This window comes from Leopardus geoffroyi, chromosome A1 (genome assembly GCF_018350155.1).
Source record: "Leopardus geoffroyi isolate Oge1 chromosome A1, O.geoffroyi_Oge1_pat1.0, whole genome shotgun sequence".
NCBI lineage: Eukaryota > Metazoa > Chordata > Mammalia > Carnivora > Felidae > Leopardus > Leopardus geoffroyi.
The window spans coordinates 163,005,712-163,149,890 of record NC_059326.1 but is presented as its reverse complement, the minus strand read 5'-3'; the positions used below and the strand labels follow the sequence as shown (position 1 = coordinate 163,149,890).

Below are 144,179 nucleotides of genomic sequence, written 5' to 3'. Positions count from 1 at the left end.
GCTCAGTGCAGACCCTGCTTAGTATTCTCGCTCTCTCCTCTGTCTCTGCCCCTCCCCAGCTAGCACTTTTTCCTCTCTCAAAATAAATAAACTTTAAAATTTGCATCTGGCTCACTTAATAATTATTAAAAACAGATTTTTACAGCCTGTGCTTCTATATGTATATAGATAGATTTGAAATATCTTTGAAGCATAGATGGCCTAACCTTTAATTATGTAACATTTAAGAAAAAAAATGATTAAACCTTTTCAGAGAAGATTTTATACGTAGGTCATATACAACATATTGTGTTACCAATTCATGTTCTTAAGATTCTCAGTAGCTGTTACCAATCCTCAACTGTTCAAAAAAGTGATTTCTAGCAATGTTATCTAGACATTAATAATTATAATAAATTCAGGGCTATCTTTTTACAAAGTTTGCTAATATTAATTTAAAAGATATATACATTAGTGAACTAAGGATATAAATACTAAGATTCACCAGAAAATTTTTAAATTATAGTAAAAAATGTAACTTATTCTGAAAGTCTAGGAAGAACATTCTTCCTCCTTTGGATAACTAATTCTAATTTGAAAATTAATTTGTGAGTTAAGAGAAAAAGTGAAGTATAGTTACCACCTGTCACCTTATAAAATTATTACAGGCATTGCGTAGTATACAGAATTGTTGAATTGCTGTGTTGTACATCTGAAACTAATATAACACTGTGTGTCAACTAAAGTTCAATTAAAAAAAAAGAGAGAGAATGTGACAGAAAGGAAAGCTTGCTTCCTTTTTAGTCTCCTCAGCCTGTGAAAAAAAAAAATTAAAAAGTGAAAAATTGACAGCTGTATAACTTCATATTTTGTTTCTCTTTTGATGTAGATTTTAAAAGCCATCTAGAATTTCCCATTTTTAATAAGTACTAGTTCTATTAAAGTATATTTATTTCCTAATGAAGAAATTCTTAACTGTGCTTTTGTAGTCATATGAGCGTTTAAAATTATTTTATTTTGGTGATGTTTCTAGATCCAAATAACTTAATATTGTAAATATATTTCTTAAATATTCATGATTAATCTAATGAACTAGAAATTATTTTTTCCAGATAACTTCATGAGATCTTATCAAATTACTCTGGTTCCTTTGTAGCTACAAAAAAAGAAAAGGAAAAATTTTAAAAATGTATATCCCATATACTTTTCAATGTTAACATTGCTAATATAGCTGAGTTCTAAAAACTATTTTGAGATTGTATAAAATATATATAATTAGATTGTCAACTCATTACAGTAAGTCTTTCTAATCAGTAAGTTATTAAGTTACATGAATATTGTATTCACTCAACAAATATTTATTGGGCACCTATGTGTGGTAGGTGCTGTTGATGTTCTAGGATTATAGTCATGACAGTCTGTTGTGATCTTTTCCAGATGACAGATAAATGAATAAGAAACCTTCAAATGATGATAAATGCTATCTAGACAATAAAATTGAGTAATGGCATAATATGTGCTCATGTTTGAACCTCAAATCCTAGGTTTAAGAAATGGGATACTTTGGATAGGATAGTCAGGAACGGCCTTTCTGAAGCATTAACACCATCAGGAATCACTTAATTTACATCTTTCATTAATATTTTGGAAAGTACAATATCTATATCCAAAGAGGAGATCAGAAGTGTAATTAAAGACTTACCATTGAAAAATCAGCAGGCTTAAACTACATGGTTATAAGGCTCAATTCTGTTTACAGTGAAAAATTACCCTACTGATAGCTAGTTGGTGATAGTGGAACTGAGCATTGAAACAGAAACCACAACTTCTGAAAGGTTACTGCACCATGCCTTGCAAAACAGATAAGTTTCGCTTATGAGTGAAACCATAGTGTCCATTATAGATATAGCACCAGTTTATTCAGACCCATATGTTACAAAGTAAGACCATAGACAAACTGAGTCAAGAGTAACTCCTCTGGGATTCTCGAAAGAGGAGACCATTGTCTGTTCTAGTAATTCCCTAGTTTTCAGCTTGATCAATCCTGCTTACTCCATCCTATTTCTGATGCCAGTCTCCCAAACCCTATAAAATTCTTTCCTAGTTCCCTACTTTTGATATACCCATTTCCCCATGGTGTGCAGTCTTCCTTGCTTTTAGTGACAAATCTACCTGTGCTGAGTATAGGTGTTTTCTAGGTGATCTTTGACAGATAAGAATTGACAAAACGTACTTCTTCCATTATTTGAACTATACCAGATCATATACAATCTTTCTTTTGAAATTAGAAATTAAATAGGTTGAGACAGGAAACCATCAAAATCCTAGAGGACAACACCGGCAGCAACCTTTTGACCTCAGCTGTAGCAACTTCTTACTAGACACGTTGCTGGAGGCAAGGGAAACAAAAGCAAACCTGAACTGTTAGGACTTCATCAAGATAAAAAGCTTCTGCACAGCAAAGTAAACAACGAACAAAACTAAAAGGCAGTCAATGGAATGGGAGAAGATATTTGCAAACTACATAGTTGATAAAGGGTTAGTATCCAAAATCTATAAAGAACTTCTCGAACTCAATACCCACAAAACAAATAATCCAGTAACGAAATGGGCAGAAGGCATGAGTAGACATATTTACAAAGAAGACATCCAGATGGCTAATAAACAAATAAAAAGATGCTCAACATCCCTCATCATCAGGGAAACACAAATCAAAACCACACTGAGATACCACCTCACACCTGTCAGAATGGCTAAAATTAACAACACAAGAAACAAGTGGTGGCAGGGATGTGGAGAAAGGGGAACCCTCTTGCACCATGATGGGAATGCAAACTGGTGCAGCCACTTAGAAAACAGCATGGAGTTTGCTCAAAAAGTTAAAAATAGAACTCCCTACAATCCAGCAGTTGCATTACTAGGTATCCCAAAGGATACAAAAATACAGATTTGATGTGGTACATGTATCCTGATGTTTACAGCAGCATTATCAACAATAACCAAATTATGAAAACAGCCCAATATCCATCGACTGATTAATGGATAAAAAAGATGTGGTATATACATACAATGGAATATTAGCCATCAAAAGGAATGAAATCTTGTCATTTTCAGTGATGTGGATGGAGCTGGAGCATATTATGTTAAGTGAAATAAGTCAGGAAGAGAAAGAGAAATACCATATGATTTCTCTCATATGTGGAATTTAAGAAACAAAACAGAATAACATATGGGAGGGAGAAAAAAAGAGAAAGGGAAACAAACCATAAGAGAATATTTATGGTAGAGAACAAAGTGAGGGATGATGGAGGGAGGGTGTGGGGGACAGGCTAAATGGAGGGTAGGTATTAAAGAGAGTACTTGTGTTGAGCACTGGGTGTTATATGTAAGTGATGAGTCACTGCATTTACTCCTGAAAGCAATATTACACTATATGTTAACTAACTAGAATTTAAATAAAATTTTGAAGAAAAAAGAAATGCTTTAATAAGAAAAATAAATAAATTGGTTTGAAATCAGTTAGAGTATCCAAAAGAACTTCCATTTATTAACTAGCTCCCTGAAGGAATTAGAAAGAATATACTTTTTCATTTCAGTTTTCTGAAACAATAAACAAATACATATGTTAACAGAAATACTGACTTACCATCATGTATTTGAAACGTTCCAAGATTCTGCAGAAATGACATTTAAACTTGAGTAATTATACCATGAATATCTTCTACCACAGGGCTACTATTTTCCGAATTAACAACTCTTGGAATCAATTAACATGCTTTAGATAATTATAGAGACGTAGAAATTTCACTTTTTAGAACATATCCCTTTGCTTTGTGAAATCCAGGTATTTGAAACTAAGTATCTCCTCTTATCATGACCTTTGTATTTAGGAGACTTATTGCTAGTATCCAATTTATTCTGAGGAATACCAGTTGACTTTCTTGTGGCGTTGTAAATTGGTACAATGCTTGTTTGGTGAGCAAAGAAAACTTGGAAGCAATTCTAGCTCATGAGTTAAGCGGAGAACATCTCTGTGAAGCCCCTCTGGGGCCAATGCCAAGATACTAGCAAGTATATTGCACAGAACAGCAAAGAGGACAGGAACGCTGCAGAGTGTATAGCTCCTGAAATCTACTCTGAGAGTAAGGCTGAGTCATTCAAGAATGTTACTTTTCATAGGGAAGCAAAGCCATACAAAGGTATGTGAAATGTATATTTCCTATAACATGCTTTAGGAGGGTGGTTCTCAACCTTGAATGCACAGTAGCCATATCTGGGGGCTTTAAAAATTTCTGAAGCCCAGGTCACACCCCATGCCAATTAAATCACAATCTCCAAGGACGGGACCCAGGCATTTATTAAAGTTCCCTACAGAATTACAGTATGTGGTCATAGTTGAGAACTACTGCTTTAGGAATAAACTAAATTACGTGCAGTAGTATGCCATTTAGAAAAACAGTAGAATATTCCAGAATGGGCAGACATACAAATACAACATTCCCTACCAACAGTGAAGCAGTATCTTACAGCTTTTTACTAAAAAAGGGTATTTCTGTGTAGCGGTGTTAACAGTTACATGAACACATTTGAAACCATCCTATTAGTTAAGATTATGTTCAATGCCCCACCAGTTCCACATTTGCCCCGATTTCTCTGCCACAAACACTTGGTTTATTCTGAGCTTGAAATTTTGTGAAATTTCTAACATATGAAACATCTACATTGATTAAGCATGTTGAATAGTCAGTATTTATTTTTAATTTTTTAATTTGAGTATAACTGACATACTATGTTACATCAGTTTCAGGTGTACAACTTAGTGATTTGACAATTTGTACATTATGCCCTGTTCATCACAATGTAGCTACCATCGGTCCTGTTACATGGCTATTTTAATATCCTTGACTACATTGCTTATGCTGTGCTTTTTATTCCTGTGACTTATTCATTCCATAATTGGAAGCCTTTCCCCCCTCTACCCATATTCCTTTCTCCCATTTAGCCAAACCTCCAACAGCCCTGTCCTCTGGAAACCACGTTTATTCTCTGTATTTATAGCTCCAATTCTGCTTTTTCTTTCTTTCTTTCTTTCTTTCTTTCTTTCTTTCTTTCTTTCTTTCTTTCTTTCTTTCATTTTTAGATTCCACCTCTGAGTGAACTTATATGGTATTTTTCTTTCTCAGTCTGACTTGTTTCACCTAGTATAATAACTTCTAGGTGCATACATGTTGTCTCAAATGGCATGATCCCATTCTTTTTTATGGCTGCATAATATTCCATTGTGTGTATGTATGTGTGTATGTGTGTGTGTATCACATTTTGCTACCCATTCATCTATAGACAGACACTTAGATTGCCCATATCTTGGCTGTTGTAAATAATGTTGCAATAAATGTATGGGTGCATGTACCTTTTTGAATTAGTGTTTTCTTTTTCTTTGGGTAAATACCCACTAGTGGACTTATTGGATCATCTGATATTTCTGTTTTTAATTTTTGAAGAACCTCAGTACTATTTTTTAGAGTGGCTATACCAGTTTATATTTCTACCAAAAGGAACTCTCATGTGTTCCTTTTTCTCCACATAATAATCTGTATTTATTAAAGAACAGAATTTCTGATTAATTTGACAGGATTTTCAGCTCATATCATTAGAATGCTCTTCTTGTGGTTATCACTGGGTTATATTTCATTAGAACGTGTATTAAGTTTTTAACCAGCTAGTAATTTAGTGATATTTAGAAGTATCCATTTGGTTAATAGCCTGGGTTTTTGTGTTAGACCTGTTTGAATTCTAGCTAGCTAAACTGTGTGTTCTTAGTAAATTAGGTACTTATTGCCTCCTTTTCTTTATATCTGTAAAGTTGGGATTTGTGTGCCTAATTCACACAGTATAGGATCAAATGACAAAGGACATGAAAAGTGCCTGACATATAATTAGTACAGGTAATAGCTATTATTATTTAATTTTAGTAATATGCACATTGCTATAATCAGGAGTAACTAAAGGCTCTCATTTCTAGACAACAAAGAAAGGACTGAATATTTATTATATATTTTGAGTAACTAGAATATACCACACTTTGTGCTAGGAGGGTTATATAGATTTCTGATTTAATCCTCTTTGTGTGAAGTAGATCTTATCATCCCAGCTTTATAAATGGAACACTGATGGCAAGGGAGATTAATAATGCATAGTAATTTTATTCCAGTGAGCACTTTTTAATTTATTTTATTTTATTTTATTTATTTATTTATTTATTTATTTATTTATTTATTTTTGAGAGAGAGAGAGAGAGCACAAGTGGTGGGGTAGGGGTTGAGGAAAGAGAGAGAGAGAATCTTAAGCAAGCTCCCTGGACAGTATGGAGCCCAACACAGGACTTAATCTCACAACTATGAGGTCATGACCTGAGCTGAAATCAAGGGTCAGAAACTCAAGCAACTGGGCCACCCAGGAGCCCCTTCCAGTGAGCACTTTTGTTGATAGTAGCAACCACCTTAATAATGAATCTCCAGAAACCCTAGCCTTCACAATAATTTAAACAGTAGAAAATATTCAATATTGCATCGTGTGGAAGATTTCTTCCCCCTTCAGAAGACAGAGGAGAAAGTGATGTGGAGATGTTCAGAATTCAGAAAGGGGGTCCCAAACATGCAATAGACCTGAAGTAAGTAATGCTGTGTTGGCCAGAATGACCTAATCAGAGAAATAGTAACTAGAAAGAAATAGATTTCTAACTGTAGTTACTAAGTTTAGTAAACTTTTTCCCTAAGAAAAGTAATTCAAATAGATCAACTGTGTCTTAAATGAGTAAAGAGAAACAACAGTCCCTTTGTCCCCTGACTCCATTTCCCTCTTTCTACTCTGTCTGCCTTAGTGGAGATGCATCTCAAGCAGACTTATTTTAATTAACAGGATCTGGGAAACTGAATACATACAGAGGAAGCACAAGAGTCTAGACTGTGAGTCTAGAGGTGGTGGAGCAGGTAGATAACATTTGCTTGATCTAATTATGCTTTGAGGCCCTACTTGTATGCCAATAGAGTATTTTCTGTAAAAACAAAATAAAGCATTAATGTGGAAGTGCGGTGGAGACTGGATTTTGCCTAAGAGGCCCATAAACATGGTATTCATCTCTATCCCATCTATCCTGAGTAAGAATATCCAAATGGTGAAATTCATTCTCCTGTGACCAGAACTGTGAGTACTTTCTGCCAATTATGTCTTTTTGTTTTGTCTACAACACCTAAAATAATAAGGCCCTTTTTTTTTTAAAATTAGTGCCTGATATTAAGAGTTCTTAATTTAGTTGAAACTTGATCTCCGATAATTCTTCAGTTAATCCACCTTTTAATCTGAGATCTTCTAAAAGCATAGTCTTAATAAAAGATCTGTGTGCCAGTGGTTATTTGGGAAGCAGACAGGATAGCAGTGAGGGGGAAGATCAAACAGGGAGGCAGGAGAAACCAAGACCAAAAGAAGTTACTGAGATGGTCACTGCTGTAGGTGACAAGAGCTCCATCCTTCAGGGGAAGGTGTAGAATATCTCAAAACTGTCTACCTGAGGGTGCACACGACACAGCATTTGCCCTTCACTCTCATTCTGCACTGATTAAAGGTTATCTGGTGTCATTACTCCCGATCTGCACTTGTGTGCGTGCTGAATGGAATCCTGCAGGACTCTCAGGGCACAGATTTGGAAGGCCCTGGGGCAGTTGCTTGAGGCAAGATGTTGTCAACACTGAGTAAGTTAAAGCAAACCCTTCACAGATATGATTCCAGAGCCAAGGCTGGAATCAATGGGACGCCTGAGGAAAGTGAGCATGGGCATCTGGGTTAAGTAAACATTTTTAGGACAGTTCAACCTGTATTTGAATCTGGACTCCATAACTTGCTTTGTGAGTCATTTTGGACCCAATATTTATCATTATTATGTTTCAATTTACACATCGTAAAATGGAAATAATATGTGCTTCGTAGTAAGGATCCAATTGTTAGTACCACTATAGGAAGTGCCTGATGAATATTTCCTGGAAGATCCTAAGTCATATAGAAGAGGTAGTTTGCAATCACATCACGTATCTTTAAAAAGGCTGATCAACATTATTTCTGTTGAACCACACAGCGATCTTTGCTTTGAGTAGGGCAAACATTATGTTTATTTCATGAGGACCTTGAGACACAGATAGATTATATGATTTTAACTAAAGTCTCTTATAAGGGATAATGCTGGTTTTCTGCCTGTTCTTCTAAGTGTTTAATTTTTTTTTAATTTTTAGTAAATATTAAAACTGTTAAGCTGGTCTGCAATTTGTAGGTTATAATTTACTCACAAATACAAGTTACGGATCAAGACTTAATTGCAATGAACTCATATCTGTTTACTTACTAAACTTGGTGAATAGCTCATTCCCTGCCATTGATTTTATTGTTGAGAACTGGGCAGGGCTGGGCTAAGTCGTCTTCCCATGTCAGAGTTCGCTGTGGTAGAACCGGTGTAATTACCTCCACTGACTTCTACCTCTTAATTGAATTAGCGATTCCTGTAGTCTGCCTTAAATTAAGTTCTTAGGAAGCAATTTAGTTGTCAAGTGATTCAGATTAAGTGTGCACATTTGGATGTTAATTTTTTGAATACCTCAGTAACTGAAAAAAGTATACAAAATAGCTTATAATTACAAGAGTCAGACACAGATTTATATAGACTTCATTAATCTAAAATTCACCATTTAACGAAAATGTTAGTGACCACATTAATTCTATGAAGATTATTCTTTGCATTTATTTATTTAATAAAATGTATATTGCAGTTCTATACCACGGCTTAAAAAGTAGCATCATATTCTTTTTAAACATTTGTGTGATATTTATTATATGTCCAGCCCTGCTCTGAGCCTCTTACATATACCAACCTATTTAATCTTTGTAATAGCCTTATGAGATAGGAACAATTATTATACCCATTTTATAAAAGAGGAAACTGAGGCACAAAGAGGTTAAGTGACTTAGTGAAGGTCACATAGCTAGTAAGTGGCAAAGCATTGTGGTAGGGCTTTAAAGTCTCTGCCCTTAATCACCTTGCCTATCTCCTCATGTGATTCCTGAAAGAAAAAAAAAACAAAAAACAAAAAACAAAACAGAGTTTTTAGTGAGTTCATGAAACATAGGTGATTCTATTTAGGGATGGAGATTTTTGACAGTTGGAATCTCTCAAGACCCTTTTAAGGAAAAATATATAAGAACTTTTTATTGAAATGTTTACCAAGATACATGAAATGGATTTAATATGCAGAGATGCCTGTGCTTACTTTATTTTGTCTATTTGGTTATCCTGATCAAAATTTGCATACTCTAGATCATCTCTGTTGTCTTTGGGTTGCTAGGATCAGAAGTTCAATTAAATTGATTTAACAAGAAAATGAAATGTATTGGCAAGTATAACTGATAATCCAGATGGTTATTGCTAGTTTAGGACTTGATTCTATGCAGCACACCTTTTCCGTTTTCTTTTTCTTTCTCTATCTCTTGGCTCTTCTCTTCTGTATTTTCCCTTCAGGCAGGCTTTCTACATGTGGTGTCAATGTTGTCCCTGGAGAGACAAGAGTTATATAAACAGAAGGAGAGCTCCTATCATCCAGAGTTCATATTAATTGCCAGAGAAGGGTTGATCGGCTCTGTTTGGGTCAAGTGTCTGCTTCTGGAATAATCATTAATTTTGGAGGAATGTGATGCTTGACTGGCCAACCTGGGTGGATGGACACATTGTTAGAATCATATCAAATAGGTGAATGTGCAATTCCCTGAAGAAAAAGAGTATTGAATTATCAGAGAAAGAAAGGTAATCTGTGTCACTGATTAGTCACAGTTGCTTGAGATTCCAAAATCTTCAGGTCCTTTCAAGATATTTTGTGACAATGGCAATGGTAATAGACAATGCTGGACCCTGTTTTCCTATTTCCCCAGAAAGGAAGGTGGTGCTTATTAGTTATCGTTTTCATTAAAGGAACAGAATGAAAACCTTTTTTTTTTTTTATTATTTATGATGGGTCTTAAATTGCTTCACGTGATCAATAAAAGTAAGCTATTTAATTTAAAGTTAAAATACTATAAATTTTTGCCACATATATAACACCATATATAAAACATGCCTAAAGATATGTGAGCTCACCCCTTCTTCTCCATGCTCACTTTTTCACCATTTCTTTAGACTCACTTTCATTCTAGCCTTGAAAAAGTATTGGAATTTCCCCAAAGGTGCTCTCATTTTATGCATTGGCATGCATTTATGTGCTGCTCTCTCTTACTGCAACATCAGTTCTTGCCTGCCAAACATACTCTTAATTCCAAGGAAATCTACTTGGTCCACAGCCCTTACAGCCTTGCATTGACCTAACTCTTATTCTTTTTTTTTTTTTTTTTTTAAATTTTTTTTTTCAACATTTATTTATTTTTGGGACAGAGAGAGACAGAGCATGAACGGGGGAGGGGCAGAGAGAGAGGGAGACACAGAATCGGAAACAGGCTCCAGGCTCTGAGCCATCAGCCCAGAGCCCGACGCGGGGCTCGAACTCACGGACCGCGAGATCGTGACCTGGCTGAAGTCGGACGCTTAACCGACTGTGCCACCCAGGCGCCCCCCTAACTCTTATTCTTATTCCCTTCCCCACTGCTCCAGCAATAGCTTCTTAGACTGGTGTGAATGCATGTCTCAAATCAGCAACCTCTCTATGAGAGAGGTAGTACCGTTATCCTTATTTGAGGAAACCAAGGCCCTGAAACAATACATAGAGCTGGTAAATGACAGAATCAAGATACAAATTCAGGTAGATTAATGTCCAAACCCGTGTTTTTAATCACTATATTCTCTCTCGTTCAAGAATGCTTATTGAATGAATGGATTAATGCTTATTGAAAACCAGCCCTAACACTAAGCCATGACTGACTAGAAAAAATAAGAGTTAAAATTTTTTAAAAAGGAAGAAAAATAAAACTGCTATTAGGGTTACTTAAAAAGGAGACAGAGAAACCAACCCTTCCACATTTTGTGAATGCAATGTTGACTGATCAGACGGAGCTTTTAGAGTAATGTGAGGTATTTTTGTAGAGTAAGATATGTTTCTTTTAGAACCAAAGCATTTGATTTACACACACACACACGCACACACACACACACACACAACCACCTTTCTAGTATGACCTATAAATTCAATATATACGTTTAATATTTAATTTTTTCTTTGAGGCAAGAGTTGGGCTTGTGGTAACATACATGCATTTATTTTTTTTCTTTCACAGAATGTCACTTAATGGTTGTCTTTTGACATTTCAAGAGCAAGGCCCTCTGATAGTGCTGCTGAATCAGTGACTGCTTTGGTTGGAAATTCAGCTGTGTTTAGTGAGGTGTGGTACATAGCTAACTGCTGAAAATTGGCAGTATGTGGGTACTTTTGCCTGAACAACACTGACTTTCAAAGCAAACACTTTAAATGGATTGGATAATAATAAGACAGGGAATGGAAGTAAAGAAGAGCCGATGGATTCATGCAAAATAAAACAAAATCTACAAAATTAAACAATTCTTAAAAACAACCATACAGTCTCTGCAGGAGCAGAATTTATTGCCAAAAAGTTATTGTTCTTGACACCAAATAGCAGACTGGTCACCATATTCCATAACCAGGAGAACTTTCTCAGGAGCCTTAATCTCCTTATTTATTTAAAAAAAATTGTTTTAATGTTCATTTATTTTTGAGAGGGACAGAAACAGAGCATGAGTGGGGGAGGGGCAGAGAGAGAGGGAGACACAGAATCCAAAGCAGGTTCCAGGTTCTGAGCCATCAGCACAGAGCCTGACATGGGGCTCAAACCCACGAGCTGTGAGATCATGACCTGAGCTGAAGTTGGACACTTAACCAACTGAGCCACCCAGGCACCCCTCTCCTTATTTAAAAGATCATTATTCATTGTAGGGGTGCCTGGGTGGCACAGTCGGTTAAGCGTCCGACTTCAGCCAGGTCACGATCTCGTGGTCCGTGAGTTCGAGCCCCGCGTCGGGCTCTGGGCTGATGGCTCAGAGCCTGGAGCCTGTTTCCGATTCTGTGTCTCCCTCTCTCTCTGCCCCTCCCCCATTCATGCTCTGTCTCTCTCTGTCCCAAAAATAAATAAACGTTGGAAAAAAAATTAAAAAAAAAAAAGATCATTATTCATTCTAATTTATTGGTCTTTTCCCTAGAAAATACTAAATGTTCCTATTTTTATCTGAATTCTGCCGATTACCTGATGAATCTTTGACTGTCAATTTGATTCTATTATTCACTACCAAGAACCTAATTCCTTTCCTTTATTCTTCAAATAAATTTGGGGATAAATTGCAAATAAGTAGTCACAGAAAACTAATCTAACTTCATCTTAAAATTAGGTACTTTTTTGGGGCTCCTGGGTAACTCAGTTGGTTAAGCATCTGACTCTTGATTTCGGCTCAAGTCATGATCTCTTGGTTCGTGGGATGGAGCTCTGCACTGAGCTCCATGCTCACAGTGTGGAGCCTGCTTGGGATTCTTTATCTCCCTCTCTCTCTTGCCCCTAACCCCAGCCATGCTCTCTCTCTCTCTGTCTCTCTCAAAATAAATAAATAAACTTTAATTTTTTTAAATGAGGTATGTTTTTCCATCATCTTCGTGGATGGACTTAACATCAGGTCTTTAGAATCATGCTTCTAAATCCTTAACATGTTAAAACTTCTCCACATTTCACATCAGATACGCAGTAATGAGAAAGACCCATGGATATTTGTCTCCCAACCCTTGGGGCTCTTTTCTGCAATGAATCCCCTATTATCTTGGCTAATTCACCCCACTGAGAAAATAAACCAGTACTGGCTGTCTCCTGTGTACTCATACACATATTTCTACTTCAGTGGACTTTTGCTCCTTTCTCTGTAACAACATACGTTTGTCTGGGAGACCTAGCAACAGGTGATAATTACAAGGATCCTGTTAAGTGTTCAATTTTATGCCCTCAAAATTTATATGTTGAAATGTTAATTCTTGGTGCCTCAGAAACTTAGAGGTACCAGAGTCATGTGGATGTAATTAGTTCAGATGAGGTCATATTGAAGTAGGGTGCCCTTAATCTAATATGACCGGAGCCCTTATAAAAACGGAAAATTTAGATACAGACATGGACAAAAGAACAATGCCATGTGAAAATGAAGGCAGAGATTGGGTTGAGGCATCTACAAGCCACAAAAGGCCAAAGATTACCAGCAAACCATCAGAAGCTAGCAGGGAGTGATGGGATAGATTCTTTGCCACAATCTTTAGAAGCAACCAAGTCTGCTGGTATGTTGATCTTGGATTTGTAGTCTCCAGAACTGTGAGACAATAAATCTCTGTTGCTTAAGACACCCAGTTTGTGGTCCTTTGTTACACCAGTCCTAAAAAACTGACTAAAATCCGCACAGACTTTTGGATGACCTGATCCTAATGAGCACTGACACATGGTGGGAATCTTAAAGTCCTTCTCCAACCTGAGTTCATTTCAACCCTCTCTGAGTTACAGTTGTAACTCAGGGTGAATTCCCCAAATTCAGCAGAGCCTGTACCTAGAACCCAATAGCCAGATTGGAAAATCACTATTTCAAATGGTACTTTTAATGCTAGGATTTTAGGGCTTAAGCAGTTCTTCAGACCTGAACTCTTAATATCAGTGATAGGCCTCTCCTGAACTCCCAACAAATTTTCCTTTGCTCTCAGCTCTTATAAAACTCAGTTTGTCACAATTCTGCCCATCACCTTCCTTTCCTGGCTTTTATTTCCTGGACTAACTAAACCTTGCCTTAATCATACCATCATTTCTATCTTTGTAGTGAGAGATGTAGCCTGGTTCTGGTGATCTGCACATGAACAAGAATACACATTGTAGAGAATTGACAAGGAGGGAGAGTGGAACTACTTTTTTTCCTGTCATAAAAGAACAATGATGACCTACACATGGGTTCATGTGTGATGTAGCCTACACGTCCCATTTAAATAACTTGAACAAGAAGTAATCTGCCTCTGGAATAATGGCACCTTATGTATACTGAGTTCCAACTTTTTGTGTTATATATTGCATGAGGTGCTTTCCCTATGAATTTCACATTGATCCTAATAATGATGATCATTTTCATCATTTGCTGAGTACCTACGGTATGTTTGTACTGTAGTAGGTTTTTTTTTTTTTAATTTTTTTTTTTTAATGTTTTTATTTATCTTTGAGACAGAGAGAGACAAAGCATGAGTGGGGAGGGGGCAAAGAGAGAGGGAGACACAGAATCCGAAGCAGGCTCCAGGCTCTGAGCTGTCAGCACAGAGCCTGACGCGGGGCTCAAACTCACAGACTGTGAGATCATGACCTGAGCTGAAGTCGGACACTTAACCAACTGAGCCACCCAGGCACCCCTGTAGTAGGTTTTAATACACTTAATTTTAATTCATACCCAGTACAGAATTAGGCATTGTTCTCCACATTTTACAGATAGGGAAATTGAGATTCAGACATGTTAAATATTTACATTGGCAGGGCAGGAATTTTGACTGACAAGATTAATGCTGTAACAATCTAGGACAAAACAAAAGAAATTCAATAAATAGAAGTTTCTATTTACATTGTCTGTAGTCAAAGAAATTTATTGCCCTATTAGACACGTTAGAGCCTAACAGCATCTCAAATCTGAAATAAGGAGTGTGACTCTTTCTATATGTAACTCACTAAACTTTTAACAACATTTCCCCACTTCGGGCTAAGAATGTTTCTCTTTTCCACCTTCCCTCTCTCCCTCCCTCTATCCAAGCATGGGCATGGCCTGAAACACCATGACAAGAACAGGCAGAATGTACAAGAAATACCTCCTGCTTTGTGGATCACACTATTGCTGTACATTTTTTCCCCATTATTTCAAACAAGTGGGTCTTTACTGGAACTCTAACTGAGAACTGATTACTAACAAAATTTTGCAATAGCATGTTGAATTACTATCGAAATACAGTTGACTGTGGCTAAATCTACTATCCTCTAGACTATAGACAATGGAGTTTCCTGAAGCTCAAGGTTAATATTACTTGCAGTAAGATTTCCCCAGAGGTGCTGTTTTGCTATGGAAATACTCTAAATTTATGGCATGGTATCAGGCAAGATTCTGGTTTCTTTCTATTAACACCCTCTTAAAAATTCATGAATCAAAACACAGATTCAGAAAGTAATGGAAGCTTGAAGCTAAAGACCACAATTCCAAAAGCCAGCTTGTCTTTTACTGTCATGTAGAAAAAAAATACTCTCAATGGGAACTTAGTTTAATTACTCAAATATTCTACTCTAGGGATTATTGACACTTTAAATGGATTCTTTCTGGAGTAGCTGATAAAAAAATTTTGTTGGGAGGTTGTTAAGAAAAAGTAATAAATTAGAGCTGATGAAATGTAAGTAAAATGGTTATTCCTTACTTGAGGGAAATAAATGGCAAAAAGCTGTGTGAAAAGAGAAAAAAAAAAAACTTCCAAGATCTGCAATAACATTGATTCAGAGATTCATATCTCCCAAAGACACTAATTGCAACTTTTTAAAATTTCTGCTCTTGAGATAGTAGGACAAATGAGATTTTAGAGCAAGACCTGGAAAAGAGAAATGCTGATTTATGTTTATGTTTTCCTTCCTGACTGCTTCTTCCTGCCAGGAAGATTTTAGCAAGCAGATAAACTGTAGGATCTAAAAATTATTACCAAGTGGTAATGCTAGATAAACAGAAAATTAAAACAAATCACATAATTCTTCTATTGGTTATAAGTTTCTAGGAATTAAATAAATAAAGTACATGGTAGTCGACATTTAGATCAAATAATCTTTGAGATCATAAGTAATTTCCTTTTTTCTCATTTAACATGTATTTTTCCTTCCTTATTGTTTTTTCTGCTGTGGGACTTCAGAACAAAATGGTGTGTGTATGTTTTTTATTTGAATTTACCGTATGTATGAGAGATATACAGGATAGTGCCTAAGAATGTGGGCTTTAGAAACAACTTGGATATGAATTCTGGTTGTGCTGGTCGGTAAGTTTGTAACATTGGACAAGTAATATTACATTACATGTCTTTTTCCAAATATTCACCTGTACAAGATGGGTTAATAAAAGCAGCTACTTCATGGTGTTGTGCTAAGGATAAAATGAGTTAGTATGGTGGCCTCCACCTGGTACATGAACACTTTAAAGAGTTGGGACAACTTTAAGGGAATCCCTTTCTAGATCCTGAACTCCACATGCATTCTACCTGAGAACTTGTGGCTGGAGGAGCGATTATTCCAGAGACGTCACGCCTCTTTGGCTCTCTCTCTTCACACCTGCTCTTTCCCACCTCTTACCCATGAATACCCTTAACGCTGCTGCTTACACTTAATGTAGAAATTCTCCAGGGCCAAGTAAAGTGACTATCTGAAATAGGGTTGTTGGTGTGGAGATGGTGAATAACACCAATGAGTAAAATTATGTGTGTGTGTTTTTTTTTTTTTTTTTTTTTTTTTTTGCAGGTTTGGTGATTTCTAATTCTCTACTTTCAACAAAATTCAAGGAGGACTTGCTTGAATTCTTAGCTGATAGATCATTAGAATAATTAAGGATGATAAGAACAGAGGATTCTACCATTCCTTTCTACCTCTGTGTGTGAACAGGCTTCTTAGCATGTTATGTGTCCCTGGTCACCATTTAAAAATTATTTTGAATATGGGGCACCTGGGTGGCTCGGTTGGTCAAGCATCAGACTTCAACTCAGGTCATAATCTCATGGTTCATGAATATGAACCCCACGTCAGGCTCTGTGCTGACAATGCAGAGCCTGCTTGGGATTCTCCATCTACCTCTCTATCTGCCCTTCCTCCTCTCCCATTCTTTCTCAAAATAAATAAATAAGCTTAAAAATTATTTTGTATATATATATATGTTATATATGTATATTTGTTGTTTGATTTTGTTTTTGTGTTGGGGATGATACATATCAAACTACTTTATGACCTAGCCTCAGAAGGCAGAAGGCATTACTCTGGCTGTACTCAGAGGCCCACTCATAATCAAAGGGAAGACATCGATCCCACTTCCTGGTGGAGAGCTGCCAATTTCACACTGATAGAGTTTGTTGAATGGGATATATTATTGCAATAATTGTTGAAAAATATAAAATACTACATATTATGAGAAGGGAAAATCCTACAATTTTAAATTTGCAAGCAGTTTTGCTTCTATAAATGGGGAAGCTTGAATTTACCTTTGAAATCAGCTATTTCTTTAGTTTTAGGGAAAAAACCTAATCAGTTTAGTGGGACTTTTCCTATGGTAAGCCAATATTCCATTCTGAAATGAAGGGATATAGTATAGTGAGGAGTGAAATTACTCTGCATTATAAATAAAAACTTTTCCTACAAAGAAATGGATCCATACCTCTGAAGTTTGTTTCCTTTCAGAATGAAAAAGTCTCCACTTTTGCATTTTCTGGAGTCCTTGAGGGAGTCCTGGTCCTGAATTCTGAGCAGGACAGTCATGCTGAAGAACACTAGTATGTGTAGGAGCTCCATATAACATGGTGGGATACTGGTAACTAAGGGTAGAGATGTCCACAAGCAGTTATGTTGGAATGGTTTGGCCAGGGGATTCTTGGGGTGGTTTTATGTAATGTCCAGTTTTGAGGGTTCCTTCCTTCCTTTCTTCTTTCTTTCTTTCTTTCTTTCTTTCTTTCTTTCTTTCTTTCTTTCTTTCTCTTTCTTTTTCTTTCTTTCTTTCTTTCTTTCTTTCTTTCTTTCTTTCTTTCTTTCTTTCTTTCTTTCTTTCTTTCTTCCTTTTCTTTCTTTTGCTAGGATGACCAATTTGTCCTGGTTTGCCCAGAATTTTCTGGTTCTAGTTCTAAAGGTCCCATGTCCCTGGAAATCTTTTAGACTCAGATGAAACTGGATGGTTGGTCACTGACTCAACAATGGAGGTTAACTTGTTGGGAGAGAAGAATAGCAGCTTGGGGAAAGGTGACTTCAGGTCAGTTAGTGGCAACCTTCAGAAGAGATGAGCCATGTCCTGTTGAATCAGGAAGTAGTTCAGCTTTCAAGCAAATGTTAAGAAAAGGTATCGAAATCTTAGAAATAGGCAAAGAGATTACTGGGCCTCCTTTCAGTGTTATGCTAAGTATTGAAGTTCACAGAAATATTATCCAGTTCCCTAAAGGTGAGTTCTTTTGCTTGACTTGCTATTTTAGTAATGATTATGATATCTTATATCTCTGTAATGGTTGTCATTCACTTGTAGAAGCAGATGCACATGATTATTTTCTGATAGCAATACAAGTGAACTTTGTTGAAGAGATGAAATGATTTATGTCCTATAAAAAGAGATGAACCCCAGAGGTCACAGTTTTAGCATCCTGCAGAATATTAACTAGTTTTGTATTTTAATTAGTATTCTTATTCTACTATCCTTTCTTTAAGCCACTATAAATACTTTGATTTTTGCAACTATTTTTTGAACCAGACTCACCATCTTGCCAGTTCCCTCATTAATGAGGTAAATAAATATTTTATACTGCTGACTTTTTTTGGGTGAGTGATATTTCCATCTTGTTGAAAATCATGTTTTGATGTTAGAGATTTGCTGGAATGTGCTAATAGTCCTCAGAAACATCCTAGAAATTCATGGAGGGAGCGAACCTGGTACAAGTCTGGGTGTCTTACATCGCTCTCTCCCAGGGCTGGGGAGATAATGAACATGAGGCTATAAATAAGAGATTAGGTATTCCTCTCTCTCCTTCATCCCCACTGCCAGTCCCTGCAGGCCTTTATCCTTCTCCTCACCTGCAAGTTTCCACTCTTAGAGGATTCCATCAGTGATGTTATGGTGGGCTCCAGGGTGGGGCAGGTTCTTCAGAACCTCTTCTTAAAGGTGGATATGGACCTCTTCTTAAAGCTTAATTATGCTACATAATGATCCTAAAAAAAGTCTGTGTTGCTTTCCTCAGTCTTGCCAAAGATGCTTTTCTAAGAAAGAGTTGGAGATGGAATCAGAATCAGAATAAAACTAGATGTACACATATAAGTATATGTGTGTATTGCATATATTGTCAGGGTCCTAAGAGTAAGGCAGAAGCCAGAGACAACTCCATATGTTGTTTTTGTTTTTGTTTTTGTTTTTTAAAGAAGGTATTACCTGGAATTGGTTAAATAGGTAACAGAAAAACGGAAAAATCATGTAGGGGACGGTGAGGCATTCCAGAAATTAGCGAGAGCAGGAAGCTGCTCCATTCCTCCTGCTGGAGGGATAGAGAAACAGAAGGCAGTATCCGTGAAGCTCACTGGCTGGTGTTGAATAGCAGAAATAGGATCCATGGGGAAGATTCAGCTGTTGGCAGAGAAACTGCTACGGGCAGAAAGAGGGGAGAGAAGCACCCTGGTTTCTTCCTTCTTTCCAGCTTCCCACTGCCAAATCTAACAGGGAGCAGTTGATTACAAAGCCTGGGAACTGCAGCCTGCATGGCCAGCCCCTTTGAGAGGAGAAAAGAACAGCAGAAATGGGGAGAAGGGGATTAAGAGGTGTGCTGAGCATACCTGCATTATTTACTGGGACACATGATAGATCAATAAAAGGTAAATTCCCCTTTCTTCCAGTGTTCAATTTCATTGGCCATTTAAATTTTTTCTTTGATTACTAGGGGTGTAAAGAAAAGTGCTTTTGTCATATCCCTCAGGACCTTGAATCAGGTCAAAACTTTCTAAGAATACAAAGGGCTGTCCTCCTCTGAATTTCTTGAAACTACCCCTCTTTGAAGATAGTCAACTTGGTTGAGCTAAACAGTCACTCTCTCAGCTCCAGCATTAACTTCAATACTTTTTTAGTATCTCTCTCTTTTGCTTGGCCTCCCAAAGGTCTTCTTTCTCTGTTTATGATGCATCCCTAAATCCCACAAAAAAAGAGACCTTTCACTGTTTATTTTACTTCCTCTAATTCACTTGCTGTCCTGTTTCACACATACACATACACATGCAAAATACTGGGTTTCGTGGTGATACTAATTATACTCTCTTTTTGCCTTTGAGTTCTGAATACATTAGAAAAGTAGATACAGAAGTGAGGTGAGAGCAAAGTATCAGCTGTACTCCTGCAAAAGCTAGATGAAGGAGCACAGCTGGGACTTGCAGAAACGTACTTTTCCTCCCACAAATCCAACGTACCCCGTGCCACGTTGCCACAGGTAAAGAGGACAGATAGCTTGCAGGCCCAGCTCCTGCATGCTCAATCCTGACCCACTCTCACCAGTTGGACAAATCAATCCTTTCTGGGATATATGCCAATAATGAGGTAGAGGGGGTGACCAGAAATAATCCCCACCGCTCCTTTCTGGGTAGTTTAGGAGAAGGCCTCTCTCCCTGCAGAGATGAGAGAAGGATAATAGCTGTTCCCCTGAGTCAAACTACAGCCTACATAAAATGTCAATCAATCTGTTAAAACCTAACTATGGCCCAGTTTAACCCCACAGGTTATCAGTTTGTATGTAATCAACCCCTGCCTCAAGAATTTGCAAATCAGGCATTCCTGATTCCTAATTAAGAGAATTTTAAAACCCGATTCAAAGCTTAAAATTTTTATTTAAAACTTCTGTGTTGAAACTTGTTTTGTAAGTATTGTAAGCTCTGTTATAAAAGCACAGTATAAGCAAAAATAAACTATCACACACCCAGTGTAGTCAGTAACTACGACTCTCAGAGTACTGGAAGTATGATTAAGAAAATGAAGTACTTCTGTAGGTGACAATAACTAAAAAATATTTTCCTGAAAGAAAATGTAAGTTACAAATGTAGCAGCACGTGAACTCTGTTTTAAATGTCTCAATCCATCTCTTTTAGATTTAATATAAAAATGAAAGTATATGACCACTAGATGGCAGCAAATTAAATCTTTTAAAACCATGTATCTGATTAAGTAGACGTGAAGGAAACAGGGGCCGGTCATTAAGTCGTGGCAGAGGAGAATTAGGAATTCAGACAGAAACCATAACAAGCAAAATACACTGGCAAATTATATCAACTATCATCCAAATTGTGATTACAGACTTTCTATATTGGCCTCCTAAAGTCAAAATCTTTCAACAGCAATTCCTTTGGACCCATATGTTCTAAGACAAAACTGATTCAACAGTAACTCCCCACAGTCTGATGAGTTCTGAAAATACAATCATTGACTGTACAGAGACTGGTCTAACTTGCAAATTCTGACCAATCTTTGCCAAGACCTACCTGTGACTAAGTCTAGCACCAAACCCTCTCGGTACCCTTCCCTGACTCCCTCCTTTGGTTGTGACCTTTAATACATCAATGAAACATGCTATTTTCAAGCTTATTGAGGGATTATCTTCAAAATGGCCTATAATATTAAAGTAGATTTATTTTAGGTAATGTAAGTCGAACGTCAGCCACAGTGCAGAAGCAAAGCATCAAATATCCTGACAGACCTTCTCCTTGACCAAATTTTAGATACACTCCCCTAAGCCTTCTTTTCAAAATCAGTTTTAGCAAAGAATCCTGCTAAGACATCATCCCCCTACCCTTGATATCTGATCACGCTTGTTATCTGATCAAGTTCCTTGTCCCTGTCTTTGATATAGGAGTCTTTGGCCTGCTCTTAGCAAGAATCCTGTTAGCAAGAATCCTCTTGTGCTTGATGTCTCCTCTTAGTAATTTTCTATCTACTGACACCCTCAGCCTATTCTTTAGCTATAAATCCCCACTTGCTTTGCTGTATTGGGAGTCGAGCACAATTTCTCACCCTTATTGCAGAGTCTTGAATAGAGTCATCCTTTTCATGTTAACAAGCGTCAGAATAATTTCTCTTCATTTTTTAGTGTCTTACTTGTTTTCAAAATTTTAACATGTAATGTAGCAATCATTTTGAATGGCTTTACATCTGAAATTATTTATTAAAATGTATAATCGATAACAGGAAAGAATTTCCAACGCTCTTCTTTTTTATGTGTCTTATTCAGCTGGATTGACCTCCTGGATAATCTTCTACTGTCTCCAACTTCAATCTACTCAACCATTTTGCAACTGAATCCCTAGGCTTCGCTAGCTAATGAGTAAAAATTATGTTTATTTCAACAACACAAATTCTTAACTGCAGAACCCCAGCTCTCCCAGATACTTCTGAATGTCCCCTATTTCCACAGAGATGTCAGTCAGGGAGTCATACCTGGGAATCTACGCATTATCCTCCTCCTCCTCCTCCTCCTCCTCCTCCTCCTCCTCTTTCTTCTTCTTCTTCTCCTTCTCCTCCTCTTTCTTCTTCTTCTTCTTCTTCTTCTTCTTCTTCTTCTCCTCCTCCTCCTCCTCCTCCTCCTCCTCCTCCTCTTTCTTCTTCTTCTTCTTCTTCTTCTTCTTCTTCTTCTTCCTCTTCCTCTTCTACTTCTTCCTTTTCTTTCCAGCTTATTCCCTTTCAGAGTCATTTGTTGTCTGTAAAGCTGCTTCAGGAAGCCTTAAAACTCTTTGTTATAGCTTTTAACTTTATTTCTACGTGTCTTAAGTCTTGTCTCTAATGTACCTCACAGTAAACATTGATTTTGGCTATTATGTTTCTTGCAAACCATTACTTTTTCACATTCTATCAGTTAATTAAGGATGAAAAGCCCCTCAGTAAAGTCAACTTCTATCCATTGACTGAGGGTCTCAGTAGGTAGTAGAGGGCTGCACATAATAGGTACTTTTTAATATAAAAGTTTATGCTTGAAATAATTTTATAAATAATTATCTTTGTTTAAGTATCTACTGTATGCCAGGAACTGTGTGAGACACTCTTAGCATATTACTTCAGGCCCTCACAATACTTTTTCAAATGAGTTGCCATTATTTTAATTTTATAAATGAAGAATTAAAGGTAAGAACATTTAAAAGAATTCCCCCAAATCACATAATAACCAAGAAGAGTTGGACCCAAAGTCTAGGTTGAATTCTCCATACATGATTCTTCCTTCATGGTTGCCACGTTTGTTTTCCTATGAGTTTAAAAATTACTTAGCATTTCATTTATCCAGCAGTTAGACTTTTATTCTCAATAAACATAAGCAACTCATGGGAAGCCAATACAAAATAAATAAAGCAAAATACCTGTAATTGCTGAGAGCACCAATTTACTTAATGTTTTTTTTTTTTTTTTTAATTTTTTTTTTTTCCAACGTTTATTTATTTTTGGGACAGAGAGAGACAGAGCATGAACGGGGGAGGGGCAGAGAGAGAGGGAGACACAGAATCGGAAACAGGCTCCAGGCTCTGAGCCATCAGCCCAGAGCCCGACGCGGGGCTCGAACTCCCGGACCGCGAGATCGTGACCTGGCTGAAGTCGGACGCTCAACCGACTGCGCCACCCAGGCGCCCCTTACTTAATGTTTTTAACAATACTTTGCAGTCACTTTCAGCCTACAACCTGTAGGTCTTATGGTTCATATAGAATATGTAGCAAATTTGACTACATAGTTATGGGAGGCAACATCGTAGAAACTGTTGCAAAAAATAACTACACTCTATCAGTGAAGAATCAAGAACCATACACCTCGGCAGCTAAGCAATCCAGGGCCATTTACTAACCGCACAGATAGTTCTATACCTCTTCTTAATAGTGAAGTCATTCCTTGTTAAATAAACTACATTACAGTAATTTGTAACATCATGTCATTTTTCTGTTTTATTGACTCATTTGCCGAAAAGAGCTATATAAAATAGCCTCCCTAGGTTACTTTAGTGAGTTGTTCTTCCTACATACATGTTTAGAGGTTTTAGCTGAAATAGATATTATATGGAGGATATTTAACAGCACCTCATAAACACATATTGTTTAATTCAAACTGGTCTCTTGAAATATCTTAAGCTCTTGAATTGCTTAATTTCTCAGGGACTGATTTAGTTGGTAGCTATATTTCAAAGCCTATATTGAAATTTAATGCAACAGTCATTTGTTAACTTGTAGAAAATATGCAAAATTATTTTAATATCCATGTTTACAGATTCAAAGACAGTTTTTTTGTTTTTTCTACATTTAATATTTCCAAAATTGGGGTACGTTTTATAACTTTATTTACATTTTCTATGAAAAGTTGTTTAGAAAAAAATTTTAATGCTTATTTTATTTTTTGAGAGAGAGACAGGGCACGAGTTGGGGAGGAGCGGAGAGAGAGGGAAACACAGAATCCGAATCAGGCTCTAGGCTCTGAGCTGTGAGCACAGAGCCCCATGCGGTGCTAGAACTCACAAGCCGTGAGATTATGACCTGAGCCGAAGTCCAACACTTAAACGACTGAGCCACCCAGGAGCCTCTGAAAAGTAGTTAAATTCGTGATAAAATCTTTCAGGAAAATACATATGAAGGTGTCCATTTTAGTATTATGAAAACAAAAATTGTAAACAAGCCATACCATCAATATGGGAGTGGTTACATTATAGTAAATTCATACAATAGGATTCTGTACAAAAACTGTACCATCATATAAAGATAGCCAACATGGATTGTTAAATGTGATGTCTAGTAAGGTTAAAATGTGCAAGGCAAATAGAGGTCTGTTATTTCTTCTTAAATACTTAGGCTACAATCCTTGCAGCTGGATATTATATAACAAAAGCCTGTGATTAGACATTTTTTCCCTTGAATAAATGCTACTATTAAAAAAGACACAACTAAATCATTTAGCTGGTGAAAAAACCAATTATACAAATGGAAAAACATCAACTTATTATAAAATATGATAAAGGAATTGCTATTAATTCTGTGATTTAAATAAATCTTGGCCCCCCCAAAACTTATTAACTTAACTTTTTAGAATAGAAAAGGAACCTCTGTAATCACACTCCCCATCAGGGTAACCACCAGCTCTATATGGCTCTTGAGCATTTGAAATGCGGCCAGTCCAAACTGAGGTGTCCTGTAGGTATAAAATACAAACTGAAGACTTAGTGGAAATAAAAAAAAAATATATAAAATATTTCATTAATAATTAATGATTTCAAAAATATTAATTATATGTTGAAATAATATTTAGGACATATTAGGTTAAATAAAATATATTACTCAAATTAATTTTGCCTGTTTATCTTTACTTTTTTGCAGTGGGACTAGAAAATTTTAAATTACATATATGCTGACATTTTATTTCTATTTTACAGTATGGCTCTATAACCTGGGTTTCTTAGAGACTCAAAAACTTCAAAGGTCTCTTTTCTGGTAAAACTGAGAAGAAATGGGGCGCCTGGGTGGCTCAGTTGGTTAAGCGTCTGACTTCGGCTCAGGTCACAATCTCATGGTCCGTGAGTTTGAGTCCCGTGTCGGGCTCTGTGCTCACAGCTCAGAGCCTGGAGCCTGCTTCAGATTCTGTGTCTCCCTCTCTCTCTCTCTGCTCCTCCCCTCATTCACGCTCTGTCTCTCTCTGTCTCAAAAATAAATAAACATTAAAAAAAAAAAACTGAGAAGAAATTAGTGAGGCACCACTTATTATTTCTTTATCACACTCCTTTGGACTTAAAAAAAAATTTGTGATCAGAACAACAGCCACAAAAAATCCAAATTTACATGAGCAAATCTTCCTCTGGGAGCTCATCTTTCTATCATCATGCAGTTATGTTAGTAAACAACAATACAGGTGTGGTTTCCCTGACTTTCTAGCTCATACTCCCTGTTACAGTGAAAAGGACCTATCTTTTTATGACTGTCACCTGCTGCTTCCAGTGGTGAATTCCTGACTTAACTTTCCTAAAGGGCCACATCATTTTTTTCTCCACGGGTATTTTAAACAACATTGGGTATTGAAAATATTACTACACTTTCACACAGTTGTTTCTTGCATAAAGGTTTACTCAACCCTGGAAGCAAGTCAAAGGGCAGTAGGTATGATACCATTTATTAGTTTCGGGCACTTCCCTTCTATTCTTAATTTCTTGTGTGTTTTTATCACAAAAGGGTGATGAATATTTTCAAATGCTTATTCTGCATCTATTAAAATGATCAGGTAGACCTATGTCTTTTGTGAATCTGGGGTATTATATTAAATGATCTTCAAATGTTAAAACAACCTTGCATTCCTATAATAAATTCCATTTGATCATGGAATATAATTCTTTTTATATGTTGTTGGATTTGACTTGCTAACATTTTGAGAATTTTTTTTTTTTACAATTCCTGACATCTTTTTGAAAGATATTTTTATGGATAAAGAATTCCTAGTTGGAAATTTTTCTTTCATATTTTAAAGATATAGTTTTATTATATTCTGGCTTGCATAGTTTCTGATAGTATAATTTTCTTTTCTTTATTTACTTTTTAAAATGTCCATTTATTCATTTATGTATTTATTGTATAATATACTTTTGTTTCTCTATAAATTATGTTTGTCTTTTCTCTGCTTCTTTCAAACTTCTCTAATTAGGCTTGATTTTTAGCCTATGCCTATGATATGTCTAAATGTGTTTTTTTTTTTTTTTTTTTTTTTTTTGTATTTATCTTGCTTGGCATTTTCTGAGATTATTGCTTATGTGGTTCTACATCTTTCATTAATTTTGTAAAATCTATGACCATTATATCTGCAAATAATCTTCCAGCTCATTGTCTCTCCCAGGTACCTCAGTTATATATATGCTAGAACATTTAATACTAATTTTCAGACACTGTATATGAATGTATATTGCAGACCAATCTATTTACACCTGGAAGTGATGATACTTCTATCTGATTGTTAGTCTAGTTTTGTCAATGTTGATAGGGGTAGAGTTGGATTTGGGTTTTGTTTTTGCTCCATTTATCTTTTGTGAACCATGTGCTTAAAATTCTAATGGGAATTAAAGCCTCGTGTGCTTTGTCTGAAACCTGGGGTGCTTGAGAGTCTTTTGACAGTATTACTACTCTCAGCTTTCATCAGGGGTCTAGTATGCCTGTACCACAGATGGGGCTTCCTTCTGCTCTCCTGACCCACCTATATTGGTGCAGTGTCATTGCTTTTTTATTCATGCAAAGCTCATACTGGAAGCAGGTTCCTCTGGACCAGTCCCAGTCTTAGGCCCTGAGTGCCTGAGCCTCAAAGGTTGGACTTTGCCTTGTTTTGGTGGCAGGTCTTGGGAAGGGATGATGTTCCTGCCACTTTGTCTTTGTCAGATGGCTTGTATTTCTACCCTTCCCTCTGGTTGCTGCCAACCTTTGGGTTGATCATAGAACAGGATGTTTTCCTGCCTCTCTTTCAATGGCAAATGGTTTTTGCTCTGCTCCTCTCGCTTTGCAAGTGATTAGGGGGCAAGAGAGTTTCCTGCCTCAATTCCAGAGGCTGAGCTCCTTCTGCTTTGCTTGTTAAAAGGCTCAGGAGCACAGCACTTTGGAGTAGGAAGATCAGGAAGAGTCCTTGTTTCTTCCTCATTGTCAGCCTATCACTACCAAATGCATTCCTCATTAAGGAGGTTAAGCATCCAACTTTGGCTCAGGTCATAATCTTGCGGTTCATTAGTTCAAGCCCTGCATCGGGCTCTGTACTGAGAGCTCAGAGCCTGGAGCCTGCTTCGGATTCTGTGTCTCCCTCTCTCTACCCCTTGCCCACTCACACTCTGTCTCTCTCTCTCTCAAAAATAAATAAACATTAAAAACAAAACAAAAAAAAAAAAAAGGAGGACTCTCCTGCTCTCTCAGATGGCAAATATCTAATAAGAGGGTGTGGATTCCTCTTGACTCTGAGGTTCCTAGGGTTTCTAAACCATTATCTAGTCCTTATAGTCCTCACTTGTCCTTTAAAAGTTAATTTAAATTTTCAATATGTTTTTAAATTTTCTTTTATGGTTGCTACCTCCTCCTTCTGTGTTCTGCCAAAGCTGAAAGAGTCTGTGTGTCCCATTCTTCTTCCTAGGGGTTTGTTAACCTTTGGAAGCAATTCACCTTGTTGCTTTGCAAATGTAGCTCTCCAGTGGGTTTAAAAAAGTGATGATTTTTTATATAATCCAGATTTTTTTTCTTGGTTGTTATGTTGTTATTGTCTTGGTTATTATGTTGTTGTTTTCTTGGTTATTATTGTTATTAGAGTCAGGTAACATTCTGTTTGGCTGTGTATATTCTGGGTAGAAGCAAAAGTCTTAGAATCATTTCTTTTGATCAAAGCCATCTTTCTCCCTCTGCTCTCAGGCAGTGCCCAGTCAGGTACTAAAGCACGAGAATAAGAGTCCCCTGGCTTTCCACCCTCCAAGGCATGTTGTTTCCTTTATGCTTATTAATGTCATGAAGCAATGTGAGGGTGAACCCTAGTTGAATATGATGAATATGGAAAAACTAAGGTATTTTTTCTACTTATGTAGTGACCACATGTTTGACAAAGTAGGTCTCCTCATAAGGGCAAAATAACATTTCCACTTACTGATGGGCATATAGTGAGGCAAGATGAGGACTCAGGTTGGAGGTGGGGTCTGTGGTACCCTCCTCCCCAGCACTTCTCAGTGTTTTTTCTCCTGGTCTACCAGCCCTAGCACTTACTAGCAGCACAAAATTTTTTTGAAGATCTGTATTGTTTTTGGTGACACAATGTCTAATCCATTGGAGGGAAGCTAGTTTCATGTTTCCTATAAAGTCACCCTGCCCATATATATGGCCTGAATAATTAATATTTGTGCCTGAGAAAAGGAAGACAATAAGAAGACAAATTTTCACCATAAAAACATACAAGTTTCACATTCTGCTACTATTTTCCTATATTCTTTCTTTTCAGTAAAATTGTTGTACCTAAGAAGGTGAATGACATGGGGTCCCATCCCACTATTTAGGGAGGAAAATAATAATCCTTTCTGTTCTTGGCTAAGGATAGTTTCTAGGACAATAATTTCTCTATGTAAAACACTTTACTTAGGCACATTCATTGGAATATTGTTTTATGATCTTTGCTGGTTTCTCCAAATATGATAGGAGTGTCTTTTTTCACGTCTCTGATTTCTCCTGGTCCTTCAACACTTTGCAAGCTGTTTCTAGTGAGACCATCCAGTTCAAAAAACATTACAGTAAGGTAAGTCTGGGGGAGTTTGGGGGACAGTTCTGATATCGCATCACTGCACATTTCTCTTTCCTTGCTTCCTAATAAAAAGTACTAAATCCACTAGAGTTACTCTGGCGCCCCCTGTTTGTGCTGGCAATGATCAGAATCTAGTCATAGTAGCTTCCTCCCCACCCCCCACCCCTTCCCCACGTGGAAGCAGAGAAGGAAACAGCCTTGGAAGTTCTCTCTGGGCAACTGTCACCCTTACAGGGACGTTTGCCTTCTGCTCAAGGAGAAACGTTCCCTCTGGAGGCCTGGGCTGCAGGTGCCTCCGGTGACCCCCAGTTCCCTGACGTCGGGCCCGCCGGCGTTTTGGTGGAGCAGGCCGCGCCTGGAAACCGCAGGGCACACCTCCTCTAGCCCTGCGCCGCCCTCTGTGAACCAAGACCCCGGCCTCCGCAGGCCACAGTCCCATGCAGGACGCCCGAGTAGACATGGGGCCCCAGGCTTCCCCGGCCCAGATTTCTGAGGACACCTTGGCCGAGGACGCCGGGAACGCCACGAAAAGTACCCTGCAATTGGGGACGGTTTCCACTAGCCTGATCAAGTTCCACGCTTTCCCACAACAGGGGAACGATCAGGCTGTGGCCAGGCCCGCCCTTGGGAAGAAAACACGAGAAGGGAAAGAAAGTTTGGAAAGGCCTTGTGGCTTGGGCTGTATAGTTATTCCCAGCTGTCAGCGTTTCAACAACATCCAGTGCTTCCTGGTTTTCTTCTGCATCCTGGTCGCCTCTCAAGGTGAGCCTGAGCGAGGGTGGCGGTCGTTGTGGTGAGGGCTGTGGCGGGGTGCCTCAGGGTTGCTGAGGTGGGGGAGGCGGGGGACAAGCTGTGAGTGGGGGAGAGGACTCTGTGTGGTGACCAGCTTGAGGCAGCTGTACTCTCACGTTTTCAAGGTACGTCTGGAATAAAAACAGGTGAAAGGGCCCATTACTTGGGGTTTGTACGCCTGTCATTGCTTCACCTCTGCAGGCACCTGCGTCAGATGACGCAGTCTGCCTAACACAGTGTGTGTGACAGGGGCCCGGCCTCCAGCTAGCCGCTGGAGGGAGGGTAGTGCTGAGCCATTTGATGTTTGGTCACCAACTCTGAGAAGTTCAGGGCCGAATTACTTGAGGGATTAAAGTAAAACTGAAAACTGTGGCCACTGGTGGGTTCCTGCTTGTGCTCACAATTTTGAGACACGCACTGGCGGAGCAGCTCCCGGCCTGGAGTTTGTTTCCTCATGTGTGAATTGAGGAGGTGAAGTGGGACCTCAAATAATCTATATCAGAGAACCCAAACTGGCAGGTGTTTATCTTGGAGGGAACAGTTCAACAAAGAATGTGAATTTGAATGCCTTTTGGGGGGGGGTATGCATTCTTACTTGGCCACAGCTGTCACCCCGCCTATTATTTAGATTCATAGCCTGTTTCCACTGACGGCATTGAACTTTGCCAAAAATGATCCCCTTTTGCTTTAAAATGTTATGTCTAAGTAAGTGCAGTAAAAAGGCTGTATATGATAAGAATCACAAGAAGCACACATAAATAGTGATCAGTTTGTCTTGATTTTATTAAAGTAGTTTCTTGGGAAGAGGCATTTGAATTGTGCCTTGATAAAAGAGTACAGTTCTGATAGCTGGGATGTAGTTAAGGAGTATTTATTGTAAAAGGAAATCAATGAATGAATTTTTTGAAAAATAAACACTCAGATATAGAAAAGCCTTGTTCTAGAATGTTGAGTGACAAGTTTGGTTTGGATGATGGTTTCACCTAAGCACCAAAAGGAGTGATTATTTTATTCATTGTGTCTCCCCAGGACTTAATTTTAGTGACTAAGTTAGAAAATACACTCAATAAATATGTACTGAATGCATAAATCAATAAAAAAAAAAAGAAGGAAAAGACAGATTGTCACCACATTAAGGTCTTTAAATACCAGACCGAGAATTTTGAAAGGATACTAAAAGATGTTATTTATTTATTTATTTATTTATTTATTTATTTATTTAAATGTTTATTTTGAGAGAGAGAGAGACAGACCACAAGGGGTGGGGGGGAGGGGAGTGGCAGAGAGAGAGGAAGACACAGAATCCGAAGCAGGTTCCAGGCTGTCAGCACAGAGCCCGACGTGGGGCTTGAACTCACGAACTGTGAGATCATGACCTGAGCTGAAGTCAGACGCTTAACTGACTGAGCCACCCAGGCGCCCCAAAAGGCATTTATTTTTTATTAATGTGCTAGGTGATGAGTAAGAAGCTTTACAGGTATTAACTCACTAAATAGAATCTTCTTATTAGGCTAGTAATGAAGAGCCATTGGAGGTTTTTGAGCAACTGGTTTACAGTGAATGTTTTTAGCTCCACTACTTATTAATGACTTCATACAGGTTATTAGCTCAGTTGGGTATAACGTTGAGTTTTCCATTCATAAAAATGATATATCTCTGCATGTATATTTATCAGTTGATCTATTTCTTATTTATTGTTACATTTTAAACAATTTTGAAATAATTTGAAACATGCAGAAAGGGTGCAAAGTGATACAAAGAATTCCTATGGCTCATACACCCAGATTTTCTAGTTGTTTACGTTTTACCACATTTGTTGCTTCACTTTTTCTCTGTACCTACAGACTTTTTTCAGACATGGTACCCCATTACTGCTAAATACTTCAGTGTAAATTTTCCCGAAGTGAGGACACTTTTCTATATAACCAGTATACACCCTTTTCAGTCAGGAATATCAGTGCAACACTATCATCAAATTAGGAATTGGTGGTGCCACTCAGATAACGCCAACTGCCTCAATATGCCTCAACTGCCACGAACATTTTTAGACATTAATCTGCAGCAATTACTCATTTTTTCCCTGTTTCTTATGTCCACACAAGTCTTAAAGTATATGGATCTTTCATTCTGTATGTTGAACTTCAACCTGGTTATGTTTGATGTCTCCTTATAACCAGACTCAGGCATGCCTGCCTGATTGGATCCAGGCTGTTATGAAATTGGTATCAGGTGTAGTCCCAGAAGATCTACCCATAAAGATGGGATTTTTAGGACTGGTTTTATTATTCCTTTCGTCTTGAGGGAAGTTCTGAGCTGTTTGACAGTGGAAGATAGGTAGTCATTTTTGGTATGTGATGGCATCATAATGAATCAAGCTATCACTTGTGTTTGATTGGGATGAAGTACGAGTTGAAGTATGTTATCTTAAAAGCCCAAGTGTCTCTACACTTTACTTTGTGGAAGTGATAATGACCATAAGAATTCTGGTGTAGGATGGACTCTTGAGTGCCCTTAAAAAGTGCTCTTACGAAGGGAAAATGACAAACTCATTTCTGATAACTCCCAGCTCAAGTCCTGGTCTGAGAATTCTAGAGCTCCCATCACATCCCTAAAATAAGTTCTCATTTCTTTGAACTGCAGAGCTTGTATTTTTGGAAATCAAATACAGAATTTAAGTGTATGGGCCTATGAGTTATAATGCCAGTGTAATGAACAATCTTGTCAAGTCTGTCCTGCATCTTCTCCTCTGTTACATTTCCAAGAAGAGTTGTTAATTTTTTAGTCTGTTCAGTTTATTGCCTGTTAGGACAGAGTGGTGACTTCCAAGCTCCTTACATGTAGAACTGTTACAGTATGAATTGTAATTGAACCAGGACTTATAAGTTTTTGTGTGGACATATATTTTCATTTCTGTGGTTTTATGCCTGGAAGTGAAATTGATGTATCCTATGATAACTCTTTGATTCACTTTTTAAGTATGCTATAGGTTTTTCACATATGTGCTTTATTGGTTTGACTAAGTTGCTTTCTATTCCTAGTTCATTGAGTATTTTTATTATGAAAGTGTTTTGGATTTTGCTATATGCTTTTTTTTGATGTTTGTGTGGGTTTTCTCCTTTATTATATTAATCTAGTGAATCACATTGATTCATTTTCATATATTGGAATGAAATTAAGAAACACTATGATTTTGCACATTTAAATTGGGTGAAACATTCAAAATAATTGTACACAGAGACAATTTACTTGAGGAGTTTTGTCTTGTAAAATATTAGTAAATAATTCTCTGAATGGAGTATTTTGACTAAAATATTTCAGTACAAAAAAAAGAACTTCGAACATTATTTAGTAGTGTTTTCTTTAGATAGTTATGCACCTGTAGAGGGTGTTTTCTCAAAATATGATCTACAGTGAACAGTCTTTTGGAGCTTTATATTAAGTAACAATTATTTTTGAGGTCTCTAAGACCTCATTCAGGCTGAATGATTCACTAGAAGGATGTGGACTCAGAGAAAGATGTTATCCTCATGGTTATGACTTATCCTCATGGTTACAATAAAAGGATACAGATTAAAATCAGTAGAGAAAAGACACATGGGACAAAATCCATAAGAGACCAGGCCCAAGCTTCCATGTGTCCTTTCCCAGTGGAATTGCATGGCCATGCTTAATTTTTCCAGCAACGATGTATGATAACACATGCAAAGAGTTGTCAAAAAAGGAAGCTTATGTGAGCCTTAGTGTCCAAGTTTTTGGGAAGTATTACTCATGTAAGCATACAGCATCAGTGTGACTGACCTGAACTACTCAGACTCCATTGCCCCACTCCTACACACACAACAAAACATGCGTTTGCCAGAAATTATATTGTTAGCATAAATTATCTGATCAAACTGTTACAGCATGGCCCAAGGCCTCAGGCATACAACAACAGATGTTCACCTTAAATTACCTTATTAATATAAACTTTTTAATGGTTCTATGTGGCCCCAGGCCTCGGGTGTAATAAAGCACTCTTAACAGGCAGCATATTACAAGCGTTCAGAGTCATTTTCCAGGAGCCAATCAAAGGCCAGTTTTGAAGACAGGCATTTTTTTGAGCAACCACGGCCTGCTGAGTTAACCCTGTACTACAAAACTATACAAAGCAACTTGAATGAATTGCTGCTAATTTCATGAGAACATTTAAACAAAAGATCATATTAAAAATATATTCTCCGAAAAATATGAATAACATTTTATTAGAGACAAGTATGGCTAAGAAGTTAAAGTATGTGAGTGCATATCAAGAGTCATATTCTTTTATTTCGTAAAAATTATATATAATATAAAGTTTTGAAAAGTTTTAAAATAAACTTTTAGCTTCACCAATGTAATAAAACTAATTTGTCCGTAAATTACAATGTGAATTGTAATTGAACCAGGAAAAAAAAAAAAACTGTGAGGGCAGAAGGGTGGTGCAGTGAGAGAGGGGGAGAGAGAGAATCTCAAGCAGGCTCCATGCTGTCAGTGCAGAGCCTGATGGGGCTGGGGGTGGGGGAGAGGGGGAGCTTGATCTTAGGAACTGTGAGATCATGACCTGAGCTGAAATCAAGAGTTGGACACTTAACCAACAGAGCCATCCAGGCACCTCTAGAACTTTTGACTACAAAGATTCTAGGGTTGACTGATCGCTTCTGATTGTTCTAGAAAGTTTACAGAAAGAAAATGAGAAGTTTAGGGCATGATTAGGGAAATGTGTCAGCTTCTCTGATGGTTCTATGAGAATCTCATCACTTATAGTGACACACTGCATATTTTGACCATTTCCAACCCCGAATTACAACGTAAGTTCAATTCACAGATTTATCATATCACTTTTGTCAGAGTTAAGACATTGATTGTGGAAAAGCAGAACCCTAAGATTTGGGATCAAGGCATTTGGGGAATTGAATGAGTCTGAGGACCATAAATCCCCAAATCCTGAACTTCCTTTCCCAGTAGGAACAAATATTTCTCCTATGTCTGAGGAAAAATCAATTACTTGCTTGAAAATATTAACCTTACCTCACCCAAGTGAAGGGAGTGCTGGTTGCCCTTATGATCTACCCCACCACCCCTTACTGTTGCCTGAACCATAACTAGAATTAGATCCCAGCCTTCATAGAATGACCAACATAAAATCAAACCTGGGAGATAATATACACCAAAAATTTCCCTGCCAGTTCAGTGACGTGTCTAGGGAATGATTGGTTTGGAGTGTGAGGACTACCTCTTCTAAAGGGAAGGAAAGTTTCTTCACTTGTTCTACTCACCATTAAGAAACATAATCTTTAGTGAACCTATGGTTTTTTGAAGGTGGAAATATGTTATGGTAGATAGTCACACTGTAGCTCCACTCAGGGGCGGCCCTAAAAAAAGTAGAGGAAAAAGGAAATATTCCCAGTGGGCAGAACATTAAGAAGTATATCTGGTTATCTATATTGCCTAGAATGGCATGTTGCCATTGCCTAATGGTTTCACCATTTGGTAACTAGAGGAGAACTGGGAAAGTGTTATGTCTATTTAAATGGGCATAGTTCTCCTTTGTGGATGTTCACCAAAGAAATCCATTACAGAGAAAGCGTTCAACAATGAGATAGATAACCATACTGTGAAATTAGCCAGCTGCTTTCCCCAGTCACTGCATGTCTTGTTCAGTGGGCTCATATTTATAGTGGCAACTGCGTCAAGAATGGAGGTTATGAAAGAGCTGGATGCATAATTCATCTTGACCAGCATTGATATGGCTATTGCACTTATTGAATGCCTTATATACTGTCATGATCACTTATTATCACATTGCTTTAAATGAAGGAACTCATTTTATAGGAGAAGAAATGTATCAGGATGTTAATGTTCATGGAATTCACTGATCTTACTACATATCTCCATAACCCAAAATTCTTGGCCTTATAGATGATTATAATGTCCTATAGAGGACTCAGGTAAGGTCCAGCTAGGAGACAACAATAAAAAAATGGGGATGCTGTCCTGTAGGGTGAGGCATATGCTTTGAGATAGCAGCCTACACATGTCATACGTGATCAAGAAGTACAAGAGGGGGTGAATAGTGGAAGAAGGGGGTTATAAATATCAACTGTGTTTGCATAACTATTTAGAGAAATAAAAACAACAATGATGCATTTTTCTCTCATTTGTTTTATGTGTACACAAACACAAACATATATACATTTGTGTGTGTGTGTGTGTGTGTGTGTGTATTCCAATGTTTTTCTTTTTCCCTTTTTATTTGATCAAAGAGTATTATGGGAGATAATGTTGCAAATTTATCTCTAGGTTACAGAATATCCCTGAGAAGGAAAATTAATATCCCAACACCAGAGTTGGACATAGTTACTGACAGGACATTTCTTGCTTTGACCATTATTCCCCTTGGCCACATCTAAAATGAGAGTTGAGGAAAATTCTTCTCTTTGATGCAGCAACATTTTTATACCTTGTTTCCTCCTGGTCTTGCTCTGTTAAACTGTTGTTGCTCTAAGTTTGACTTATGGTTTCTTTTTCAATGTAATTCCCTTGAAAATTTAGTTAAGTCTATGATGTCTTTGATTAGTTATTTATACCTTAGTTATTTATACCTTTTATACCATTTATACCTTTGCAATTTACTTTTTGTATTGAGAAAATCCATTCAGGTTTGCGATTGAACTAGAAGATGGATTCACACTACCTTGAGATATATATGATGACTGGTTGGACTGTGTGTCTCTGCTTTTGAGGGAAAGAGTGAGAACATGTTTGTAAGAATGATAATTGCAAAATGTTAGGCAGAAACATGATGGTGTCCTTGTTAATTTGGTATGTTAGTTTAAATAGAAGAAGGGTGAAAATATGTCCTGAGTAGTCTAAAGTGTGAGCTCTCAAGTTACTTGTCTGTTGGCCATAAACTTCATCATTCACGGTCTGGACTGGACTCATTCCTCTATTTACAAAGGGGACTGGGAGCTTGTAAACTACAATTCCCAGCCTTTCTTTCTCTCTGGCTTCCACTTAGGTGGTGCCAGTGAGAGGCTATGGCAGTAGATTTGCAAAACGGGCAAAGGAAGGCCTCTTTTTTGTTTTTTCCTCTCTGTCTGTGGTGATGTTTTTGGCAAGAGCAGCAATGCTTGGTGAGGAAAAGCCCCTGGATTTATGCTCAGGAATCACTTCAGCTTCATCAGCAGCAGCAGTGCTTATGGTTGTAGGTCTGCAACTGCAAGAGCAGCAGAAGCAGTGGGTGGCTGTGAGTTGGCTCTCAAAGCATTATGTGGGTCCTGGCTTCCTGCAAAAGAGGCGGTGACGGCAATTCCAGCTGGAGCAGCAGCAGTGGCCCATGCTCCCGCAACCTCCCTTGGCGTAGGGATCCTGAGTTTTGATAAGTAACTCTTTTCCCTTTTCATTCCAAAAAATGTATTATTTTGGTAACCAATGTCTATATTAATTTATTTTTCTTTCAAATATTTAGCATATTTTTTCCTAGTTGGATACTGAGTGATAGAAAAGCACCCGTAGGATACCATTTATTTAATGTTCAGGAACAGGACAAACAATTCCTGTATTATTCAAGGATATACACATTGTCAAAAAAAAAGTGTTTAAAAGGGTCAGAAATGATAAACTTCAAATCTAGGATGTGCGTTATGGAGAGAGAGAGAGGAATGTGTTTGGGGAGTACATATTGGGCTTCAAATATTTTGATAATGTTTTATTTCTTGTTCTGGGTAGTAGATAAACATAATTATTAGATTGTTATTTATTCATATTCTATGATTGAAATGAATACATTAAAATAAATATCAGTTGGCACAAAAACAGACACTCAGATCAATGGAATAGAATAGAGAACCCAGAAATGGACCCACAAATGTATGGCCAACTAATCTTTGACAGAGCAGGAAAGAATATCCAGTGGAATAAAGACAGTCTCTTCAGCAAGTGGAAAACTGGACAGCGACATGCAGAAGAATGAACCTGGACCACTTTTCTTACACCATACACAAAAATAAACTCAAAATGGCTGAAAGACCTAAGTGTAAGGCAGGAAGCCATCAAAATCCTCAAAAAGAAAACAGGCAAAAACCTCTTTGATCTTGGCCACAGCAAGTTCTTACTCAACACATCTTCAGAGGCAAGGGAAACAAAAGCAAAAATGAACTACTGGGGCCTCATCAATATAAAAAGCTTCGCACAGTGAAAGAAACAATCAGCAAAACTAAAAGGCAGTCGGCAGAATGGGAGAAGATATTTGCAAACGACATACCAGATAAAGGGTTAGTATCCAAAATCTATAAAGAACTGATCAAACTCAACACCCAAAAAACAAATAATCAAGTGAAGAAATGGGCAAAAGACATGAATAGACACTTCTCCAAAGAAGACATCCAGATGGCCAACTGACACATGAAAAAATGCTCAACATCACTCATCATCAGGGAAATACAAATCAAAACCACAATGAGATACCACCTTACACGTGTCAGAATGGCTAACACTAACAACTCAGGCAACAACAGATGTTGGCGAGGATACAGAGAAAGAGGATCTCTTTTGCATTGTTGGTGGGAAAGCAAGCTGGTGCAGCCACTCTGGAAAACAGTATGAAAGTTCCTCAAAAAATTAAAAATAGGGGTGCCTGAATGGCTCAGTCGGTTAAGCGTCCGACTTCAGCTCAGGTCATGATCTCACAGCTTGTGAGTTTGAGCCCCGCGTCAGGCTCTGGGCTGACAGCTCAGGCCCTGGAGCCTGCTTCAGATTCTGTGTCTCCCTCTGTCTGCCCCTCCGCTGCTTGCACTCTGTCTCTCGCATTGTCTCAAACATAAATAAACATTAAAAAAATTAAAAAAAATTAAATATAGAACTACCCTATGACCCAGCAATAGCACTACTAGGTATTTATCCAAGGGATACAGGTGCGCTGTTTCGAAGGGACAGATGCACCATAATGTTTATAGCAGCACTATCAACAATAGCCAATGTATGGAAAGAGCACAAATGTCTATAGATGGATGAATGGATAAAGAAGATGTGGTATATATATATATACAATGGAATATTACTCAGCAATCCAAAAGAATGAAATCTTGCCATTTGCAACTATGTGGATGGAACTGGAGGGTATTATGCTAAGTGAAATGAGTCAGAGAAAGAGAAATATCATATGACTTCACTCATATGAGGACTTTAAGACACAGAACAGATGAGCATAAGGGAAGGGAAACAAAAATAATATAAAAACAGGGAGGGGGACAAAACATAAGAGACTCTTAAATATGGAGAACAAACAGAGGGTTATGGAGGGGTTGTGGGAGGGGATGGGCTAAATGGGTAAGGGGCTTTAAGGGCAATGTTGAAATCATTGTTGCACTTTATGGTAACTAATTTGGATGTAAATTAAAAAAATTAAAACCACTCTAAAAAAAGGAAAAAAATTCAAAAATAAATACAATAAATATCAGTAAAAATCACTATTCTTCAGTAAATAGGTACAAAAATTCAGTTCTTAAGTATTTCTTAGAGGTTAAGGTCTGTTAGCATTTTAGAAAATGGATCATGTGCTTATAGGGTTAAACAATCAGAATAATGTAAAATAAATTTAATGTAAATTGTTTTCCTTTGTAATGATTATAATGGTGTTCTTTTTTGTCTCTTAAATGCATACTATGGCTTTCTGTTTTTTCTTTTTACATTTTAGGTATTGTGTTTGGTCTTGTAGATCTAAGCATTGACACTTTTCAGAAGGAGAATCATCTGGGGACCAGTGAAAATTTAGTGTTATCTTTGACTTATGATATTTCATCTTGCCTGATAGTACTATTTATATCATACTATGGAGGGAGAGGAAACATACCAAGATGGATTGCATTTTCTTCCTTTTTAGTAGGAGTTGGCTCACTTTTCTTTGCTTTTCCATACATTAGTGATGGACGTTATCAATTGAGTGCAGACCCTGAAGGTAAGATTATAAAAGATACAACAAATTACTATTCATTTAAACCATTTCCTCTAGTTTATTTAAAATAGTGATATTTGTGTGTACATCCATCCGTCTGTATCTATTTATATTACCAAGTTTATTAAGCTAATTAATTATAGCTCCATACTAACATTTATGTGCCTGTCTCTCATCTTCTCATGATCAGATACCCTTTCATTTAAGAGATAGGGATAGGAAGAAGAAAGAATATTTTGGGATAATTGTTTATCTTTTGTCAGTTTTCATATATATTACAAATCTCTTGAGAACTTTGGTAATTCCTTATGTCTTCCACAGTATGCTTTAATTAATCCCTTTATTTTGACCTCAACACACATACACACAAGCAGAAATAAGTACATAAATAAACAGAAAAAGAAAGATTACACCCTTTTGAAGGTACTCCTACCATTTCAGAATAGGAGCTGCCCTTCTGCATAGTACTTGGAATCTGAAGAGATTAGTGACTTCTTTGTTCATTTTTTAATAAGTTTATTCCACAATCTTTTTGCTGTTCCCAGTAGAAGAAGTCTATTTTGAGGTTTCATAGTGCTATTTCTGACACTGTTGTGTTGGGTACTTTATTGTTGTGTATAGTTCTATAAAAATGTTAAAATGAATTTACCCATTTTGACAACTTTAAACTGGACTTTAGCAAGGCATGGTGGAAAAAGCCATGAGGATGTGTCCATGTGTGTATGTATGTGTATATACATGCTTATGATATTTAAAGGTATGCTTATGATGTGTGCTTATACTTTAAATAAATAATATTAAATATAGTTTAATATATACTATATAATTTGTATATTAAATATGTTGATATATCATCAGTATGTGAACTATATAACATTCACATAAATTTATTATGTATTTATTACATTTGTACAATGTAAATATGTAGGCTAAATGTATTAATTTGTAGAATATATTTGTAGTATAATTAAGATATATATTTTTTTCCTGGGGACAAAAGTCAGGGGTACCTACCAGATGCCATATTTAAGAGGAACATGTGTGTATGTGTGTTTTGTATGTGTGTGTGTGTGTATGTGTGTATGTATATATTTACACATAATTGTGTATATACATGTAATTGTGCCTACACATTTATATGTGGTTTATAATATTTGTATCTTTCCCAATATTCCCACAAATATCCTTTTATAATTGTGTTTTTCAGAGAATATGGTGATTGATTGTAGAATGGCTACATTCAGTGTAAATTAAATGTTAACTAAAAAAAGCATACTGGTGGAAATAGCTTTGTAAAAGGTTAAATATTTCATGAGAGATACTGCATATTTGTTGTATGTGTAACTTTTGACTGATTTAATAAAAAATTATCTTTTCAAAAGATACTTGCCAAGAAATGAAGATCATCAAGACTTGCAGGAAAGCCTCACCATCATTCCAAGCAAAATACATAGCTTCCTTCATCCTGGGGCAGATTGTGCAGGGAATAGCAGGCATGCCTCTTTATATCCTTGGAACAATCTTTATTGACAACAGTGTTGCCACACACTCAGCTGGCATTTATCTAGGCAAGTTGTTTTCCCTCTCTAATATGATTGACCCGTTTTGAATTTTTTTGAGCTTTTATATCTTGGTGTACATGTTGAAGCTGATATGGAAGCGCTAATTATTGGCTCTTATAATAATATTATAATAAATAATAACAGGTATGTTTGACCTCAAAATCACATTGAGTTGCCTAATTCTGAGGAGTTGCTTGAGATTTGGAATTGTAGACAAGTCATCTGAAAGTCATCAAACAGATAAAGAAAAATTGGAAAAATACATACTGTCTTAAGTAATAAAATCTATACTCTTTGTATGTGTGTCTAATATATGTATAATACATATAACATTTATATGTTTTATATATATATGTATATATATATATAGTTTGTAATATCAAACTTTATAGGCTGCGTTTCATTTCTCCAGGGACAAAAAACTCAAATTATTATATTGAATTGCTTGCATAGTTGTATATTTAAGCTTTGGGGACATAGGTGGGAAGCTGCTGCCATCATGTTCGTAAGGAGATAGAAATATTGTTTCATACCTCCTCAGCGCTAGATTCAATGTTGAAATCGTCATCACCATTGTACTAAGCCTTTTCATACGTTAACTTACTTCATCTGTTTTGGGGAGCTCAGATATTTTGAAGTTAATGAAAATATAATCTTGTTCATCCCATCAAGAAGAGAAGTGATGTGCTATTTAATTGACTACAATGTAGTACTCTGTTTCCAGTGTTTTATGTCATGGTATCCTACAGTAAATAACCCAGGGGTATATCTCAGAATAATGTGTATTTCCTTATGTTTTAATAGCTCCTGGCCCTGGTAGATCATCTGTCTGGACAGGGTTGTCTACCTATCATATTTTTTTTTTAAAAATTAGAAATTTAACAAAATATATATTGTGAAGGTGACTTAAGAGAAAACAGCATTTTGCACCAAAATAGTGCTTTTTCCACTAGAAGTAAGGAAAATTATGTCAATAGATTAAAATAGTTGACTTTCATATGTATATTTGCTTTTAGAAAAAAATTTGCAGTGATTTATTAGTGTTGGCTGAGGGTGGCAACAAATCTGTTTGTTTTACTTTTGGTTCTAATTGAGATGTACACATACACACTGCAGAAAGAAACTTACTGTATCTCCACCTCCTGCCACCATAGTTGCCAGGGTGAAGGATACAAGCTATCACAAATTAAAGTGAAATCAGGTATATCAAATTTATATTTATATTAAATATAAATATATTTATATCACATTAAATATATAGACTAAATAAGATACAGTGAATTATATAATTAACTTGCCTAAGTTTCTTTATTTATGCATTGGATGAAATACAGGATGGCTAATTTTATGTGTCTATTTCACTAGATTACGGCAACCGTTTATTTGTTTCAACACCAGTATAGATATTTATGCTATATTTTTTAAATGTGACTAACACAGTCAGTAGACTCTGAGTAAAGCAGATTACCCTCCATTGTGTTGGTTAGCCTTATCCAATCGGTTGAAGGCTTTCAGAGGAAAGACTTGGGTTTCGCAAAAAAGAAGCAATTCTTTCACCAGACTGCTAGATAGAAGCTCTGCCTGAGTTTTTCCAACCTTCTGGTCTTATGGATTTCAGGCTTAATTATGGACTCACTACTCTAACTTTAACTCTTGCCTGGATTTCCAGCCTGCCAGCCTACTCTACAAATTTGGACTTGCCAGGCCTTACAATTGCATGAGCCAATTATTTATAATCTCTCTCTCAATATCCTATTGGTTCTGCTTCTCAGTTCTGCTTCTCATAACTAATAAAATTAGTTATGAAACTTTCAGAAGTAATCTATTTCAACCATGTAATTTTTATCATGACAGAACTGGCTTATGTAGTTGTTTGATGTTCAGTATTCATTTCATAGGCTTAATGGACGCTTCATTAATACTTGGATATTCTTTGGCTTACGTGATAGGAGCACCCCTTATGAAGGGGACTGAAAACAGTACTTTTCTTATTAGGTAAGTCATTTTATTTCATTTTTTGTTGTTGTTTATGTGATATAAAATATTTATTGGATATGTATAGCCTATAAACATATATTTTTAATTTGTTGTACCATATTTTTAAGAAAAACGTGAATGTGACTGATACGTGTATTTATGTACATATAAATACACTTTTATCTTTGTTTGAAATGCAATATATTGTTTGAAAACATTATAAAGACAACCTTATTACTAATTCTGAATATAGTTTTTTTGAAAAAATTGTGGAGAAAACAAACGACATAAAATTTATCATTGTAGCCTTTTTTTTTTTTTTAATTTTTTAACGTTTATTTATTTTTGAGACAGAGAGAGAGACAGAGCATGAATGGGGGAGGGTCAGAGAGAGAGGGAGACACAGAATCTGAAACAGGCTCCAGGCTCTGAGTTGTCAGCACAGAGCCCGACGCGGGGCTCGAGCTCACGGACTGCGAGATCATGACCTGAGCCGAAGTCAGACACCCAACCGACTGAGACACCCAGGCGCCCCTGTAGCCTTTTTTTAAAATTTTTTTTTTCAACGTTTATTTATTTTTGGGACAGGGAGAGACAGAGCATGAACGGGGGAGGGGCAGAGAGAGAGGGAGACACAGAATCGGAAACAGGCTCCAGGCTCTGAGCCATCAGCCCAGAGCCTGACGCGGGGCTCGAACTCCCGGACCGCGAGATCGTGACCTGGCTGAAGTCGGACGCTTAACCGACTGCGCCACCCAGGCGCCCCCCCTGTAGCCTTTTTTAAGTGTTTAGTTAGTACAGTAGTGTTAACCATGTGCACACTGTTATGCACCAGTTCACTAGAAATTTTGCATCTTGCAAAACTAAAATTCTGTATCCATTGCACAATAACTTCCATTTATCCCCTTCTCTCCAGCCCCTGGAAATCACCATTTTACTTTCTAAGATTTTGGCTACTTCATATGCCTTATATAAGTGGAATCATGCAGCGTTTGTCTCTTTGTGACTGGCTTATTTCACTTAGCACAATGACCTCAAGGTTATTGAACATATGCCATAGCATATGCCAGTAAAAATACTTTCTTTTTAAAGCTAAAAAATAGTCAATTGCATGTATATACCACAATATTGCATCTGACAAGGGAGCATATGATAAGACAAAAAGTCTGTAGTATGACAACTACAGATTTCACTGGTCTTACTCTGTGCCCTTATCCAGAAATAGCTGACTTGATAGAATGGAGTCATGTCTTGGTATTGTCCACACTTTTTGGTGGAGTATTTAGGTTTTCTCTATTACTATCATGTCATCTTCAGAGATAGTTTTACTCATTCCTTTCTGATTTGAATGCCTTTATCTCTTTTTCTTCCCTAATTGATCTGGCTAGTACTTCCAATGCAATGTTGATTAAAGTGAGCAGATTGGGTATCCTTATGTTACTCCTGATCTTATGGGTTCGTCATGATGACCTTTATCATGTTGATGCATTTTCCCTTTTACTCAATTTCTTGAGAGTTTTTATTATGAATGAATGCTGAATTTTGTTAAATGATTTTTCCACTTCAATTGACCTGATCATATGATTTGTATCTTTCATTTTGTTCCTGTGGTGTATCAAATTGATTAATTTGCAGATATTGAACCATTCTTGCATCCCTGGAATAAATCCCCCTGATTGTGGTGTATGAGCCTTTTAATGACTTGTTAAATTTGGTTTCCTAATATTTTGTTGAGGATTTTTGAATCTGCGCTCATCAGGGATATTGGCTTGTAATTTCCTTTTCTTGTAGTGTACTTGTGTGGTTTTAGTTGCACATTAAATGTAATATCCAATTTCAGTTTGTTTTTTTTTATATAATATGGGAAATGGGTAAAGCTTCTATTTTTCCCCTCAAAGGGATATCCCATTGTATTGATGACATTTATGGATCATTCTGTGTTTTTTTTTTTAAATCAATTTATTTTTTACTGATATTATACACCATCTATGTCATAAATTAAATTTCTTGCATACATAGGTTTCCTTCTTATCTGTTGTCTCTCTAATCCGTTGTCTGATCTCTCTCTCTATTTTCATGCCAGTACTACAATGTTTTAATAACTACAACTTTATATATGATTTGCTATTTGGTTGGGTAAGTCCTTCCTCTGTATTATTCACCAAAAAGCAGGGGCTATTTCTGCAAAATTACTCTTTCAGATAAACTTAATAGTCTCAGGTTACAGTGAAAACATTTTGATTTGAGATACTTGAATTTACTTATCAAATTGGGAATAAATGTCATTTTTCTATGCAAGAATATGGTATATATTGCTCTATTTTCTCTGCTCTTCCTTTGTGCCATTCAATAAAGTCTTAGGAATTTTGTTATTGAAAATATGCCATTAAGCTTATTCCTAGTAATTTATTTTGTTAGGAATGCACTTGGAATCTTTATATTATTACTTCTTAATCAATTATTTCTAGTAAGAGGAAGATCTGTTAATATATATGGCACCTATTAAATTCTTTGCTTACATTTTCTGACTATTTTCCTCAGTCTTCTTGGTTATCAATTATTTACAGAGAGGTAATAATCATATATAGCATAATGCATATGGTTACAATACATAGCTGGATTCAAAAGTAAAAAGAGAAAAAAAATTCTAAATATTTTAATCAGTGAGGAAACACATAATCTTAGTGAAAATCTAGAGTTGAAACTTTCTATGCATACCATGTCCAGATATATATACCTCTCTGATAATGGAACTCAAGATTGCAACCTAATAGTATTGCAAGTCGGAACTTGTATCCCTTAATAATATAACAATGGATAAGGAGTTAGCCCACTAATAAATAAAACTGGGAATATTCTCCACTTTCTGTGAAAGGCAGGGCCTATATGCAAGCTCCTCACCAGGTCACTGTTGACAAACAGAATTACCTGCGAGAAACCAGCACCTTCAAAACTGTGGTTCTTAACTATGTGGGTTTTGTCCCACAATGGATGGTCAGACAAGGTCTTATGCGTCTGTGGAATTGAAGACAGTGGTAGCTGTATGGTAATGAACATCTCCAAATCTTCTCCCTAAATGATACAAAATAACTTTATAACTATGAAAATTTTCTGCAAGATCATGGCCTTAGCATGACTGAAGACAAATAGTGCTGAAATTGCAAAATGAACAGGGAGTAAAAGAGAAAATCAACACAGGATCCTTCACATTCCCATCCTGCCCTGCTTACTGCAAAGTCTGCCAAGGCAGACCAAGAAAAAGCTGCAGGGAAAATGGAAGATAAAGTACTATGGGTGATTACGTATGATCACCAGGAGAGTGATAAACACTGAATCTGAGTTGATTCAGAGAAGGAATTGTAAGAAAGGCATTTCCAAGTGTATGTAATGTAAAGGGTTAGATATCAGATAAAAGGTTAGTTGCTCACCTTAAAGGCCAGGCTTGCCCTAAAGGTTGTGCATGATTTAAATGGGCAGGAATGATGTTTAAGTATAGGTAAGAGTTAAAGGGGTAATCTTCCAAAAGCATAGCTTCTGTTGACGACAAAAGTTAAAAAGGAACAAAGAATTACTTGTGCCACCTGAGTGGACATGGGAAAAGAAAGAAAAGAGAAAAAAAATTAGAATCTTGTAGGATAAAAGAAACCTGCATAACTGGAGGAGTCACAATCAGCAAAACAAACAATAGGGACAAATTAACAGAAGATGTTCCTCCCTTCCTCCTTCCCTGTCCCTCTCTCTTTCTCTCTGTTTGATTATGGCTTTGTAATGAAATACACAAAGTTGAAATTTTTAATTTTTCTCTGTTAAAGTGCTGAAGACATTGATGATCATCACAAGTGGCTGAGGAGTTGGTGGATTTATTTTGGTTTTGTCTCACTTACTGCATGGATAACATTAATACCATTGTCATGCTTCCCACACAGTGTACGAGGTGACTGTAAAAATGTAATTCATTAAGTTAAAATACAGTAGGTTCCTTGTCCCACTCCCATTTCCTGTTCTCAGAATATGGCTGAACTACTTTTCTTTTTGTCATGGAGATATGACATATGCTAGTGTTATTTGAACACATGAAACTTCATGTTGCCAAATACTACTTTGTTTATGTGCCAAACTTTCATTAGTATATATTTTTGTTTCTTGTCATTTTTTAAAAAAGGTAGAGGTCATAAGTTTTCTTTAAAAAGAAATATATTTAAATCTATTTACCTAGCATTATTTAATACATGTACCACCTGAAAGAATTATTGTAAGATAAAGTAATAACTATTAAAATTCTTTTGGAAACACTAAAAAATACATGTAACATTAGAGAAATCAAATACTCTCCTAATGGTAGTACATTTTATTGGCACAAAATATTTTTAGTAATGTCAAAGATGACTCTTTTACATTTTAGGGCTGTGTTGTCAAAAACTATAGTCACTTTCCATGTGTGGCTATTTAAATTTCAAAGTAAATTAAGATTACTCAGTCATAGGAGCTATATTTCAAGTATTTAATAGCTACATAGAGCTCGTGGCTACAGTATTGGACAGTATGGCTACGACAAGTTTTCATTATCATAGAATGTTCTTTATGACAGCACTGTTTTAGAAGAATGTGCTTTTTACTTAGATTGACTTTAGCTTGTTCAAAAATAGCTCACTTGCCATTTCAAGAAAAACTATTAAGATGTGTGCGTATGTTTGTATGTATGTTTTAGTTATTTGAATGTGTCATAAGATTCTTTTACTTGTTAACCTATAGGTACAGCAAAGATAAAAGCTGAGAAACGTAAACAGCTTCATCCGTTTGACAACAAGTTTAAAGATAAGGAACTTGGAACTAGTATCAAGGATTTATTTGCTAATACTTGGGTAAAGTAAAATATTTTACATGAACAAGCCAATTAAGTTGACCTGTATATTTTCTAACAGTGGATTTAAAAGAATAACCATAAAGTGTTCAGCTTAAATCTGAGGGGGACTTGAGCCCTTAATTAACTTACTCATTTTACAGATAATGGCAAAAATGGACCCACCTTACTTACCTAAGTGACGTTTCCGGGAACATGGCTAGTGTCAGAGGATGGTACTAGTTTTTTCCTTCTACCTTTTCTTTTAATTTTACTTTTGTATTATTTTGTGTTTGTTCTTTTCCTGAAGAAATACATAAGACTTATAGGTATTTGTGTAGGGAAAATTCTACATAAAATGTACTTTAGTTATGGGGTAATAATGTAGGTTTCACTGAATGGGGAGCATTTAAATGGAATACCCTAAAGCAAGAGAAGAAGTTATCCATGTGAAGAATGGTCATTAATAAAATTCCAGGCATAAAAGACACATGTGGAAACATCTTGGAGCAGCAAAGTTTTAAGAATGTTCAGTTCAGAGAAGCCTTGAGTATTTGGAGCATAGTTGCTTGGTGGGGAGAATGAACGAATAACAGGTTAGAGAGTAAGCAGAGGCTAGGTCACAAAGGTCCTTGTGGGGCATGGTAAGAACTTTAGATTTTGGTTTTAATGCAATAGGAAGTCACTCATATAGGTAAGGAAATAGTGTTTTAAGAACTTTAAACATGACTTTGGGTAAAAAATGGATTACAGTGGGGTAAGAGTTGAAAAGGCAGTATGACTCGGGTGTTATAGGAGGTTTTCTCTGGGTATTATAAATAGTAATTTTTTTATTCATATGAGACCCAACTGTAAGAACCAATTAAAGAATTATTTGGCATTTATAAAATACAGGGCTACTGACAATGAATTGTGTATGAAGAAGAAAAAATCTTCCACATGTCAACATGATTTGAGCTTCTGGGGCCTTAAAGAAAAGAAATTAAAGAGTGGCTCAGCTGATTAAGCATCTGACTTTGTTGGCTCAGGTCATGATCTCACAGTTTGTGGTTTTGAGTCCTGTGTTGGGCTCTGTGCTGACAGCTCAGAGCCTGGAGCCTCCTTCCAATTCTTTGTCTCCCCCTCTCTCTGCCCCTCCCCTGCTTGCAGTCTGCCTTTCTCTCTCTCTTAAAAATAAATATGCATTAATTTGTTTTTTTTTTAATTTTATTTTTATTTTTTTATTTATTTTATTTTATTTTTTTTAATTTTTTTTTCAACGTTTATTTATTTTTTTGGGACAGAGAGAGACAGAGCATGAACGGGGGAGGGGCAGAGAGAGAGAGGGAGACACAGAATCGGAAACAGGCTCCAGGCTCTGAGCCATCAGCCCAGAGCCTGACGCGGGGATCGAACTCACGGACCGCGAGATCGTGACCTGGCTGAAGTCGGACGCTTAACCGACTGCGCCACCCAGGCGCCCCATTAATTTGTTTTTTTTATAAAGAAAAGAAATTAAAGCCTAAAATATGGGGAAACAGATGTTCTAACAGATGTTCTAAAGCCTACATATGGACATGTAATATTAGGATCCAACAGAAAGCTTATGTATCTTATGCTCTTTCCTTTAACAATGTACCAGGCTGAGTTTCAGAAAGAAAACAGGGATAATGCGCCATACTTTAGGAAGCCTAGTAGATTAGAAAAAAATCCCGCTGTTTGCCTTATTTCATGGGGTAGCACCTGCCAAAGCTCCGTTTCTTAGTAAAATGTAGCTACGGAGCAAGCCATGTTGGTGAAATTAAAGTAGGGCATGTCTTCCCTGATAATAATGGAGTCAGGCAGTGTTTTCTGCTAGGTTGGTGGTTAATTATGAGTCATTTAATTAAGCAATGCAGCTTATTAAAGAATTCATGCAAGGAAGAGTGGAGTTGAGCAGTGGATAATGGCTATAACCCCTTATCAGCCGGGGCTAGAGTTGCTATGACTTTCTGGAAATGAGTAGAAAGTGGAACTAAAGGTGAGTTTATGCTTGCCTGTTGTAGATTTTTTAGGCAGAGAGATTTTCTTCAGTAGGGTCTGTTACTTTTCATCTAAGCCCAAAAGTCAGATGAGATGCTAGAGATGCTGACCCCTGAGGAGTAGCATCCTATTCTCCTTTGGTAAAAAGTTTTAGAGAGAGCAAGCTCTATCCTTCTCTTTGTGCTCTATTGGCTATCCAAGAGGTAAAAGGCTAATGATACATCAGATCTCTCCTCATCCATAGGTTCTTATCTGTTAGTAGGCCTGACCACTAGTAGGACTACCCAGCAGGGATATTATATAGCACTCACTAATGGTGAGACCTAATGTAAATGTCCATATTTCTTTGATTCTAAGACACACTTTTTTCCTTTACATTTTAGCATATTTAAAATTGGGCTGGTATTAAATTGGTGGAGTCTTGAAATAACTGTAAAGCAGCATGTGATTGTGACATAGTAGATATTGGCTAAGTATGGGTAAAATGGTCATGGCCATTCATATTATCATTACCTTAAGTAAGTTATATACTTTAGTGGGACTGTCCATAGTAGGCGAAACTGCTGGGTTAACTCTTCAAAAAGATGATGCAGTATTTAAGCATTGAGTTATGAAGTCATTATATATCTAGAAAGAAACAACAACAGAATATAATTTTGATATTAGTAAAGCAAACATTTGATGTTGAACGAATGACCGCTAGTTCACATTTTCTTGCAAATAACATCCAAGTGTTTTATGAAACTTAAGTAAAGGAGTCCCATAAGTAGAGATAGCATTATTGTTCTCTTATTAAGAAAACTGCTAAAGGAGATAGCATTATTGTTCTTTTATTAAGATACCTGATAAAGGACTGCCTACCACATGCCGAACTCTGCAACTGAGTCAGGAAAAATTGGCAAGTCCTTCTTAGTAGATCTAATATATTTCAAAAGCTGGTGAAACTAATATCTGCATAGTATAGGACTTTCCTTGAAGCATTGTATTGTTATGTCATTGGCAGTAATTTTTTTTTCTTGGTGGTACATAAAATAATGGTGTTTCTTACCGTTGATAGCATCTTAGAGTCCATGAAATATGGTATTTTAACCTTTCTGAGCCTCTAAAAAACTGGTGCAATAATGGTACCTTCTTCATAGGAATGTAAGGTGTATAGATTACTGCATAGCCCATAATAAAAACTCAATAAATACATAATAAATATGAATGCCTTCTTGAGATATTTCTGATTTTAGTTTAGGGAAGGAAAGTACACCAAAAATACAGGGGAAAACTTCATAAAATTTCCTTTTTATCTTGATAAGAGTGGGTTATCAACTAGAAAATAAATTTAAAAGACTAATTGAAAAATTTGATGGAATAAATATTTATTGTCTTCCTGCATTACTAATCCTATAGTTCAATACTTCCTGGTTAATGAGACTTAATTGGTACTATTTGCTTGAAGTTCAATGTCTGTTTACAAACTCCTAATATAAGAAATGACATAAAATAATTCCAGCAAGCAAATTATTCCAATCAGTGAAATGTATTACCATCATCATAAGACTACTAACAGCTAGTTAAAAAACACATCTCCTGATTTTCTAGACATAGATTTTTGAAACAAGTCTTTTTATTATAAATTTTAATTAAAAGCCAGAGAAGTGGCTATTTTTAGAATGAATTCTCTTTACTGTTACCATATTTCTTGCTGTTCCTTATTTATATATTTTAGAAAATTCATCAGTTAAGGAAACACAATAGTTTTATTCAAATGTTAGTAAAGATAATTTTAATTTAAAAATAGAAAAAATGGGCATGAATAAAAGATAACAAGCTAAAACAGAGACAAAATACTTAACATTTTTATAAAGTTATAATATCCATGAGATGAAAAGTTATAAATAAAAAGTCAATGGCATTAACTTGAAGAACAGAAAGAAAAATGACTAAGAGCAATAATAGTCTATAGCTCTCAGAATATAATAGATTAGAAGTATATTTGAAAAGAATAAAAAGAGAAAGCTTGGAAATTAGGAAATAAGTCAGGGAAAAGAAAAAAATGAAATTAAGACTGGCTGGAAGCAGGTAAGGAATAAAATTTTAAAAAATTAATCTTTATTTTTGAGAGAGAGGGAGAGAGAGAGGGAGGGAGGGAGGGAGGGAGGAGTAGAGAGAGAGGGAGACACAGAATCCAAAACAGGCTACAGGCTCTGAGCTGTCAGCACAGAGCTTGACTCAGGGCTCAAACTCATGAACTGTGATATCATGACCTGAGCCAAAGTTGGAGGCTTAACTGACTGAGCCACCCAGGCACCCCAAGGAATAAGATTTTATAGGAGAAAACTTTTTAAATGTATGGAGTAGAGAGATCAGCACTTTTACCTTCTTTTTCTTCATCTCCTACCTAAAGTTTCACACCTTATTAACAGGGAAGACATTTACATACTAAAACTCCAGTGAATGAAGAAGTGTCAATGAATATCATGATAATAAAGAACTTTTTGAATGATAAAGACCAAACAAATATAAAGTATTATTCATTGTTTGTATTTGACTATAAGTGGATGACAGAATCTATCAAAGGAAGCTAGGATCCAAAGTATTTAGATATTATTCTATTGGTAGTCAAAATACTGAATTTCCTTGGAAAGCAAGTAAATTACTATTATAGATACTAAAATCAATTTACATTTCACATAAGTAACATAATTAAAAAAATTATTGCTTGTATTTATATCAGGACATAATATACTAGTTTCAGTCTCTGAGTTGTCTACTAGGTTTGACCAAATAAATTGGTGTGGAAGGAGAGTGAGTGAAATTTCAGGATAGAGGGCTGAAACATTTTTAAACTTGAAAAAAACAGCATTCTCTACATGAGATATTGTACTCTTATTGGCAGATTTAATAAAGATAAGCATTACTTTCTATGGCTAACTATAGATATTTCATCATAAGGAATGAAGACCAGAGCAAGGGAGAAGTTAAGTGATCAGTAAAACACTTGAGAAGTTCAAGGAAGTTTATTGGTGTCCTCTTCAGCTTATGTTTTCCTCCTATTTGCTCGTAGACACGAAGGCCTTTTATTGGCAAGATCATTGTTTCTTGTCATGCTACCTTGATTAGGGTAGGAAGTAGATTAATGCTTTTACCACATAAAAGAAAAAGTTCCCCAATTAATTGGGACATTATACACCCCATCTCCAATGAACCTTGGTTGAGTCTTTAGGAACTCTTTCCTCTCTTGCATCATTGCTTTGCATTAGTTTCCTTGTTAACATTTCTTTCCCACTGTTACTCGAGCCCTGTCCTGAACCTTAGTCTACTTGTCTGTGGCCACTCTTCCATATACTTTATATTTTGCTGATCCTGTCCTTATTTCAGACTCTAAGTACATTAAGGAGTACCTAGTCTAGTTTGAAATCATACCTCCCAGACCAACATGAACCTCCTCTGGTATGGTAAAGACCTTGGTTTTAGACCAACTCTGTAATGGACTAGGGCTGAGAGCCACAGTACTACAAGATATGGCTGTTGCATAAAATTATCTGCTACTGTAAAGAACTAATTTAATTTCTCCTTTTGTATATCAACATCTACCATAATTAAGCCTGAGTTTACTAATGAAATTCCTTGAATACTGATTTGTATGTCTGGCCTTTTTCTTTGCCTCCCATATTTATATTTAAGAAAAGAATATTTATTTATTTATTTATTTATTCATTTATTTATTTATTTATTTATTTATTTATTTATTTATTTAAAAAGGAAAGCCTGGACATTTTATTGGAAAGGTCCTTTGCATTCTGAGTGTTTGCTTGCTATGCTCACATGTTCTTTCTGAATAAAGCACCCACAGCCCTTTCTGAAGAAACCCAGAAGTGTTGTGTTGTGCATTAATTGCCATGTTCTATATGATGTAGTTTAAATTCCTAGTTAAAACTAGGTCTGAGATCAGCACTTGAGCCCAAGACAGCCATCTTTAAATTTCCCAAAAACTTATCAAATATCTTGAGAAAAATATCCAATCAGGACACCTGCTATAAACTGACTAATTTCTCTTTCTTAAGAGAGTATGAATAGTCAGAAGGGAGCTTTAATAAATTGACATCAGGGGCGCCTGGGTGGCGCAGTCGGTTAAGCGTCCGACTTCAGCCAGGTCACGATCTTGCGGTCCGTGAGTTCGAGCCCCGCGTCGGGCTCTGGGCTGATGGCTCAGAACCTGGAGCCTGTTTCCGATTCTGTGTCTCCCTCTCTCTCTGCCCCTCCCCTGTTCATGCTCTGTCTCTCTCTGTCCCAAAAATAAATAAACGTTGAAAAAAAAATTAAAAAAAAAAAATAAATAAATTGACATCAAGAAAATGAATGAGAAAAGGCCATTGAGACAGAGAAGCAAATGGAGAGAGAATATACTAAGTAGCTGTAATGGAAGTAGATATAGACATAATAAGCTGACAGAAAGAAACTGAATATCTGGGCCTTTGAAGCAATTAAGACAAAGCAATGGACACAAGATAAGCTGCTGTTTGAGTCTGAATGATGTTGTTTCTTTATGAGTGCTGAATTATTCAGCTACTTAGAAAGTGTTTTTGGCTTTCTCTCTTTACAGTATAACATTATAATAAGTTTCATCGATTGGATTAAACTATGAGTCTGTTCATTTTAATTCTAAAGAGTCCAAACACAAAAATGATCTAGTACAGTGGTTCTTAGTGTGGGGCCTAGACCACCACCACCACCACCACCAACATCATCATCATCATCATCACCTGGGAATTTGTTAAAAATGCAAATTCTCAGGTCCTACTCCAGACCTACTGAAAGTAGGATCTGGCAATCTGTGTTTTATACCCTCCAAATGACTTAAAGCACACCATAGTTTGCAACAACAAATCTAATAATCTAGTGTGACCTTCTTATTTTATAACTTATGAAAATGATTTGTATTCTTTCCTGGGTACCTTCTATATGGCAGAAATTAAATTATTACATATATTCAATTCTCTTGATCACTTGGAGGTATAGATATTATCATTTCTATCTTATAGATGATGAACCAGTAATTTAAAGAGGATGAGTAATTTCTCCAAAGACATGTATATCTTTGGATACACATGCACACAGACAAAAGACACATAGGGTTGGCCGAATTGAAGTTAAAAATATAAAAACCTCTCAAAAAAAGAATATAAAAACCTCTCACATGCCTGACTCTAATGCCATTACTCTTGTGTACTCTTGTGTATTATAAAATACCGCCTAAAAATAAGATACGTAGAGACTGCTATTTGCTGATTATTGTTCCAAAAATCAATTGCAGAGCCAAGTTAAATGCTAGGTTTTCTGTTCCTTATTCTGCTTGTTATATCTAATACATACTGCCATTTCATATAAAACCATGGTATATAGTCCAATGGAATGGAGGATAGAACTCAATAACAGACTAATATATATAAGAACTTGCCACATGATAGAATAGGCACTGCAGGGATAGTTGCTCAGTAGATGTGATGACAAGTTTGGTTCTCTGTATGGTGAAATGAAGTTGGATTTCTATTTCATATCATACACAAAGGTGATTTCTAGGTTAATAAAATGTGATTAGAAAAAAACAACACAGTTAATGCTAAACCGTGAAAGAGATATCTTGTGACATAGAGGTAGGAAAGGTTAAACAAGTTTGCAGTATTGTAAAATACGAAGTAAAAATTTATGGATCAAAGATTTCGGTTCTATGAAGGAAACCGTAGACAATGGTAAAAGATGCGTGACAGTTCTTTCAACCCAACAAGAGATTGGTATTTAGAATAAACAAGAAATGATTGGAAAATCTGCATAGGAATTTCAGAAAGCCTAATAAAAATATGAATAGACAGTTTGCACACAGTAACAAATCCTAAATAGCTATGAATTACATGAAGAAATGCTCGATTGGATTTGAATTTAAGGAAGTACAAAATTACATGAAGAAATGCTCAATTGGATTTGAATTTAAGGAAGCATATTGTGGCACTGCTTCACATCCATCAGCATGGCTAAATTTTAAAAGCCAGCTAATAATATCAAGTGTTTGTGATTATGTGGGGTGTACCAGTTATCTACCGCTACATGACAAACCACCCCAAAACTTAGTGGCTTAAAATAATAAAACATGATTTTGTTCATTAATCAGCAGTTTTGTCAGGGCTTGCTCCTTTCAAATATACTTTTTTTAATGTTTATTTTTGAGAGAGAGAGAGAGAGAGAGAGACAGAGTGTGAGCAGGGGAGGAGCAGAGAGAGAGGGAGACACAAAATAGGAAACAGCATCCAGGGTCTGAGCTGCCATCACAGATCCTGATGCAGGGCTGGAACTCACAACCTATGAGATCATGACCTGAGCCTAAGTCAGCCACTTAACCTACTGAGCCACTAAGGTACTCTATGGCTTATCCCTTTCAGATCGACTTGTCAGTTAAAGTAAAGTCTGGAAAATAAAATCGTCTGGAGGCTTATTTACTCAAATATTAGCTTTTGATACTGGTTTTTTGCTGAAATACCCACACATGGCCTCTCCATCTGATCTGGGCTTTCTTATAACATGGTGAAAGAGTTCCAAGGCCAGAGTCCTAAGAGAGTGGGAGTACATAGCAGAAGTCAGATTGTCATTTTATGACCCAACATCAGAAGTCATGCTGCATCACATGCTTTGTTGAGACAGTCATAAAGGACTTTTCCAAGGTCATTGCCTCCTGATGACAGAATGGCAAAATTCTGGAAGGGAATGTGGAACTGAAAATATTGCTCTAATGGATTTTATAAAAAGTATAAGTTGCTACATGAAGAAAATAGAACTCTCTTACATTATGGTGGGATTGTTTTGGGAAAAAAATTCTAGAGAAATGATGGAATGAAGTGTACTAAATGTCAATGCCCTAGCAATCCCGTTCTAGAATATGTATTTCCAAAGGCGTTCTACCCTAGTCGTTGATGGCGCATGCACAGGGATGTTTAATGTAGCCTTATTTGTGACAGTGGGAGTGGAACTGAGCCTAAGCATTTAATGCTGTGGGAGTGGACGAGTATGGTGGAATCACACTTTGTAAAGTTTAGATAACACTCAGAAGATGAGTTAAATTAATATACAGAATATGTTTAGATTAAAAAAGTGGTGTTTAGGACTAGAAAAAAATCTAAGTTATTTTAAGAATATACAAATAAAACACCACTGAAAATTTCAAAGATATGTACATATATAGGAAATACAGAAATCTGTTTGAAAATTAATATTTTAATGTTAATTATTGTCATGTTAATTACTATGTATAGTGTAGTAGTATAATAGGTAATAGTAAACCATGACTATACATCTTTGTCAGGTTTCTCAGTAAGTTCCAAAAAATTGACTAAAATGCAGAATTTAAATGACTTTACTCTGTATGGAATTCCCGGGAGTAAAATATTATAGAATCTTAACTGTTTGTAATACTAGTGATTTTCCTTGAGTGTTGCTTAAATTATCTTTGTTTCATTTTTTAGTTAAGTAAAAAAAATTGTTAAGAAAAAAAAAGTAGATAAAAGTAAAGGGGCATTCTAGACACCTGGTTAATGGCATCTAGTTTCCCTTAAGTTTCCTAGCAAACGGCCAGACTTACAAATAAAAATTATAGAGGCAGAATTACAAATAAAAATGGTGTAAACACTACATGTCTTTAACAGTATTTGTATACTGGTGAATTGCAAATATATATATATATATATATATATATATATGCACATTTTATATATATATATGCAATATATATATAATATATATACACATATATTATATATGTATATATATTATACAAATAATAATGCATTTTCAGTTTAGATTGTGAAAGGTAAAATTTTGTTGATTGGTCATTAACATATGAGTGAATAAATCTGTTTTTCTTTACCTAACAACATAAAATAATTTGAATATGACTTATTTCTATTTCAGGTTCTGATGAAGGATCCAGTATTTATATGCCTAGCTCTGACCAAAGCTTCAGAATCTTTAGTTCTTATTGGAGCTTCTGAATTTTTGCCTATATATATAGAAAATCAGTTTGTATTAACACACACCACAGCAACTAAAGTCGCAGGTAGATCTTTTCAGCTCATTGTATTCATTTTGAAGTTTTTATATAAAGTTTTCTTATATGCATTTAGGAAATATTTCAAATAAACATAAAGCAGGAGTAATAGCATTTACTCAAGTTTTATTTTATTTTCTCTTATTTTTCTTTTCAGTGATTTTATGTATTACTCAGTGCTCATCACAATAGTATACTCTTTTTTTTTAAATTTTTTTTAACGTTTATTTATTTTTGAGACAGAGAGAGAGACAGAGTATGAATGGGGGAGGGTCAGAGAGAGAGGGAGACACAGAATCTGAAACAGGCTCCAGGCTCTGAGCTGTCAGCACAGAGCCCGATGAGGGGTTTGAACTCACTGGCCGTGAGATCATGACCTGAGCCGAAGTTGGACGCTCAACCAACTGAGCCACTCAGGCGCCCCCACAATAGTATACTCTTAATCCCCCTTTATTTCACTATGTTCCTCTCCCAACCTCTGGCAACCCCCAGCTTGGTATCTGTATTTAAAGTCTGGGTGTTTTTTTTTGTCCCTTTTGTACTTTGTTCATTTGTTTTGTTTCTTAAATTCCACATATGAGTGAGATCTTATGGTATCTGTTTTCTCTGACTGACTTGCTTCACTTAGTATTACACCCTCAAGTTCCATCCATACTGTTGTGAGCAGCAAGATTTCATTCTTTTTTATGGCTGAGTAATATTCCATCATATTTCACATTCTATCACATCTTCTTTACCCATAGGGGCTGCTTCTATAATTTGGTTTTGTAAATAATTCTGGAATAAACATAGGGAGGCATATATCCTTTTGAATCAGTGTTTCTGTATTCTTTGGATAAATAGCCAGTAGTGGAATTACCTGATCATAAACTAATGCTAATTTTAATTTTTTGAAGACCTCAAAAAATACTGTCTTCCACATTTGCTGCACCAGTTTTCATTCCCATCAACAGCATACACAGGTTCATTTTTCTTCCACATCTTTGCCAACGCTTGTTATTTCTTGTGTTTTTGAGTCTAGCCATTATGACAGGTGTGGATTGATATCTGATTGTGGTTTTGATTTGCATTTCCCTGATGATGGGTGATGTTGAACATCTTTTCATGTGTCTGAAATGTGTCTCTTGTAGGCAACATATAAGTGTTTTCTTGATAGATTCAGTCACACTGTGTCTTTTGATGGGAACATTTAGACTATTTACATTTAAAGTAATTATTGATAGGTGGGGCATCCGGGTGGCTCAGTTGATTAAGCATCCAACTTTAGCTCAGGCCATGACCTCACAACTTGTGGGTTGGAGCCCCATGTCAGGCTGTGTGCTGACAGCTCAGAGCCTGGAGCCTGCTTTAGGTTCTGTGTCTCCCTCTCTCTCTGCCCCTCTCCTGCTCACGCTCTGTCTCTCTGTCCCTCAAAAATAAATAAATATTAAAAAAATATTTTAAAAATTAAAAAAATAATTATTGATATGTAATTACCTGTAAAAATTATTGCCATTTTGTTTATTGTTTTCTGTTTATTTTTATAGTTCTTCTCTGTTCCTTTCTTCCTGTAATTGATGACTTTTTTAGTGTTATGATTGGATTACTTTCACTTTATTTTTTTATACGTCATTATAGTTTTTTGGTTTCTGGTTACCATTAGGTTTATATATAACATCCTAAGTATACGACAGTCTGTATTAGGTTGATGGTTGCTTTAATTTGAGCACATTCTAAAAACACAATATTTTTACTCTCTACCTTCCATGTTCTATATATATGCTTTTGCATTTTTAAATTTTATGAATCCCTTAACTAATTTTTTGGATGTAATTAATTTTACTATTTTTGTCTTTACCCTTCATACTAGATTTATAGGTGATTCATCTGTAGTTTTATTATACATTTGCTTGTGGGCACCTGGTTGGCTCAGTCAGTTGAGCATCTGACTTTGGCTCAGGTCATGATCTCACAGTTTGCGGGTTCAAGCCCTGTGTCAGGCTCTGTGCCAACAGCTCAGAGCCTAGAACCTGCTTTGGATTCTGTGTCTTCCTCTCTCTCTGCCCCTCCCCCACTCATGTTCTGTCTCTCTTGCTCTCAAAAATAAGTAATAAAACATTAAGAAAATTTAAAAAAAAAGATTTGTTTTTACCAGTGAATTTTTTTTCCTTTTATAATTCCTTCCGGTTCTGCCTTTTTATTTTCCACTTAAAGAAATCCTTTTAACATTTCTTACAAGGCTAGTTTAGTGGTGATGAATTCTTAACTTTCGTTTGGGAAATTCTTTTTCCTTCCACTATATCTGGATGATAAATTTTCTGGGTAAAGTATTCTTGGTTGAAGTTTTTTTTTTTTTTTTTTTTCTTTCAGCACTTTGCATATTTATGCTACTCTCTTTTGGTCTGTAATTTTCTGCTGAAAAATCAGCAGGTAGCCTTGTAGGGTTTCCCTTACCCTTTATATGTAACTGGTTGCTTTTTCTTGCTGCATTTAGGATTCTTTTTGTTTTTAATTTTTGACATTTTAATTATTATATGTCTTGGTACGTACCTTCTTGGCTTCATCTTGTTTTCTACTTCTACACTGTTCCCTCTCTCACTTCTCTTCCTTACTCCTTATAGATAGCCACTATTCTAAAGTTAGAGTGCAATGTTTCCAAACAAGTTTGTATATTTTTACTGCTTATAAGCCTATCTGTGGACAATCTATTTCTAAAATTCATACATTTTCTTGCATATATTCTTCTCCTACTTTCATTTCCAATTACATCTACCCCATTCATGTTGTTGTCTATTTAATGCTGTGGAATTCTATTTTATGAATACACCACTGTTTATTTATCCATTATCATATTAATGGACATGGAGTTACCTTTAACTTGTCACTCTTCCAAACAATGCCATAGTGAATAGGTTGTATGTGTCTACTTGTGCAGATCTGTAAAAGTTGATCTAGGTCTAGACATTAAAAGGGAATTGCTATTGTGTACATCTTCAGTTACTAGATATTAAGAATTGGCTCTCCAAAAGAGGTTGCAATTGGTATTAAATGTTTTAAGATTCTGGCATTAATGGGAAAGTCATGAATATTGCCATATATTTTATGCTGTAAAAAGCCAAGGATACATGCAAATACTTTTAGGGCAACCAGTAACAGTAAAAAATAAATAAATAAATAAATAAATAAATAAATAAATAAATAAAAGTAAAAAAATATTAATTTGGAAATTTTGATTAAAATTAAAAAAAAAAACCAAGAAAGGAAGGAAATGAGAAACATAAAACATGTGGGCCAAATAAAAACAAATGTTAAAATATGCACAAATTTTGACTATCAGCCTATTATGGAGTAGATTTTATGAAACAGGAAACACCATTGTCAGACTGTACATAGGCCAAAATCCCAAAACATAGCTGTTTTAAGGGCCATAATGACAATATTTTTCCATGAATCTGCCATATTGTTTGCTGTTCTGATAAATCTAATCAAGAGATTGGGACTAAATTTATTCAGTTTCCTACAGTGTTTAAATAAGGATAATATCAACAAAAGTCCAAACAAAGGATAAGGCCACATGCAATACTGGCCTCAACCATGCTGGCAAGATCTTGGCCCCAACCAGCTAAATAAATCCCTTGGCCCTCATGGTCTACCTTAGAAAACAAGATGGATTTCTCCTTAAGTTTCTGTATTTACCTTTTTAATTAGCCTGAATTATTAATCTAGTAAAACAGAAAGTATTAACAATAGTGTATGTTCTACCTTGGGCTAAAAAGATGAAGTTTGGGGCAATTCTGTCATCCAAATTAGTATTGATCAGTGGCTGATGCTGATCAGAATGTTTTCCAAGGCTGTGGTGTCACTGATTATTTCAACTAAAGTCAGGAACAAATTTTGTACCACCTTTTCTGATTGGATTACTCTTATACTGATAACTGCCCTCAGGTGCATATAAATAATGTGTCAGTAATCCCTCCTGGAGGCTCCTGTCAGAGAGATTTCCACAGTCTTCTGAGGGCTATTTGATCTACTGGTGGTATTTCTTTAAGCACTTCAATATTTCTTATGAATATCCCTATGGCTTGAATATACCATCTTCACTTGACAAGGAAGTTCTCTCAGATAGTTGTGAATCTGATTGGTGAATCCCAGAATGAAATATAAGTCCACAGAATCACAATGACTGCATGGGTCAGGGCTTCAGTTTTGACAAGAAGCCAGTAGTAAGCTAAGAGTTGTTTTTCCTACCTACCTATTTCAGGGAGTCAGTGAATCCAAACCCCAAGGGATTTTCCTGAATGGAGGCTGGCTCCCTCTTCCAGAGGCTCCAGTACACAAAATCTCTATAGATTTCCAGCTCCAATGGGTCATTTGGTTTGTGGTACCTCAAAGCAGGAAGAAGTATGCCATAGCTTCTTGATTAGCTTCAAAAGTAGGTCGGGATTACACTCACTGTAGGTTAGCTGATAGAAAAGACCACTAAAGTAGAATATCCACCTGAGTCACCTAGTGTCTCTAATACTCAGAGTCCAAAGCTATGCTATAATTCCTTTTGGTCAGGGGGAAGGAGAACGACAATTTGTCTTTAATTGCCAGAGAGATTGAGCATTGTGAATCTGTCTACATAGTTCCCCCAAAACTTGATGAGCATTCTTCTGGATTTTGTTGGGCTTTATCAGTCATCTTTGCTGATGAAGGTGTGATAACACCAAAGTCAGAGCTTTTGAGTCTGAGACTTCTGACTCTCCATCCTACTGAACATTTATCTATCATTGAAAGCTTTTGGCATCAGATGATAATGGTACTCACAATAAATCCTTATCTACCCCATTGTAGTAAATATCAGGGGAGTTTAGGGTGTACTGAAAATGTATAGTTATGGCCTTGCAGCATGAATGAGAATTGGTTTTTGTCTTTGGTTCCTAATGGGATAAAAAAGAAGGTTTTGGCAATGTCCAAGATAGCATCTCAAGTACCATTTGTGTGTGCCATTAATTTAGTTACCTCAGATGTTTGGAACTTCAAGAGGTATAGGAGCAACAAATGAGTTTAATTGGTGGTTAATCTGCTATAAATCTCAATTCCCTAATAAGGGACTATGTTTTCACTGGACATAAGGTCTGGTGAATTGAGTTATTGCTCAAATCCTATTCTCTTACTACCCCTGCTTCCTTTAAATCCGTAATCAAAGCTGAGATTTCCCTTTCTCCTCCTGAGATTCTATGTTGTTTCCATTAGACCATACAAGAGGAGACAGGCACACAGGTTCGGGTAAAAAATTATGTGTTTCACTTTTACTTTTGGAGTTTAGGAGCATAAATAATACAAGCTTGTAAAATATAATTACCAATTATACATTTTGGAATTGAAGCCATAGCATTAGTATATTGAAGTTACACCAAAAGTACATTCAAGTTGTCCAAAGCCTCACTCACAAGATCATTTTACCTCCTTTTCTGAGGCATTTTAAGAGTCCAAATTCCATTCAATGTCTTATTTATGGTTTTACATAGGAAAATGTCTTTCTTAGGGAAATCTTCCAGAGATGGTCACAACCCTAAAGCAAAACAACTGTTAGATGTTTTACTTTTGTCTTAGACTGGGTCCAAGGTTGACAGAAGAGACTGCAGGAGGAACTGGGCCCTCAGACAGCCCAGCTCTGGCCAATTCACATTAACAAGCAATTATGAACTCTACTGTCTCATCAGCAAAGCAAATCAGATCAGCCTCTAATGATTCACTGGTTTTCGTCTATAGTGGTTGCATATTTCCCTCCGTTCCCTCTAAACCTACTATGTTGAAAGTTTTTATCATGAATGAATTTTGTACTTTGTCAGATGCTTTCCTGCATTTGTTGAAATTGTCATTATAATTGTACACCTTTATAACTGTTGTCTGAAATCAGGAGAAATCCTCTAACCAGGATGAATCTTAGTAGTAGTTGTTACAAAGGGATAGGTCTAGGATTTTTATAGTTTCAGGTCTCATATTTAGGTCCTTAATCCATTTTGAGTTTATTTTTATATAGTGTAAGAGAGTGGTCCATATTTTCATTTTTTTACCTGTCATGTCCCGTTTTCCCATCACCATTTATTGAAGAGACTGTGTTTCCCTCATTGTGTATTTTTTTAATGTTTTATTTATTTTTGAGAGAAGGAGCGAACAGGGTTGGGGTGGAGAGAGAGGGAGACAGAGGATCCAAGTGGGCTCTGTGCTGACAGCAGCGAGCCTGATGTGGGGCTCAAATTCATGAACTGTGAGATCATGACCTGAGCCAAAGTCCGACGCTCAACCAATGGAGCCACCCAAGCACCCCCTTCCCATTGCATATTGTTTCCTGCTTTGTTGAAGATTAATTGACCATATAGTTTTGGGTTTATTTCTGGGTTTTATGTTCTATTGATCTATTTTGTACTAGTAACATAGTATTTTGATCACTAGAACTTTGTAATATAACTTGAAGTCAGGAATTGTGATGCCTGCAGCTTTGCTTTTCTTTTTCAGCATTGCTTTGGCTATTTGGGATCTTTTGTGGTTTCATACAAATTTTAGGATTGTTCTACTTCTGTGAAAAATGATGTTGGTGTTTTGACAGGGGTTGCATTAAATGCATAGATTGCTTTGGGTAGTATAGACATTTAAATTTTTTTTTTCTTCTGATCAATGAGCATGGTATGTCTTTCCATTTTTGTGTGTCATCTTCAATTTCCTACATCAATGTTTTATAGTTTTACGTTACAGATCTTTCACCTCTTTGGTTAAGTTTATTCTTAGGTATTTTATTATTTCTGGTGCAGTTGTAAATGACATTGTTTTCTAATTTTTTCTCTCTACTGCTACATTCTTAGTGTATAGAAATGCAACAGATTTCTGTATATTAATTTTGTCTCCTGTGACTTTCCTGAATTCATTTATCATTCTAGTAGCTTTTTTGGTGGTCTTTAAAGTTTTCTATAGGTAGCATCATGTAATCTGCATATAGTGAAAATTTTACTTCTTCTTTACTAATTTGAATGCCTTTTGTTTCTGTTTGTTGTCTGATTGCTGTGGTTAGGACTTCTAGTACTATGTTGAATAACGTGGTGAGAGTAGACATCCTTATCTTTTTCCTGACTTTGGGGGAAAAGCTCTGTTTTTCCCCACTGCGGATGATGTTAGCTGTGAGTTTTCTCATATAAGACTTTTATTATGTTGAGATATATTCCCTCTAAACCTACTTTGTTGAGAGTTTTTATCATGGATAAATGTTATACTTTGTAAAATGCTTTCCTGCATTTGTTGAAATGATCCTATGGTTTTTATCCTCTTATTGATGTGATGCATCACATTGATTAAATTGTGAATATTGAACCACCTTTGCATTCTGACAATAATTACCACTTGATTGTGGTTAGTTATTTTTCAATGTATTGTTGAATTGTTTGGCAATATTTTGTTCAGGATTTTTTGCATCTATGTTCATCAGAGATATTGACCTATTATTCTTTTCTTTAGTGGTGTCTTTATCTGGTTTTGGTATCAGGGTAATTCTGGCCTCATAGAATGAATTTGGGTTTTCCTTCCTCTTCTATTGTTTGGAAAAGTTTGAGAAGAATAGGTATTCACTCTTCTTTTAATGTTTGGTAGAATTCACCTGTGGAGCCCTCTGGTTTTGGGTTTCTTTCTGGGTTTGCAAAGTTTTGTTTGTGGGAGTTTTTTAATTACTTATTGAATTTCATTGTTGGTAATTAGTCTTTCAAGCTTTATATATCTTCTTGTTTCAGTTTTGGTAGGTTATATGTTTCTGGGAATTTATCCATTTCTTTTAAGTCATCAGATTTGTTAGCATGTAATTTTTCATAATATTCTCTTATAATCCTTTGTATTTCTGTGGTGTCTGTCATTTGTTATTTTCCTCTTTTATTTATGATTTTATTTGATTCTTTTTTTTTATGAGTCTGGCTAGAGGTTTATTAATTTTGTTATCTTTTCAAAGAACTAGTTCCTGGTCTTATTGATCTTCTCTCTCTCTCTCTCTCTCTCTCTCTCTCTCTCTCTCTCTCTCTTTCTGTAACACTTATTTCTGTTCTGATCTTTATTATTCCCTTCCTTCTGCTGGTTTGGGGTTTTGTTTGTTTGTTGTTGTTTTTTTCTATCTCCTTTAGGTGTAAGATTAGGTGGTTAATTTGAGATTTTTCTTGCTTCTTGAAGTAGATCTGTATTGCTAAAAACTTTCCTCTTAGAACCACTTTTGCAGCATCCCAAAGATTTTGGACTGTTGCGTTTTCCTTTTTGTTTTTTGCCATGTAATTTTTGGTTTCCTCTTTGATTTTTTTGGTTGACCCATTCATTGTTTAGTAGTAGTATGTTATTTAACCTCCATGTATTTGTGGTCTTTCCAGACTTTTTCTTATGGTTTACTTCTTGTTTTATAGTATTGTGGTCAGAAAGATACATATTATGACATATCTTTTTTAATTTGTTGAGCTTGTTTTGTGGCCTACTATGTGATTTATTCATGTGCACTTGAATGTTCCACGTGCACCTGAAAAGAATGTGTATGATGCTGTTTTAGGATGGAATGTTCTGAATGTATCTGTTTTTTTTTTCAATATATGAAGTTTATTCTCAAATTGGTTTCCATACAACACCCAGTGCTCATCCCAACAGGTGCCCTCCTCAATACCCATCACCCACCCTCTCCTCCCTCCCACCCCCCATCAACCCTCAGTTTGTTCTCAGTTTTTGAGAGTCTCTTATGCTTTGGCTCTCTCCCACTCTAACCTCTTTTTTTTTTTTTCTTCCCCTCCCCATGGGTTTCTGTTAAGTTTCTCAGGATTCATATAAGAGTGAAACCATATGGTATCTGTCTTACTCTGTATGGCTTATTTCACTTAGCATCACACTCTCTAGTTCCATCCATGTTGCTACAAAGGGCCATATTTCATTCTTTCTCATTGCCACGTAGTACTCCATTGTGTATATAAACCACAATTTCTTTATCCATTCATCAGTTGATGGACATTTAGGCTCTTTCCATAATTTGGCTATCGTTGAGAGTGCTGCTATAAACATTGGGGTACAAGTGCCCCTATGCATCAGTACTCCTGTATCCCTTGGGTAAATTCCTAGCAGTGCTATTGCTGGGTCATAGGGTAGGTCTATTTTTAATTTTCTGAGGAACCTCCACACTGCTTTCCAGAGTGGCTGCACCAATTTGCATTCCCACCAACAGTGCAAGAGGGTTCCCGTTTCTCCACATCCTCTCCAGCATCTATAGTCTCCTGATTTGTTCATTTTAGCCACTCTGACTGGCGTGAGGTGATATCTGAGTGTGGTTTTGATTTGTGTTTCCCTATTGAAGAGCGATGTTGAGCATCTTTTCATGTGCCTGTTGGCCATCTGAATGTCTTCTTTAGAGAAGTGTCTATTCATGTTTTCTGCTCATTTCTTCACTGGGTTATTTGTTTTTCGGGTGTGGAGTTTGGTGAGCTCTTTATAGATTCGGGATACTAGTCCTTTGTCCGATATGTCATTTGCAAATATCTTTTCCCATTCCGTTGGTTGCCTTTTAGTTTTGTTGGTTGTTTCCTTTGCTGTGCAGAAGCTTTTTATCTTCATAAGGTCTCAGTAGTTCATTTATGCTTTTAATTCCCTTGCCTTTGGGGATGTGTCAAGTTAGAAATTGCTACAACTGAGGTCAGAGAGGTCTTTTCCTGCTTTCTCCTCTAAGGTTTTGATGGTTTCCTGTCTCACATTCAGGTCCTTTATCCATTTTGAGTTTATTTTTGTGAATGGTGTGAGAAAGTGGTCTAGTTTCAATCTTCTGCATGTTGCTGTCCAGTTCTCCCAGCACCATTTGTTGAAGGGACTGTCTTTTTTCCATTGGATATTCTTTCCTGCTTTGTCAAAGACTAGGTGGCCATACGTTTGTGGGTCTAGTTCTGGGGTTTCTATTCTATTCCATTGGTCTATGTGTCTGTTTTTGTGCCAATACCATGCTGTCTTGATGATGACAGCTTTGTAGTAGAGGCTAAAGTCTGGGATTGTGATGCCTCCTGCTTTGGGCTTCTTCTTCAAAATTCCTTTGGCTATTCGGGGCCTTTTGTGGTTCCATATGAATTTTAGGATTGCTTGTTCTAGTTTCAAGAAGAATGCTGGTGCAATTTTGATTGGGATTGCATTGAATGTGTAGATAGCTTTGGGTAGTATTGACATTTTGACAATATTTATTCTTCCAATCCATGAGCAGGGAATGTCTTTCCATTTCTTTATATCTTCTTCAATTTCCTTCATAAGCTTTCTATAGTTTTTAGCATACAGATCTTTTACATCTTTGGTTAGATTTATCCCTACGTATTTTATGCTTCTTGGTGCAATTGTGAATGGGATCAGTTTCTTTATTTGTCTTTCTGTTGCTTCATTGTTAGTGTATAAGAATGCAACTGATTTCTGTACATTGATTTTGTATCCAGCAACTTTGCTAAATTCATGTACCAGTTCTAGCAGACTTCTGGGGGAGTCTATCGGATTTTCCATGTATAATATCATGTCATCTGCAAAAAGTGAAAGCTTAACTTCATCTTTGCCAATTTTGATGCCTTTGATTTCCTTTTGTTGTCTGATTGCTGATGCTAGAACTTCCAACACTATGTTAAACAACAGCAGTGAGAGTGGGCATCCCTGTCGTGTTCCTGATCTCAGGGAAAAAGCTCTCAGTTTTTCCCCATTGAGGATGATGTTAGCTGTGGGCTTTTCATAAATGGCTTTTATGATGTTTAAGTATGTTCCTTCTATCCCGACTTTCTCAAGGGTTTTTATTAAGAAAGGGTGCTGGATTTTGTCAAAGGCCTTTTCTGCATCGATTGACAGGATCATATGGTTCTTCTCTTTTCTTTTGTTAATGTGATGTATCACGTTGATTGATTTGCGAATGTTGAACCAGCCCTGCATCCCAGGAATGAATCCCACTTGATCATGGTGAATAATTCTTTTTATATGCCGTTGAATTCGATTTGCTAGTATCTTATTGAGAATTTTTGCATCCATATTCATCAGGGATATTGGCCGGTAGTTCTCTTTTTTTACTCGGTCTCTGTCTTGTTTAGGAATCAAAGTAATACTGGCTTCATAGAATGAGTCTGGAAGTTTTCCTTCCCTTTCTATTTCTTGGAATAGCTTGAGAAGGATAGGTATTATCTCTGCTTTAAATGTCTGGTAGAACTCCCCTGGGAAGCCATCTGGTCCTGGACTCTTATTTGTTGGGAGATTTTTGATGACTGATTCTAATTTCTTCGCTGGTTATGGGTCTGTTCAAGCTTTCTATTTCCTCCTGATTGAGTTTTGGAAGTGTGTGGGTGTTTAGGAATTTGTCCATTTCCTCCAGGTTGTCCAGTTTGTTGGCATATAATTTTTCATAGTATTCCCTGATAATTGTTTGTATCTCTGAGGGATTGGTTGTAATAATTCCATTTCATTCATGATTTTATCTATTTGGGTCATCTCCCTTTTCTTTTTGAGAAGCCTGGCTAGAGGTTTGTCAATTTTGTTTATTTTTTCAAAAAACCAACTCTTGGTTTCGTTGATCTGCTCTACAGTTTTTTTAGATTCTATATTGTTTATTTCTGCTCTGATCTGTATTATTTCTCTTCTTCTGCTGGATTTCGACTGTCTTTGCTGTTGTGCTTCTATTTCCTTTAGGTGTGCTGTTAGATTTTGTATTTGGGATTTTTCTTGTTTCTTGAGATAGGCCTGGATTGCAATGTATTTTCCTCTCAGGACTGCCTTCGCTGCATCCCAAAGCATTTGGATTGTTGTATTTTCATTTTCATTTGTTTCCATATATTTTTTAATTTCTTCTCTAATTGCCTGGTTGACCCATTCATTCGTTAGTAGGGTTTTCTTTAATCTCCATGCTTTTGGAGGAGGTTTTCCAGACTTTTTCTTGTGGTTGATTTCAAGCTTCATAGCATTGTGGTCTGAAAGTATGCATGGTATGATTTCAATTCTTGTATACTTATGAAGGGCTGATTTGTGACCCAGTATATGATCTATCTTGGAGAATGTTCCATGTGCACTGGAGAAGAAAGTATATTCTGTTGCTTTGGGATGTAGAGTTCTAAATATATCTGTCAAGTCCATGTGATCCAATGTATCTGAATGTATCTGTTAAATCCATCTGGCCCAGTGTGTTATTCAAAACCATTGCTACCTTGTTGAATTTATGTTTGTATGTCTGTCCATTGATGTAAGTGGGGTGTTAAAGTCCCCTACTATTATTGTATTACTATTGCTTATTTCCTGTATGTTTGTTATTGACTATTTTATGTATTTATTTGGGTGCTCTCATGTTGGATGCACAAATATTTACAATTGTTATATCTTCTTATTGGACTGATCTCTTCATTATTACATGGTTTCCTTCTTTTTCTCTTGTTATAGTCTTTGTTCTAAAGTCTACTTTGTCCAAAAAAAGGATTGCTATCCTGGTTTTCTTTTCATATCCATTTTCATAGTAACTAGTTCCCATCCCCTCACATTCAATCTGCAGGTGTCTTTACATCTGGAATGAGTCTCTTGTAGGCAGCATATAGATGGGTCTCGTTTTTTATCCACTCTGTCACCCTATGTCTTTTGATTGGGGCATTTAGTCCATTTACATTCAAAGTAATTATTGATAGGTATGTATTTATTGCCATTTTATTACTTGTTTTGTGGTTGTTTTTGAAGTTCTTATCTGATCATTTCTTTTTTTTCCTCTCTTCTCTCACATTTTCCTGGCTTTCTTTAATAATATGCTTGGATTCTGTTTATTTTTTACATATTTATCAGTAGTTTTGATTATTAATTACCTTAGGTTTGTATATAACATCTGCATATAACAGTCTATATTAGGTTGATGGTCACTTAAGTTTGAATCTATTCTCTACTCCTCCCGGCCCCACAGTTTTGGTATATGGTGTTAAAGTTTACATCCTTTTATTTTGTGAGTTCCTTGACTGATTTTTAGAGATACACGTATTTTCACTGCTTTTGTGCCTATTTTCACTTGTGGTTTTTGATTTCCCTCACAGAGTCCCCGTTAACAATTTTTTTTTAGGGCTGGTTTAGTGGTTTGGTTCATATCTCTCCTTCTATTCTGAATGTTAGTGTTTCTGGATAGAGTATTCTTGGCTGTAGATTTTTTTTCCTTTCATGTCGTCCTTTCTGGCCTGCAAAGTTTCTGCTGAAAAATCTACTGATAATCTTATGGTGTTTTCCTTGTAACTGTCTTCATTTCTCTTTCTGCTTTTAAAATTCTCTCTTTATCACTGTTTCTTGCCATTTTAATTACTGTGTGTCTTGATATGGACCTCCTTGGGTTAATTTTGTTGGGGGATCTCTGTGCCTCCTGGTTCTGGATGTCTGATTCCTCCCCCAGATTAGGGGATATTCAACTATTGTTTCTTCTGATAAGCATATAATGTGAATGTTGTTACGCTTGATAGCGTCCCTGAGTTCCCTAAGTGTATTCTCATTTTGCATACTTTTTTCCCCCTTACTTGCTCAGTTTGATTGCTTTCCATTACCCTGTCCTCCCAAGTCTCTAATTTGTTCCTCCACTTCCTGTAGCCTGTTATTTATTCCATCTAGTATATTTTTAATTTCATTTGTTGTGTTCTTCATCTCTGGTTGGTTCTTTTTTATATTCTCTTATCTCTTTTTTAAGGGTCTTACTGGTACTCTCCCTCTTTTCTCAAGTTCGTGGAGTATCTCTATGATCATTACTTTAAATTCTCTATGAGGCATATTACTTACATTCATTTCACTCTTGATATGGTTTTGTTTTGTCCTGTTCTTTCATTTGGGACATATTACTCTGTCTCCTCATTTTGTCTAACTTTCTATGTCTGTTTCTGTGTGATAGGGAGATAGATCAGCTATGTCTCCTGATCTTGAGAGTAATGGCCTTATAAAGAAGTGATCCTCTAGTACTCTGCAATGTAGTACTCTCTGTTCACCAGAACCTGGCACTTCAAGGTGTCTCAGTGTGTGTTGCATGTGTCCAGCTGTTGTGTCCTGGCTACTTTTTCCTTTATTGTAGTCATCTGCAGTTTCTCTCTCTACCTGTTGTGGGCAGTCTTCAGTCCCCGGCCAGTTTTAACAAGGTGCATCTCAGTCTTCCCTAGGGCCCACTGCCACCACCAGAACTGAAGCCCTTAAAACGTATGAGCCAGAATACCTGGTGTTCTAGGGGAGCGACCTGCAGGTCTGAGACTGAGGCAAATGTGACTGGGAAGGGCAGATCCATCAAAGTCTGGGTGGCCAGGGCACAGTGTAAGCTAGTTAGGTAGTGAATGTGGGCACCACTCTAGGGGAACATAAATCTTAGAATAGACAGTAACCATGCTTACCTTTTAATCCAGAAGGAGACATTATCTTTATTATACTTGACAATAAATGTGTTTTCTCCCAATTCCAGGAGGGACACTATCTCTGTTTTCCAAAACTATAAGCAAACTTGCCTTCTGCTTTCAAGAAGAACGCTATCTCTATTATCCAAGGCTGTTTGTTTACTGTATAAATATCCTTGAAAAGATAGAAATAAGATCAGTCAGTGGTTCTTCTTGCTGGGTATACAGAAACATGAGATACATGGAGAATTGCTTCTCAATAAATATGGTAGTAATTATAATACATATAAATAAAGATTTTCAGATTGGAGGGACAATCTGGTATATCACTTGGAAGAGATACTCCTTAAGTATGAGGACATGAAAAGATTGAAAGGATAGAAAAAGTACTGTGGGAAGAAAAGGTGGTATAACTGTAGTGATTTTAAGTATAGTATTCTTTAAAGCAAGAGGTATTACTTGTTATGAAGGGGTTATTTATAGTGGCAGGAGGGTTAGCCCGTGAGGTAGATGAAACAATTATATATAGGTATGCTCTCAACAATGTAGCTTTATAATAAATAAAACAGATAGCTGGGTTAATTAGGTATTGGTGATATTGGGTCAATTAGATATCGTTATGAAAAAAGGTAAATCTTGACCGCTACCTCATTATATACACAACTACCAAATTCTAGGTGTATTATACATCTAAATGTGAATGGTAAGACAATAAAGCTTTTTAGAATAAAACATAGGAAAATATCTCATGGCCTTGGAGAAAACAAAGATTTTTTAATATAGGATAGAAATCACATAGCTGTAAAGAAAAAAATTAAGTGGTATTACATTAAAATTAAGAACTTCTTTTTATCAAATGTCAGGATAAAGAGTAAAAATGAAAGCAGACAATCTTTTCAATAGAAATACTCTACAAAGATTTTACTCTACAAAGAATATGTAAAAATTTCCATCAACAGTAAGGCAGATAATCCAATAAAAATGGACAAAAGACTTGAGAAGCTGTTCTATAGAAGATGATATCTATTGGCCAATATTCGTATGAAAGTGGGTCACCTTCATTGCTTTTTGGGGAAATGCATATTAAAACCACAATGCAATACTATTACTCTTTCACCAGAATGGCTAAAATGAAAAAGGGAAATACATGTTGTCACAGACTTACAGCATTTGGCATTTCATCCACTACTGGTGAAAATGTAAATTGATTTAAGCATTTTATAAATCTGTTTGGCAATATCATGAAAATCTGAACATATACATATTCCCTCATTCAGAAATTCCACTCCTGGTTACATACCAAACATAAGTTCTTCTCTTAAGAATATACCTAGAAGAAATGCAAATGTTTACAAAGGGACATATACATGAATTTCTAAAGTACATTACAATTCACAATATCACAGTGAACCAGTTGTGTATGTGTATTTTAGAATGTTATTCAGCAATGAGAAGGCATCATCGATTGTTGTATATAAAACCATGGGTGAATTTTCTAAACATCATACCAAAAAACAAAAGAAGCCTTAATGCATACATACTTTATGATCCATATTTTAGAAAATCCTATGAGTACATGAAAGAGCCTCTAATCTTCTGGCAATTTTTAATTTTTGATTTGAGTGGTATTTTCATAGGAATGTTCACTTTGAAAAGTCATCAGTATGTATTGTGATTTGTGTACTTTTCTGTACACCAATGAAATATGTACATAAAAAGATGGTTGGAAGTTCTGTGCATTGTTTGAATTTTCAACTGTTTTGTTTCCTCTTGGGGTAGCCTTCAAAGACCTAGCCCTTTAATTGTTGAACTCCCTGTGCCCAGGATTTTCCTATTGCCTAGGGCAATAAGCCTGACAGCCAATATTTTCCTGGCTGAGTTAAGGACTCAGTTTTCTGCTCACAAATATGCTTCGTTTTCTTAAATCTACTGTTGTTGGGTTCAAGCTGAATAAACCAAGTCTTTTGCTGGTCAGTTATATGGCATGGGGATGGGGATGGGGAGAGGACTTGGGAATCAAACATTTTAAATTTTTTTTTTCAACGTTTATTTATTTTTGGGACAGAGAGAGACAGAGCATGAATGGGGGAGGGGCAGAGAGAGAGGGAGACACAGAATTGGAAACAGGCTCCAGGCTCTGAGCCATCAGGCCAGAGCCTGACGCGGGGCTCGAACTCCCGGACCGGGAGATCGTGACCTGGCTGAAGTCGGATGCTTAACCGACTGCGCCACCCAGGCGCCCGGGGAATCAAACATTTTATATAGACTGCAATCCATTCCCCTTGTTTTTACCTTTATCTCACTCCTGCTTTTAGTGGTACCTACTGCCCTTAATTTCTAAGATTCTGGGGTAAAATGTGGTTTACTTCTTACTGACTTCCTTACCTGCAGGAGTACTTCTCATCCTCTGAAGTCTCCTGATTCAGTTCCAGTTCCCACACTTTTCTTGATAAATACTGCCTCCATTCTATTCGTACCTTTTGCTTTCTAATAAATGAATTTGTTTGTAAATCTCTACCTTTTATCAAACACTCATACGTTTACTTTGTTCGAAGTAATTACTGACTTATTTAATTTTCCAAACAACCTTAACATGGTAGTATAATTATTTATAGATATTCATTAGTAGCATCTCATACATTTAGGTATGATTTTCATTGTTTTTTCTGTTCTATGTATTTTTAAATGATGATTCTTGCATTTTTACTTAAGCCAGAAAAGACTTTTCATTTCTAATTGTATGATTTTGTTTCTCTTTAAATAACCGTTCACATCGATTAATATTTTCCATATCTTTAATAGTGTTGTAAGCTACGTCTTTATGAGAAAGCTGAATCAAAATGCTTTATGGATTTTTAATTTTCTTAAAATCTGGGCATTTTTCCATAATTTATTTTATACGATGTTATTAGATATATACATGTTTAGGAGCTACATTTCATGGTATACTTTTTTTTACTACTTTATTTTCAGACTTTCCTTTAAAAATATCCAATCTGTCTTTTTAATAGTTAAGTTTTATCCATTTACTATTATCGTGGATTCTGATATTTTAGGTAACTTCTATTTATATTTTTTAGTTTATTATTCTTCTGTTTTGCTTCTTTCTCCCCCTACTATCCTGTCCTGTCTTAATGGACTCATTTTTTTAAATTTTATTTTATCTGCCTTTGGTTTGTTTAGGAGATTTTAACCAACCACTGACAGTTTGCTACCCCCACTTTTCAGTAGTGAGTGTGTGTGTACATATCCAGTCTAGATTGTTAATTTTATAATTTTATAAATTAGCTATAGTTATCATTCTTTTGCAAGTAACATGCTTTTTGGCAGCTTTTACAATTTTTGCTTTATTCTTAATGTTACGAATTTTCCTTACCTTCTGTATGTGTAAGGATAGATTTAAGTATTTATTTTTAATCCTTCTCAGTAGTTGGAGTATACTTTTATTCCTAGGAATAATATTTTTAATGATGGAAATTTCTCATTCTCAGTTTCAACTTTTCATGTATTATTTCTCTGGCATTCATTCCATTATATTTCTCACAACGGCTGTAAAACATTTTTAAGAGCCTTTTATTCTGTTCCCACTGTGCTTTTTTTTTTTTTTTAAGTTGCTTTCTGATCAGTTTTAAATTAAAAAAAAAATGGAAATAGTACAGAGGGCTAACTCCCATACACTGCACACCTGTTTCCCCCTTTTATTAACATCTTACGTTAGTATGATAGATTTGCTATAATTAATGAACCAATATCAATACTAACTAAAGTCAACATTTTATTTGGATTTCATTAGCTTTTACATAAAGTTTTTGTTTTTGTTTTTGTTTTCTATTCCAGGATCTCTTTCAGGATACATGATATTTAGTTGTCATGTGTTTCTTTAGGTTTCTGTTGAGTTTGACAGCTGCTTAGTCTTCCATTGTCTTTTTTTATGACTTTGACAGTTTTGAGGAGTGCTGGTCAGGTATATTTTAGAATGTTCCTTAACAGGGAATTGCCCAATTTGTTTCCTTGTGATTAGACAGGGTTTATAGGTTTTAGAAGGAAGCTCACAGAAGTAAAGTGCCATTTTCATCAAATCATATCAAGGGTACTACACTATCAACATAACTTACTACTTTTGAATTTGACCTTGTTCAACTGGGTATTCATATTTGATCATACTTCTCCATTGTACTCATTGCCTTTTAGCTAGTTATCTTGGTTATTTTTCTTTTACTCTTTTTTTTTATTATATGGTAGATGAATAACACAGTCCTCTCTTCCAATTTATTCACTTATCAAATGTCTCTGGTCTGAGATTTGAGTTTTTATTTTAATAATTATATTTATAAATGCCTGGGTTTCTTATTTTTATATTCATCTGCTCTTATTTCATTCCTTTATTCTTTTATGTCTTCTTCATTTTTATGGAACTTACACTATCATTTATCTTTTTGAGTATCCTAAAATTATTTATTTCCAAGTCTCTCACAGACCCTTCAGTGATATAAATTTAATCTGATGTTAAATGGACTTGTGTTTTGCTTTATATTTCTCTTGCTATATTCCTATTTAAATCTAGCACCTCTATGTTTGGAGCAGGGAAGATTACATCAATGTAAGCATTTATTGTGCTACCTTCATACGATTATTTTCTAACTATATTTCTTCTTCTCCTTCCTCCTCCTTTTCTTCTTCATGCTTGCCTCTATCTAATCTATATCCTTGATTGAAAAGAAAACAATTTTCATAATGGCTACTCTGAAATCCCACTTTGTTGTGAGATTGTTAATATTGCACATCCATCTACAGAACCAGCGGATGGCTTAATTTAATTCTTGGCAACACATCTCAGATTCTCTTGTCATTATGAGCATCCCTCTTGCTATAAACTATAAATCCATGAAGCTATACAATAATAGCTCTAAATAAGACAATTTTCTTCTGTTTGCATGGATTAGATGCCATTACTATATAGGAACAAAACTTCTCCATCATTCCATTATGCCTATAGCTTCAGCCCTACTCCCAAATTTATACTTCTCTTAAAGTTCAGGTTTGTTAAGATGTTTACCATGCCTTTAAGTTTTTGTTGTCTTTTTATTTAAATCCATGTTTGCTATATGTTTAGAGCATAGGGATTACATCAATGTATGAATTTTCTGTACTATCTTTAGCTGATTATTTTTTAACTGTTTTCTCCTCCTCCTCCTCCTTTCTTTTAGGCTTTGTTTTGCTTCCAGGAGGTGCACTTGGCCAGCTTCTGGGAGGTATCATTGTTTCCAAGTTACACATGTCTTGTAAAGCCCTTATGAGATTTACAATCGTTACATCTGTTGTATCACTTGTATTCTTTGGGTTTGTAATTTTTGTACGCTGTGATACAATACCATTTGCTGGGATCAATGAAGATTATGACGGGTAAATATTATTTTGTATATCAGGATTTTACATTTGAACTAACAATGTATTTTTCAGTTAATAATTATTTATCTAGTAACCCTGTATGTTTGTTCCATTCTTGGAATTATTCAACATGTAAAAGAAATATAAAGCTTCACCTTTATATAAGAAATATAAAGTTTCACCTTTTATATTAAGGGCAGAAATATCATGATGATAGCTTGTGACATGACTATTTATGCATTCATAAAGTAATAAATAAAAAAAAAACCATTGACATGAGTCAGGATGTAGAAGTAATATTCTGTATTAAAGTGACTAATACTAGGAGACAATGCTGTCTATACAAAGCCTTATCTTGTGTTCCTGAATTAGTATGTCTGCCTTTTTATAGACATCATAGAAGGGAACTGAAGTACATCTGATAGTACATGTAAGTAACGCATTCTTTAAGCTAAACTTGCGAAAACTTAAAGAACTTGGCAGAGATTGATATTAAACACAGGGTAACGGAATTCAAATAGAAAACCTAAGGACTGAGCAAGTAAAATCAGTAAAGAAAATAAGATTTTCACTTCGGAGTAGCTTGTGGCCGACCAATGCTCCCATTGAGAACAACCCCAGAAAACTGAATAGAGTTTAAAAGGTTTGTTTAAAGGGCATCAGAGGATTGTTTGGCAAATAGGAATTTGAAGGCCAAAATTCTAGAATAAGGCAGACCCTTAATAAAAGAAGGAATTTTCTGCAGTTGGATACTTCTAGAGATATTTTCTAATTCTTGATGTTGGCAAGAAGCCAAGAATTTGGGCAAAGGTCTGGTCAGAAAGCATCTAGTTATGAGAAATCACACCTTTTGACGGATGTATCAACCTAAAGAGACAAAAATAGGGCTGGGCGGGATATCAGAGATAGGAGGGAGATAAACAAATAAGACAACATTCTGTTGGGTTTTCATTCAATATATATGCTGCATTACAAAGTAAGAAGCTGACAACAAGCAAAAATCTTGTAGAAAGTAGAGGAAAATTCTAGCAGTATTGTGATACTCTGTAGATCAGAGTGACTTCAGAATATTGTGGGGGTGGAGTGGAGAGGAACTGTGGTGAACACTACGTGTTCTCAATTGGTATCTCTCTCAGGCTCAGACCTAACAGTGAGGGCCTTCCTGAAGTACCATAGCTTAGCCAGGAGTTAATCTGGTCTCTGATTGGATTGATTTGGTCAGCCAGCACTCTAACTATTGGCAGAAAGATACAACACTCTAAAAAAAAAAAAAAAAAAAAAGATAATATCAAACACAGCTAGTTGTAAAGTATCATAGGCAAAGGTCTTGCATTACTAAAAATTACCAAGCAGATCAAGGATGTGACCAAAAGTTATGAGACAGAACAGATGATAGAATAGACCCACAGGGGATCCAGATGTCATCATTATCAAATAAGAATGTTAACATAATATTGATATGAGCAGTAATACAAATGACTGAATTTCTCTTCAGAAACCATGGGTTCAGAAAAGAGTAGAACAATATGTTTAGAATTCTGAAAGAAAAAAAAATAACAAACTCTTGACTCTTTAATCATTAATCCAGTGATAATATCTTTCAAGAATGAAAATCAAGTAAAGCTATTCTCAGGTGAAGGATAATAAAATTAGTTGTTAGCTCTAAAAGAAATTATTAAGTTTTTTTTTCAGTTTAAAGCAAAATAATCTTAGAGGAAAACTTGAAACTTGAAAGATAAAGGAAGAGTAAAAGAAGTGATAAATACACTAGTAAATAGACTAACTTTTTCATCTTAAGTTTAAGATATATGTAACTATTGAAAACCAAAAGTACAACATTGGTGTAGATTATCGAAGGTTGTAGATATAATATGTGTGACAACTGTAACCTAAGGGACAGAAAAAATGGACATCTGTGGTTATGAGACTTATACATTTTAAACAGAGTGGTAAAATATCAACTTGAAGTAGAAAAGTAAGTATAGATACACATATAGTTTAGGTATCTATGTAGCTCAGGTATACATTGATATTTCCTGTCTTTGTATGGTCTGCACACTAAGATTGTTTTTATATTAGTAAGTGTAGTGAAAAATAATAAAGAACAATAGGACTTATAGTTTCTATTCCAATATTAAAGTGCTTGTAAGTCATCACTCCCATCCTCACAATTAGAAAAGGTTTGGACAAATAAAAAATCAACAACAGAGGGCAAACTGGGCAAAGTACTGTCCGCTAAACTGGAGAGATAGGCAAATAGAGAGAATTGCAGTTTACTGGAAGCAGAAGCCATTGGAACTGAATATTAAACAGTACTTGACTAATTGCTAGATGTGGAACATGGAATAATTTGAGAGTTAAAGACTCCTGGGGACTCAGTCATAGGAAGACCCCGCACACTTTCATGACTCTTACATCCAGGTGCTTCACCAGGTTCTAACAGTGGAAACTGGGAGAAAAATCCTCTTGTGTTTTAGGCAGGAGGAGAGGGAAAGTAGCCATTTGAAATATGCCCACAAGAAGTCTGCTCTTTGTAACAAGAGTCTACCCTGCAGGGAAACTACTTTCTCAGAGTTTCCCTTGCCAAACTTTAAAAAGGAGGGCAATTAGACCAGTCAACCATTTTATAACCTTCCTATTTTATATAAGGAAAGGGAGAAAAAAAAGCTAAGAAAAACTTCTGAAGTTCACAGCCTAGAGACTCAGGCCCACTGGGGCAGGCAGAGACATAAAATCTAAGATTTAATAATAATATTATAGAATGCTTTCCCTCAAGAATATCTTACCACCACCACAACAGATACCTAGTAATAATAGAGAATTACAACTGAGAGAGCTGCAATGTATGCGCTGTTTGATAAAAAGATTCTAGGGCAACCCAGGACAACCTGGAAGACAGAATGAGGATGCCATGGAAAACAGAGGCCTTTGACATCTGTAACTACAACAAACTTTAAACACAGCCTAATTCCTACACAGATAAACATAAAAACCTCACACTAAAAGGCCTATTTACCTCTGTTCTTGGTAACCTAATAATGTCTGCCTTTAAACAAACACATTATAAGGCATTCTAAAAGGGAAGAAAATATGCAGACTGAAAAACACAGTAAACATCAGAACCAGACTCAGATATGGCACAGGTTTAGAAATGACTAGACTAGGAACATAAAATAGCTATGATTAATATGCTAAGGGTTGTAATGCAAAAAAGTGGGCAACATGAAAGAAAAGATAGGTAATTTAGGTAGAGAAATAGAAGTTGTAAGAAAAAATCAAAAGTAAATACCAGAAAGCAAAAACACTATAAGAGAAATGAAGAATCCCTTTCATGGGGCCATCAGACTGCAGAGGACTGAGGAAAGTATCCATGACTGTGAAGACATGTCAATAGAAACTTCTCAAACTGAAAAATACAGAGAAAAAAAAGATGAAAAAAAAAAACTGGGACAGATATCCAAGAATTGTGCAGCAATTACACAGATATAACAAATGATAAGGCAAACACCAGAAGGAGGAGAGTGGGACTGAAGAGGTGGGTCACATAATGGCTGAGAATTTTTCGCAATTAATAACAAACACCAAAATATAGATATGGAAAGCTCAGAGAACTTCAAGAAGGATAAATACCAAACAACTGACACCTAGGCATATCATATTAAAACTGCAGAATGAGAAAATAATGACAAAAATCCTGAAAGAAGCCAGGAGAAACAAACCTCACTGATGTATGATTGAGGATTATTTAATACAGACTTATTTAGAAACCATACAAGCAAGAAGAGAGTGGAATGAAATATTTAAAGGATTGAAAAAAATCATTAACCTAGAATTCTGTGTGCAATGAAACTATCCTTCAAAAATAAAGCAGAAAGATGCCTGGATAACTCATTAGGTTAAGCTTCTGACTCGATTTCTGCTGGAGTCATGATCTCACAGTGGTGCAATCCAGCCCTGCATCAGCGTGGAGGCTGCTTAAGAGTCTCTCCCTCCCTCTGCTTTTTCCCCTTCCCTGCTTGTGTGTGCTCCTTCTCTTTCATTCTCTCTTTCTCTCAAAAAAAAAAAAAGTGGAAATAAAGATATTCTCAGGTTAAAAAAATAATGGAATTGTAAACCTGCTTTGCAAGAAACATTTAATGAAGTTCTTCAGAAAAAAGAAAAATGGTATGAATTAGAAATTTGAGTTCACCTACAGAAACAAAGAAACATGCTTCGCAAGTAAACCTGCCTCGCAAGAAATGTGTTTTTTGTTTTTAAGTTTATTTCTTTTGAGAGAGACAGAGACAGTGCCAGTGAGGGAGGGGTAGAGAGAGGAGAGAGAGAGAGCATCCCAAGCAGGCTCCATGCTGCCAGCTCAGAGCCACACACAGGGCTCAAACCCATGAAGCCATAAGGTCATGACCTGAGCCAAAACCAAGAGTTGGATGCTTGACTGAATGAGCCACTCAGGCCCTCCAGTAACAAATGTATAAAGAAGTTTTCAGAAAAAAGAAAAATGATATGAGTGAGAAATTTGAGTTTATATAAAGAAATGAAGAACATCAGAGAATGAATAAATGAAGGTATAATAATTTTTTAATTTTTAATTGGTGTAATAGATAACATGTTCAAAATAATGATGATAAGAGGTTAAGTGTTTATAGTTTATGGATAGTGAAATGGATAATAGAAATCTTATACAAGAGGAGGGAGGAGTTGAGAATAGTCTTTTATAAGGTATGTGCACTACCCACGAAGTAGTATGGTGTTATCTGAAAGCAGACTTGCTTATATCCTGGAAATTCTAGGGAAATCACCAAAACATTTTTAAAAGTATAATTGCTATGCTAACAGATGAGAGAAAATAGAATCTCATAAAATACTCAAAACCAGAGGAGGCAAAAAAAAAAAAAGAAAGAAAAAAAGAAAAAAGAAGGAAAGGTGAAAGCAAGAAAGCAAGAAAGAACAATTGTTTGGCATGTAATTTTTCACAGTCCTCTCATGATCTTTTGTATTTGTGTTGTCTCATTTGTGATGTCTCCTTCATTCACAATTTCATTTGTTTGAGTTCTCTTTTTTTTTTCTTGGCAAATCTGAAGGTTTGTCTATTACATTTTTCTTTAAAAAAATACCAGCTTTTAGTTTCATAGACTATTAATTTCATAGACTATTGTGTTATTAGTCTTTATCTCATTTATTTCTGTTCTGATCTTTGTTATTTCCTTCCTTCAACTAACTTTGAGCTTAATTTGTTGTTTTTCTAGTTCCTTGAGGTGTAGAATTAAGTTGTTCATTTGAGAGCTTTCTTTTTTCTTAATGTAGGCATTTATCACTGTGAACTTCTCTCAGAATTTCTTTAGCTGCCTCCCATACCCCATAGTCTCTGGAATGTTACCTTTCCATTTTCATTTATCTCAAGGTATTTTTTTTTAATTTCTCTTTTGATTTCTTCTTTGGTCCATTAGTTGTTCAGTAGCATGTGTTTAAATCTCCACATAGGTGTGATTTTTCCAGTTTTCTTCTTTAAATTGATTTCTAGTTTCGTACTATTGTACTCTTCTTAAATTTAATGATTTGTTTTATAGCCTACTATATGATCTATTTTGGAGAATGTTCCATATGCATCAAGAAGAATAGGTATTCTCCTGCTGTAGATGGAATGTTCGTCTGTAGGTCTAACTGAGCCAATGTGTAGTTTAAATCCAATGTTTATTTTTTGTTTGTTTGTTTGTTTTTACTGTTTTTCTCTCTGGATGATTTATCCCTTGTTGAAAGTAGGGTGCTGAAGTTCCCTACTATTATTATATTTCTGTCTATTTTTCCCTTTAGGTCTGCTAAAATTTGTTTTATGTATTAGATATTCCTCTGTTGGATAAATAAATATTTGCAACTGAATTGTTATTGGATTGATTCTTTTTCATTATAACATGATATTTGTCTCTTGTAACAGTTTTTGGTCTACTCTGTCTCATATAAATATAGCTACCACAGCTTTCTTTTGGCTTCCATTTGCATGGAATATCTTTTTTCATCTCTTTACTTTCAGTCTTTGTGTGTCCATACATCTGACGTGAGTCTCTTGTAGGAGGCATACAGTTTTTTTGTTTTTAATCCATTCAATCATTCTATGTCTTTTGATTGGAGAACTTAGTCCATTACATTTAAAGTAATTATTGATAGGTATGTATATATCACCATTTTGTTCATTGTTTCTGGCTGGTTTTTAGTCCTATTTCTTTTTGTCTTGCTTTCCTTCTTATAGTTTGATGATTTTCTGTAGTGGTATGCTCAGATTGCTTTGTCTTTATCTTTTGTGTGTCTACTATAGGCTTTTGCTTTCTGGTTAGCATGTTACATAAAATATCTTATATTTTTAACAGTTTTAAGCTGATAAGAGCTTAACCTTGAACACATACTGAAGCTCTAAATTTTTATGCTCACTCTACATTCTATTTGTTGTTGATGTCACAATTTATGTCTTTTTACCTTGTGTATGCATTAACAAATTCTTGTAGTTATAATTATTTTAATAACTATATTAACCAGGTTAACCTTATCTACAACTATTGTCTTACCTATAATTATAAATAGATGGTATTTATCATTCAGCCAGGCTTGAGCTCTTGCCTGTCTCTCAAACTTTTGTGATTGTTTAAACTACCTTCTTTGTTTTTAATGGGTCCTGTTGGTCGAGGATGTGCCTAGACCTGTCAGTGTCCCAAAGGGACACTAGTCAACACCTAGATTTAGGCTGATTGGACCTCAATCTGGACCTCATGCAGTAATAAAATATAGTTTGGACCCTTCCAGGGAGAAATTGGAGTTTAGTTATTTTGTCTGCTCCACCTTTGTTAGGGTTGAGTGTATAGCAGCAGGGGGTACTCCTGTGCACATTAATAATTGCTTTTTTGTCTTTGTCTACTATGGTCCCGTGGAACTCATCACTGCAAGCCCTTTTGGATGTGAGAACCAGATTACCCAGAAACCCATCCCTTGGGTGGCAGCCACAAAAGCTGGGATGCCAGCATATGTATAAGTTACTTCTAGGGAAACACTGGCAATTTGTAGTGAGCTGACATGAGAAGGCAAAGGTAATGTCTGATGGCTTCTCTCATCTCTGGGAAGGATTGCAGTCAGCCCCTACATGCCTTCTAAATTAGAAGCCTGATCTTCAGGCAGCTGCTTTTAAAGTATTCAAATAGGCTTCTTTCAGGAGAAATCTAAAAAATGGGTATATTTTGTCTCCCCCCCCCCTCTGCATGAACCCTGTAGGGATAGCTGGTTAAGAACTGTTTCTTTGTTTGCTGCAGTACTGTGGAACTCTGCAAGCTCTGTTGGTTATCAGAGTCCTGCCATCAAGGGGCTCTTTTCCTTGGGGGGATTGTGGTGAGCCCCTGGATAGATGTTAAATTAGAAGCCTAATCCTCTGGTAGCAGGTTTTAAAGTACGCAGATAGGATCTTTCAGGCAGACAGAGATGGGCATTTTTTGCCCATGGGGAGATAGCCATGGTGAGTCTGCAGAGCCCGTTAAGAAATGTTTCTTTATTTCTTTCAATCTTGTTCACCTGTGGATGCAAGCCCCAATAGTTTTTGGAACTAAGTGTTTTGGGTGTGTTTAAGACTCAGGTGTAACTCAGGTGTGAGTCTTAAAAGTTGGCACACTATAAGTGGGGTCCATATTTTTCACTGCTTAGGGAGAAGTTGCTAGTTGGGAGGTCCTTCCTGATTATCAGGCACTGGCCAGGGGTGAGGTTTATGCTGAAAGTATGTCTCAGGTGTTCCTATCTGTTTCAGTGTGGGTGATGGTATTTTCTCATTTTCCCTATTTGTACGAGTTACTCAGGGCAATTCTCTGTATAGCTGTAGATTTGGTGTGTCCTCAGTAGGAGGTGAGTTCCAGAGACTCTGTCACCATCTTGGATTGCAACCAAGATAGTATTTTCAACAAATGGTGCTAGAAAAACTGAAAATGTACATGCAAAAAAAAAAAACAAACAAACAAACAAGAAAAAAAATCTAGAGAGAGAACTTATACTCTTCACAAAAATTAAAACTAACTCAAAATGGACTCTAGACCTAAATATAAAACACAAAATTATAACTTCTGTAATATATCATAGGATAAAATCTAGGTAACCTTGGGCTTTATGATGACATTTCATATACAACACCAAAAAAAAAAAAGCATGAAAGGAAAAAATGATATGTTAAGTGTCATTAAAATTAAAAACTTTCTCTCTGAAAGGCACTTAATGGAATTAAAAGACAATGCACAAATTGGAGGAAAAATACATATTTGATACAGGACATATCCAAAATATTTAAAGAACTCTTAAAATTCATCAGTTTACAGAGAAACAACCCAATTAAAAATGGCCAAAAGATCTGAACAGACACTTCACTAAGAAGAATATACAGATGCTAATAAGCATATGAAAATATGTTCAGTGTTATATGCATCAGGGAGTTAGAGATAAAAATAACAATTAGATACCCCAACACATTGACTGAAATCCAGAAAACTGACAAAACCAAATGCTAGCAAGGATATAGAATAACAAAGACTCACATTTGCTTCTATTGGTAATATAAAATGGTAACTCTGTATATGCTCAATTATGTAAACCTAAAATTGTTCAAATATATAGTTTAAAATTCAGAATATAACAATCTAAAAGTATTTTGAAGTATAGGCAGTTTTTAATAATATAAAGTAAGACCTTTTGGCTTTATCCTAAATTTATATTTGGAAATAATTCTGAGCTTTCACTTCCAGCCAAGATGGGGTAACAGATTTCCTCTTCTTCCAAAAACAACCAAGAATTTGATAAAATTGAAACTGTGTTTTTCAAGACATTGGAATCAGTCATTGAAAGACAGTGATTCATGAGAAAGGAGAAACATTTAAGGTGAACCAGGTAATTCCTCCAGCTCACTGTCTTAATAGAGGTTTAAGATCATGGCACAGGGAGTGGGAATGAGACAGATTCTGCCTGATTCCCTTAAATGAGGAAATTGAGCTGAGGGTTCAAAAACCAATATGGCTGTAGTTCACAGGATTGTGTATTAGAGGATATATCTGCAGAAGACCCCCTGAAGTATTTTTTTTTTTATTAAAAAAAAATTTTTTTTTTCAACGTTTATTTATTTTTGGGACAGAGAGAGACAGAGCATGAACGGGGGAGGGGCAGAGAGAGAGGGAGACACAGAATCGGAAACAGGCTCCAGGCTCCGAGCCATCAGCCCAGAGCCTGACGCGGGGAACTCACGGACCGCGAGATCGTGACCTGGCTGAAGTCGGACGCTTAACCGACTGCGCCACCCAGGCGCCCCAACCCCCTGAAGTATTAAGTGCAATAGTAACTATGATATATGTGAAGAAAGTTCTTGAGTCTAAGTCCACCAAAAGAATTAGAATTACAGGGCATACCTCTCACACAGGATTGGGAATAATATCTGTTTTCATCAGTCAACTAGGAAACCTCAAAAATCACAGTGCATAAAGTATACACAGGGATCTTGTCTCAGAAGTGGATAATAATTGTAAACTGAGTGCTATTCTGGCTGTTCCTATCAAATCTGCCTATCAAACTAAAAAAGATAAAAGTGCTTCCAAGTAAATTACCTGCATTTCAGAGCAAAGCTTAAGGATGTTCACAAAAAGACAAAAATATTCAGCATCAAAGATCAAAATTTAGAAGGTCCAATATTCAGTAAAATGTTGTAAGGAATTCAAAGAAACAGAAAACTACAACCCATAATGAGAAGCTAAACCAGTTGATCAAAAATGACCCATAACTGACATGGATGTTAATATTATCAGAGTTAACATAGTTATTATATCAGTATTCCATATGTTCAAAAAATAAAAGACAATTTTTAAAAACCGAATTGAGCATAGAGAAATGAAAACCAGGATGTTTGAGAAAAATGCTATGTATGAGATTAATGACAGAATAGACGTTGCAGGAGTTTAAACTTGAAATTATTAATAATAAACATCCAACAGAAAAACACAGAGAAAAGAGAATTAACAAAAATAAACAAAGCATCAATGATTTGGACAACTTCAGGTGGCCAGCCAAACGCAGAGTTGGAGTCTCCAAAGGAAGGCCTTGGAGAAAGAAAAATATTTGAAGAAATTATGTTTAAATTTTAAAAATTTCATGTAGACCATAAACCTACAGACCTAGAAACTTAGCAAACCCTCAGAACAAGAAACATGAAGAAAATTACACCATGCTACATAATAATCAAATTGTGCTCACAGCACAGAGCCTGCTTCAGATCCTCTGTCTCCCTCTCTCTGCCCCTTCCCCACTTGTACCTGTGCTCTCTCTCTCAAAGATAAATACATGTGAAGATTTTTTTTTTAAGTGAAGGAGAAATAACTTTACACATAAAAAATGTAAATAATATTTGAACAACAGACTTATCCTACATGAAATGTTTAAAAAGTCTGGCTGAAGTAAAATACCAGATAAGAATATAAACTACACAAAGCAAAGAAAAGCAAAGGAAATGGTAATTATTTAAGTATTTTTTCTTATTTAACTCGCTTTAAAAATAATTGTTTAAGACAGATAAACATATATTATGGGCTTACATGAAGTGCTATAATATCACATGTTGGTAAACTGTGTTAAGTTAAAGATGTATAATATCACCTCTGAAGCACCACTAAAATAACAAAGTCACAGCTAATAAATCAAGCTGACACATGAATTAAAATAGAATTTTACAAAAACATTTGTTTAATCTCAAATTAGGCAAAAAAGAGAACAAAGAAGAGATAAAAAGAAAACAAATATAAACGATAGATTCAAACCTAACTACAATAGTAATCACATTAAATGTAAATGTTGCAATATCTCAATTAAAAGGCAGAAAATTTTAAATTTTATTTTTTTTTAACGTTTATTTATTTTTGAGACAGAGAGAGACAGAGCATGAATGGGGGAGGGGCAGAGAGAGAGGGAGACACAGAACTGGAAGCAGGATCCAGGCTCTGAGCCATCAGCCCAGAGCCTGATGCGGGGCTCGAACTCACGGACTGTGAGATCGTGACCTGAGCTGAAGTCGGACGCTTAACTGACTGAGCCACCCAGGCGCCCCAAAATTTGATTTTTTAAAGCAAGACCCAATGTATATGTTGCATAAAAGAAATGTGCTTCAAATATAAACACAAGTAGATTATAAGTAAAGGGATGGGGAAAGGTGTATCATATTGACAGTAATCTAAAGAAAGCTGGAGTATGATATCAGACCAAGTAGATTTGAGAGCAAATAATATTAGCAGGAATAAATAAGGTCATTATGTAATGATAGAATGATCAGTTCATCAAAATTCAAACAGTTCTTGATTTTTATGAACCTAATGAAAGAGCTTTAATATATGTGAAGCAAAAACTTAGACACTGTAAGTAGACATGTAGAAATCCACAAATATAATCAGATATTTCAATACTCTTCTCTTAATAATAGAAGTAGGCAAAAAAACCTCAGTGATGATGCATAAGATTTGAACAACACTAACAACCAGTTTGACCTGATTGACATTTGTAGAACACTTCACCTGTCAAAGAAGAATATACATTCTTTTTAAACTCGAAACCCTAAGTAAACCATATTCTGTAAAGCAAGTCTCAGTAAATTTAAAAGATTAAATCATATAATGAAATTAAATTTTCAAACCATGATGAAATTAAATTAGAAACAAATTAATAAAAAAAGATTTCTGGAGGGGCGCCTGGGTGGCGCAGTCGGTTAAGCGTCCGACTTCAGCCAGGTCACGATCTTGCGGTCCGTGAGTTCGAGCCCCGCGTCAGGCTCTGGGCTGATGGCTCAGAGCCTGGAGCCTGTTTCCGATTCTGTGTCTCCCTCTCTCTCTGCCCCTCCCCCGTTCATGCTCTGTCTCTCTCTGTCCCAAAAATAAAATAAACGTTGAAAAAAAAAAAATTAAAAAAAAAAAAAAAGATTTCTGGAAAAGTCCCAAATATTTTGAAACTGAATAACAAAGTTCTAAACAACTTGTGTTAAAATAATTTTTTCAGAAGGGAAATTGTAAAGTGTTTTGATGTGAATGAAAATGAATACACATGTAACAAAATTTATAAAATGCCACTAAAACAGTACTTAGGGAAAAATGTACAGCCAGTATTAGAAAAGAAAAAAAGTCTCAAGCCAATGACATTTGTTTCTACTTTAAAAAACTAGAAACATCAAAGCAGATTGATCCCAAAGTAAGTAAAATAATGGAAACAATTGAGATTTGAACAGAAATTAGTGAGGTAGAAATGATAAAAAACAATGGAGGAAATATAATCAGATGAAATTTTGAGAAGATGGATAAAATTGCTAAACTGTTAGAGAAAACTACCAATATCAAGAGTCAGAGAGCTGATGTGATATTTTTATAGATTCTACCAATATTAAAAGGATAGTAGGGTAATATTATAAACAACTTTATGCCCATAAATCTGACAACTTCCATGAAATGGGAAAATCCTTCAAAAGACACAAATTTATTTAAGAAAAAATAAATGTATGTATCTAGTAAATAAATCAAATTTGTACTTAAGCACCTTCTGACAAAGAAAATTCCAGGCCCAAATGGTTTTATTGGAGAATTAAACCAAACATTTAACAATATCTGATTTTACATAAATTCTTCCAGAAAATTGAAAAGGAGTGTATGCTCCCCAACTTATTCTATAAAACTTGCATTATCTTGATGTCAAAACTAGACAAAAACTTTGTAAGAAAAGAAAAGTATATAGACTTATTTCTGTCATGAACATAGATGCAATAACTTTCAACAAAATTCTAGCAAGTTGAACCTAAGAGTATATTAAAAGGAAAATAAATTATGTTCAAGTAAGATTTTTCAGAGGAATGCAAGATTGCTTTTATATTTGAAAATCGATTGATATAATCCACCATATTAATAAAATCAAAAAAACTATAATCACAATAGATGCCAAAAAGGCCCATGATAAAGTGCCACATCTATTCCTAATAAACTAGGAAACTAGAAATTGGAGGTAACTATGAAAACATACAGCTAATACTATACTTAGTGATTATTATGGAATGAATGTGTCCCTCCCCCCCCACACTAAATTCATATGTTGAAGCCAATGTGATAGTGTTAGGAGGTGGAGCCTTAAGGAAATAATTAGGTTTAGGTGATGTCATGAAGGTAGGACCCCCCACCCCCATAATGGGATTAGTGTTCTTTTAAGAAGGGGAATAGACCAAAGACTTCCCTCAATTTTCTGTGTGAGGATACACTGAGAATGTGATGATCTACAATCTGGGAAGAAGCCCACACCAAACATCAAAGCTACCTGCACCTTGATCTTGGACTTAGCTTCCAGAACTGTGGGAAATAAGTGTTTATTGTTTAAGCCACCCAGTCTACGATATTTTGCTATAGAAGCCTGAGCTGCTATAAAATGATGAAAACATGAATGACATGTTGAAACATTCAAGGACAATGATGAAACATTGAATGACCAGGAGCATAACAAGGATATCTGCTTTCAGTACTATTACATTAACATTATAATGGATGTTCTAGCCATTACAATACCATAAGAAAAAGAAATAAAAGGCATCCTGATAAGAAAAGTAGAAATAAAATAGTTTATTTGAAGATCACACAATTGTCTATATAGAAACTATATAACTAAAAATATAACAAAAACTATAAAAAATGATAACTGAATAATAACTAAAAATATAAGTTTAGTAATTTGTAGGATACAAGATCAAAATGTAAGAGATTACAGTATTTCTACATACCACCTACAAATAAGTGGAAATTAATGTCAAAAACAACACTACTGACAGTAGTATTAAGAAAAAAAATGTTGTAGAAGAATATATCATCATACAAGAATCAATGGTGTTTTTATATATTACCTACAAACAGCTGGAAATTGATATTACACAAAAATGCCATTAGCAATAGTATCAAGAAGAAATACTTAAGGATAAATATAAGAAGTGAAAGCCCAATTCATAATTACTACAAAATATTCCTAGCTAAAATAAAGACCTGAATTTTTATTTTATTTTATTTTATTTTATTTTATTTTATTTTATTTTACTTTATTTTATTTTATTTTTATTTTTTTTAATATATGAAATTTATTGTCAAATTGGTTTCCATACAACACCCAGTGCTCATCCCAAAAGGTGCCCTCCTCAATACCCATCACCCACCCTCCCCTCACTCCCACCCCCCATCACCCCTCAGTTTGTTCTCAGTTTTTAACAGTCTCTTATGCTATGGCTCTCTCCCACTCTAACCTCTTTTTTTTTTTTTTTCCTTCCCCTCCCCCATGGGTTTCTGTTAAGTTTCTCAGGATCCACATAAGAGTGAAACCATATGGTATCAGTCTTTCTCTGTATGGCTTATTTCACTTAGCATCACACTCTCCAGTTCCATCCACGTTGCTACAAAAGGCCATATTTCATTCTTTCTCATTGCCACGTAGTACTCCATTGTGTATATAAACCACAATTTCTTTATCCATTCATCAGTTGATGGACATTTAGGCTCTTTCCATAATTTGGCTATCGTTGAGAGTGCTGCTATAAACATTGGGGTACAAGCGCCCCTATGCATCCGTACTCCTGTATCCCTTGGGTAAATTGCTAGCAGTGCTATTGCTGGGTCATAGGGTAGGTCTATTTTTAATTTTCTGAGGAACCTCCACACTGTTTTCCAGAGCGGCTGTACCAATTTGCATTCCCACCAACAGTGCAAGAGGGTTCCCTTTCTCCACATCCTCTCCAGCATCGATAGTCTCCTGATTTGTTCATTTTGGCCACTCTGACTGGCGTGAGGTGATATCTGAGTGTGGTTTTGATTTGTATTTCCCTGATAAGGAGCGACGTTGAGCATCTTTTCATGTGCCTGTTGGCCATCCGGATGTCTTCTTTAGAGAAGTGTCTATTCATGTTTTCTGCCCATGTCTTCACTGGGTTATTTGTTTTTCAGGTGTGGAGTTTGGTGAGCTCTTTATAGATTTTGGATACTAGCCCTTTGTCCGATATGTCATTTGCAAATATCTTTTCCCATTCTGTTGGTTGCCTTTTAGTTTTGTTGGTTGTTTCCTTTGCTGTGCAGAAGCTTTTTATCTTCATGAGGTCCCAGTAATTCACTTTTGCTTTTAATTCCCTTGCCTTTGGGGATGTGTCGAGTAAGAGATTGCTACGGCTGAGGTCAGAGAGGTCTTTTCCTGCTTTCTCCTCTAAGGTTTTGATGGTTTCCTGTCTCACATTCAGGTCCTTTATCCATTTTGAGTTCATTTTTGTGAATGGTGTGAGAAAGTGGTCTAGTTTCAACCTTCTGCATGTTGCTGTCCAGTTCTCCCAGCACCATTTGTTAAAGAGACTGTCTTTTTTCCATTGGATGTTCTTTCCTGCTTGGTCAAAGACTAGTTGGCCATACGTTTGTGGGTCTAGTTCTGGGGTTTCTATTCTATTCCATTGGTCTATGTGTCTGTTTTTGTGCCAATACCATGCTGTCTTGATGATGACAGCTTTGTAGTAGAGGCTAAAGTCTGGGATTGTGATGCCTCCTGCTTTGGTCTTCTTCTTCAAAATTCCTTTGGCTATTCGGGGCCTTTTGTGGTTCCATATGAATTTTAGGATTGCTTGTTCTAGTTTCGAGAAGAATGCTGGTGCAATTTTGATTGGGATTGCATTGAATGTGTAGATAGCTTTGGGTAGTATTGACATTTTGACAATATTTATTCTTCCGATCCATGAGCAGGGAATGTCTTTCCATTTCTTTAAATCTTCTTCAATTACCTTCATAAGCTTTCTATAGTTTTTAGCATACAGATCTTTTACATCTTTGGTTAGATTTATTCCTAGGTATTTTATGCTTCTTGGTGCAATTGTGAATGGGATCAGTTTCTTTATTTGTCTTTCTGTTGCTTCATTGTTAGTGTATAAGAATGCAACTGATTTCTGTACATTGATTTTGTATCCTGCAACTTTGCTGAATTCATGTATCAGTTCTAGCAGACTTTTGGTGGAGTCTATCGGATTTTCCATGTATAATATCATGTCATCTGCAAAAAGAGAAAGCTTGACTTCGTCTTTGCCAATTTTGATGCCTTTGATTTCCTTTTGTTATCTGATTGCTGATGCTAGAACTTCCAGCACTATGTTAAACAACAGTGGTGAGAGTGGGCATCCCTGTTGTGTTCCTGATCTCAGGGAAAAAGCTCTCAGTTTTTCCCCGTTGAGGATGATGTTAGCTGTGGGCTTTTCATAAATGGCTTTTATGATGTTTAAGTATGTTCCTTCTATCCCGACTTTCTCAAGGGTTTTTATTAAGAAAGGGTGCTGGATTTTGTCAAAGGCCTTTTCTGCATCGATTGACAGGATCATATGGTTCTTCTCTTTTCTTTTGTTAATGTGATGTATCACGTTGATTGATTTGCGAATGTTGAACCAGCCCTGCATCCCAGGAATGAATCCCACTTGATCATGGTGAATAATTCTTTTTATATGCCGTTGAATTCGATTTGCTAGTATCTTATTGAGAATTTTTGCATCCATATTCATCAGGGATATTGGCCTGTAGTTCTCTTTTTTTACTGGGTCTCTGTCTGGTTTAGGAATCAAAGTAATACTGGCTTCATAGAATGAGTCTGGAAGTTTTCCTTCCCTTTCTATTTCTTGGAATAGCTTGAGAAGGATAGGTATTATCTCTGCTTTAAACGTCTGGTAGAACTCCCCTGGGAAGCCATCTGGTCCTGGACTCTTATTTGTTGGGAGATTTTTGATAACCGATTCAATTTCTTCGCTGGTTATGGGTCTGTCCAGGCTTTCTATTTCCTCCTGATTGAGTTTTGGAAGAGTGTGGGTGTTTAGCAATATGTCCATTTCTTCCAGGTTGTCCAATTTGTTGTCATATAATTTTTCATAGTATTCCCTGATAATTGTTTGTATCTCTGAGGGATTGGTTGTAATAATTCCATTTCATTCATGATTTTATCTATTTGGGTCATCTCCCTTTTCTTTTTGAGAAGCCTGGCTAGAGGTTTGTCAATTTTGTTTATTTTTTCAAAAAACCAACTCTTGGTTTTGTTGATCTGCTCTACAGTTTTTTTAGATTCTATATTGTTTATTTCTGCTCTGATCTGTATTATTTCTCTTCTTCTGCTGGGTTTAGGCTGCCTTTGCTGTTCTGCTTCTATTTCCTTTAGGTGTGCTGTTAGATTTTGTATTTGGGATTTTTCTTGTTTCTTGAGATAGGCCTGGATTGCAATGTATTTTCCTCTCAGGACTGCCTTCGCTGCGTCCCAAAGCGTTTGCATTGTTGTATTTTCATTTTCATTTGTTTCCATATATTTTTTAATTTCTTCTCTAATTGCCTGGTTGACCCACTCATTCGTTAGTAGGGTGTTCTTTAACCTCCATGCTTTTGGAGGAGGTTTTCCAGACTTTTTCCTGTGGTTGATTTCAAGCTTCATAGCATTGTGGTCTGAAAGTATGCATGATATAATTTCAATTCTTGTAAACTTATGAAGGGCTGTTTTGTGACCCAGTATATGATCTATCTTGGAGAATGTTCCATGTGCACTGGAGAAGAAAGTATATTCTGTTGCTTTGGGATGCAGAGTTCTAAATATATCTGTCAAGTCCATCTGATCCAATGTCTCATTTAGGGCCCTTGTTTCTTTATTGACCGTGTGTCTAGATGATCTATCCATTTCTGTAAGTGGGGTGTTAAAGTCCCCTGCAATTACCACATTCTTATCAATAAGGTTGCTTATGTTTATGAGTAATTGTTTTATATATTTGGGGTTCCGGTGTTCGGCGCATAGACATTTATAATTGTTAGCTCTTCCTGATGGATAGACCCTGTAATTATTATATAATGCCCTTCTTCATCTCTTGTTACAGCCTTTAATTTAAAGTCTAGTTTGTCTGATATAAGTATGGCTACTCCAGCTTTCTTTTGGCTTCCAGTAGCATGATAAATAGTTCTCCATCCCCTCACTCTCAATCTAAAGGTGTCCTCAGGTCTAAAATGAGTCTCTTGTAGACAGCAAATAGATGGGTCTTGTTTTTTTATCCATTCTGATACCCTATGTCTTTTGGTTGGCGCATTTAATCCATTTACATTCAGTGTTATTATAGAAAGATACGGGTTTAGAGTCATTGTGATGTCTGTATGTTTTATGCTTGTAGTGATGTCTCTGGTACTTTGTCTCACAGGGTCCCCCTTAGGATCTCTTGTAGGGCTGGTTTAGTGGTGACAAATTCCTTCAGTTTTTGTTTGTTTGGGAAGACCTTTATCTCTCCTTCTATTCTAAATGACAGACTTGCTGGATAAAGGATTCTCGGCTGCATATTTCTCCTGTTTAGCACACTGAAGATCTCGTGCCCATTCTTTCTGGCCTGCCAAGTTTCAAAAGAGAGATCAGTCACGAGACTTATAGGTCTCCCTTTATATGTGAGGGCACGTTTATCCCTTGCTGCTTTCAGAATTTTCTCTTTATCCTTGTATTTTGCCAGTTTGACTATGATATGTCGTGCAGAAGATCGATTCAAGTTACGTCTGAAGGGAGTTCTCTGTGCCTCTTGGATTTCAATGCCTTTTTCCTTCCCCAGTTCAGGGAAGTTCTCAGCTATAATTTCTTCAAGTACCCCTTCAGCACCTTTCCCTCTCTCTTCCTCCTCTGGGATACCAATTATGCATATATTATTTCTTTTTAGTGTATCACTTAGTTCTCTAATTTTCCCCTCATACTCCTCGATTTTTTTATCTTTCTTTCTCTCAGCTTCCTCTTTTTCCATAACTTTATCTTCTAGTTCACCTATTCTCTCCTCTGCCTCTTCAAGCCGAGCTGTGGTCGTTTCCATTTTGTTTTGCATTTCGTTTAAAGCGCTTTTCAGCTCCTCATGAGTGTTCCTTAGTCCCTTGATCTCTGTAGCAAGAGATTCTCTGCTGTCCTCTATACTGTTTTCAAGCCTCGCGATTAATTTTATGACTATTATTCTAAATTCACTTTCTGTTATATTATTTAAATCCTTTTTGATCAGTTCATTGGCTGTTGTTATTTCTTGGAGATTCTTCTGAGGGGAATTCTTCCGTTTGGTCATTTTGGATAGTCCCTGGAGTGGTGAGGACCTGCAGGGCACTTCCCCTGTGCTGTGGTGTATAACTGGAGTTGGTGGGTGGGGCTGCAGTTGACCTGATGTCTGCCCCCAGCCCACCGCTGGGGCCACAGTCAGACTGGTGTGTGCCTTCTCTTCCCCTCTCCTAGGGGCGGGATTCACTGTGGGGTGGCGTGGCCCGTCTGGGCTACTTGCACACTGCCAGGCTTGTGATGCTGGGGATCTGGCGTATTAGCTGGGGTGGGTAGGCAAGGTGCACAGGGGCAGGAGGGGCAGGGTTAGCTCGCTTCTCCTTAGGTGATCCACTTCAGGAGGGGCCCTGTGGCAGCGGGAGGGAGTCAGATCCGCTGCAGGGGTTTGGCTCCGCAGAAGCACAGAGTTGGGTGTTTGTGTGGAGCCAGCAAGTTCCCTGGCAGGAACTGGTTCCCTTTGGGATTTTGGCTGGGGGATGGGTGGGGGGAGATGGCGCTGACGAGCGCCTTTGTTCCCCACCAAACTGAGCTCTGTCCTCAGGGGGCTCAGCAGCTCTCCCTCCCTTTGTCCCCCAGCCTTCCTGCTTTCCGAGCAGAGCTGTTAATTTATGACCTCCCAGAGGCTAAGTCGCGCTTGCTGTAGGAACCTAGTCTGTCAGGCCACTCCGCTTTTGCCAGCCAGACTCGGGGGCTCTGCTTGGCCGGCGAGCCACCCCTCCGCCCCGGCTCCCTCCCGCCAGTCCGTGGAACGCGCACAGCCTCGCTGCCCTTCCTGCCCTCTTCCGTGGGCCTCTTGTCTGTGCTTGGCTCCGGAGACTCCGTTCTGCTAATCCTCTGGTGGTTTTCTGGGTTATTTAGGCAGGTGTAGGTGGAATCTAAGTGATCAGCAGGACGTGCGGTGAGCCCAGCGTCCTCCTACGCCGCCATCTTCCCTCTCCAAGTCAAGACCTAAATTTTTAAAAAGAGATCCCGTGTTCATGTTTTGGAAGGCTCAGTATATTAAGTTAATCCTTCCAAATTGATGTAGTTTTCAATGTAATCACAACCAAAGTCCCTACAGGGTTTCTTTTTTAGATATTCTACAAATACCTTAAATTCATGCAATATACACAGGACCTAGAAAAACCAAAAACAATACTGATGAAGAGTAGAAGTAGAGTACCAACACTATTTTATTTCAAGAGTTATTAGCTAATGTAATAAATTGTGTTGGTATAAACATAGATGAATATATCAGTGTGATAGAGTAGAGAGTCCTGAAATAAGCCCATGTATAAATGGATAATTGAGTTTTGATAGGATGTATGTGCAATTTAGCGAAGAACATATAAGCATTTTAACAAATGATGATGGAACAATTAGATATCTGTATGTAAAAAAAATGAACTTTGATTCATATCTTGTACCACATAAAATACTTAAAATGGATTGTAAGTGTGAATACAAGATACAGAATTCTAAGAATATAGGAAAAATTTTTATAAATTTGGATTCAGCAAAGTTTTCTTAGATATGACACTAAATACATGATCCATGAAGAAATATGTTGATAAATTGTTCTATGTCAAAATAAAATATTTCTGCTCTTTGAAAAACCTGTTAAATGAATAAAAGAACAAACCACAGATTGTGAGAAGATGTTTAAAAATCATGTATCTGGTGAAGGACATGTTTCCAGAATATATAAAGAAATTTCAATGCTCAATAAGAAAACTAATCAATAAAAATGGGCAAAAGATTTGAGCAGACATTTAACCAAATATATACAGATTGGAAATAAGCACATGGAAGAATGGCTCACATAATTAGCCATCAGGGAAGGGATATTAAAAACCACAATATGAAGCTGCTATATTCTTAGACTGTCTAAAATTAAAAAGATTGATTATATCAAGTGTTGGTGAGGAATGTAGAAAGCAACTGAAACTCTTATACATTGCTGGTGGGAATATAAAATAGCACAACCAAATTGGAAAAGTGACAGTTTCTGAAAAAGTTACATGAGCACCTACCATATGATCCAAACATCCTACTCTTTAGTATTTACCCAAGAGATATGGAGACATATGACCATACAAAGACCGTATAAAGAACCCAGACAAAGAAAGTGTGTATATTATATGATTCAATTTCATGAAATTTAAATTAATGAATAATGACAGAACATAGATCTGCGGATGCCAGAGGCCAGCGGTATTACAAAGGTTCACAGTGAAATTTTGGGGGTGATGATTATGTTTGTTAACATGATTGTGGTGGTGATAGTGATGATTTCACAAGCATATACATATATCAAAAAATTTCAAATTGTTCACTTTATGTATAGTTCATTGTACATATTGGGTTATACCCCAATAAACCTGTCAAAAGGAATTTATTTCAATAAGGATATTTTTATGTATCTCATATCCTAATATACACATTAATAAGTATAATACTTCAATCTCTTTTTTTACAGAACAGGACAGTTGGGAAACCTGACAGCTCCTTGCAATTCTCATTGTAGATGCTCATCTTCACTATATTCTGCTATATGTGGTAGAGATCATATTGGATACTTTTCTCCTTGCTTTGCAGGCTGTATACAATCTAAAATAATACAAGATGACAAGGTAAATATTTTTTATTATGCTTCTTCCTCTCAAGAAGATGTTCAACTTGTAGATGGTGTTTACATTTTACTCCTAGCTCTCTATAAAAGCATTTTCCCCCCATAAATGTTTAAAAAAAACAGGAAAAGAATATTTACTTTATGTGGCCATAATACAAAGGGCTTAAGGGAATTGGCAGTGGGAAAGATATTTCTACATTAAAACATGAAGAAAATTATGAAAGGAAAAAAAATCACAGGTAAATACAAACATAAAAAAAGTAGTAGATTAATCACTTATAAAACCAGGATGGAGATTAAAACACAAAAGCAGTAAAATTAGTTTTATCTATAAAAATCAGTCAGGGAATTCACAGAATATAAGGTTGTAAAATATGCTATTTTAAACATAAAATGTGGACAGAGGAGAAATTTAATGCTTTTAGAATGGGTTCAAACTTAAGCAACTATCAACTTAATATTGATGGCTATATGCATAGGATGTTATATATGAACCTAATGGTAAACTCGAATCAAAGGCGTAAAATAGATTTGCAAAAAATAAAGAGAAAATAATTCAAGGATGTCACTAAAGAAAGCCATCAAGCCACAAAAGAATGTGAGTAGGAAAAGAAAGGAACAGAGAACTACCAAAACAACCATTTAAAAAAGTTAAAAAATGGCAGTAAGTTCATACCTATCAATAATTACTTTCCCTATAACTAGACTAAATGCCAATCAAAAGACATAGGGTAGCTGGAAGGTATACAAAAAAAAGCAAGACCCATGTATATACACCCTACAAGAGACTCCCTTCAAACTTAAAGACACATGCAGATTGAAAGTGAAGTGATGGGTAAACATTTATCATGCAAATGGACTCTTGCTAGAATAGCAAGATTTACATTAGACGAAATAGACTTTAAAACAAAGACTGTAGCAAGGTACAAAGAATAACACTATATAATATAAAGAGAGGGGCACCTGGGTGGCTCAGTCAGTTGAGCATCCGACTTCAGCTCAGGTCATGATCTTGTGGTCTGTGAGTCTGAGCCCTGCATTGGGCTCTGTGCTGACAGCTGACAGCTGACAGCTGGTAGCCTGGAGCCTACTTCGCTTCTGTGTGTCCCTCTCTCTCTCTGCCCATCCCCCACTCACACTCTTATCTCTGTCTCTGTCTCTCTCAAAAACAAATAAACATTAAAAAAAATAAAGAGAACAATCCAACAAGAACATAAAACAGTTGTAAATACTTATGTATCCAACAGGGGAGAACCCAAAATGTAAAGCAACTATTAACAGACATAAAAGAAGAAATCAATACTAATACATTAACAGTAGGGAACTTTAACACCCACTTACATCAATGGATACATCAGACAGAAAATCAACAAAGGAAACAGTGGCTTTGAATGACACATTGAAACAGATGGGCCTAACAGATATATTCAAAACATTCCATCCTAACACAGCAGAATACACATTCTTTTCACGTGCACATGGAACTCTCCCCAGAATAGATCACATGTTAGGCCACAAAACAAGTCTCAACAAGTTCAAAAAGACTGAAATCATATCATATATCTTTTCTGACTGCAATGGTATGAAATTGGAAATCAATCACAAAAAATCATGCTACTGAACAATGAATGAGTTAACTAAGAAATCAAAGAGGAAATTAAAAATTATATGGAGACAATGACAATGACAATGAAATGAAAACACAGTGGCCCAAAAACTTTGAGATGCAGCAAAAACTGTTCTAAGAGGGAAAATCATAGCAATACAGGACTACATCAAGAAGCAAGAAAAATCTCAAACAACCTAACTTTACACCTAAAGGAGCTAGAAAAAGAAGAACAAAACCCAAAGCCAGTAGATGAAAGAAAATAATAAATATTAGAAATAAATAAAATAGTGACTAAAAAACTATAGAACAGATCAATGAATCCAGGAGCTGGTTTTTTGAAAAGATCAACAAAACTGATAAACCTTTATCCAGAGTCATCAAAAAAAGAGAAAGAGAGAGAGAGGACTCAAATGAAATCAGAAATGAAAAAAAGAAATAACAACTGACACCATAGAAATTGTAAAATATTACACACCAGAAAGGATTATAAGAGAATATTATAAAAATATATATGCCAACAAATTGGATATCCTAGAAGAAATGGACAAATTCCTAGAAACATATAACCTCTGAAGACTGAATCAGGAAGACATAGAAAGTTTGAACAAACCAATTACTAACAATACAATTGAATCAGTAATTTTATAGAGAACAAACTATGGTTACCAGAGGGGAGGTGAGTGAGGGTATAGTTTGGGTGGGTAATGGGAATTAAGAAAAGCACTTGTGATGAGCACTGGGTGTTACATGTAAGTGCTGAATAACTAAATTCTACACCTGAAACTAATATTACACTATTATATTAACTGACTGGAATTTAAATAAAAACTAAGGAAAAAAAAAGACTTCCAACAAACAAGAGTCCAGAATCAGATAACTCCATAGGTAAATTGTACCAAACATTTAAAGATTAGTGAATACCTCTTCTCAAACTTTTCCAAAACAGAAAAGGAAGGTAAACTTCCAAATTCATTCTATGAGGCCAGCATTTCTCTGATACCAAAACCAGATAAAAATACTACAAAAAAAGAGAACTATAGGCCAATATTTCTGATGAACATAGATGCAGAAATCCTGAACAAAATATTGGCAAATTGAAAAAACAATAAAAAAATTTCATTCACCATGATCAAGTGGGATTTATTGCTGGGATGCAAAGGTGGTTCAGTATTCACAATTCAATCAGTGTGACACATCACATCAATAAGAGAAAATATAAACACCATATGATCATCTCAATAGATGCATAAAAGCATTTGACAAAGTACAACATCCATTCATGGGAAAAACCCTCAACAATAAATATAGGTTTAGAAGGAACATACCTCAACATAATAAAGGCTATACATGAAAAACCCACAGCTAATATATTCAGTGGTGAAAAACTAAGATATTTTCGCCTAAGGAACAGACAAGATGTCCACTCTCACCACTTTTATTCAACATAGTACTGGAAGTCCTTGCCACAGTTATCACAAAATAAAAAGAAAGAAAAGGCATTCAAATTGGTAAGGAAGAGGTAAATTTTTCACTATGCGCAGAAGACATGACATTACATATAGAAAACCCTAAAGACCACCAAAAAACTACTAGAACTAATAAATGAATTCAGTAAGATCACAGGAGACAAAGTTAATACGCAGAAATCAGTTGCATTTCTATACGCTAATAATGAAGTAGCAGAAAGGGAAATTAAGAAAATAATCCATTTAGGGGCGCCTGGGTGGCGCAGTCGGTTAAGCGTCCGACTTCAGCCAGGTCACGATCTCGCGGTCTGTGAGTTCGAGCCCCGCGTCGGGCTCTGGCCTGACGGCTCAGAGCCTGGAGCCTGTTTCTGATTCTGTGTCTCCCTCTCTCTCTGCCCCTCCCCCGTTCATGCTCTGTCTCTCTCTGTCCCGAAAATAAATAAACGTTGAAAAAAAAAAATTTTAAAGAAAATAATCCATTTACAACTGCACTGAAAAGAACAAAATACTTACTAATAAACTTAACGAAAAAGGTGAAAGACCTGTTGTCTGAAAACTATAAAAAATTGATGACAAAAATTGAAGACAACACAAACAAATGGAAAAATATTTTATGCTCATGTTTTGGGAGACCAGTATTTTTTAAATGTCCATACTATCCAAAGAAATCTGCAGATTTAGTGCAATCCTTACCAAAATGCCAATAGCACTGTCCATAGAACTGGGACAAATAATCCTGATATTTGTATGGAATTACAAAAGACCTCAAATAGCCAAACCAATTTTGAAAAAGAACAAAACAGGAAATATCACAATCTCAGATTTCAAGTTATACTACAAAGCTATAGTCATCAAAACAGTATGCCACGTGCATAAAAATAGACAAATAGATCAATGGAAGAGAGTGGAGTCCAGAAATATACCCACATCTGTATGGTCAATTAATCTATGACAACGGAGGCAATAATATGCAATGGGAGAAAGATAGTCTCATCAATAAATGGTGCTGGGAAAACTGGATAACTACATGCAAAACAATGAAACTGGACCACTTTCTAACACCATATACAAAAGTAAACTAAAATAGATTAAAGACACAAATATGAGACCTGATACCATAAAATTCCTAGAAGAAAACATATGCAATAATATATTTGACATCAAAAAATTAACCATTTTTGTAAATATATTTCCTCTGGCAAGGGAAGAAAAAGCAAAATTAAATTATTGGGACTACACCAAACTAAAAAGCTTTTGCTCAGCAAAGGAAACCATCAACAAAACAAAAAGACAACCTACTGAATGGGAAAAGATATTTTCAAATGATATATTTGATAAGGGGGGTCAATACCCAAAATATATCAAGAACTTACACAACACTAAAAAACAAACAAAAAAACACACAAAAAAAAAACACCAGTCTGATTAAATTTGGGCAGAGAAGAATATGAATAGACATTTTTTTTAAAGACGCATAAATGACATGAAAAGATAATCAGCATCACTCATGATCAGGGAGTTGCAAATCACCACCACAATATGAGGTATATCACCTCATACCTGTCAGAATGACTAAAACAAGAAACACAAAAAATAACAAATATTGGCAAGTATGTGGAATAAAAGGATCCTCATATACTTTTGGTGGGAATGTAAATTGGTGCAGCGATTGTGGAACACGGAATGAAGATATCTCAAAAAATTAAACATAGAATTACCATATGATCCAGTAATTTTATTACTGGGTATTTATGCAAAGAAAATGAAAACACTAATTGGAAAAAGTATATGTACCACTGTGTTTATTGCAGCATTATTTACAGTAGCTAAGATATGGAAGCAACACAAATATCCATCCATAGATAAATGGATTAAAAAGATGTGGTGTGTGTGTGTGTGCGGGTGTGTGTGTGTGTGTGTATAGATGTATATACACAAAATGGAGTGATATATATGTATGTGTATATATATATACACACACACACACACACACACACACACACACACACACCCATATACAATGTAATATTAGCCATAAAACAGAATGAAATCTTGCTATTTACAACAATATGGAGGGATCTAGAGGGTATAATGCTAAGAGAAACATCAGAGAAAGACAAATACCATATGATTTCATTCATATGTAGAATTTAAGAAACAAAGCAGGCAAGAAAAAAGGACAAAAAATAAACTCTTAACTATAGAGGACAAACTGGTGGTTATTAAAAGGAAATTGGTGGGGGACAGGTGAAATAGGTGAAGGAGATTGAGTATACATATTGTGATAAGTAATGTATAGAATTGTTGAATCATATTGTACACCTGAAACTAATAGCACTGTATGTTAATTACACTTGAATAAAAAAAATGTCTCCATGTATTACATCATCCCAATTTTATAGTTTTAAAGACGTAGGTGACTGTCATTGCCTCTTGCAGTAGTAAAGTTGAAAGCAACGGTTTAAGAGAATATTTTGTCTTCTACTTATGTCATTTATTGTAGTTCTGTCCCATCTGTCAGCAATACCCATTCACAGCAAAATCTTGACCCATAGTCTTTCTTACAGCTTTGGGTTGATCAATGCTATCTTTCTGGTCACCTTTCACTTGGTTTTTTCTTCTCCTGAAGAATTAAAAATGTCTACACTACACCTTCTTGCTGTTTCTATATCTGTTCCACATTGACTCAGACATGAAAATCAGTCCATTTAATCGATGATTAGCATACACACAAGACCTTTATAAACATATCATACTTTCTAGAAAGGTAAAAGAGAATACTTACATGGCAGCAATACAAATGACTTACAACTGAATATATGTATTCTTGTTTGTCTTTTGCTGTTTACATGTATCAGGACTCATTTTAACATTTCCCTGTTTGCTCATATTTGGTCCACAACGATCAGAATTCCTTATTTCCCTAGACCTTCTACCAACCAGACAGAGTTGGCTACTCTGCTACTTGTATGACTCCACGTTAATTTTCTTTTGTCCAAAGTTGCATAAATCTGCTTTTAGCTAAATAATGCACTATAACTTAAGTTTCTCCCTTTTAAGTTGCACCAAAGTAGGGATGTGGGATTTAAAAACTTTTTTCTCATGTTTCTGGCTGGTCTTTCTGAGGGGGAGAAGACAACAGAGAGGTATATATATCCTAACCCATGGGCATTATACTACCTCATTTAGTAGGTAGTAAGATCCTTTACTATTTATGCACTTACATAATAATAATGCCTTTTCCTGTTATACACAGATTACTTTATCATAAGATATTAGCATACCTGGCCAACTTCAGTTTTTTGTAGTCAAGTTTTCACTAGTGTATGATTTAACAATATATCTTCAGTTTTTTATTTATTAGTATAAAAAATATTGTACACCCTTTAAAAATGTTTATTCTTAAATGTTACCTTATATTCCAGAGTCTTTCAACCCTTCCGGAGCCTAATATCTTGTGATTCTACCATTTGCTCACTTAACCTTCTTCATGTTTTCAGTTTTCCCTTGGCCAGCCTAGCTTCTATTGTCTGCAACCACTTATTGTGCTGGACATCTTTTGTCTGACTTCCAGGTCCATTTGTCACTGTTCTCTACTTTCCTCATTATTCAAGACGGCTGAACTATATAAGACAAGACCTTCCTTGCCTTCTGAGTGGATTAAGATAATAAACAGTCCAAGTAGAAAAGCAGAAAAATGGGGGAAAAAGTGAAGGCATTGTGCTTACTTTCTTGGTTCACTTTCTGAACCATGGACTGACTGCATCCCTTGACTGAAGGTCTTAATTTCTCTCTTCCCTCTCTATATGACTCTCCTTCTGGTCACCATTCTTTCCCTAAGACCCTTAAGCAAATCCTTTCAAATCTACTTTCAGAATAAATGCTGGATCTGACTAGCTTCATCATTTTCTCTGTTACCATTGTCTTGCATCTCATTTCAATAGCTTTTTAACTGTTTTCTCTGCTTTCATCTTTCCCTTCATAGTCTGGTATAGCTGTCAGAGTGATCTTTTTAAAATATATCATTTATACATATATCCCTCCACTGTTTTTACATTACTAAGAATAAAAACCAAAGTTCTTAAATTATTCTTGCAGTTTTTTACCGGTTTCTGTATAATGTGCTTTTTCCCCTGCTACTTTGATTTTATTTTCTTAGTTTCTTTCATGCTTATTCTGCTCCAGCCACATTTGTCTCCTTACTTTTCTGTGAATGTGAATATTTTTGCTGAATTTTTTTAGATTAATAGAATTTATCCTAAATAACTCTAGTTAAACACACACACACATTTTTGTTACATAAAATACCTAGAATGTATCATTAATATTTCATTTCTAAATGAATGGCAGATTTAATGTAAGAATATTGACTAATAAAACTAGCTAGTGAACCTGCAGTTATTGATTTTATTTTATAATGATAGAAGTTGTTGCTTTATGACTATATTTCTAGAAGATGGTTTCTTGTTTTAATTTTCATAGACATACTACAATTGTTCTTGCATTCAAGAAGGGTTAACAACTGCAGATGACCAAGGTGATTTTATTGACGCTAGACCTGGGACATGTGATGCAAAGTGCTATAAATTACCTTTGTTCATTGCTTTTATCTTTTCTACAATTTTATTTTCTGTTTTTTCTGGTGTACCAAACACCCTGACCATCCTTCGGTATGTATATAATTCAAAATCATTGTTCATTTAATTTATGAGAAATGCAATTTTAAGAATATTTTAGAATATTGTTATAAATGAGTCACTTTTTGTTTCAAAGTGGCAACTGTGAGAGGGGAAATTGATTATATTGTCAAAATTTATATATTTCTCCGTTTTAACTAATTATTTGCTTAAAGTTTGTGGCTATCACATTTAGTTTTAATTAATTAAATTTAACTTACAATATGGTAAATTCATATATAGGAAAATTGTTACGTTGTCAAAATTCATGTGTATATTAATTTTCTCTTTTATCTAATTTTTTTACTTAAAGCATATAGAAATCACATTTAGCTTAAGTTTAATATAAAACTAAATTTTTTACTTAATTTAAGACACCTGGAAATTTCATGAATAGACGATAAATCTTAATTTTAACACAAATGTGATTATAATGTTGATTCATTAGTTAAGGTATTTATTGAGTGTTTGCTTCTATATTAGCCAATTTGACTATGAGAAAACATCAGTGTCATTAGCAAAGGAGTGTAATAACTTAAAAAATTGTAGAATTTCAGTACACAAATTTATCCTAAATTAAAGCAACATTTGAAATGTATTTTGTCTGAATATGTGAAATACATGTAATATTTCTTTTTATCATGTAGCAAAATAATTGGTCACTATTTTCAATTTTTTTTCAAAAGGCTAATATAAACTCTAGGTCATGAGGAGCGATCTGTTGTTCTCTAGGAAAGCAGGCTAGAAAACATGAATAAATATATGCAAAAAAAAATCTGAGAACTTGGGGACATGTGGTTTCTGCTTTTAATTAACTTGCAATTTAGATGAGAGTCAAGAGTTGAAATCCAGTGAAGCAGCTTTTATAACCATTCATCTGTGTCTGGAGTAAAATTACAGGGACCAATAAGATATATACCTTGCCTTCAAGTTTCTTAGAGTATTGTAGGGAGAGAACCGAAAAGAAGATGTACAGTGGATATTTAGAGGTGTCTTGATTAAAACTTAGACAGACTGACCCAGGAAAAGGTGGAAGAAATGGTAATTTTTATCTCTGATGCTTTGAAAATGCTTGTAGAAGATACAGTACTTGAACTAAGCTATGAATAAGAGACTTGTCATAATGCCTGCCAATTACAGAAAAGTTCTTAACAGGAAAACTGAGCAGTGAAAGTAGAGGCAAAAATGTGTGAAGTATCTTGACAAAGAATTTGTTATGACAGAAGTAGCATGATGGTAAAGGGACAGGGAGACTTGGGCTCCATAAAGGTGAGATCATGGAAGGCTTTCTTTGCCATATTAACATGAATGATGTTATCCATTTTGCAGCTGGAGGCCATTGAAAAAAATAAACCTCATAAGTAAAAGTGATCAAATATGTATTTTAGATAGAATACTTTGAAGTTGGTATAAAAGATAAAGCTGAGGGGGGAAACAAGAAAAAGGAAAGTAGTTGGGATACAGTTTTCAAATTTAGTAGTGGTATTTAAAGTTAGAAGTGATAGAATATATTTGAGAAATATTTAGTTTGGATAAAAGCGCAAGATTATTACTTTGATGTTCCTCATATAAAATATTTAAAAAATTAGGATTATGTGCAGATTTCCAGTCTAGGGAACTAAATGAATGACAATCCATTAACTGAGATGAGAAATTCAAGCAGAGAATGCTTAGATTGAATATAATCTGTACAATGTTAAACTTGCCTTATGTAAAGATCATGTGAAACATCCAGGTAAAAATTTCCAGCACTGAGATGAGACAGATGATAGTAATAGTCCAAAAATTCAGTTCTCAGTCTTATCACTTATTCTAGTAAGTAATTATATAGAGCTATAGGGAAAATAAAACACACATGTATGTGTGCACATGTGTGCACACACTATAGTTTCTGTAAATAATGAAATTGGTAAAAAAAAAAAAATCACAAAGTTGAAATTGCGTGTGAGTATTGCCAAAATTGAAGCAGAACTAGAAGCCAACTTGCAGATTCAAAAGGATGTGAAATGTGGGGAGGATCTCCATATTGACAGATCTGATCTCTGGCATTTATTTCTGCTCAGAAGGAGAAGGCCCCACCTTAGAATGGAAATTTTGGGAGCACAACCTAGGTAGATAAATTAAGGTAGACGCTCTCTGGAAATAATGAGAGAAAAGGCTTGGAAAATGCCCAGGTGGTCTAGACATAGCAGATCTCAAAAAAATGCCAGCAAAATATTACTTCTATGAATGAATACATCACCTTGGAAAGCAAGAAAAGTGAAGAGATCTCAGAAGTGCATTGATTGTAGTAGAAGTTCTTTGGAAGCAGGCCGTATTTGGAGAGGTAGAAGACGTGGAACGATACATAGGAATCATTCTTCAGTCCTCCCCTATGTCACAGAGGAGATAACTTCAGTTTTGAAGCTTGGAAACCCTGGCTTAAGTTCCCTTCTCACAACCTGCCTCTAATTTAAGACAACTCACCTCATTAAAATATGAATAAATGGAAAAGAAAAAACTTCTGCCTACGTACAAAATAACTATAGTAAAAGAAATGAAACTTATTAAGCATTACTGCACACAATGAAACTCACTAGAAAATTGTTCATGAATCAGATAAAAATATAAGTGTAGCTATATGTAAATTTAGGCTAAAAAATGAACAATTATGGCCACAAAATGAGAAAAGTAGCTAGAAGAAGGAAGCTATGGAATGCAAGCTGACAGAACTCAGGAACAAAATTAAAAGGAAAAAACTTAGAAATGAAAACTAAATTAGAAGCAAACAGGGAAGAAAAGACAGCATAGAAACCAATGTGGAGCATAGAAATAAGGAGGGGGGATGAAGAATATAGAATAAAAATAAGAGAAAAGCATTAGATAAAAGGGACAAAAATAAGAGGAAAGGAAGATCTGACAGGGATAATTGAAGTTCCTAAAGAAGAAAACCAAAACAATCCAACAATAAATATTTAAATTTTTAGTTAAACTTCACTGAAATACGATATTTAGTAAATGCTGGAATAATAAGCAATAATAATAATGAATAAAGACTGAAATAAAAAAGATTTGTGTTTACATTTTGAAACGGCACATCAAGTAAAACTAGGAAAATTTACCCAAACCAATAAACATTGAGATACAGTGTATTAAAACTGTTATATTTAAAGGTGAAGAAATAGTCCTTCTGTCATAAAAAAAAAAAAAAAAAAAAAAGAGGAAAGCAAACAAGTTTGGCACCAGATTTGTCCCCAGCAGCATTCAGCTCTAGAAAACTAGAAACACTTAAAAGATCACTGAGGAAAGAAAATGTGAACTAATATTTTGTCATCAACAAACTTCCCTACAATTATAAACAGCTTTGATATGGCAGAACTGGGAAATGTTGTTAAGAGATACTTCTTAAGAACTGAAAGCAAGACAAGTTATAATTAGCCAAGATACATGATTAGGAAAACTTTGATAATAGGTCCGTTGGTGAGCGTTGGATAAGTTAAAACAAACAGATTTAACTACTTATATTTAGCTAATATATTTTTTAAATTTAATTAATTTATGCTAGAACTAAGACATATACTAATCCGAGCATAAAGGTAACAAAATAGAATGCAATATATTATGCTTTGATAAAGTAGAAATTATACCACTAACAAAAATTGGGGAAAGAAAATGGGTCAAAAGAAGGACAAGCATCTTGGATACCTAATAGATAATAAATGGGGAGTCAAGGGAAATCATCTTAATAGACATTATAATGAAGCATAATATATTCAAAAGAGTGCACAGATCACAGGTATACAGTCTGATGGAAATTTTACAAAGTAACCACCACCAATGTAACCACAGTCCAGTTCAAGAAATCAATAATTATAAGTATTCCAAACGTCCTTCCACTAACTCCTTTCTTGTCACCAACCCCTTCATCACTTAAGGTTACCACTATCCTGACTTCTATCCTGAATAGGTTAGTTTGTTCTGTTGGAACTTTATGCATATAGGAGATGATAGCACGTAGTCATTTGTGTCTGTATTGTGTTACTCAACAATATGTTAGTAAGAGTCATTGTTGCATATAAAATAAATTCATTTTCATTGCCCTATAGCAGTGCTGTCCAATCGTATTTTCTAAAATAATGAAATGTTTTGTATATCTGTTGTCCAAAATAGTAGTTTCTAGCCACATGTGCATATTGAGCATTTGAAATGCAGTTAAGTATGAATGAGGCACTGAATTTTAAATTTTATTTTGTTTTAATTGACTTAAATTTAAGTAGGCACATATGGCTAATGGTTACCATATTGTATAGCATAGTTTTATAGTAGTCCATTGCATGAATATACTAAAATTTGTCCATTTGTTCTTTAGTTAATGTTTCCAGTTCAGGGCTGTTATGATTGCTATTTCTTTTCTTTTTCTTTTTTTTTGTTTTTAACATTTATTGATTATTGCGAGACAGAGAGACACAGAGCGTGAGCAGGGAGGGGTAGAGAGAGGGGAGACACACAATCCGAAGTAGCCTTCAGGCTCTGAGCTGTCAGCACAGACTCAGAGCCCGACACGGGGCTGGAACTCATAAACTGTTAGATCATGACCTGAGCGGAAGTTGGTCGCCTAACCAACTGAGCCACCCAGGCACCCCTATGATTGCTGTTTCTATGACCATTTTTCTACTTGTCTTTTGGGAAACATGAACAGATTTCTATTGAGTTCATATATAAACAATAGAAATGCTAAGTCATAGTGTTTACATATATTGGGCTTTTTAACAAATTTTAAAAGTATTTGCACAAATCCATTCTTCTAGCAGTCTATGATTGTTTTCAAGTTGAGCAATTTTGATGGGTGTGTATGTTAATATTGTGATTTTAATTTCCTTATTCAGAGGACTGATATTATTGAATATATTTTCCTTTACTTATTAGCCATATGGATATGTAATTTTGTTAAATGTCAGTTTGATTTTTTTGTCTATTTTTAAATTGAGTTGTCTGTTCATTACTGATTTACAGGGTTTCTTCCTACACAGTATATATACCCCAAGTTGGGGGTCGCTTGTCATATTCATAACAAATATCTTTGCCAACTCAGTGCCTTGCCTTCTCAACAATGGTGTCATCTTTTGAGTGAAAAATTTTTTTATTTAATTTATTTATTTTTATTTTTTAAAAGTTTATTTATTATTTATTTTGAGAAAGAGGGGGGCAGGGGCAGAGAAGAGAAGAGAGAGAATCCCAGGCAGGCACTGTCAGTCCACACTGTCAGCGCAGAGCCTGATATGGGGCTTGAACCTATGAACCATGATATCATGACCTGAGCCAACATCCATGCTTAACCAACAGAGTCATCCAGGCGCCCCACAAATTTTTGATTTTAATGTCCTGTTTAGGAATTATTTCCCTAACCAAATTATGAATGTTATAATGTTACTATGTTATTTCCTATGTTATTTTAATAAAAATTATAAAATCAGTAATTCAGCTGGAAATAATTTTTTACTTAAAGGCTGTCCTTTCCTGGGGCACCTGGGTGGCTCAGTCATGATCTCATGGTTCATTCAAGCCCTGCATCAGGCTCTCTGCTGTCATCACAGGTTTCAGATCCTCTGTCTCCTTCTTGCTCTGCCTCTCTCCCACTCGTGCTCTCCCGCTCTCTCTCAAAAATAAACATTTTTTTTTAAAGGCTATCTTTTCCCTGCAGCAGTGTACCAACAGACTATATATGTGGATCTATTTCTGTACTCTGTTCTGTTCCACTGGTTTATTTACGTATCCTTATACCACTATTACACTTATTCATTCATTCATTCATTCATTCATTCATGCATTCATTCATTTATTCATGTATTCATTTGAGAGAGAGAGAGTGTGCACTCATGGGGGAGGGGCAGAGAGAGAGAGAGAGAGAGAATCCCAAGCAGGCCCAGTGCTGTCAGCATTCACTTTCACCAAACCTGAGATTATGACCTGAGCCGAAATCAAGAGTCAGTCACTTAACCAACCCAGCCACCCAGACGACGTCCCCAGTATTAAATTTGCTAATATTTTGTTTAGTGTTTTTGCATCTGTATTCATGACTAAGGTTGCCTTATAATTTTTCCCTTTTTATTAATGTGTTCGTTAGGTTTTGGCCTTAATGTTCTGGTCTCATGAAATGAGTTGGGAGATATTTCCTTTTTTCTTTGTATCTGGACTATTTTATGAGGGTGTAGATATATATGTGTGTATATATATATATATACACACATATATACGTATATATATGTATATATATGTACATATACATATATATACATATATACATACATTTATATATTTAATTAATAATATATATATTTAATTAAATATTTGGAAGAAATCACTTGTGTTGTCACTGGGGATGGGAATTTCTTCATGAGGTTTTTAAAAATTTTTTTTTTCAACGTTTATTTTTATTTTTGGGGACAGAGAGAGACAGAGCATGAACGGGGGAGGGGCAGCGAGAGAGGGAGACACAGAATCGGAAACAGGCTCCAGGCTCTGAGCCATCAGCCCAGAGCCTGACGCGGGGCTCGAACTCCCGGACCGCGAGATCGTGACCTGGCTGAAGTTGGACGCTTAACTGACTGCGCCACCCAGGCGCCCCTCTTCATGAGGTTTTAAATGGAATGCTTGTGTGTGTGTGTGTATGTGTGTGTGTGTGTGTGTGTGTGTGTGAGAGAGAGAGAGAGAGAGAGAGAGAGGGAGAGAGAGAGGGAGAAAGAAACTAACCTTTTTGCATTTGTCTTTATAATTCCTATCATTTTACTTTTATGTTTATGTTTTTATTTTATTCACATATATCTTCTGTATATTTGTATATGTTCCTTTTCTATCCAAATATGAATATAGCTGCATTCCAAAAGTCTTAACATGTATTTTTCTCATCCTTTCAATTCAAATATGCCTTTCAATGTATTTTTTATAATTTTAACCACATGTTATTTAGAGGTGTATAGTTTAGGGGCACCTGGGTGGCTCAGTTGGTTAAGCATCTGACTTCACCTCAGGTCATGATGTCACAGCCCATGAGTTCGAGCCCTGCGTCAGGCTCTGTGCTGACAGCTCAGAGCCTGGAGCCTATTTCAGATTCTGTGTCTCCCTCTCAGTCTCTACCCTTCCCCCAATCATGCTTTGTCTCCCTCTCAAAAATAAATAAAAATTAGAAGTGTATAGTTTAATTTCTAAATATTTGGAAATTTTCTTGTTATATTTTGTTACATATATTTACATAGACATAAATATAATTAATATTCTATTTATTTTTAGTTTGAATCCACTGTGTTCAGAGAACATATTTTTATGTTTTTTTCCTTGAAATTTCTTTGGACTTACTATTATGGTGCATTTGTCCATTATTTCTGTCATTTTTGCTATATACATTTTGAGGCTTTTATTAGTTGAAAACAAACTTAGAATTGCTACAACTTCTTGCTTTATTGACCACTTTATCCCTTGAAATATTCCTTTTTATCTCTAATAACTTTTTGTCTTAAAATTACTTTTTATGACATTAATATTGCTTTATCAACTATATTCTTATTAGCATAATATATACTGTTCCATTCTATTACTTTTGATCTTTCTCTGACCATATATATTTAAGGTATATCTAGTAAGTAGTATACAGTTGACTTAAAAAAAAATCCAGTCTAACCACTTAGTTTTCAAACTAGAGTATATAGAGTATTAAATTAAAAATAACTGCTGGTACATTTGGATTTTTCTCTCATTTTAGTGTATGTTTCAAAATATTTTCTACTCATTCTTTTACTTCTTTTGAATTGTTATTTTAGTTTTCATTGTTTTCCCTTTATTATTTTGCTAATTTTGCATTATTTTATTCTTCTTGTGGTAGTCAAGACATTATTAAAGTATATATAGTTCATTAGAGTCAAATTAAATTAGTGCTTTTGCCACTTCCTGGATAATTCAAGGATCTAAGAATATTTTAACTCCATTAACTGTCTTCCAACCTTTTATTATTGTTGTCATGTATTTTGATGCTACATAAATTTTATAACCTAAGAGTGAAACTGTATGTATGTTTAATATAATATTAACAGAATCAGAATCTTTATTTTTTCCTACATTTTTGTGCTTTCTTCAGAGATCATTTATTTCTTCCAGAAAAAATTCTTTTACTGTGGTCTGGTGGAAATGCATTTTGTTCATTTTTTTATTTGTTTAAAAATGTCTTGGGTTCCTGGCTGACTCAGTCAGTTAAGCATCAGACTCTTCATTTCCACTCAGGTCATGACCTCGGGGTTTGTAAGATCGAGCCTCAGTTCTGGCTGTGTGCTGACAGCGCAGAGCCTGCTTGGGATTCTCTCTCTCCCTCTGTTTCTGCCCCTCCTCCACCCGCATGCATGCTTTCTCTCTCTCTGTCTCAAAATAAATAAACTTCTTTAGAAAGTCTTTAAATCACCTTTATTATAAAATTATATTTTTATTGTTTATGGAATTTCAAGTTGGTGGTAATTTTAGTACTTTAAAGAGAAATATTTACCTCTCTTTCTGACTTCTATGAGAACATTTTATTACTATTCCTTTGAATGTAATATGCCTTTTCTCTAGATGCTCTTAACATTTTTTCCTTGTCCTTGGTTGTCAGCTATTTTAATATGATATTCCTTAGTATGATTTTTGTTTATGTTTATGCTGCATGGAGATTTAAAATTTTCTTACGGCTTTGAAAGACAGGCTTGTTGTCTTTTCCACTTATCTATTATGATGGTAAGTGTATTTATTTGCTAGGCGGCCATAGAAAGGTATCACAGAATGGGTGACTTAAACAGCAGCTGTTTATTTTCTCACAGCTCTGGAGGCTAGAAATCTGCAATCAATGTGTGGGCAGCTCTCCTGAGGGCTGTGAGAGAAGGATCTGTTCCAGATCTCCTTGGCTTGTAGATGGCCATTTTTAGTCCAGTCTTTACTTGTTACAGTCCATATTTCATGTCGGTGTACATGTCAGTGTCCATATTTTCTCTTCTAATAAAGACACTCTCATATGGGATTAGGCCCACCCAACTGATCTCATTTTAGTTTGATTACCTCTCTACAACCCCGTCTCCAATATGATGGCATTCTGAGGTACTTGAGGTTAGGATTTCAGCATATAAATTTTGGAGGGACACAATTCAACCCATAGCAACAAGAAACCATCCCCAATTTATCACTTACCAGCACCACATTATCTTCATGACTCTGTGAGTTGACTGGACTCAATAAGGTAGTTCTTGATTGGGGTTTCTCATGAGCTTGTGGTCAGATGCCACATGACACTTACTCATCTGATAGCATGACTGGACTGGATTTCCAAGACAGCTGACAATTCAGGCTAACTTTTGGTGGGAGCCTAACTGGGGCTGATTGACCACAAGTAGCTTCCTTATGTGACTTGTACTTCTGCTAACAAAGTATTATAGTTCCAAAAGGGGGTGTCCCCAGCTTTAGGGTTCCAAGGGACCCAAGCATAAGCTGTAAGGCATAAGCAACAAGGCTTTATTTGACCTAGGCCAGAAGTCCAAGAATGTTACTTTTATGCATTCTTTTTGCTAACAAAATCATTATGTTTCAGGAAGAAGATCATTAGGTTCCGCTTTTTGATGTCACGTACAACTAGCATGTATACAGAAAAAACAACAACAACAAAAAAAGGGAATTGATGACCACCATTTTGGGTGATTATCTACCACACCCACTTTCATTGATTTAGGAGAATTCTTACATATTGTTTCTTCAAATATTCCTTTTGCTCCATTCTTTCTCTATTCACCTTTGGAATATTAATTATACATATCATAAACCTTTTACTGTGTCCATGTGTTTCTTACTGTCTTTTGCATTCTATTTTTATTTGTTTTTATGTTTTGTGCTTCAGACTAAGTTTTTTCACTTTTCTAATTTCTGATGTATTAATCCTATCTCTACCTGCTTTTCCAGTTACCTACACTCTAGTTTACTAATTACATTTTCATCTGTGTTTAATGAGCTATGAAAGTCACCTATTGAATTCTTAATTCTAATTAGTGTATTTTTCAGTTATAGAATTTCATTTCCTTTCAAGATTCTAATTCTCTGAAAAAATTCTCTGTCTTATCATTTATTTTCTTGGGTATATTAATTCCCCAAATTTAAAATCTCTGTTAGGTATCTAGTATCTGAATATTCTGTAAAACTATTATATTGTATTTTTTTCTCTTGGCCCTGTCTTTTATAATTCTGTAATTATTTTTAATAATATATGGAATTTTGTGTACTAAGAACAATAGAGGCTAGAGACATTAATAACTCCACTTTTTTTTTTTTACAATAGCTTTATTTAAACACACAGAATTGGAACAGTTCCCTGTAATCCAAACAGGAATTTAGTTGGTTTGAGGTTGGGTTTAAGTCTCTAAAAGTCCTTATCCATATCCAGATTGCTTTTATCCTAGGGTATAGTCTATTAAGAAATCCTGAGTGAAAGAAACGTATGTTAAACATAGGATCCTTCATTCTTGGTGAGAGTTGAATGCTAGTGTTTGTCTTCCAGTTACAATAAAACTTCCAAGAACAATATTACCAGTTCTTTTTATATTGTATTAGAAATAATAGCCAATATATTTAGATAAAAATTCAGTAAGCTCCGGTATATAAAAAAATAACACACACTTAGAGCTACATGCACTCATGCACACACACACAGACACACACACAGACACACACACACACACACACACACATTCAGTTAAAATTAATTTTTTAACCTACATTAACTGGAAAATGAAAACAGACTAAGGTCTGTGATTAACATAAATAAGTGCATGTCGTTTTCCTGGTTTTAATATTATATAATAGTTACATAAGCTTTCATCACTGGGGGATGCTGGGTAAAGGAACACATGGTACTTTGTACTACTTTTATAACTACCTGTCATCTTCAGAAATAAATAATTTCAAAATAAAAAGTAAAAAATGAAACACACGCATGTACATACACACACATATGAATATTACAAAAATAGACCGACTTAACAGTTGGGGAAGATGTATTCAATATACGGATAGAAGACCTAACATCACCAATATATTAGTTCTTTTTGAGTTAATTGATAATTTTAATGTAATAATTAATAGAATAGAATTATTGGACTTTAAAATCTGATTTTAGATCTCTTAGGGAAAAATAACAAGCAAGAATAGCTTGGGAATCTTAAACAAAGGAACACAATAATGGAGCTTTAGTCTCATAAGCTAAAATGTACCATAAAATTGTAATTATTAAAACAATATAGTATTGATTTATGAATAGAATGACAGTAAGTCTAGAAATAGATCTCAAATTATATGGGGATTTAATGTAAAATGAAAGTGAGATCTTAAAGAAGTGAATCAAAGATTCATCTTTTAGAAAGTGGTTTGAGTGGGGCACCTGGGTGGCTTAGTTGGTTTAGCATCTGACTCTTGAGTTTGGCTCACATCATGGTCCCAGGGTCATGGTACTGAGCCCCACATGCCCATGTTGGGCTCTGCGCCGGGTGTGGAACGGGCTTAAGATTCTCTCTCTCTCTCTGTGTCTCCCCCAACTCCCAGCTTATGCTCTCTCTCTCTTTCTCTTTCTTGTAAAAAAAAAAAAAAAAAAAAAGAAAGAAAGAGGGGCGCCTGGGTGGCTCAGTCAGTTAAGTGTCCGACTTCAGCTCAGGTCATGATCTCACAGTTGGTGGGTTCAAGCCCCGCGTCGGGCTCTGTGCTGACAGCTCAGAGCCTGGAGCCTGGTTTGGATTCTGTGTTTCACTCTTTGCCCCTCTCCTGCTCGCACTCTGTGTCTCTTTCTCTCATAAATAAATAAGCATTAAAAAAAATAATAAAAAAAAAAAAGAAAAGAAAGAAAGAGAAAGAAAGAAAGTAAAAAAGAAAGAAGGGGGAAGGAAAAAGAGATTTGTTTGAGTATAATGAGATTGTCTTCAGGGGGAAAAAAATATCCAGAGTATAAACACACCAGAGAAAACTAAAATGGAACAAAGATTAAAAAAAAAAAAAGTGTTAAGCAATACAAGTGCTAGAAAAAAAAATTGACTCTGGGTGCCTGGGTGGCTCATTTGGTTGAGCGTCTGACTTCAGCTCAGGTCGTGATCTCACAGCTCGTGGGTTCGAGCCCCGCGTTGGGCTCTGTGCTGACAGCTCAGAGCCTGGAGCCTGCTTCAGATTCTGTGTCCCCCTCTCTTTCTGCCTCACCCCTGCTCTGTCTTTCAAAAATGAATAAACATAAAAAAAATTTAGAGCTTATCTCTTTAAAAAAAAAAAAGGAAAAAATGTACTTATTTCACTATTATCTTTAAAAGCGCAAGGTATTGGGGTGCCTGGATGGCTCAGTTGGTTAAGTGACCGACTTCTGCTCAGGTCATGATCTTGCAGTTTGTGAGTTCGAGCCCTGCGTCGGGCTCTGTGCTGACAGCTCAGAGCTTGGAGCCTACTTTGGATTCCATGTCTCTGCCTCTCTCTACCCCTCCCCTGCTCACGCTCTGTGTCTCTCTGTCTCTCAATAATAAATAAACATTAAAAAAGAAAAGAAAAGAAAAGAAATGAGCAAGGTATTTCCAACTATGACTCAAAATCTAAAAATGGGAAAGACTCAAAAAAGGTACTCCATAAAATTAAAAATAATAACCAAAGTCAAAATTCAAGCAACAATAAGTATAAGCAACTCTTATCATATAAAAAGATTAATCCCTCTAATAAGTAAAGCTCTCTTATGATTAACAACTCTGTAGAGAAGTGGAAAAGCATCAAAGAGAAAGCAAAAATGCAAACGTGAAGGAATGTTCAGCCATACCCATAATAAGTGACATAGAAATTAAAATTTTAATGTGATAGTATTTCTTATCTAGGTGACAGGAATAAAACTTTGATTATAGAATCTGTTTATGTGGCCATGTAGAAACAAGTACCTTCATAATATTGCTTGAAAGAGCACAACATAGTACATCTCCTGTGAAAGGGGATCTTTAATACCTAAAAAATTAGCAGATGTGCTTATCCTTTATGCCAGCACTTATACTTCTTGAAATCCTTATTGTGGACATCCTGTAAACAGACACATTTACATCTGTAAGTTTATCTATATCATATATGTATATGTTTCTATTTCATATATATATGATATGATATATAATATACATGGGTGTATGTGTATGTGTGTGTGTATGTGTGTGTATGTGTGTATATATATATATATATATATATATGAAACAAAACAGTGGGAAAAATCTAAGTGTAAAGGAGCAACAGACTGGTTGAATAAATGATTGCATTTTTGCACATGAAATGTAATGCAACTAAAAAAATTAATAGGGTGGAGCTCTATATTCATGTAGGAAAGGATCTTAATATATTGTTACACGAAAAAAGAACAGTGAATATAGTATGCTACTTCCTGTGAAGAAAGAAATAAATATAGAGATATGCATTTACAGTTATTTGTATTTGCATAAAAGAACACTAGGTAAAAAAAGAATGTAATTAAAATGGTAACCTAAAGGTAACCAAAAGGAGGGGGTAGAAATAGAGGTAGATGACAGCAAGGGTGGAAGCAAGCAGGTTTCTTCAGCATATTCTCTTTATATTGTTTTCTTTCCAAAGCGTGTAATTATACTACAAATTCAACAAATAAAGTTTAATTTTAAAAATACAATAAGATTCAAAGTCAAAGACATAAATTGTGAAATCGTTGTCAAATGAGTGATAATTAGAGTCAAGGAAGAGGGGTAGGATGGAGTTTGTAGTAAGCCAATGGTCCTACAGAGGGCAACAAGAAAAGATGGCTTACATGATAAAAATAATATATTTAAAGGCAGAGGACTAGAGGGATTAAAATTCCAGAGAGAGCAGAAGTTTTTAGAGGTGAATTGGAAATCTAAAGCTGTCCCTGAGATTCTTGGCCAATTCTTGATGAAGGCTAGATCCTGACAGTCTGGACTAGGTCCAGGTAGAGGGTCACCCCTGGGGCAAGCAAACTGGCAGAGTTATTGGTGATTACATGGGACTAAGAATGACAAAATTGTTTTTCCTCTGGAGAAATTTGTTGAAATCTGACGCTGTGTGAAGTAAAGTCTAAACAGAAAAGTATCCTAACTTGTCCGTATCTCTCTATCAGGGGCTCATTAAGAAAAACTAGTTCTTCAATTCTTTCCTTTCCAACAGAGCCCGACTTGGGGCTTGAACCCACAAACCTCAAGATCATGACCTGAGCCGAAGTTGGCGGCTTAACTGACTGAGCCACCCAGGCGCCCTCCACCAAAAAAATGTGTCTTGACTAATAAGTATTCAATTATAATTTTAAAACACGCTGCAAAGAAAACGCAGTAAAATTCGATGGGAAAATTACAGGAAGGTCTAACTCTGCGTGAGGATTCAGAGAGGGTGTTCCTGAAGAACTGATATTTAAGCTGAGCCCTGAGGGATAGGGGATGAGTATTCACACGGTGGGAAGGACAAATGTGAAGATTCTGAGTGGGAGAAATAGCTTTGTAAGATTGTTGTGTTATAGAATGTCGTGAACAAGGAGGGCAATGAAGGCAAAAGTGAGGTGTGAAGTGGCATCCAGTAAGACTGATGTGATAAGGCTGACTCTTGTAAATGTTTTTTTGCAATTCTAGGTTTTATCATAAGAACAAGGGGAAGCTGCTAAAGGATCCTATGGGAGACAGTGAAGTAATCAGAGTTTCACAGTACAGAAAAATCACTTTGGCTCTTAGGTGGAGACTGGGCTGAAAGTATAAGGATGGTTGTTGGGAGATAAATTAGGAAGTCATTTCATTTTTTTTTTTTTTTTTTTGGTTTGTTTTCAGGAGAAAGATATAGACTTGGAATAGGCTGGTGGAATTAGAGATTAAATGTATATTTTTTTAAATCAGAGAAAGAACCAAAAAATGTATTTTTAAAAATCACAGTATTTGGTTATTGGTTCTGGCCCATGAGGAAAAGGATGGGATCACAGGTGCCTCTTTTCACATTTTGGACTTGAACACTGCATGATGGTGGATGACAGCTCCACTTGTGATGGGGGAGCACTGGGGAAGGAGCAGCTTTTGTGCAAAACAGGAATTTAAATCTAGAGCTGATGCCTTATAAGAATGATGTGGAGTGGAAATATAAGTTTTTACGTTTTGGAAGAGTACTAACAAATTTTTGTTTATTCCATGATATTCTTAAGCACCCTATTATAGCCTTACTTATTAGACAATATACAAAAAACCATTCGCTTCATTCATTTTCCATTAAATATTTTTAATACAAAGCTATTATTTATTTTGTGCTATTCATTTAACTGACGGAAAATCCTGGGAACCATTAATCTTTTTATCTTGTGTATCAGAAGTGAAGATACAAAAATGCTTCTTTTTTAAAAGTTTATTTAATTATTTTGAGAGAGAGAGAGAGAGAGAGAGAAAGAGAGAGAGAGAGAGAGAGAATCCCAAGCAGGCTCCATGCTCAGTGCAGAGCTGACATGGGGCTTGATCTCATGATTGCGAAATCATGACCTGAACTGAAATCGAGTCGGAAGCTCAACCGAATGAGCTACCGAGGCTCTCCCAATACATAAATGCTTCTTAATAATGCTACTTATGAATTATGGTCAGTTCTATATATGCTTCGGAAAGCAATGATAATCCATGTAAGAAAACTACATGTGCTAAATGAAGCAGAACACTCAATTATAGTTAGGGATATTATTAATATCTCCACTTATACCAAGACCTATACTAAAGTGTAGTTCTAAAATGTGACACTTTCTTTTTCCTCCCTTAAGAATCTGCTTACTATGGAAGTATAAATTATTTTTTATTTAAAAATACCATTATCTTTTGAGGATTGGTTAATTTGTTTTCATTTTCCTAGTAGTAAACATTTGAGGAAAGAATATTTCTACCAGGTTGATATGGGTGGAATTATCTTACTTTTTGTGAGATAGTCACAAAATATTGTATGAATGCTACATTTTAGTATATTGAGTTGTTTGGATGAAAATATTGGTCATATTAGTTCATTGTGCAAGTCGGAGAACAAGGAAAAAAATGGTAAGCAAAGAATTTTTTTTTAAATAAAATGTAGTTTTTATTTTTTTACTTCCTAAAATGCTCAATGGTTTATTATTTTTTATTGTATTTTCAATTGAGTCTCCAAACTGATATGTGGTTTTATGCATTTACTTTATTTTATTTTTTTAATTTTTTTTTAACGTTTATTTATTTTTGAGACAGAGAGAGACAGAGCATGAACGGGGAAGGGTCAGAGAGAGGGAGACACAGAATCTGAAACAGGCTCCAGGCTCTGAGCTGTCAGCACAGAGCCCGACGCGGGGCTCGAACTCACGGACCGTGAGATCATGACCTGAGCTGAAGTCGGCCGCTTAACCGACTGAACCACCCAGGCGCCCCTTATGCATTTTTTTAAAAAACAAATACTTGCTTTGACCTATAGGAAATACAGAGAGCTTCATTTTTTTTATATTTGGATAATTATTTTTGTTTATTTTAGCTTTTGAATAGTGAGGGTAACAGAGGTCCAGCAGGAAAGAGAAGGGGCTCTCAAATTAGGATAATTTAAGCAAGGTTGAAGAAAGTGGCTATTTAAAATGTGGGTGGAGTATAAGAATCATAAGGTATATAGTGCACTACCCCTGGTCTGTTACCACTTGCCCAAAAGAAAACAAGGGTAGGAAAGAGAGAGACCTGTAGAGAGGACTGCTTTGCCTAGTGACCTAGTCAGCAGGATTTCACTCTGGGGAGAGAAGCTGGGAAGAAACACCTTGACCTCACTCTCCTTTCTCACTCTCGAGTACCCAGTTGGCAAACTGTAATTAGAAGCCAGAAGGCAAGAGAGCCTATTGATGTAGCACATTTAGATCAGTCTCTCAAGACAGAGATAAAGGTAAAGAAATGTAGAGTGGATCTCACAGGGGAAAAAGGAGAAATATAAAGTAGTGGATGTGCCCCTCGAAATGGAGAAAAGGTAAGTGTGATAGTTAGTGCTAATTTTTTTTTTTTTTTCAGCAAAGGAAAAAAGAGGCTGGGGCAGAGGGTCTGGCCCATAAATGTTTCCTCCTTGTGAAGAGCAAGAAGCTTTGGAATCAGTTGGCAAGGGGAAGGATATGAAGAATTGAAGGAATTGTACTTCTTTAATTCACCTAGATTGAACTCTGTTAACTGGCTGAAGATTTTTAGTTTAACTGATGAGGAGTAAAAAAAACAAAAACAAAAAATTTATAATAGTAATAAAATAATAATAATAACCTAGCAAATTCTCTAAAGCTATTAATAGCAATGTTTTGATAATATCATTACTCTTTGCTCACAGGATTGTATCTGACAATCAACGTTCTTTGGCCTTGGGTTTGGCCTTTGTGTTTTTGAGAATATTTGGTATGGACTTTCGGCAATCTTTTATTACAATGAATTGTTGATTTTTTGATATGTGTGTCTACGTGTATATTTAGAATTTCAAATAAATGGTAAACTGACACGACACAAGTGAATGGGGGAGCTGCTTTGCAGAATTTAGGAGACAATATTTATGTAAAAAGACAATACATAATGCAAAGCCGATCCTGTCATATAAAATATGCATTAATACTATATTTGATCAGACAGGACAGTCTATTCGATTAGATGTATATTCATCAATCTTGTCCAAGTGGTTTGGTAAGCTGAAAGAAAACACATAACCACAACACTGCTTGCATGTTTGGGGAGTCACTAACAACATTTTCGTTACCAAAGACTCTGATGTTTTTAAGGACTTATAGCCAAAGAAAAAAAATTGTTTTTCTCAGATGGTAATGCACTCTGTACTTCAGGCTTTCTTAAAATAGCAAAAACTAGCTTTCAAATCTAAATTATCTACATTATGACTGTATTAGCACCCCTGATTCAAAAGTTGATTATCTAAATTATCTACATTATGACTGTATTAGCACCCCTGATTCAAAAGTTGATGGGGCAAGGGAACGAGATTAAACTGGATTGAAGACTGAAAGACATGATAAATGGAGTCAAGAACATAGAAAAATTTAAGTGTGGCTTGGATAGGGATCAGAGAAATAATTCTATACCTAGATCAATATGTGGGGTTAAAACTGGCTCTTTTAATTAGGAACAATGAGAGCATATTTTTATGTGAATCATGGCATGATCGATAAGGACATATTTGTTTTGGAAGACAGAACCTAAGAAACAGCTAATGCATAAACAGTTTCTAACATGAGAAAGGAAGCCAGTGAGACTGATACATTTTTGTTGGAAGAGGGTGGAACAAGATGATACTTTAGATACAGACTGCCTCTATATCTAACAGTATTTTGCCAACAGATAATTTGAAGCAGAGGATGGATATTATCTGTTTTCTGTTTAAAAGATAACTCTGCTTCTGGAGGGAAAAATACTTATAGAAGATAAATGTAAAGGAAAAAAAGGCTTTTGCTGCAGTCTAAACCAGAATTATGTTAAATTGGATTCTGGAGGTTGTGAAAGAGACACAAAATCAACATATCCAAGATATGTTTAGAGTTAGTGTCCTAAAGATTTATCATGGATTGGAAAAATATGAAGGAAAATAGAAAAAAATGAATAGTAGGCTTAGGTTTTTCACCTTGAATGATTATAAACAGAGTGCCAGCACTCAATAAGATTGGGAGAATTGGCAATCTTTGATAGTGATCTTGGATAGTGATCTTTGGCAGGAGTCATAAGTCATGAAGCATGAGGGCCCTGACATAATGAAGTTATAGTAAACTAGATGTCAGTAAAGATATCTTAGTTCTGAGATTTCAGTTCTAATGTCTTTGGGGTGACTTTTTAAAAAATGACTTCTAATTCACTTTTAGCTGAAATTGTTGCTGAGGAGATGTTGTCTCTGAGAGTATACAGAAGTTTACCTAAGGCAGTACACAACTCTTCTTCTGGCTATGAAGTCCTCTGAATCTAGGGTTGCTACAAACATACCAAAGCATTTACATTCCTAGTTATTTCTCTCAATATCTTGACCAATAACAGATGTACATTGCATTAAAAAACTAACTTTTCATTGATTGAAAACATAGAGAACATAAAAACATAAACTGATTACATGTATGCCATTCTAAAAATATGAAAGCAACTAATTTTTTATACCTACAGGAATAAGGATTTTTAAAAAATATAGTTGTTTCCAGTTCTTAATAATCCTACTTATAAGTAAATTCTTAGATAATTTTAAATGATATATTTAAATGTGATGATGGCTAAATACATCAGTTTAATTTTAGAATAAAAATCATACTTATCCTAACGTGTAGTGTTTTCATGGAGCATTTATAATTATTGCATTTTTCATAGGGACTATACCTGGACCAATAGTTTTTAAAATGACAGCAGATATTTCTTGTATTTTTCGGGAGACTGAATACTGTGGGAAAAAAGGAAATTGTTGGATCTATAACAAGATGAAAATGGCCTACATAATGGTAGGAATATGTAAGTGATACCTATTAAAGAATTACAGAAAAGTAAAACTGTTTTAAACATGTATGGTTGTTTATAGTAATGTACAATAATAATAAACTATGAACAAATGGATATTTTGATGTTTAAAGAACCCTTATTATATAGAAAATATTTTAGAAACTGAAGTATTAAAGTATTTATATGAATATTTGAGTCACTGCATTAAATACACAATTGTTTTATGTTGTTCCTGAATAAAGGGTAGTAATTAGCAAAATTTCAATTTGGGAAGTAATTTTGTCCATATACATGTACAATCAAGTTGCTTGACCTTGTAACCCTTGCTATTTACATAGTAAAAGATTGGACAATTAAAAAAATTTTTTTCACATCCCCAGAGAACATCAGGATACTCTCACCCTACTTACATGTGAGTTTCACAGTCTCTTTTGCTTAATGATGTTACAGCCTACCTAGCAAGTATTCAGTATTTATTGAATAAGTAAAGATATGAGGAATTGAGATACTATGGTGGTATGAGCTGTGTTATGGTCAGTTTTGAGAAAATCTAGATATGCTTGTATTACTCTAGAAAATATATATCTTCCTTGATTTCAATTTGTTCATCTGTAAAATGAGGATGTTGTACTATATAATTTCTGAAGTCTTAATCTCTACTAACATTCAATAATTTTATTGTATAGATGTTGGTATGATAAATATTTAAAAGTGTTTATATGTTTTGTGATTTTAATGAGTTCATTAATTCGAAGAAATATAATGATAGACTCTAATATTTAACAGTAACAAATACTTCTGTGATGAACAGTATATAGTGGTGCCTTGTAATTCAAAAGTCAATTATCCAGCAAACTTAGTCTACACTGAACATTGAGTAAAGTAAAATTTTAAAAAACAATTAAAAAGTAAAAAATTACATTTAAGAAGTCAAAATTAATTTCTCAGAGATAATTCAACAAAACTAGGTTTTGTTCTTAAGGAAGTCCTCTTAAGACACTACTGAGCCTTTTAATTTTTATTTTAGATATATATGTAACATGCTTATCTATTTTCAAACACAGCACAAAATTGACAAAGCTGGTCAACTGCTTAGAGATCCTGCTAAGGAGCTACTAAAAGGAGATGACAATAATAAAGGACATAGAGAAATACAGTTGGAAAGGGCAAACAGAAGAAACTGAAATAAGAATATGCTTTTGTGGCAGTTTAGTGTAAACTTTTTAAAGTTCTGATCGTTAAAAGAAATAATTAATAGACAACCATAGTTTAGAAGGTAAAGTGTAAAAAGGAACCAATGTCCAAAATATATAAAGAACTCCCATATATCAAAATAAGCAAAGGATAAATAATGGAAAAAATGGACAAAAGACTTGAAAGAATTCACAAAATTTAATAATCAGTCAATAAACAATGGAATGGATATATAAATTGTGGTAAAATCAACAATGGAATGGTGTATGGCAATGAAAACAGAAGGTACAAACTATATAAAATATGAATTAATCATACAAACATAATTTTGAAAGAAAGAAATCAAACAACTGAGTATGCACTCTGTGATTCCACTTACATAATTTTGACCTGCTATAACTATATTTCAAAAATAAAAGTAACCCATTCTGGTTAGTGACTTTGAGGAAACATGAAGGAAAGCTTCTGGGGCATTGACAGCTGTTTTGTTCTTGATCCAGATGCTGGTCACACTGTGTTTAGTTTGTGAAAAATGTATCTTTAAAAAAAAATTGAGATGTAATTAAGATGCAATTAACATATATCTTAGGTTTTTAGTTTGATGGCTTTTGATAAATGAGTGCATCTGTGGAACCAGCACCTCAAAACAAGCTGTAGAAATTTATCCCCTGTCCCTTTTCAGTCAATTTCCTTCCTCTAGAGATAAACCTGTTTCAGATTTCTATTACAATATGTTGGCTCTTTCTGTTCTAAAAATTTATGCAAATGGAATGCAGTATATACTCTTTTTTTTTTTTTTTTTCTGTGTTGCTTAATATTATGCTTTTGGGAGATTCATCCATGTTATTCTATAGCAGTAGTTTGAAAAAAATTTCCAAATTCTATTTCATTTTGTGAATATACTATAATCTATCCATTCTCTTGTTAAAATTCATTTGGTTGTTTGCAGTGTTGGGCTATTATAAATGTATGAAAATTATTGTGTCATTATAAATGACAGACTCATTAATGTTTCTTTATCTTCTGTAACCACTATAATTGATATTGTCAGATAATTGATGTTGTTGCTCTAGAATATTTTTTACTTTAATTTTCAGGGTCTTTTGCATTCTAAGCTCAAGTACTTTTATATAATGCTTGTAATATTTCTGTTTATATTTGGAAAGTGGTGACTTTTTCAAAAAGAATAAAGCTGCATGAAGTGACTTAAATAGGTTCCAGTTCCTATTGATATTTAAGTTAGCAGCAATGTATTTTTAAGCTTTAGAGTTAATACATTCTGTGAAAAAAAGACACACTTTTTAAGAAATTTTAAAGCTTTTGTAAACATTAAAAAATCTCCCTTAGTAACTTGATATGTTTATAACATTAATTACATTCTATAATTAGAAAATTGATATTTTAAAGGGATGAAATATACTTACCATTTCTTTGGTAAATAGCATTCTTTCCACAATTATTTTTGCTCTAAATAGATTGACACAACTGATGGTTGTTTTTTTTTTTTTTTTTTTAATTCAGGTTGTATTTGCAAAGTAGTCACTATCTTCTTCACTGCTATTGCATTTTGCCTATGTAAATATTTACCGAACGATGACAGTGAAATCCTGCATATGCCCGTGAAGAATCCAACAGTAAAAAAAAAAAGAAAAAACTAATTTATAACTGGATCATTAATGTGGAAGAATTATACACTGTCAGTCCATCAATGGAATGTTATACTAATAAAATTTGAAATAATTATAATATAGTTACATGTTTAATAAATGAATGTGACTCATATGATCCCGTAAGTTTATTATAGTTTGAGTACAAATATAATAATATAGTCCCTGTGTTTTGGATTTTTGAAATATATTGTAAAATACACATTTAATAACTAATAAAAAGAATACTTTTAATGAAAAAGATGAAGCAGAAGTGGGAAAACATACATAAGCTAATTCTGTTAGTGACATGTATTAATTATTAGCTTTTGGTTATGTAGGACTACTTAGGATTCATATAGTTTGTTCTTCTTATTTAATTCGGGCTGTGGAGGTTTATTTCTCAATAATGTTTCAAAATAAAATTAGATTTTTCAGTCCAGTTCATATAATAAAAATTTAAATTAATGTCACACTTATTCTCCAAAAGAAGGCAGTTTCAAGCTTCTTAAAAATTAACATTTTATTTATCTTTTATTTCACCATGGAGAGGTTTCTTTTGGAACTATCTCTGGTCAGTTGGCTAATTTGCAATACAGAGTTTCATGCTCCTTTAATTTTAGTAGACACAAAAGTCAAAATGGTCATATACATCTTTATTTTTACTTTGACTTGAGTTTTATTGATAAAGACTACCTGGGGGCGCCTGGGTGGCGCAGTCGGTTAAGCGTCCGACTTCAGCCAGGTCACGATCTCGCGGTCCGTGAGTTCGAGCCCCGCGTCGGGCTCTGGGCTGATGGCTCAGAGCCTGGAGCCTGTTTCCGATTCTGTGTCTCCCTCTCTCTCTGCCCCTCCCCCGTTCATGCTCTGTCTCTCTCTGTCCCAAAAATAAATAAACGTTGATAAAGACTACCTGATGCCTGAGCTGATTTCCATTTTTGTGTTTTTATATTTAATTGTATGATAATTATAATTATTTCATGTGAAAAATATTCAAATTTAAATGTAGAAAATGTGACAACCATTTGTGGAATTTTTTTAAGCTTAAATGTGTTTCTCCAGAGAGTTTTTGTTATAAGTATTTCATACATCATTGTACATCCATCCAAACTTATAGCAGTTTTCCAAATGTTAGTATAAAAATCAGATTGTTATAAAACAAAAAACTTCTCTACATTGCTTCTATTGTTCTCTTGGGAGAAGAAATAACGGATAGAATTTCTCCTTTGTTATACACATTAGTCAAGGACCGCTCTGTGTAAATGTACTGCCCTATTCCTTTTTTTTTCCTTTCTCCAATTTTTTTTTTTTAAATTCCAGTTAATTAACATACAGTGTAATATAAGTTCTGGGTGTAGAATTGAGTGATTCATCACTTACATACAACACCCACTGCTCATCACAAGTGCCTTCCTTAATCCCTATCACCTATTTAAACCATTCCCCACCCCCACCCCCCAAATGATACAGTAACCCTCAGTTTGTTCTCTGTAGTTAAGAGTCTGTTTCTTGGTTTCCCTCTCTTTTTACCCCCTATATAAATTTGTTTTGCTTCTTATGTTCCACATACGAGTGAAATCATTTGGTATATGCCTATCTCTGGATGAGTTATTTCGCTTAGCATAATTCTCTCTAGCTCCATCCCTGCCCTTGCAAATGGACTATTCACAGTATCGGCTGGCAGAAGGAATTGTGAAGCAGTGAGTATTTATATTCTACTATCTATCTTTTTTACTTAACTCCAACATGCATTTATGAAAACCTACACACTAGTCTTTATATGAAATTCCAGTGGGATTGCAGAACATTTGAGGATCAGAGTGTGAAAACAGGAGTTTCTTCTTTAAAGATTCTGTAAGATCTATTTCTGTGCCCTACATTCAGAAAAGAATAATTACACTTAATGTTTACCTAAGTAGTAGAAATATATCTGTGGTGATCTGTGTTTTCACAACTAAATATCTTCCTATGAAACACTTACTGTATGTTTTTACAGTGTATAGGATTTTAAATATCAGAATATAACAGGTTTTTCTAGGAGAATTAGTTTAATAATCTTAGGTTACTCATATCCTTTATTAATATTCTTATCTAAAAGATACCTGAAAATATATACAACTAGGAAATAAGGTAAAACGATGACAGATCCATTTTGAAGTTGCTTGTAGTTTATGTGTGTGTGTGTATATATTATCTGTATATTTATCCTTTTTTCAGAAAATAAAAGTATAATAAAAATTATAATAATTTGGATAGTAGTGTTAATACTTTAAATTTGAAGATAGACTTCTGATACAACAGAACATTGTTTCTGTCACAAACTAGTTTATAATTATGTGGATTGGTAACTAGAGAAATGATGTAAGTATAACCCAGAAGTTTCATTGGTTAACACTAAGTTAGTACCTTTTGAAACAGTCAAGAAAATCTTTCTTACTATTAAAGAGAAGACCTTGGCAATAAATGGAAGTCTTGAAAAAACAGCTAAAAAACTTACAGCAATACCTTCCTTTGGAATCAGTTTTGAATAATTTAATGCTATTGAGAATCATTATGCTTTTCACAATGTTAACATATCTAGTGAAGTTGCAAGTGTAGATGAAGAAGCTGCAAAGTTATTTCTAAATATTTTTATTTTTGATGAAATTGATCTCTATTGGAAATTCATGTTCCCAAGGAACTTTATCTTAACAGAAGGAGGTGAGTCCCAGTGTCTAAACCTACAAAAGGTTAACAGTGGTACTGGGTGAAAACCCAGTGTGGATTTAGCTGTGCTAAAATGTATTAAGATTGTGGTGTTTTTTTGTTAGAACTCTGGTTACAAAGTTGCAGTGGTTTACCTCTACAATGTTTTCTCCATAAGCCTTGTTATTTCTGGTGTTTGATTTTTGCCTAAGGGCATGTTTTAAAGGAATGCACACATAATGTTAAGCAGAAATGCTTATGTTTTAGAATTGATGAGAGTTTCTGAGCTTCAAATGGCATGTTCTCCAAAATCTTAGAATAATTAATTACCATGAAAATCCTAGTCCCTCAATCTTTAAAAAAATGAATTCTTATTAATATTGGATTGAAGATTTCATGTTTTAACATGTAGCATTCAGTGTTCTGTATGTAGTCTAGAAAAGTATCAAGTTTTGATTTATTAATGGCAAATTTCCCTTCTCAACACTGTTCACTCTCATTTTCTCCAAGTTAGTTAAGACATAATTGACATATAGCTCTGTATAAGTTTAAGGTGTACAGCACAATGGCTTGACTTACATATATTGTGAAATTATTACCACAGTAAATTTAATTAATATCCATCATCTCAAATAAATACAAAAAAAGAAAGAAAACCAATGTTTTTGTTTGTTTCATGATGAGAACTCAATATATCTCTTCTCAACTTTCAAATATACGATAAACAGTGGTAACTGTAGTCATTATATTGTACGTTATATCTCCAGTATTTATTTATCTTATAACTGGAAGTTTGTATTTTTGACCACCTTTGTCAAATTCTTCCCTGCCCCTCAACCCCTACCTCTATCTTTTAGATTCACATTTAAGTGAGATCATCCAGTATATTTTCTTTCCCTTTCTTACTTATTTCACTTGTCAAAATGCTTTCCAGGTCCATCCATGTTATCACAAATGAAAGGATTTCTTTCCTTTTTTTTATGGCTGAATATTCTTTTGTATATACATATACTACAACTTCCTTATCATTGATGAACACTTAGGTTGTTTCCACATTTTGACTATTGTAAATAATAATGCTATGAACATAAGAGTGCAGATATCTCTTTGATACAGTATATTTATTTATTTTGGATCTATTTCCAGGAGTGGAACTGTAGATCATATGGTAGTTTGATCTATTTTAATTTTTGAGCAACCTTCATACTGTTTTCCATAGTAGGTGTACCAATTTATGATTATGCCACCAGTGAAGAAGGGTTTCTTTTCTCCACATCCTCACTAGCATTTGTTACCTATTGTCATTTGATGATAGCCATTCTAACAAGCATGAAGTTATATCTCACTGTGGCTTTGATTTGCATTTTGCTGATGGTTAATGATGTTAGCATGTTTTCATGTACCTGTTTGCTATCTGTATATCTTCTTGAAAAAGTGTCTATTCAGATACTCTGCCCATTTTTTAATTGAATTTTGGTTATTGAACAAGGGTATGGAGAGTATATTTATATTTTGAATATAAACCCCTTATCAGTTATATAATTTGCAAATATTGTTCCATATACTATATGGTAAGTTATCCTTTTCTTCTGTTGATCATTTCTTTTGCTGTGAAGAAAGTTTTTAGTCTGATGTAGTCCCACTTATTTATTTTTGATCTTCTTCCTTATGCTCTAGGTTACATATCCAATAAAATCATTGCCAAGATCCATCTCAAAGAGCTTTTTTACTATGTTTTCTTCTCAGAGTTTTATGGTTTCTGGATTTACATTTAAGTCTTTAGCCCATTCTATGTTAATTTTTGCAAGTGCAATGAAAGAAGTAAGTGCCTAGTTTCACTCTTTTACATGGTGTGAATATTCTCAGCACCATTTATTGAAGATTCTTTTCTCCATTGAGTATTCTTGAAACCTTTGGAAAAATATTGACCATATATACATAGGTTTATTTCTGAGAGCTTGATTATATTCCATTTGTCTATGTGTTTGTATTTATAGCAGGACCATACTATATGGATTGTTTTCCTGACTTTGGTGTTCATCTTCATGACCATTATTTTGACTTTTTATGAAGTAAATCCCCATCTCCATTTCAGATTCATTTCTAGTATTTTTTTTACTTTTACTTTCAGTAAATTTTTAATTTCAGTAACTTTTAATTTCAGTTAATATACAGTGTTATATTAGTTTTAAGTATACAGTAGTAATTCAACAGTTCCATATATTACTCAGTACTCATCAAGGTAAGTGTACTCTTAACCCCATTCACCTATCTCACTCATCACCCAACCCTCTGGTAATGGTTACCTCTCCTCTGGTAAACATCTGTTTCTTTTTTTTTTTTTTTTTTAATTTTTTTTTCAATGTTTATTTATTTTTGGGACAGAGAGAGACAGAGCAAGAACGGGGGAGGGGCAGAGAGAGAGAGGGAGACACAGAATCGGAAACAGGCTCCAGGCTCTGAGCCATCAGCCCAGAGCCTGACGCGGGGCTCGAAATCACGGACCACGAGATCGTGACCTGGCTGAAGTCGGACGCTTAACCGACTGCGCCACCCAGGCGCCCCTGTTTCTTTTTTATAGTTAAAAGTCTGGGTTTTTTTTTTTTTTTTTTTTTGGTTTCTCTCTCTTTTTTCCCCTTTATTCATCTATTTTGTTTCTTAAATTCCACATATGAGTGAAATCATATGGTATCGTCTTTATTTGACTGACTTCTTTTGCTTAGCATTATACCCTCTAGGTCCATCTATGCTGTCATGAATGACAAGATTTCATTCCTTTTTATAAATGAGTAATATTCCATTGTATAGATATATATACCTCATTTTATTTATCCATTCACCAGTTGATGGATATTAGGGCTCTTTCCATAATTTGATTATTGTTGATAATGTTCGTATAAACATTGGGGTGCATGTGTCCCTTTGAATCAGTATTTTTGTACTCTTTGGGTAAATACCCATAGTACAATTACTGGATCATAGGGTAGTTCTTTTTCTAATTTTTTGAGAGAGTCTTTAGTGTTTTCCACAGTGGTTGCACCAGTTTGCATTCTCACCAACAGTGCAAGAAGGTTTCTTTTTCTCCATATCCTTGCCAATACCTGTTGTTTCTTGAGCTTTTGTTTTAGCAAATCTGACAGGTGTGGGGTGATATCTGATTGTTGTTTTGATTTGTATTTTCCTCATGATGAATGATGTTGAGCATCTTTTCATGTGTCTGTTAGCCATTTGGATGTCTTCTTTGGAGAAATGTCTGTTCATGTCTTCCATTCATTTTAAAATAATATTATTTGTGTGATTTTTTGTTTATTTTGTTTTGTTTTGTTTTTGGTGTTGAGTTCTTTATATATTTTGGATACTAACCCATTATTGGGTATGCCATTTGAAAATTTCTTCTCCCATTCAGTAGGTTGTCTTTTAGTTTTGTTGATTGTTTCCTTTGCTATGTAGAAGCTTTTTATTTTCATGTGGTCCCAGTAGTTTATTTTGCTTTTGCTTCCCTTGCCTCAGGAGACATATCTAGAAAAATGTTACTACAGTTGATACCAGAGACATTACTGCCTGTACTCTCTTCTTGGATTTTTATGGTTTCAGGTCGCATATTTAGTTTCTTAATCCATTTTCAGGTATTTGTGTGTGTGTGTGTGTGTGTGTGTGTGTGTGGTATAAGAGGGTGGTCCCGTTTCCTTCTTTTGCATGTAGCTGTCCTGTTTCCCAATATGATTTGTTGGAGACACTACATTTTTCCCATTGCATATTCTTGCCTCCTTGATTGAAGATTAATTAACCATGTAATTGTGAATCTATTTCTGCACTTTCTTTTTGTTTTATTGAGCAATGTGTCTATTTTTGTGATAGTACCACACATTTTGATCACTACAGTTTTGTAATATAACTTGAAGTCTGGAATTTTGACACTTCCAGTTTTTTCTTTTTCAAGATTCCTTTGGCTATTTGGGGTCTTTTGTGGTTTCATACAAATTTTAGGATTGTTTGTTCTAGCTCTCTGAAAAATGTCATTGGAATTTTGATAGGGATTGCATTGAATATGTATGTATATTGCTTTAGATAGTGGGGGAATTTTAACTATATTAATTCTTCCAATAATAAGCATGGTATATATTTCCATTTAGTTATATTGTCTTGCCTAGGTCTAGGGCAATATTGAATATATTAATACAAATAAATACTAAAACTTCTAAAATTCAATAAGCAAAACACAAACCTCTAAAAAAAAGGAAGGACATTTATAGAGGAGGAGAAACAATTGCCCAATAACTATATGAAAAAATGTGACTAAGGACTTAATTAGTAATCATGAGACACAAATTGAAATGCATCATAAAGATACCATTTCATACTCATTAGAATTGGAAAAATTTAAAAACTACAAAATCTCTTGTTGCAGATTTGGCAGAACAGAGCTCTTTTAGACTGCCGGTGGAAGTGTAAAATGTTACAGGCATGTGGATAGCCATTTCGTTTTTTATTTTGAAAATATGTACCCAGTAACCAGAAATTCCATTTCTGGGAATATATAGTTTAAAAATTCTTACATATCTTCAAAAAGATACATGTTCAAACATGTTTACAGATGCATTGGTTTGTATTAAGAAATAAGGAAAATAATACAAATATTAGTAAGGTAATGCATAAATACATTGTGCTATATTTTTGTAATGGAAATCATACTACTATGAAAATGAATGAAACTTAGTTGTTGCTATCAAAATGAATAAATCTGAACAAAAAAAATTGACAAAAATGCCAAATTGGAGAATGTATATATAATATATATTACATATATGTTTATAATATACAATATCATTTATGGGCATATACATCTGTAGCAGAATTATAAAGAAATTAAAGAACGACAAAACATCAGTTGTAGTAGCAAAGTTAACATGCTGTATTTCTTACATCTACTGTGGGAGAAATAAACCTTCTCCCCAAATTTGAAAAGAAAAAACAAAACACTCCCTTGCTTGAGTCTGGTTGGACAAATTTCAGGCCCATGCCACACCTGGAACAATAACAGTTGCAAAGGCAATAATAACCAAAATTGACTTAAATATGAGCTCCTAAATGAATTGTTTCCAAGGGAATATAATTGCTATAATTATGTGATTTAATCAGGTCCTAGTCATAGAGTTGAAGGTTAGATCAGCTTCCCCTAGGTCTCATGAGCAGTTTGGGAGGGATATATATCATGAAGAGAATATAATTTTTTTAAGAAGAAATTTATAGGAGTTAAAATGTTATAGTGACCAAGAGTATAGTAGTAACAGTGGAATTATGAATAAAATGTGAATGTTGAAGGATGAAAGGTGAGGGAGTGGGAGAGGGAGCAGAAAGAGAGAGAGAGAGAGAAAGAGAGAGAGAGTTGGGGTGGATGGAGGTTCAGAAAGGGAGATTAAGCTTGGTGCCCTAGTAGTTGGCTTGTATGTTTTTATATAGAGTGTTACCATTTATTAATATGTGAAGCATAGGAGGAATAGAGGATTTAGAAGAGGAGATGAGTTGTTTTAGGCATACTGAGTTTGAAGTACCAATGAGGCAGCCTAGTGCTATTTGACAGTTGAAAATAAAGATCTAATGCTGAGGAGCAAGATCTCAATTGTAGTCATAATTGGGGGTTGTCAGTATAGCAATAATTATTTAATCCATGGAAAAAAATAAATTTTCCCAATATAGGAGAAGAGTCTACTATGAACTGAGGAATTCTGAAGAATATAACACATAAGAAATGGCTAGAGGAAGAGACTAAGAAGGAAAAACAGGAAGAAAACCAGGGCTGAAATAAGTACAATAAAGGCAAGGTAAGAGAGTATATGAAGACAATGGGGGTGGTCAAAATTGCCAAATGTTGCTGAGAGGTCAAGGGAAGTAAGCAATGAAAATGTTTACTGGATTTAACAATAGAGTTTGTTGGAAACTAGAATGAGAGAAATTTCAGAAGAATTGTAGGAAGAGAAGCCAAATGGCAATAAATTAAGAAATGTGTTGGAAAAGAGCAATTGGACACATTATATGTAAGCAAGATCTTCTATAAGTATAGCTGTGAACAGAACATAGGATCTGGTAGTTGGCTGTGGTGCTAAGGTTTGTTAAGGGTGGTAGATGAAGTCATTGTTGCTCTAAGTGTTGTGATGGATGGCTTATCGAAGATTGATAAGAAGCAAACAGGAAGAGATTATGGTCTAAGAACAAGAATATAATTAATAGAAAGATATTACTAAGAAAGGGATAGGATAGGTTCCAAAACACAGGAAGAAGGATTAGCTGTAGTAAAGAGAAAGGACTTCTTCACTTGCAACAGAGGGCACCAAGGAAAGGATTGGTGAAACTGCAGGTAATTTTGTAGGTTTTGTGGCTAGAACTTGAACCCTTGCAATCTTCTGAATGTGTCTCCTTTCCTTAAAATCATTTCTTCATGACCTAACCTTTGCAACCTATGTTCTGTTTGTATAAACAGCATGATACCTCTCTAACTAGTCTCTTGGTTGTTTCTTCTTCCAATCTGCTCTCCTTCCTGTTGTGAAAGGAATCTTTTTATAACGCCAATATGATCATCTTATGCAATGAGTTGTAATTTTTTTTTATCTCCCTTACTCTTTTCTAGATAACCAGCCTTTGAAAGGAGGTATTGCATTGTTCATTACCCTGTTCTCACTCATTCTTATGTGATGAATGTTAAAAATATATATATTAGATGAATAAATGGCTGGTGACTTTATCTTTAATGCCTTTGGCACTGAAGTGTTTGTTTTTTATTGAGATTATCAGATGACAGATTGCTAAATAAAAGTATAAAATCTTCTATGGGACTTTGAGATTTCACAATTAAGATCTTAAGGACTTCTTTTCAAAGCCACTTTCTAACTTGCTCAAGCCTCCCTCACTTGCTGTTTAAAAGCCTACTTCAGCAAAGTTTGCTCAATTGTAGGTTGAATGGTGTCCCTACAAAAGATATGTTCAAGTCTTAATCTCCAGTGCCTGTGAATGTGACCTTCTTGGGAAATAAGAACTTTTTAATTTTTTTTTTTTTAATTTTATTTGTTTTAAGTAAGCTCTACACCCAACGTGGGGCTCCAAGTTACAACCTTCAGATCGAGAGTCATGTGTTCTTCTGACTGAGCTGCCAGGCACCCTGGGAAATAGGATCTTTTAAGATGGAATCAAGTTTAAGATGAAGTTGTACTGGATTAGGGTAGGTCCTAATTCAATGACTAGCATCTTTTTAAGTAGAGGGAGATTTGGACTCAGAACACATACATCAGGCAGAGATTGGAGTGATGTATCCAAAAACCGAGAATACCAAGAGGATAGGAAGACGTCTTTGCTACCGCCTTCAGAGGGAGCATAGCCCTGCTGACACCTTGATTTTGGACTTCTAGCCTCTAGAACTGTAAGAAAATCAAATTATGTTGTTTTAAGCTGCCCTTTTTGTGGTACTTTATTATGCTAGCTCTAGGAATCTAATACACCTTATATATGTATATACTTTTTTTCTCAATTAGATTTATTTGTAGAATCTTATGAAACTTTCAACTAAGAAAGTCTCACTTCTTGAACAAAAGTTTTTCACTCTCACCTATCCAGGAAGCTATTATTTCCCGTTACAACATAAAATTCAAACAACACTGCTATAACTTTATTATCTTTAGGACAAAAATGCACTAATCCCATGGCTTTGCTTTTTTGTTTTTTAATTTCCTCTATGATATTTTTTTTTTCTTTTTTACTTCAGTGTTGTTATTTGACTAAGAAGAGAGTTTCTAAAAGACAATAATCTGTTTAAATTGCTATAAATAACACTTAGGAAACCATGACTAAGTAAGTGGTGGAAAAGATTTACCACCAATCATGAACTTCACAAACGAAATTTTACAGGAGAAAAGTTTCCATGTTAGATGAGTTCTGAGGGATCGTAAAAATAATAAAAACTGTGAAAACTTCTGACTCTAAAAGTACTTCACTATTAACCAAAAAAAAAAAAAAAAAAGAAAAGAAAAGAAAAGCTTACGCGAGAGTTTGTTTTAAGCAAGTTAACATTTCTTTTGACATATTTTATTATCTTTAAGTAGATAAAAATTTAATCCTTTTTTCAGTAGTAAACATTTAGTACTGTATTAGAACAAAGGCATAATCTTTTAAGATTATGCCTCAAATTATGCAAAAGTGTTTCAAAAGGACTTTTGTGTCATGAGCTGACAAATGAAACTACTGTTTAATTTAGTAATATAATACGAACCAAGGCATATAGGATAATACAAATCAATAAGAGGTATAGTTTCTGGTTTTCACTTACTATAAAATATTGTAAGTTAATTCATATTACTTTTTATCAGAGACAGATATGTGGTGATGAGTTATCTAAAGTGGTAGTTGTCATATACTATTTTTAATATGTAATTTTGCTTTCTGTTGGAAAGTCTAGACCCAGGCGTTACCAGTATTATTTAGGAAAAATGGCTTTTTGTTTAGTTCATGGAGAAGGAAGTAGATAAAGATAGTTAGGTTTGAAAAAAAGGATCAGCATTCTTTAAACATATTTTATCATACAGCATCCTTTAAATATATTTTATCATCTTAAAGTAGGTAAAAATGTGATTTTATCTTTGCTTCTATGAGTTTGACTATTTTAGATTCCACGTGTAAGTGATATCATACAGTATTGGTTTTTCTCTGACTTTTTTCACTTAGCATACTCCCTTAAGTTTCATCCATGTTGTCACAAATGACAGAATTTCCTTCTTTTTTGTGGGCAAATTAAAATTCCATTATATATAAATTAATATGTCTGAGTTAATACATATATATACATGTATATAAAATATATATGTATTTTTAATATTTTTTTATTTTTTCACCCATTGGTGAATAGTTAGTTGTTTCCATGTCTTGGCTATTGTAAGTAATGATGCCGTAGACATGGTATACCTCTTGGAGATGTAATCTCTGACTTACAATGGTTTGACATCTGATTTTTCTACCTTATGATGGTGCAAAGTAATAACGAATTCAATAAAAATCACACTTCGAAGATTTTGGATACTAACCCTTTATCACATATGCCATTTGCAAATATCTTCTCCCATTCCAAAAGTTGCCTTTTAGTTTTGTTGTTTGCTTTGCTGTGCAGAATCACTAAATTCTACTCCTGAAACTAATATTACACTATATACTAACTAACTGGAATTTAAATAAAACCTTGAAGCTACGAGAAAGAAAGAAAGAAAGAAAGAAAGAAAGAAAGAAAGAAAGAAAGAGCAAGAAAGAAAAACCATACTTCAAATTTTGAATTTTGATCTTTTCTTGGGCTAATGATGTATAGTATGATACCTCTCATGCTGCTGGCTGTGGCAGTGACCCACAGCTCCCAGTAAACCATGTGATCATGAGGTTAAACAACCCAGACACTTAGAACCGATCTGCACCCATACAGTCATCCTGTTTTTCACCTTCAGTATAGTATTTAATAAGTTACATGAGATATTCAACCCATTATTATAAAATTGGCTTTGTGTTAGATAATTTTGCCCAACTGTAGTTCTAATATAACCAATATTAAGGGCTCTAAGCATGTTTAAGGTAGGATAGGCTAAGCTATGATGTTTGCTAAGCTAGAAATAGTAAATGCACTTTTGATTTAGGATATTTTCAACTTGCAATGGATTTATTGGGAGGTAACCCATTCATAAATTGAGGAAGTCTGTAGTGATTTCATTTCCTTTTGGATATATACCCAGAAGTGGAATTGCTAGATCATAAAGTAGTTCTATTTTTAATTTTTTAAGGAACCTCTATACTATTTTCTATAGCTGCACCAATTTATATTCCCACCAATAGCACATGAGGGTTCCCCGCATCCTCTTATCTCTTGTCTTTTTGTTGTTGTTGTTGTTGTTGTTGCTTAATTTTATTTATTTTGAGAGAAGGGGAGGGGTAGAGGTGGGAGGGGGGCAGAAGATCTAAAGCAAGCTCTGTGCTGACAGCAGAGAGCCCGATGCAGGGCTCAAACTCATGAATCATGAGATTATGACTTGACTCCAAGTCAGACGCTTATCCAACTGAGCCACCCAATTGCCCCTCATGTCTTTTTTATAAAAGCTATTTTAACAGATTTGAGATAATGACTCATTGTGTTTTTAATTTGCATTTCCTGTTTAGTAATGTTGAACACCTTCTCATGTATCTTTGGCCCTTTAAATATCTGCTTTGGAAAAATGCCTATTCAGGTCTCTTCCCCATTTTAAAATCAGATTATTTGATTTTTTTGCTATTACATTGTGTGAGTTTCTTACATATTTTGTATATTGATCTCTTATCAGATATATGGTTTGCAAATATTTTTGATCATTCTGTAGGTGGCCTTTTCATTTTGTTGATTGCTTCTTTTGCTGTGCAGAAGCTTCTTTAAAAATAAGTTTATTTTTGTTCTTATTGCCTTTTCTTTTGCTGTCATATCCATAAAATCATTGCCAAGATCAATTTTGAGCTTTTTCCCCTGTGTTTTCTTGTAGGAGTTTTATGGTTTCAGGTTTTGTATTTAAGATAATTAATGACTAATTTTACCCCAGGGATTTGAATATAGAAAGTTAAATGAATTTGAACTGGAAAAGAGTAGGTGAGAGAAACAGCGAGAGAGAGAGAGAGAGAGAGAGAGAGAGAGAGAGAGAGAGAGAGAGTTCCTAAAACCTTTTGTAATCTCTTAAGGAGTATGGATGTCCTTGGGAGTATCAGTCTTAAACAAGAATTCGGGGATAGTAAATTTGGGAACTTGATTTAGAACAACTACTAAATATATATACATATACAGGCTATTCTATGAACTAACTGAAAACATCTGGTTCAGCTGGAGGTAGAGCCAGGAGCCCATTTTCTATCAGTGGAATTTCACTACAGAGAACATAGGCTGTGTATGATCATGAAATGAAAGAGAGAATGGTGACGATAACAATAATGACAATTAGGGATATATTTTTCTAACAAAGTGGAAAGATCACCACTGCTTTTCAATGTTATACTGGAAGTTCTAGCTAATACAGTAAGACAAGAAAAGGAAATAAAAAGTATACAGATTGGGAAGGAAGAAATAAAGTTCAAAGATGATATACTCATTTATATAAACAATCAGAAAGAATTGACAAACTCCTGGAACTAGTAACCAGTTATAGCAAGGTTACAGAGTGCATGGTTAATATGCAACAGTCTATCACTTTTCTATATACCAACAATGAACAAGGGGAATTTGGAATAAAAAAACCACAATATCATTTACATTACCAAGATAAAAAAGAAATTCTATTGTCTAAAGCTAACAATATATGCACAATATCCACATGAGAAAAACTACACAACTCTGTTGAAAGAAATGAAAGAAGAAACAAATAAATAGAAATATTCCATGTTCAATACAGATATTGATGTTCATCAATAGGGAGACTCAATATTATCAAGATGTCAGTTCTTCTCAAATTAACCTTAGATTCAATGTGATTCTAACAAATTATTTTACAGATAGGACAAACTGAATCTAAAGTTTATATGGAGAGAAAAAAGACTCAGAATAGCCAACAAAATATTGCGAGAGAAGAATAAAGTTGGTGGAGTAAATCTATCTGATTTTAAGGCAGTATAAAGCTACAGTAATCAAGATACTGTGGTATTGGTGAAAGAGCAGACAAATAGATTA

General features: G+C 35.3%; 1 protein-coding gene across 2 annotated transcripts; it reads left to right on the top strand.

Moving 5' to 3' along the window:
• Positions 1–29,266: 29,266 nt before the first annotated feature.
• Positions 29,267–129,929, top strand: SLCO6A1 (solute carrier organic anion transporter family member 6A1). Of its 2 annotated transcripts, XM_045499468.1 has the most exons (13): positions 29,267–29,807; positions 39,550–39,810; positions 41,190–41,375; positions 43,268–43,364; positions 47,159–47,280; positions 48,099–48,208; positions 58,135–58,279; positions 77,829–78,024; positions 99,572–99,725; positions 107,282–107,469; positions 124,813–124,877; positions 126,828–126,965; positions 129,669–129,929. In XM_045499468.1, the coding sequence occupies exons 1-13, from the start codon at positions 29,483–29,485 to the stop codon at positions 129,803–129,805; spliced, it is 2,124 nt and encodes a 707-aa protein (XP_045355424.1). In that variant the 5' UTR covers positions 29,267–29,482; the 3' UTR covers positions 129,806–129,929. The 2 variants fall into 2 exon arrangements, with proteins under 2 accessions (XP_045355424.1, XP_045355432.1); XM_045499476.1 differs by lacking the exons at positions 124,813–124,877; positions 126,828–126,965; positions 129,669–129,929 and adding an exon at positions 117,053–117,155 and having other exon boundaries at positions 29,268–29,807.
• The last annotated feature ends 14,250 nt before the right edge of the window (positions 129,930–144,179 follow it).

Bases quoted from the DNA above. Each gene is read 5' to 3' on its own strand.
- SLCO6A1 (XM_045499468.1), top strand. From the start codon at position 29,483: ATGCAGGACGCCCGAGTAGACATGGGGCCCCAGGCTTCCCCGGCCCAG. The intron at 29,808-39,549 runs GTGAGCCTGAGC...TTTACATTTTAG, and splicing joins CATCCTGGTCGCCTCTCAAG to GTATTGTGTTTGGTCTTGTA. The intron at 41,376-43,267 runs GCAAGTTGTTTT...TTCATTTCATAG, and splicing joins CTCAGCTGGCATTTATCTAG to GCTTAATGGACGCTTCATTA.